The 144,179-nt window shown below is 36.0% G+C and overlaps 1 protein-coding gene across 7 annotated transcripts; it reads right to left on the reverse strand.

Annotated features, from left to right (window-relative positions):
• Positions 1–21,656: 21,656 nt before the first annotated feature.
• On the reverse strand, positions 21,657–71,572 carry LOC131061738 (oxysterol-binding protein-related protein 1C). Of its 7 annotated transcripts, none has more exons than XM_057995559.2 (12): positions 71,166–71,572; positions 70,435–70,513; positions 69,666–70,239; positions 51,091–51,450; positions 40,244–40,340; positions 28,660–29,111; positions 24,758–24,913; positions 23,388–23,555; positions 23,163–23,303; positions 22,723–22,953; positions 22,503–22,616; positions 21,657–22,418 (listed from the first exon to the last, which is right to left on the reverse strand). In XM_057995559.2, the coding sequence occupies exons 3-12, from the start codon at positions 70,197–70,199 to the stop codon at positions 22,251–22,253; spliced, it is 2,421 nt and encodes an 806-aa protein (XP_057851542.2). In that variant the 5' UTR covers positions 70,200–70,239; positions 70,435–70,513; positions 71,166–71,572; the 3' UTR covers positions 21,657–22,250. The 7 variants fall into 7 exon arrangements, with proteins under 7 accessions (XP_057851542.2, XP_057851538.2, XP_057851539.2 ...); XM_057995555.2 differs by having other exon boundaries at positions 69,666–70,303; XM_057995556.2 differs by having other exon boundaries at positions 69,666–70,313.
• Positions 71,573–144,179: the final 72,607 nt, after the last annotated feature.

Raw genomic sequence — 144,179 nt, forward strand, 5'->3', positions numbered from 1 at the left:
ATCGTGAGAATGATTTAATTATAGAGTTACTAGTTCCAAATGAGCAATTAGTTTATACTTGTGGAAATTTTGGATCAAATCATAATAATAAGACTTATTTGTTTTTAAGTGAGCCTAAAATCACCAATCAAGAAATCCAATAAATCCTCAAAGGGATTGAGACAATAATTTTAAATTTCAAATCTTTTACACAATAATCCTAATTTATTAACTTAAATTTTAACTAAAATAATTATTAGCAATTAACTTAAAATTTAACCCAAAGTAATTACTAAAAATTCCAAATTGCGATTTAAAAAGAATATATATAAAAAAACTAACTACAAAAAAAGATAAGCGAATTGTTTGTTTTAATAGTAAATAGGGGGGGGTGGGGGTGTGGGGACCACGGGTCCCATCACCCCTGTGGTCCTACATGCGCAGGCCCGCAGGGTTGAGGGGACACCGTGGGCCCCTCCACTCCCCCTGCGGCCACTGTCGTGACAGTGACCATAGTGGTAGTGGAGGGTACCACTGACCCCGACGGTTACAATAACCGCCTCCCCTGCACGCCATTCGTTATTCATTCGAAATAATTTTCGAAGACCGTGTCGTTGCTAAATTATAATCACCTTGCAACATTTAATATATTTTATTGTTTGAAATAAATTATATATATGTGTGTGTGTGTGTGTGTGTGGTTTACATTTCCAGATTATTTAATGATATACAAAAAAAGAGTATTTATGAAAATAAAAACAAGAATAAAATAGATAATCAAGTTATCACAGAGGCAGGCAATTGTTTTAATTTGATTTTACAGTAATCAAAATATTCACAGAAAGAGAGGGTTTATTTCTGCATTCACAGAGAGAAGTATATAACCAGATATATAAAATATTAATGTAACCAAATGATAAAAAAAATTTATTCACAGGAAAGAAGACTGAATGCAAGAAACATATTTTTATATATTAAAATCCCCAATCCAATGATGAATTTAAGAGGAGAAAATAGGGACATGATTCATACACAAATGGTTATCTTTAAATCACACAGAGAAGATTTTGTCTTAGAAAAGGATTTTAAATAAGGGGAATATGATTTTTGCACAGATCTAGAATCCTTGGAAAAGCAAAAGCAAGATCATATGTATATTTTCTAAAGGAAATAAAATAATAATAAAGCTATCTTTTACATGCATTATGTGAAAGTATTTTATCAATATTTATTCCTAAAAAGAAAAGGAAGAGAAGATTTACAATAAAGGAAAATCTAGAAACTATATTTATTTGATAATGCAAATTTCTCATATGTAAATGAGAGATGCCAAAAGGAAAGAACCTGGCTTATCGAAGCTTGATGTTGAATCCTCTAGCTATCCTTTTTAGATCCTTCCTTGCAACTTGAGATAAATCTTTCAAACAATAGCTTAAAAATCCTGCAACAAAAATGATACTACCAAAGAAGATCCTACTACTAAAACCTTGGGAAATTTTCTCTAAAACATAATCAACTCCCTTCTTTGAAACTTGCATACAATTTTATAAGAAAAATCCCTCAATTCCACTATCTAGAGAATTTAATTGAAAAAAGGAGATTCTTTTCCAATATTGGACTCATGCAAATTGATTAAAAACTTAGTGGGGGAGTTACATGCAAGGTGGTGGAGATTCCTCTAGAAGCTTCTAATTCCTCCTACAACATGTGCCATAATTGGGAGTGGGAAAATAAATAATAATAAAAATAATGCCTTTGAATTATACTCTCCAAGTGTGTGTGTTTATTATTATTTTATAATATTTATTCAATCATTTTAAATAGCTTAACCAAATATATAATAGAATTGTACTTAAATCAAAAAGTGATAAAGAAGGGTCGTGACATTTACACACACACACACACACACACATATATATATGTATGTATGTATGTATGTATGTATGTATATGTATATGTATATGTATATATATGTATGTATGTATATATGTATATATGTATCTATATATATATATATATATATATATTTATATATATGTATACATACATACATACATATATGTATGTATGTATGTATACATATATATAAATATATATATATGTACACACACACACACACACACACACACACATATATATACATATATCCATATATATATATATGTATGTATACATATAGATATATACATACATACATACATACATATATACATACACATACACACACACACACACACACACACACACACACACATATACATACGTATATATATGTGTGTGTGTATGTGTATGTATGTATATACATACATACATACATATATATATATATATATATATATATATGTATATATATGTATCTATATATGTATGTATGTATGTATGTATATATACATACATACATACATACATACACATACATACATACATACATATATAGATACATATATATACATACATACATACATACATATATATATATATATATATATATATATATATATGTATGTGTATGTGTGTGTGTATATATATGTGTGTGTGTGTGTGTGTATGTATGTATATATATGTGTGTATATATGTGTGTATATATGTATGTACGTATATATATATATATATAAATGCATATAGGTCATCAAACATGATGTACACACACACACACGTATATATATATATATATATATATATATATATATATATATATATATATATATATATATATATATATATATATATATATATATATATATGAGATCAATGTCAAATGTATGCATGTATAGCATGCATATCATCAAACAACATGACAAGCATATAAAGTAGATCTTTATATAAAAAATATACCCAAACACATATGTGGTCGAGGATACATCACGAGTGTACAATACTTGCATGATTAGTCGCCATATATCAACAATCTCCCACTTGGAGACTGATCGAGCTCCACACCAAACAAATTTAATGTATGCTACTATTGAAAATTGAAACTATAAATAACTATTTCATGGGTACTCTACGATGCTACTGTTTTTATCTCAAGTGAAGCCCAAAATTGTGAGGATCACCCAAAATCCTTAGACTTAACTGTTTTAAATTCAATATTCAAAATTTAATTTTGTAGTTCCCAAAAAATCATTCCCCTCTAAGTTGTGTCCTTACATATAAATACATTATTACATTAATTTTAGACATCTGTGATTCAAAAGATATATTTGTGTTATACATACTTAAGTTGGAACTCTAAGAAGTCTCTAGATTTGCATATGTATGACTGAAGAGTTTTGTTTATAATCATATGCACACATTTCTTCAAATTGACATAGAAGAATGTCTCCTTGTGATATAAGGACAATCATGCCAAGGTATTTATAAACATTGTTATCTCTAAAATACATTCTACTGATGACTCGACTCAATTATGGAATCTTCGATTGGGCGAGGGAATTTTTCCATGATGGGTTTCTGCTCAAGTGGGCTTCAATATTCCTTGTTTGGGAGATTCCTCGAGAGCATGTGTTTAATGCAAGTTTTACAATTGGGAAAAAATTTGTGATATGTGATTCAACAACAATGAATTACACAGTGCAAAGATGTGTGATGTGAACTATAGAGGTGATAAAAGGAGGTGTGTGTGTGTGTGTGTGTGTGTGATGAATTGTGAGACGCTCATTGGTGCAGGAGCACCTCATCGACAAGATAATAAAGACCCTAAGGATGAATAATAGGATCATTAGGGTGTCTTAGTGTGTCTTGCGTTTCATGTATGCAATAAATATGCAATAAACCCCACCATGTAAGCCCATGTCACCAATTAGGCAATTTGAGAAGCCAATTGGGACAATGTGGTCAATAGGGGTAGCAGATGGTTTAGATTTGTGTTTGATAGGTTTTAGAAATTTTTAGTGAGTGTTTGGTTGATCCATGTATGTGGATTCCAACCTTAGCCAATATGACAACATTTTGTGCAAAATTGCAAAAATGCAACTTTTGAGTGCAAAAGTGCAACTTTTTGAAAATTGGTTGGGGGAAGCCTTTCAATGGCTCAAACCTACTCCAAATTCAATGGGAAACCATTGGAAAGTTGTATAAGCCTTGTGGACATGATTCCCAAGGTTGCTGTTGTTGTAATTGGAGTCTGTGAAGCAATAATACACAAAATACTACAATTTTCCCATAAATTATGAGTTTGCAGGAGTTGCACGTGCCTGTAAGGATTGATTTGAATCTCACCATCCATGGAGTAGATATAGGGATGAATTATCTTTCTTTTTGTGGTGTTATAAGGTCCTAATTATTCCAGAGTAGAGAGAACCCCCCCATTCTTCTAACTGCAACCCAAAAATTGAGGGTTTGGAGAGGGTTTTGAACAAAAATGGCCTTATCTTGCATTCTAGTCTATTAGAAGACTCTTCCTATGGAGGGATGCAAGATAAGCCTCTGCAATTTAGATTTTTCATGGTTTGTTGTAGGGGAAACTTGGTTGTGTGGAGAAATGAGCAAAATTAGGTAGGCATCTCTATGTGACTACCTAGGACAAGATTTAGGATAGTCATCATAAGTTGTCATAGCGGTGGATTCCAGGCATGCAACCATATAATTAAAGGTTACTCACCATCCCCCACATTTCCATAGAGTTGGTTTTCCAGTTTGGATTCATTGTTTGGTAGTTTCTTTGGAAAATAGGGCTAATTACCCCTATTAGGTCTCTTAGCCCCTAAAGGGATCTGACCTTGTAATTGCAGACCTGGTCAAACCATTTTGGGATCAATACAAATTCCAAAAGGGTGTTTGAAATGGTAATTTTTTTGTATGGGTGTGTGGAACATTTCTGAGTTAAGGTCCATTTTATCCCTAGATAGGGCTACAAGCCTAGGGGTAGGTTTCCAAAAGAGGTATAAGGAAATGGAGCGTAATCTTAAAACCAATGCTTGGACCAGTTTCTAATAGCCATAAATGAATCATATCCTAAGCCCATAGGAGCAGGGTGTAATAGGATGTTGTAGGATAGGTATTGAGGCAATTACTCATCTTGAGTAGGCCCAAGCCTAGTGAATGTGTGTGTAGTTTCATCCAAGGTGTGGAGTCCTTCCTTGTAGGACCCTTGTGATCATTTGAGGGGTGAGTAGTCTAACCTTGTTTGGGCTTCCCCTTAGGTGTGTGGGTAGGGCTCTGCATCACTCATTAGAGGAGAGAGGTGAAATAGGTCTCAGTAAGCCCTTCAACTAAAATAATGATGGAAGAAAACAATTAATTATTTATTTTTATTAATCTTGAAAGGTCTATTGTAAGGCCTTGCAACAAATTCTCTTATTTGAACATTTCTTATGTTTGAATACTTGGAATACTTTTCTGTTATTTTAACATGTCTTATGTTTGAATAATTGAAATAATTTTATGATATTTTTTCATTTCTTATGTTGAAATACTTGGAATACTTTTCTTATAATGAACATTAAAAATGAGCACAATCAAGGTTTCCATTGATAGGGGAAAATAATACAGAAATTTATGTAAAATGATCTCACATGCCTTGAGAAATTTTTTGTTTGGATGGTTGCATCATGTCTTTTTTATTTGTAATCAGATGCTTGCACTTCTTCAAAAGCTTAATTTGTTCATTGTGTACCTCTCTTTAACATATATATTGTTTTGTTAGGTTTCCCACCATAGAAGGAAGAAACCACTAATTTTATTGCTTGGGGACCAAAACATTCAAAAGAGGGTTCCTATCCAATATATCTATTCATGAACCAACAAGGATTAGGGTTGAGAATTTTGATTGGATTGGGTGTTTTGATGATGTGAATCAATTAAACCTCTTTTGTAAATTGAATTGCTGAAATTAGGGTAAAAGTGCTAGAAATTAAAGTAGAAATGCATAAACAGTAAGCTAAAGTCGTTAGATTGAGCCATGAACATGAATATGAGCAATGTAAGTAGATTTAGACCTGCTCCCTAAAATAGTCCCTAAAATGTCGAAACCATGGTGGTGGTCACCTTGGTCCTCCAAACGTTTCACACTCCAATGGGGGATTGATTTGTCACTATAAATAATGCTTATTTTGAAGATCGCAACTCCGTACATGTTTCTTGCACACAGAAAGAAGGGGAAATAGGTTGGGAATAGGGGTTTGCCTAACTCAAACCCCAGTTTTGGAATTAACCATGAAATAGAAATGAAAGATAATTGAATTATAGTAATGGAAATGTTCTCCTTTTGAGGGAGATGCTGAATAATGACTGAAAACACAAATGATATACCTCCTTGTGAAGTCTTATTTGTCTCCACATAGAATTAGGGTTTTATGAAGTCTTCAACAACATGGAACATGAATGTCAACTCCTATGCTTGAATCTTGACCCTATTGTTGCTCCAATGCTTGAAGGAAGACTTATTGCCTTCTTAGTTGAATTCAAATGTTTGGTTGATTGATGTCGAATTGAATTTCATGTGTGTGTATTCCTGGATCATCAAATGAGAGGGGAAAGCCTCCTTTTATACTTGCTAGTCGAAAAACAATAATTTTCCAACATGAGCTGACATGGGGCTAGGTTTCCTGCTCAATTTTAGAAATGGAAAAGGGGCCCAAAGTCAGTCCTAATTGGGAGGATCAAGGTGCCATACTGACCAAAGGTGCCACACTCTGGTCCTACCCATGTTAGTCCCAACTGGTGCTGAGAGGGGAGGGGCAAATCAACACTTTACCGGTTATATCAGATTTAACCTTAATCAATTTTTCTATTCAAGCTTAATACTTATCAGAATAAGTAGCATTAATACTACATGCACACAAAAACACCAAGATTTATCTCGTGGAAACCCAAATGGGAGAAAACCACAGTGTGACTAGAAACTCACAAAATCTGCACTCTTTTGGAGTACGCCTAGTGAGGAGCCATGATGGTATGATGAATCAATAATCAGTGTCAAGTAAACCGGTTGACTGTCATAACAAAATAATAATAAAACAACACTGAAACTCTCAAACCTTTTGACCAAAACATCCAAATACTTTATTGACAAAAGTAAAAGCACATTTCAGATTGTTGCCGGTCATCATATCATATCTAAGTGGATTTAGCAGTTATGCAAATTAACCATAGCAAACATAACCACAAAAACATTCACCACTCGACACAATGATTTTGACGTGGAAACCCAAATGGGAAAAACCTTGATGGGGATGAATACCCACAAGTATTTTGAACTCTTCTGAAGTTCGCCCTGTTAGGAGCCAAGCCTGTTAAAGCTTTACAATAAGTCCTGTTAAGAATAGATCATGTTAGGGACCACCCGATTAAGGGATTGACTATAATGCCCTATTAGAAGCAATAACCTGTTAGGAGTAACCTTGGTAGAGGATTTGAAATCCAAGCTAATGGATCACCTGGTTAGAGGATTTAGATAACACTAAGCTTGTTAGAGCTTACCCAGTTAAGGGATTTGATTGTTGTAATTGTTAGAGAACAACAAGGGTTTGCTGATCTGGTGAATAACACTACTTTGCTTGATCAAATCCATTTCATGCTCCTATCTACCTTTACACATACTGCAGATACATCTCCTAGTTCGACAACCAATCACTCTTACATTCAACCAAAATTTCCAACACTACAACAAAACAACTCATAGACCTTATAAGCAAAACAATAAGTCGGTAACACATCATAAACCTAAGATCTCATCGAGATTATGAACAAATTGGTTCAAGTATGACCGTTGGATTACATAGAAATCATTGCACATCATTCAAGGCAACCTCGACCACTCCTTGATCACCACTTCATCAATCCCTGTAACTCATCACGCAGTTTCCACTTCATGCAATGAACTTGCTCATTCCTAAAATAAAACCATTATCTCTACGTGCCAAAAACCATTTGAAACTCTTCTCATACAACATGCATACATGGCATAATCATTACTTCTCATCATTTGATCATAAACCAATACAACCGATTCACCAAGCTCTATCGGTTAGGGTTTGGCACATCAACAGGTAGGGTTTACAGGTTGATATCACTTCTTCTGTAGTAATACCAGTTTCCTTCACAAGCTCTCTTACCGATTGCAAAACAACATTATTACAACATCATTACCGATTATAATTGACATCAATGACAACATAATAGTTCATCAATTCAATCTTCATGCAAATGCCAACAAGCCATCCCTGTTAGGAGATTACAAAGACACTATTAGGTGCCACTCGGTTAAGGGATTTTCTTTAAGGCCTGTTAGTGCCTTTACCCTGTTAGAGGTAGCCTTGTTAAAGGACTTAGGATCATTAGTTAAGATGTCACCCGGTTAAGGGATTTTACAAAGGAACTTGTTAAAGTCCACCTGGTTAAGGGATTTTGAGTTGCAATGGTTAGAAAGAAATAAGAAGTTGATCAGCTAGAATAGCTACCAATAGCTTGATCAAATCACAATGAATCTCATACTCTGACTACACCGGTTGTGTTTTCTTTGCATTACACTGGTTCTCTGCTCATACCCTCGGCTCTGCACTCTGTCGGTCCTCTGCTCATACCCTCGGCTCTGCACTCTGCCGATCTACTTCACACACACTCTTCTCTATGAAATCACTTAGCACTTCCTCACTCTTTACTCTGCACGTTGGATCGCCTCTCACAGGATTTGCACTTTGCAAATTTTTTGATCAATCTTTTTGGTTTTTGCCAAAAACCTTTATACCATATTTTGCCAACACATACCTGTTGATTCCTCAATCAGTTTACACCTAACACTTGGTAGATTTGAAATTTAAATCTTTCCAAATCTTCCTGCACTCTCTGCACGCTCTCCATCATTCTCGGCAACAACTAATCCTTATCTGCCACCTCAACTCGCAATTTCTGCAACTTTAGAGTCATGTTCTATCCTTTTAATGCAAACCGACAAATCACCACAAATTTTGCCTTATCTGACTATTAACTGCTATAAACTTCACCAACAGATTGATTGGATATATCTCTCTCTGACTAACTCACCTTTGCTCATCGCATCCATCATACTGGTCACTGCTCCGAGATTCTCGGTGGAAAGTATCCTTCAACCTGTGTCACCGGTTCTTCAACTTGTATCACTGGTTCACCAATGTATCTCTTTATCTTATGCCATCGGTCACTAATCACTAAGCAGACTGATCACTTGTCTGTCCAGAGAGCTCCGGTCATGCATAAGACTACTAAACTTCAATCTGAGTCAACTCCTGTGACTACATCATCATGCCAAATACTTCATATGGTGAATGTTGTAGTTTCTTATCCAAACATCCTACAACATATCGATTGTCGGTTGACACTTCTGTACTAACTCACTTGTCAGTTGGAAACAATGCACTGCCAACATATCACTTACCAGTTTGCAGTCCTTGCACAAGTCAATCACTAACTTGTGTACCGGTGACTCCAAAGGTCTTTGTGTTGAAAGACATTTTCTCACTTACTGGTGAATATCAAAGACATCTAATTAGGTATGCAACCATAACGGTTCTGCACAAACATCTCTTACACCGGTAACCATCCTATACTAATTGACATCAATGACAATCACAATGCCAACAACCCAATTCAGGACCAAGGATTTAAATGGTGCATGAGATAAATATGAAGTCAAATTAGCATGACATGAGCATAATCAGGTCCTCATTAGGCCTAGGGGCACAAACACTAAGGTGAGGACTCAAGTGCAGTCAAAATTGTAAGGATGTGTAATTTAGGACACTACATATATGTAGATTTTCATAGCTAATGGAAACATAAACAGTTATATTCTTCTCTATTTTGGAAAAATGAAAATTGAAAGTATAATGTATGATATTGATGACTAAAATTTATTAATTTAATATATGCTACTAATGAAAACTAAACCTATAAATAAGTGTTATATGGGTACTTTGCAATGCTACTATTCTTTCTTGAGTGAAGTCTGATATCGTGAGGTTGACTCAAAACCCCTAGACTTGACCACTTCAAATTCAATATTAAAAATTTAATTTTGCTTGTTCCCACCAAATTGTTCCCCTCTTAGCTATGTCCGTACATGCAAAGACATTCATTGCATTTGTTTTGGACATCCACGATTCAAACTCTATATTTGGATTATACATACTTGAATTTGGAACTCTAAGAGATCTCGAGATTTTCATCTGTATGACCAAAGAGTGTTGTTTTCAATCATGTGCACACATTTCTTCAAATTGATGTAGAAGAATGTCTCCTTATGATATAAGGACAATCTCACCAAGGTATTTATAAATACTGTTAGTTCTAAAATATGTGCTATTGATGACAAATTGATTAGGGATCTCCACAAGAGAAGGGAATCTCTAATCGAGCGAGGAAATTTTCTATGATGGGATTCTACTCAAGTGGTCTCTAATATTCCCCATTGGGAAGATTCACCGAGAGCATGTGTTCAACACCAAGTTTTGCAATTATACAAACATTGTGATATTTGTGATATGTGATTTGACAATAATGAATTATAGGGTACAAAAATGTGTGAAGCGAGTTGTAGAGTTGATAAAAGGAGGTGTTTGTGTGATGAACTGTGAGCTACTTGTCAGAGGAGAGGTGGAATAGGCTTCAATAAGCCCTTTAGCTGAAAGAATGATGGAAGAATACATTTAATTATTTATTTTTTATTAATCTTTTGTTGTAAGGCCTTGCAATAGAGCTTTTGAGATTGATACACAAAAATAATTAATTTATAGAATATGTTCAATTGAGCTTGCTCTATCTAGCAATATGTTATGAAATTATTGCTCAATAATTTCTTTATTCTCTTACTTTAACATTTCTTATGTTTGAATACTTGGATAATTTTATGTTAACATTTCTTATTTTTGAATACTTAAATATTTTCCTATTATTTTAGCATTTCTTATGTTAGAATACTTGGAATACTTTTCTTATGGCGATCATTAATGATTGCATAGACAAGGTTTCCATCGTTATGAAAAAATGGAGGAGAAATGTTCTATAAAATAATCTCATATGCCTTGAAATTTTTTGTGATTGGATGGTTGCATCATGCCTTTTTTAATCTATAATTAGATGCTTTTTCTTCTTCAAAAGGTTATAATATTCTTTGTCTACCTCTCTTTAATATTTATGTAGATTTTCATAGTGAATGGAAACATAAACTATTATATTCTTAGATCTGTTTTTGCAAAAATAAAAATTGAAACAATAATGTATGCTATTGATGATTGAAATTTATTAATTTAATGTATGCTACTAATGAAAATTTAAACTATGAATAACTATTTCATGGGTATTCTGCAATGCTACTATTTTTATCTCAAGTGAAGTCCAAAATCGCGAGGTTCACCTGAAACCCCTAGACTTGACCATTTCAAATTCGATATTCCAAATTTAATTTTGTTGGTCCCCATCAAATTGTCCTCCTCTAAGCTATGTCCTTACATATAAAGACATTCATTGCATTCATTTTAGATATCCATGTTTCAGAAGTTATATTTGCATTATACATACTTAAGTTGGAATTCTAAGAGGTCTCTAGATTTGCATATGTATGATCGAAGGGTTGTTTTCAATCACATTCACACATTTCTTCAAATTTACCTTGAAGAATGTCTCCTTGTGATATAAGGACAATCTTTCCAAGCTATTTATAAATATTGTTAGTTCTAACATATCAATAGAGTGCAAAAAAAACTAAAATGAGTCAAGCAAACAAAGAAGTAAATATTTATGATCGATGATGGTTGAGTTGCACGTTTTCTTCTGCGCAGGCCAGGGTTTCCCTAACCTACGTGTTTTTGCTTTGATTTTCATAGTGAAAGGGGCTTTGTGCAAGGTGTGTGAAGTGGGGTTTGCTAGGTGTTGGGTGTGAGGTTGTTGGAGGTGATTCAGGTTTCCTATTTGGTGCTTTGTTGTCTGGGTTTGACAGGTGATAGAGTGTTTTGTTAAATATAGTGTGTTGGATCGGTGTTGTTTGGAGTTTCCTTGCAAGTCTTTGAGGGGCTTCATTTTGGGGTTTGTGTGGTAATTTTTGTTGGTGCTTTTTCTTCTCAAGGGCTTGCATAGCCATGCATAGGAGTTGTTCTTTGAAGAAAACCCTTCCCTTTAAAGATGTTGTGATTGGTGGATCTCTTTCACCACTCATGAATAAAAATATAGGTTTTGGGATGAATAAGTCTGTCTTTGTTGAGTTTTCCTTTTAAAATGGAGGTTTTCAACCTTCGAGGGTTAAGGGATGCTTAGCGAGGAGTGAACACAGGTTTATGCTTGTGATTCAACTAGATACTACGGAGGAGGATGTGAACTATCTTTCCAACCATGCCTTGATTTCTAAGTTCATGGGAATAGGGGCCTCTCTTCCCTTTTTGGAATAGTGGGTACATCGCACATGGAATCCAATGGGTGAAATGGAGGTGATGCTAGTTGCTAACAACTATTTTCTGGTTTTTTTTCATCCATCTCAGATAGAAATAAGGCTTTTGAATGGGGTCCTTATTTATATAATCAGACCAGTCTTTTCTTTAAGCCTTGGGATTCCAACTTTAACCCCACATAAGAACTTTCTTTGAGGGTTCCAATTTGGGTGTGACTTTACTGGTTCCCATTGGAATTATGGATAAATGACATATTTCAATCTGTTGCATTACTACTTGGGAAACTGGTGGGCATGCTATATCAAACTATGAACAAAAAAGGTAATCACTTATGCCCGTATCTGTGTTGAAATTGATTTGAGTAAGCCTTTCCTGATTTCATGGAATTAGACTGGGAGCTACCCCATCGATCCAACAGATTGATTATGAAACTTTGCTATTTTATTGTCGAATATGTCATGAATATGGTCATTGCAAAGGATGAGCCTTAAATATAATCTTGCAAGGTCTTCAAGTAATGGGTCATCTTGCCCACCTAAATAGGATAAGGAGAAAGCACATGTGGTGGAGGATAAAGAAGGATTTATCCTATTTAAGGCCTATAATAGGGGAAGAGGGCAAAACAAAAATTCAAAGGATAGGCAAATTGATAAGTGTTTAACAAATTTGATGCTTTGGAGGCTTTGGACCAATTTGATGAGGCACTTGAAGGGATGCCCACTATTTAGGAGCCAATGAGTACAAGACAAATACTTGTGGAGAAGGACAACATTCATCCTATTGGGTTACAAATCAAGGGTCTTGATACTCAAATGGACACATATATTCTCCTTTTGACTTCTGATGAGTTGGCGGCAAGTGGGTGTATCAAGGGAAAGATTGTCGAGGTTTATCCAGTGTTATAGCTAATATAGAGAAATACCCTCAAGATGTTCATAAGGGTAAGAGAACCCCACTTGCATTGGGGTTGCAATAAAATAATCTACATAAGAGTGCTCTTGAGAAGCCTCCTAAGGTGGGTAGAAAAAAGATCAGGAGAAAGTGAAGTTAATTGGAGAGACATTGGTGGAATCTAGTGCAGTGACTCTTCATCTTGTAGACACCTAAATTTCATTAATCTAATTAATTGAATTTAGCTATAAAAAATGCTCTTAAATTAAATAATTACGCACTATTTAATTAATTAGTGTTCCCTCCTTCTAGCTAATTAATTTTATTAATTACGTTATAGTCTCCTATTAAATAATTATTTGACAATCATAAATCATTTATTTAATTAAATTCACTCCCTTCTTCTACTAAATAAATCAAATGCATAATTTGACTATTTAATTCATCTTTTGTCCTTTCCTCCTAATATCACTTATGAAATTAATTAATTAAATTAATTAATTCTATTTCCTCACATGTCTCCTAACTCTAACCCTCCTCTAACTCTCATCTAACCCTTCCCTTTAAACTAACCATGGTTTTTAGTCAAATTTATCCCTTTCAACCTCTTTCCCTCCCCATATGTGTGCACATTCTAAAATATCCAAAATATCGTAATTCTAGAGCTATCTTAATATTTGGAAATGAATCTTCTTATTTGGGTGTTTCTCTCCCAAATGGGCATGTGTCCTCAAGGACACTTGTCATTCCTCTCCATGACACTTGCCCTTCTCAACAACAAGTGTCTCTTTTTCAAGCCTCCTCTTCTCCCAACCTGGCCTATTTAATCCCCTCCATTTTTCTTGTAATTCATCCACTTTCATGCTTTCATACCATCGTAATGCCCAATTACTCACTCATCCTTTGCATAACCATATCATTTTAGCATCCATTTTGCATCCCATATAGCATAATCTACATCTTGCATCAACCATCATGGAGTGAAATCGAGCATCCACGATATAGTGAGCACGCATCAAACCAAAAGACAACCAAATCAAGGGTTTTAAGAGAGTTTGCAGTTTTATTGTGTATCATTTTTTTCAAAATTCCCTTTTAGCGTCTTTATCATGAGTTTGGTCAAATTTGTGTTTGTTTAGGTGGTTTGCTTAACATTTCAACCTTCTTAGTTTTGCACTCACAATTTTTTGCATACACCTCATAAATGATAGTTCTTTCATAGAATATAAGGGGTATGAATAACATCCCTAGAAAAAAGGTTATTCGAGAGTTGACTTGATTTTATGCTCCAAATATCATCTTCATCTAGGAGACTAAGATGTCTGTGAAAGGTATGAAAAACTTGGCCTCCAAGATTTGGGCTAGAGGTCATTGTCAAGACATTCGGGCTTAGGGTAACTCAAGGGGCATGACTTGTTTCTGGGATCCACGTAAAGTAGTTCTAATGGAGTGGATTTCTAGTAGATATTTGATGTCTATGGTTGCATCAAGTTTGGAAATCGGTGAAGTTAATCTCTTTACCAATATGTACACTCTAACAAATCTTTTAGGAAAAGCTTTGCTCGAGTCCCATATTGGGATGATTAGGTCTCTTGTGTCTAATCTTCCATGGATCATTGCGGGGGACTTCAATGCAGTGTTAGGTATGGGTGAGAATAGAGGAGGTACTATCAGGCTTGAGTATTCTTCTAGGCTTTTGAGGGATAATATTCATTGTTTGAACCTAGTTGACATATTAGGATGATTAGGTCTCTTGCGCCTTATCTTCCATGGATCATTGCTGGAGACTTCAATGTGGTGTGGATGAGAATAGAGGAGGTTTTGTTAGGCTTGAGTATTCTTCTAGGCTCTTGAGGGATAATATTTATTGTCTCAACCTAGTTGACATAAAACCTATCAATGGAGTGTTTACATGTAATAATAGGAGGTGTGGAGCTAATGCTATCTCTGAGTGATTATAAAAGTTTCTTTTCTCTAGTTTTTGGGTTGGTGATAATTGGGCTATCTCCTCAGAGATTTTGGATAGGAAAGGTTCGAACCATTAGTTGATTAAACTTACAATTACTTTCTTTAGTGCATCTAAAAATCCATATTTTAAATTCCAACTTATGTGGATTCATGACTCCTCTTTACAGACACTTGTTACAAATTGGTGGGCTGAAAAGAAGCTAGGTTTTGGGACAATTATGTTCTCTTTTGTCAAGAGGCTTCAACATGTTAAGTTTAGACTAAAAAGATGGAATAGGAAACACTTTGGCAATGCGTTTATGGCTAGAGCGACTGCCCAATCTCACTTAGATGACATCATGGGTCAAATTTGGGAACACAATATAAAGGAGGATTCCTTCTGATTAGAAGTAGTAGCTGTGAAAGAATTGGAGGAATAAGAGTTGTGTGAGGAAATCTTTTGGAAGTAGAAATCCTACATTGACTAGCTACAAGAAGGTGATAGAAATGCTACCTTTTTTCATAACTTTGTCAGGGATGGGAGGCAAGGAAACCTTATTACATCTCTCAAAACCTTTGAAGGGAATCAACTCTCTTCCTTCAAGATGATTTCGAGAGATTATTCAATACCATTCCAATATTTTTACGAAAGATACTCCTCTTGCAAGGGAGGATGAGGACCTTATTCTAAGATGCATTCCCTCAGTGGTATTTAATGAGACGAATGTTTCTTTGAAAAAACGTATCACTTTAAATGAGTTAAAGGGGATTGTGTTCCAAATGAAGAAAGGGAAATCCCCTATAGACCAAATGGTTTTCCTATAGAGTTTTATTAGGTGTTTTGGGACATTATCAAACATGACCTTTTAGATGTGGCTTTTGAATCTAAAATGAATAAACATATGTTGAAAGTCATGAATGCTACCTTCCTTGCTCTTATTCCAAAAAAAGATGGAGTTGAATCTTTGAACTTATTTAGACCCATCCTCGTGTGCAATGTGTTAGGCCCAATATGGAAAGCTAATGTACTGAGAGGGGAGGGGTGAATCAGTACTTCAAAACTTTTCTTCAACAATAATTTTACTGTTAAGCATAAACTGAATAGTGCAGTAACATAATATAATGCTAAAACAAATAAATAACAATCATACATGATTCACTCCATAACACATATATTTTGGTTACGCAGAAACTCTTGGTTAGAGAGAAAAACTGCGGTGGGGATGACACCCACAACTTCACTACTGCAATAATAAAGGTTGCTCTGTTAGAGCTACATGTTTAGCTATTTCTGATAGCTTACCCTGTTAGGAGTATCAAGATCTGTTAGATCTACCTTGCTAAAGGATTTTACAACACTTATTCTAAATGTTGCACCTGGTTAGAGGCTTTACAATTTATAGACTTAGTTAGAGTCTTTTACCTTGTTAGAGGTTTTTCTTACAACTCAAAATATTACAATCAAATCTTTACAAATTATCTGCAACTTTACATCTGAAATGTTATAGTAGATTCTATGTGCTCAAAATGATATTACCTTGCTTATAGCATACCTCGGTAATCCATATATTAACTCGGTAAACCCTTCTGTTTACTCTATTCGTTGACTGTTCTCTGAAATCCTTCACGGTGACCTCTGTGTTTCTCTGTCAACTGTAACAGTCATAACACTCTGTGATATCTCATGATTTTCCTTTTTGTATATGTCTTGCTTCACACACACATGCACATATATACTTGCACACATATCTAATCCTGAATTCATGTTATATAAATAGATCTCTTATGTCGGTGATCTGGTCCATGCTTCAATCTTACAAACATGATTTCTCGAATGAATAACCATGCAAAATATTTCATTGGTTAGATGACCTCAAAATCATACACAATCTTTAAGTGCAATTTCCAATGTGATAACGGTTACTTGTTCCTCGATCTTTGTAACACGTTTCCCATATATGTCTAGGTTCAGTGAATCTGGTAACACGTTTCACTCGGTGTGTGTTCACTCGGTATATCATTCTTGTTGCTCCATAGACATAGAGTGTTACTCGGTAGAGTGTTCGGTGTATACTACGCTCTGAGACTACTTTCTTCTATAACCGACTGCACTGTGCTTACCGACTGTTCTGTGCTTACCGACTGAAAGATTCGGTAGAAGTAATCGACTAGAATATATAGAATAACTTTGAACATAAGACTAATGGCAATCTTAGTAAGTAGTAATTCAATGTTATCTATAAAATCATTACTAAGTTGATTGATGAGAGACTGAAGCCCTGGCTTGGCTCTTTGATTTCTAAGGAGCAAGTGGATTTTGTTACTGGTAGAAATATTTTAGATGGGGTTGTGGTTTCTTATGAGGATATTCATTGCATGGCAACTTCCAAAGAGAAGAGTATTTTTATCAAGCTTGACATGACCAAAGCTTATGACCGTGTCAAGTAGTCCTTTTTGTATAAGGTGTTAGCAACATTTGGGTTTGATAGCGAATGGATAAATTGGATCATAAGTTGTATCACCTCCTCTTCATTTTCGGTCCTCATCAATAGTGAGCCCTCTGAACTCTTTGGAGTTTCTCAAGGTCTTCATCAAGGGGACCCTGTCTCACTGTATCTATTTATTTTGATGGTTGAAGGTTTGGGGAGATTTATAAAGTCTCATGTGAGGCAAGGGTTGATTCAGGGTTGGAATTGAGGAAATAGAATGGCTCCTCACTCTCACTTACAATTTGTGGATGATACAGCTTTGATGGGATTGGCAAGAATTAATGAGGCAACTAATTTAAGAAGGGCTCTAGATATTCACTTGGTAGCCTTAGGGAAAATGATTAATGAGGACAAGTCCTCCATTTTCTTCTTCAATACCCTTAAGCCTATCAAGAATAAAATTGCTCATATTTCTAGATTCCATATTGGTGCTCATTCTCTGGTGTACCTCGGTATTCCCATTGTTATAGGCTCTTTGCCTTGCTAGTTTTGGTAGGACATCCTTGATAAGTTCCGAACAAAAGTTACTCATTGGACCTACATGTGGCATTCTTCTATTGGGAGGGTGACTCTTCTTTAGTCAGTAGTTTAGGCTCTTCTTTTGTATAGGTGTACTGTGCAAGCAGCTCCTTCTAGCTTCATTCGCAAGTTTGATGCCCTCTCTCGCTAATTCTTATGGATAGGTAACTTGCTTTCAAAAAAATAGACCAAAGTAAGAAGGGGGTATTGAGCTTCAACAAAACAAGTCTCTCTAGTCAGGCCTTGGCAACTAAGCTCTACAAGAGGTGATGTCATTAGGATCAAGATCAGGCTAGGCTTCTTACCTCAAAGTATTTGAGTGGAGCAGAGAGTAATGATATTCCTCGTTGCAGCCTTGTTGAAAAAGGTTCTATTATTTGGTGCACTCTCAAAAGGGGTGCTAAGTTAATCAAGCAAAGATTGTTTTGGATATGCAATAGAGGTTCAAAGGCTTTATTTTGGTTTGAATCCTGGGATGGGAATCCTACTAACATATCTATGTTTATGTATCTTCAATCTTTGTATAATAGATTTCTTAAGGCATGTTGGAGCAAGGTGGAAGATTACAAAACTTCTCAAACTGGCCAAATTTAAGTGTCTAGGTGGAAAGAACCTCATGAGTGGCCTCCTAGGGGCTCTAAGGAGGATCAACATGAGCTTAAAATTGTTTTGGTTGGTAAAGCCTATAAATGCTTAGAAGGGAAATACATTCTTCCTTAGGGACCTAACCCAAAAGGTAAATTCTTAGTTGCTTCAAGATACCAAGAGTTAGATAGGTAGATATATGGTAAAATTGGAGTTCCTTGGTGGAAATGGGTGTGGAGTTGTTTCTCTTGGCCCAAGTGTAACTTTTTCATATGGTCGATCGTTCAAAATAGGTGCCTCGCCTAGGATAATTTGAAAAGGAGAGGATTTCAAGGTCCTTACGTGTGTGTCTTGTGTAATAGCAATGAAGAATGCTCATCTCATATTTTTCTTGTAGTGCCCTTTCTATAGGGAGATTTGGCATTGCTGGTTGGGGGTGAGGAATAAGGCTTGCTTCTGTGCTTCCTCCTTGGTTGAGTTCATGGGTTTTTTGTGGAAACCCTCTACTAAGATTCCTTTTCTAAATATTAGCTACAAAATAGGACCACCTTTTACTCTTTGGCATATCTAGTTGGAAAAGAACATGAGAATCTTTTAGGACAAGAAAATGTTGATTCATTAGCTTTGGATGAGAGCTATTAGCGGTCTACAAGAAATCTTATTTGTAAAATGTGATATGTCTATCCAGGTGGATCTTGTTGATTTGGTGGTTACACATGGGTTGGGATTAGCAGGCTACAACTCAAAATTTCACCCTTCTAAGATGAAGGGACATGTCAAGAGAAAGGTTTATAGGGTTGGTTGTTGGTTGCCTCCTCCTAGTTATGTGTTGAAGATAAATACTAATCGTTCCTCCACAGGTAATCTTGAGCATGCTAGGATTGGTGGAGTTAGTAGGGATAGTTATGGAGTTGTCATTTTCTTCTTTTCAGTGTATAAAGGCTAGCATACTAACAATTTTATGCCGGCTCTTGCTATCCTTTATGCTTTGTAAAGGAGTTGTGCTCTTGGATGGACATAGATCATATGTGAATCGGATTCACAGATTGTGATTGATATGATAAATAAACGATAGGCGAAGAACTCACACTTGGCAATTGGCCCTAGTAGTCAATTAGATTGTGAGGCTTTGCAATTCTTTGGATTCTATTACCTTCTGCCACATTCCTTGGGAATGGAACAATGTAGCAGATTGTTTGGCAAAATGGGCTTCTATGCAATTGGAGATGTGGGATGTCAGGGAATAGGTACACCTGTCTCTAGAGTATTCTCAAATCTTAGAAGAGCTTATTATAGAAGACATGAGAAACTACTTAACGACCTTGAGAGATCCTTGATTGTTTGATTTCTTTCTTGTTGCTTGGCCTTGTGCTGATTTGGCTGGCTTATGGTGCTTTGTATTGATTTCCGGTAATCAATAAATTTTTACCCTTTTTTCCAAAAAAGAAGTAAAAATTTACATACAAATCAAGTTCATAAGTTAGACCCAATCTTATCCTAGAATATCACAAATTTTAAGACAACTATTTAGATTATTCCTTTGAAATTATAAAATTAAGTGTCATTATTTCTATTTGTACCTCAATTAGTCTAAATTATGTGCGGTTATATGCATGCATATTATTGGATACAAATCAAGTTCATAGTTTGGACCCAATCTTAATCTTTGAACTTGACCCCGTATTGAGAAAATGTAATATTTTATCTCAAGGTGAATATCAAACTAAATTTTTTATATTTCAAATCCTAAAATATCACAAATTTTGAACCAAACATTTAGATTATTCCTTCAATTATAAAATTAAGTGTCGTTATTTCTATTTACACCTTAACTAGTCTAAATTGTGTGTACTTATATGCATGCATATTATTGGATTAGCCTAAACTAAACTTTAAAAAAAACAAAAAAACTTTATTGTTGTTTCCATTATATTACCATTCCATTTTGGTTCCTAATTGGTTGATGCATTTCTTCAAGTGGTTACCACAAAACACTTCCTCATTTACTTTGTTGAGTTCATATCACACAAATTAGCACCACATTGTAATAACTTGAAAGTGAGCAATCTAAACAAACTATTTGAGGAGACAACTTCACAAAACATGATTTTCTTTGTCAAGATTGATAATAGAAGAGTTGACAAATGAAAGAAAATTGAAAATGTATTCTTTGCGTCTCTTGATCCCTTCAACCACTTATGAGCATCATTAAAATTCCATCGTTCATTCATTGAGCACCATTCTTAATAACTCCATTTTTAGTGAAAAGCCTTGTACTAGAGCCTCATTAGCTTGCACGAGTCCACTTTTACTTAAAAGCCTTATACTTAAGCCTTATTAGCTTGCACTAACATGCGCAACCTAATATATCATCTAGTTGCTTAGTAGACTATGTTACAATTGTAATAGTTATTTGTGCATGTAAGTTGCGAGAAAAATTCGGCTACAATTGTAACGACATTTGGTTCAATGACGAAGTCTATATTGTAAGCACCTAGATGATACGAAACACTAAAGAAATTTACCAATGTATTTTTCATTGTCTATTTCTTGAACATATTTCAATTGCACTATTTTAGTTATTACCATTCAGCAATATAAGTTTTCTTTTCAAAATATAAGTAATGTACAGTTTGTTGTTACTTAAAGAAAAGAGAATAGTCCTAGGGCATTTGGTGTCAGGGGTTATGCGACACGGCAGGCCTGACGGAATTGCTTGAGATCGATTCAAGATGCTTAGGACCAAAAGCTTGACATGTATAAACTATGAAGTATCGAAGAATTCAAACCTTAATGAGTTACTCCTGACTTCTTAAGGAACCCAGTTAACGAATAAAAAGGTCACTGCACTCAAAAGTATGCAATTACAGTCATTTATAATCGCTCATGAATTCTAAACAGTTGATCAATTTTATATCACGTGTTCTGTGCAATCAGATTATGGCGAGTTATGTTTAATTCTGCAAATTCTGTGGCTAAACCATAGTACCAATGGGTTTAGAGAAGATAAGCTCCGCAGAAAATAGTCACCATCACAGATTTTCAAACAGATATCATGTAATTTGTGGCTTGCTAACGTTTCTTCACATGCAAAGTATACATGCATATGTATCTTGAGCTTTGAGAAACATGTATTGCCAAAGGGGTAATGAAATTTTCCAATGTGAACCTTGATGTACAATGAAAGAAAAGAATGACTCCCCCCAACATGAAGTAGACTCAACATGTGCCGTTCTCCATTGGCTTCTTGTTCATATTGAACAGGTAAAGGGTAGCTTTTTTTGACAAAAAAATCTAGCAAACCCATATGTAAGGCGTGCATCTGGAAAGAAATTGATATACAATTAAATTTGGCTTGACCGGTCCATGACCTAATTGCCCTCTCAAGTAACCTCAAGAACACTAGAACAACAAAATGCTTGATAGAGAGCATTATTGCTTTAAATTTTACCAAAGATAAACATCCACCAACAATCCATTTTCAATTAACAGGAACATCTTGAGAGGTTTGATCAAATATGTCGACACAACCGTCCCATTTACCCTGCTCTCTTGCTTCCCAGTATCCACCAATAAACTTGTATGTGTCTTGGCCCTTCTCTTTCCGAAACCATCGAGGTTGCCACCCCCTTTCTTGTAGTTTCCTTGACTGCAATGATAGGATTCAATATAAGATTTCCCTTAAGGCTTAGCTTGTTTATGTATGCAGATTTGTTATTACCAAACAACATACCTGTCGCTGCCTCTGTTCTAACCTCAATTTATCTGCATCAGCCTGTTCATACTCGCCATTTTCCAGATGCCGCTGATCAGGTCTCAGCCTTGAGTCAGTTGGTGGTAACTTTTCCTTTTATATGTCAATGCACATTCAAACATTAGAAGATTCAAGAGGGAAACCAGAGAATAATTCAAAACAACATTTTGACAAACTCATGTTTGAAATTGGAAGTTACCTTTAGTCCAGGAGTTAGTTCGTTAAGCGTTATTGCAAAAGATGTCAAATTGTATCTGGTGGGATTCTTCGCGGGTTTACTTCTTTTCCATAATAAGGAAGCCTCAGACATTGGATCATATCCCTTGGGCTTGGTGGTAATATCACCAAGAATGTAATACATGCTCTCATCCCACTTACCTAATAATGTTGCTACTTTATTTCCATCCCTGTCTTGCACAAACCCTTGTACCTACAGAATAATATCACAACAAAATATTCAAAAACAGTTTTATTAAAATCAAACTGACATTTTGCCAAATATGTCAGACATGTCACAGTAATGTGTACTGTTGCTGGAGATTTATTCATATTAGGACCTGTATGCTAAAAACCTCTGATGCCTAAAAGGTAAATGTCGAAATTAGAATACAGACAACATCCTGGGATCCTCAAAATCACCTGATGAGGGTTACGATCAATTATGGATTGCTCCTTAAACTTTAACTTGCAAGAATATTCACAATTGCCCTGTATGCGCATTGTCCCATAGTGATCACAGTATAGCTTTCCCAAAATGAGATTATAGATAGATGTGGTGACCTGCAACAAATGTCAGGTTTGGTTCTAAGATGTATAGTATATATACTACTTCCTAGAGTAATGTATATGCTGCATGAGAAGTACCTTACTCCACTGAAACACTTCACCATCATCAAACTCTAGCGTAAGAATCCCTACAGGATCAACTTGAATGGACCGGCCCCAAAATTTGCTCTTTAGGTTACTATCTCCCCAAAATTTCCATCCTCTACCTTCACAATGGCATGCAATAAGCATAGGATGATGGCTGACCTGCTCAACAGCAAGTACACAGCTTTAAAAGTGAGATAGGTTCATTAACACAGTTACATTATTAAATATATGGCACAAAATACAACACGAATAGGCAAGAGAACACTTCTTTGCAATCTAAGAGTATGTGGAAAAAATTGATGGTGATACATCTTCTAATGCCTTTCTTGTCAAATCCATAATAATTTTCTTAAGGTGAATGTTTGATGTGTAAAATGTCTGAACATAAGCAAACCCTTGTCCCTTGGAACAATTTAAAGAGAATAAGAATTTATCAGTCACCAGTCGATTAAACTATTGAAAGAAGACTTCAACTTTAAATTAAAAAACATGCACGTTAATTTTCTTTGCTTGCTTAGGAAGTGGTCCCATGCAAGGGACTTTAGGATCTATAATCATGGAGTGAACCCTATGAGATGAGGAAAAAATTTCCTTAGGAAAAAGTAGAATCTTATCCTAGCAAATAAGAGCCCCTACTTTTTAGCTCTCAGAATTTTGGCAACAGCATGTGGGGTGGGGCTGGAAATTTCTCCTATGGTTTAGGTTTTTTTCTTTTTTACTCACATGGTGATTAGAAGGCATCTCATTTTATCGGATTTTTCATTAAGTTTTTTAGCACTAGCTGGTGCTATAAAATCCATAAAACCACCGGCTTCCTAAAAATTATCCACTAAATTTTTTAACATTTGCTACATCCACGGGGCCATCTGATTGTAGAGGATTCTTGAATATCTTCAGCAGTACCCCCAAACAAAGTTTAGGTGGCCCCATTCCATGGGACCATAACCTTAGAGTATCCATGTTCAAAAGCATCTCATATAGCATACAAAAAGACCTCTCATTTGAATCCCAAGAAAAGGGACTCTATCTTAAGGTTTACATGAAAAGACCCTATAGTTGAGAACGGACCAATAAGTGAGATAGGAAATGCTGATAATAGTACCAATTTCTTTTTAACAAGTGTGACTAAAAGTAGTATTAGAACTCTTATATACTCAATAATAGAACATAACAGATAGTACATCAGTGTATTTAAAAATATGCTTAAGTAAATTTGATTCTGTTGTGTTTGAGTACATTATTTGGAGGTCATATTACCTAGTTGTTAAGACTTAAAAAAAGGTTGGTCAGCTAAATTTAGTCCTTTTCCCTAGCATGTTTAACAAAAAATTATCCTATTTAAAGAAATGTTGAACACAAACCTTCTCAGCAAAAAAACGGAGGCCTTTATCTGGAGAATCAGCTTCATAGGTTTCCCCTAAAAGAGGATTAAAAGGCTTACAATATCGACCTTCTGAAGAAGCATATCCAGAAACTGCAAATGCCGCTACATACAGTATACGCATCAAATTGTTTCCCTGAAATACAACACCAAAAGCACATGTTAATCAGTAAACAAATTGCTTTTGGTTCAACATCCTACATCAGGAAATGACTGGACTCCTTGCTACTCTTCATTTTGCCTGTTACTATTTCACAGTGAATACAAAGAAGGTAAGTACAACTCCCCTTTGTAATAAGAAATTATTGAGCAAGTACTATTAAAAGGAAACTTTTTAATTATCATTCATGGCCAACTTATAGGAAAGCCACAACGAAAGGACATACAAAAAAATGGAGATAAGGAAGACATCTATAAAGATAAACTCCACAATCATATGAGCTACATTAACTAATGTATAATTATCCTAAACCCCCGAAGATAACCAACTTGATGAAAGATGATATTTTAAATTAAAATATGATCATATTACCTGAATATATGTTCTAGTAAAGATATAATTTAAACGGGTTAAAAATAGTATCTGTAGAAGACATGAAACAAGTTGGAACCAAAAGGAAAATTTGACAGCTAAATTTCTTGTCATCAATATTCCATTCATCTATCAAAATCTGGAGCAACCATATCTAAAAATAAAAATCTGGTAAGAACAATGCATACTGATAACCAATTTCTGAAATAATGATATACTATATCTATTTCAAGAGCTTTTGTATTATCATAAAATGTTAGGAGCATAAGAATACTGGAATGTTTAATAATTAACAAGAGGAGCATAAGAAATAAGTTACCAAGAAAATAAACACATTCACAAAACATGCAACCAAAAAGATATAAAGAGACAGAATGCATCTGTAACTTTCTCCTTAATGCTATGCTACACATCTTCTGTTTCTTCTCTCAAGCCATTAATCTCAACTTTTTTGGGGTTGAGGGATTTTGGAGTGTGAGTTTGGAAACTTGTGACTGTGTCCCCGGTAGGATTTTCTCTTTGTTCGAGCTTGGGGAGGAGCTAAGAGTTTCTTCATTAAACTATCTTGCTGCCTTTTCATTTTCCCTTGAAAAGTTGAGGTAACTGGTAAGTATATCTCAATTTTGGCAATGATGTTTTTGTTGTTGAAAATGAAAAGAGAATAACTCATGTATTTGCAGTCTCCATTTCCTGTAATTTATCTTGTAGATGGAATGCTCATTGTGCATTAAATGAATATACTTCCTTCTTTGCCTCTTTGATATGTTGCAAAATTGTTTTGCTTATTCATTGTGGACTTGCAAAGATCCTAAAATACGAGTGAATGTTTTCTCCACTTGACAATAGAAAGGAATAAGAATAGTAGAGAACTTATAATAAAATATGAAGGTAATATCTACTTCTTTCTTTTCCAATCACTACTACTTCAGATCTTATGAGTCTTGCCAAACTTATGGAGATTCATGGAGAATCGACAGTGACTTGGATGACTTAAGAAGCTTGCTGTTCCAAACAACACCCTTGCACCTGGATGCCCACTCGCCATGGAGCTAATGTACTTTTACATGACTGCCTTGATGGAAGACCATGGGTGCGCTTTAGCCTTGTGTTGGTGTGGACCTTATCAATCAAAATAACTTCTTTTCTGATGCTGGACCATTTATGGATCTCATGATGATCATCCAGCCTGACATTGTCCATTTATGTTGACCCCACTATCATGTAGCTCACATGTATGTGTATGACTAGCTAGTTTATCGTATACATGAGACTAAGAGTCATTGTGAATATTGCTGACTTTTCCTTATAGCACAGTAATAGCATTGATGTAGCCACTCCTTGATATATGCTCGTATTTAGTAGTAGTTAGACATGTTGGTAGGAATAAGGATATGCATATGTGTTGGGATTTATGTGTTAAGTATCTCATTACATTATTTTCCTTGGAGGCCACTTATTGATACATTCAGTTATGAGAAAACTCCAGTAGTATAGTTTTTTGAATGTCCATAATTGGGGACTTTGTAGTATTTCTGACCTTACGATATTTAAGTTTATATAATTGCTTGATATGTCCGTAGGGTGTGGAGATATTTCCATTATAGTGCATCTTACTAAGATCATGAGGGCACATTCATTACCTTATATACTTGCTGACATTATCACGGCAGTTTCTATTTCTCTCTTGGATGACGCTTATGGATCTTAGGAGAACTATAGGTGTATCAATATCGTATTGTGCACCTTAGGGATGAAGCATCTGATTTACTGTGTAGCTTTACTTTATCTTTAATAGAATAAAGAGGTCCAAGTGCCTATTTTTATGTCTGGTTACATGTTCTTATTCAAAGGATGTTACGTTATGTGTTAATGAATGGTTAGGAGCCTAAGAAAAAGGAGGAATGATTTATTCCTGACGATTTGCCTGTATGATGATATTCCTACTTCTATAAATTGTGGTGGTCGAACATAGGGATGAAATGTCATGTAATTAAAATAGTGCATCCTATAGGACTAAGAGGGATGCAGAAAACTTGTAAATGTTAATCTCCTTAGATTGAATTTCATTAACTAGTCAAGGATGCAAAGTAATCCTCAGGATGGGACGATTTTAAATTAGATCACCACAAACTAAGAATGTATGTATGAAACTTTCTAGTGTGATATCATTGTAGAAGTTGGCTGGCATATTAATTGAGGCATGCCTTGAATCTCATGGCTTTTGGTGAACAGCATGGTAGCGATCATTGTTATTTATTATTTACAAATCGTTCTAGTTCTTTAAGATAAGAAATGCTAGAAGACTTGACAAAAAAGAAAAAATTGACAATTATTGTCGATTATAAATACATTTCAACCTTTGTGACATTAATATAATTGATCTTCACTACACCTTCAAATTGAAGTTGCTGGAAGGAAAGATAATCTGCAACATAAAAAAATGAGATATTCTTTGCTGGAGAAGCTGAGCCTGAGAAAGGAAAAGGCAAAGATAAAGAAGATAACAACTCATCTAGAACTATAGCTGAACAATATGTCAGTTCATGGCTGTATTAATTATAAACTCAGAAAACAGCTGATGCCTTGAACAAAATGTGGACAAAAAAGAAGAATTGTCATAGAAACCTCAAGTTGAGAATACGAAGAGAAGTACAACTCTAAAAACTGAACACTGACACTAGGTTCATAATAAAAATGACAAACTTAAGCATAGCGTAACTCAATTATACAAAAAGAAAACAAAAAACAAAAAGAAACATGCATGATAATCATATTTGACAAGTATAACGTAAAAATGTGTTAGTTTTTATCAAATGGAGTGTAATATTTTTCTTGCAAACCTCTTATGCAGGTAAGTGTTTTTTGTGTACTTTCATATCTGTAAATGGGATTGATAATCGCCACTTCTTTTCTTTGTTTGTTTTCTCTACCTTAGGATATTTAAGTTTATATAATTGCTTGATATGTCCATAGGGTGTGGAGATATTTCCATTATAAAGCCACAAAGTTAATTGATCAATGATTTTGGTATTGGATGATTTGATGATGAGCAACTTAAATTGATGAAGTCTTTGGGTTCCAAAATCCTTCATTGCTTGTAACATTACTAACTCTAATAGGAATGGCATGTAATAATCTTTCCCAGTATGTAGCATGCACAACTTATCATTTATCAATATTCTTGAGGCATGGTGAAAAAAACATAAGTAATATTATGAATAATACAACAAAGAAAATATTCATTAATATGCAAAAAAAGGACCTTCTGTTCAAAGGAAACATAAGCCATGCAAAAAATTTCTTTCATATGCTAAAGTGAAACTTTTCTGAGTTATCAAGAAATCACTTACTTTTCTGCCCCATTCAGATGCCAGATCAATAAGGTAGGAATATTCCATATCTTCAAAGCACTTTTGCAGGGAAGAAAGTGGCTCATTAAAGTAGACAGGAAGACAAACTCGGGTAAGATCCTTCCCAATATTATCTTTAATCATAGACCACAGGCTGACTCCTTTCTCTTTTTCCTTTGGTTCAGGTAAACTCTTTCGTCTTTCTACAAAAGGATAGTCAGAACTAACAAGTTCCATATCAGCATCAATCTCATTTGTACCATTTAAAAAATCTTCACTGTCAAGAAATCCATCATCAGAAGCTGTTGATGTTCGCCTGAACCCATTGCTAGAGCTTCTTAAAGAGTCTGATAGAGAATCTTTTGTGTCAAAGAATATTTGATCGTCTTCATCAGTTTCTACCTCTCCACCATCTTGTCTTTCATTGTCTGCTTCAGATTCTGTTGCACTGCCTTCAGAAAAGAGAGTTTTGTCAAAAATAATAAAATGTTCCCATAAAGTTCACAATGTAAATACATACTAAACAATAAAAGTAACAACATAATATCAGATGAAATGAGCATGTGGTAAATCATTATGTATTTCATAATGGAGACGTGTTCAAATCCCTAGGAGACATGTTACATGCTTAAATAGTAGAAGTTAAATGTCGAATTGGGTAAACTAACACATCCAATTCTTGATATTAGATTTCCACAATCCATAGATCTGGTCAATGCTGTTTCTGGGTTAGATTGTGTGAAAGTTTTTTTCATCAACGTTTTGAATTACACTGCATGATCCATCATCAGAATGAAGAATGCTAGATGATGGATCACACAGTGTGATTTGAAACGTTGATGAAAAAAACTATCACGCAATCTAACCCAGAAATAGCATTGACCACATCCAATTCTGGTTATGGCATACCCCATCACATAAGGAGACATGTGACATGCTTAAAATTTACAAATGTTACAAGTCAAATTGGGTAAACTACCACATTCAATATTGGGTGTGGCGTACCCCAACAGATGAGAGCAGGTGCAAGTCCTAGGGGAACTTGATGATAGGGAGATCCCTAGGTCATGGCATCTAAGGCAAATGTTACAACCATCGGGAATACTAAACCTATCCAAAAGGAAAGTAACAACAGATTCATAACTTATTTACTGTGTAGATGCGATGTACCCCATGAAATACAAGGTTTGGGTTATAACTTTATCTTTTCTCACATAATATATATAATTTTAGTAGTTGCTAATTGTTGTGATGTATTCACACATTGCCCCATTGCAAATGGGGACCTCCACTTTTCATTTTCTAGGATTAGTCCTTTTTGCTCGGTCCTAGGTTGTCTTAGAGTCTTTGCTATTAATCTTTGCATTGAAGGGATAGAATTTCTTGAGTAGCCAGAGAATTCATCAATTCAGGTGGAAAGGGATTGAATGAGGAGTCTTCCCTAGGGTCACTTTTGAAGTGACTTAAGAATTGGAAGTTTGGATGAATAAAGTATAGGCAAGGGGAGAGATTGAACGAAGAGTCTACATAGGGTCATGTCCCTTGCTGGAGCAAACTTGCCTTAGACCCATCCTTTTCCTCAAGATTAGAGCGAATTCCTTCCTTGAGCATTCTTGAAGGGTAAAAGTTAACACGTTTCGTGAAGATTTGGGATATGATCTAGTAGAGTGAAGGAAAGTGAAGGATTGAGTTTAAGGTTGTTTGAAATCTTTACCTTGACCTTGTCCTCCTAGAGCGAACTTGATTCATGTCCTTCCTAAAGTCCTAGAGCGAACTTGTTTCATGTCCTTCCAGAGGTCCTAGAGCAAAACCTCCAAGTCTTGTCCTTGCCAAGGTCCAAGAGCAATTTTTATCTTCAAGGCCATGTCCTTCCTAAGGTAATAGATCGAAATCTTTATCTTGACCTTGTGCTCCCAGAGCAAAATTTCTTCACCAAGTGATGTACCTTCCTAAGGTCATAGAGTGAATTTCTTACTTGACCTTGTCCTTCTAAAGGACGGTGAGCGAATTACAATTCTGAGTCTTGTCCTTACCAAGGTCTTGGAGCGAAATTCTTATCAAGGACATTGAGCGAACTTTTTTAATTAACCATGTACCTTGTCTCAACTTGGAACGAATCTTTTAGACCTTGTCCTTGGAGAGAGCATGAAGCGAGTTTTGTTATAGGGTCTGTTCTTCCAAGGGACATAGAGCAAATTCCATTTTTAGCCTTGTCCTTAGAAGGGTCTTGGAGCGAAAATTGCCATATAGGTCCTATCCTTCCAAAGGATGTGGAGTGAAATTATCACCTTGCCTTGTCCTTGCTGAGGGTCCAGAGCGAACTTGAATATGTATCTTGGAGAAGTGTTAAGGCGAACTTTGTTTAGAATCATGAGCATAACTTGCTGTAGTCCAAGAGCGAGCTTTATCATTTGAAGTTGTCCTTCCAAGGGACATTGAGCGAACAGCATTATAGGTCCTGTCCTTGTCAAGGTCATAGAGCGAATTTTGATTTAGGGCATGTCCTTCCAAAGGACAAAGGGCAAGTTTTGTCTTAGGACTTGTCCTCCCAAAGGACAAAGAGCAAACCTCATTTTGAGTCTTGTCCTTCTTAAGGTCATAGAGTGAAATTATCATATAGGTCCTGTCCTTCCGAAGGACAGAGGGCGAATTTTGTCTTAGGGCCTCTCCTTGGAAAGGACATAGAGCAAAATTATCACGTTGACCTTGTCCTTCTTAAGGTCCTTGAGCGAATTGTATGTACCTTGCAAGAAACCTAAAGCGAAATTCAATAAGACAAGCATTTGTTTTACACCTAAACTCATTCAAAATTTGAATTGCAAAGGAGATGAAGAGAGTTTGTGTTGAGTCGGCCAGCATAAGGAAGGCAATTTATTGTTTTAGCAAGTCGGCCTTATACCCAAAAGACATGATCTTTACCCTAAGCGCCTATAAAGGAGAAGTTAAAACATTCATCTCAACCATTAATTCATGTATATTCTTCTCTCCAAGTGCAAATTTGAGAGCAGACCTACTGAATCTGACCAGCAAGACAGCGAATTTCTCCAGCTAGACATCAAATTTTGTCAGCACATAAGCGAATTTTATCAGAATATAGGTGAGTTGCTGTGGCACAAAGGCGAAATTAGACATTGAAGGTGTGGGCCTGATGATCAAGGAAGACAAATTCGAGCATTGAAGATGTGGATCTGATGTTTAGGAGGAGCGAATTTATCAAAAGGGAAGCGAATTTCACTGTTGAGCAATCCAAATTCATCTAAAGAGCAGCAAATTCATCTTCCACAAGGTGAAATCCCTTCAGCTACAATGAGTTCCTTGATTATTATCAATACTCTTTTGATCATATATAGAGAAAATCACATAAAATCAGAATGAGGAATAAAGTCAAAATGATAGTATGAAAGGGTTATATACCATGTATGTTTGATGCCCAATTGTTTATTTTGCAAAAGGCAAGGGGAGAGATCAAATGGGCCAGGTTGAAGGAAGATCGGAACAAGAATCTCAAGTTGAAAATTTCAGCATCAAGAACAAGATACAAGGAAGATGCCTACAAGAAGCTTCATCAGCAAATACAAAAACATCAAGGAAGAGAAGATCTCAAGATATTCAAAGATTCTCACCACACCCTGGAGGCATGAAGAGATTAGAGGAGTGTTAAGAAGAAGTCATACAATCACTCCAAGGTAAGCAAGCAAGGGTGGAAGAAGGACTCAGCTACATCAATAATTCCCATCACCACTACTTTGAGCGAACTGGATAATGTTGAGTATCAAGAGATATCCCTTCATGATGATGAATCCAATCAAGTCTACGAAGTGCAAGATAAAAATGGCATCCTAGATGGTGTCCCAGTCACCATTCCTCCAATCAATGAAGTCCACATCAACATGTCTAGATGTAATGCACCTAGTTCATACATGGATGCACAAACTCCGATGTAACTACCCTTGAAATCTATTGGTCCACACTCACTAAATGTAATTTTTTCATTGGCTAAGGAGACTGTTGTAACAAACCCTAATTAGGGTTTCATTGTAAAATCTTGGCCATTGATGGAGAATCAATCTTGGTCGTTCAATGTAAATGAGCTCTCTATATAAGGCTCAAACTCTTCATTTGTAAAGGTTAATAGTTGGAGAATAGTTAATAGTGAGTAGAATAGCGAATAGAATAGCAATTAGAATAGAAGTTAGAGTAGGAGAAGGCAAAGATTGTTGCCAAACCTTGTTGTAAAGAACAATTGATTTCATTGAAGTTATGGTGAATTTGATTTGTTACTTCAACAACTCACATGGTCTTTGCTCCTCAATTTGCTTTTATGTAATTAGATTGAATGGAGGAATTTGTTGAATGTATTCATGTGGAATCCGCCTAATCCATACCACTAGCCTCTTGTTACCTGCAAGTGTGCCTTGCGTGGTCAACTGAAATGATATGAGCTCAACTTCGAATCGTTCTACATTCATTGCTTATGCATTAACTTGAATGGTGATCAATGTTTGATGGTATTGATTCGAACATATTTGAAACGTCCTTAGAAGATTGCACTGAGCTTGTGTCAAATTCTTTAGTTTGATGGTGAGACCTTGCCCACTAGGATTCCAGCTAATCATTCAACTATCTTCTTGCATTCTAGGTCTTAGAATAGACTCTCTCAACCCTTTCCTTTTGCCCTTTTTTTCAAAATCAAGCTAGTTTAGGACAAGGAGCATCACCATATAGCAACATCAGATGATCGAGTTCCAGCAAATCAAGCATTCAGGCATTCGAATGTAAGTCCCCTTGTGATTCCAGCATAATCACATCAACCAACAGAGTTATCCACACGTAGTGACCCTACATTCATGAACCTTGGAGTTTTCTCGCATGATCCTTAAGCTAATCTTCAACATCCGAGAGATTTTGTTCAAGAGAGGATAAGGTACTTTTGGGTATTTTATTTTGTGTTCGCATGTGCATAAAAAACACATCAATACTAATTACCATCAGTAAAATTAAAAATGACACTACCCTACAAGAAATAGAAAAGGAATTTTAAGCCAAGGGGAGATCCAAAATATTTAACTGTGTGCCATCAGTTTTTATTATTGCTGTTTTGAAGAAAATAAGATATGTTTGCTTAGCAATATTTCTATGATTTAGCTTAAAAACATTTTCTTAGATGTCTTGTTGTAGTATTGTGATCTGCACACCCAACAAATCTACAGCTCCAACTAATTACTCTTTCACCATGTACATGATCTGTTATTTATATGGGGAAAGACTGACATAGTACTGTTCCAGTTGTGACCAATAAACTCAATAAGAGAGGATGCTCAATTAAAGGAAAAGTAAAAGTGATAAAAATCAACTAATTATATTTTGAAAAATGAACTTACTATTTGCTATATAAAAACAATAGGAGTAAAGCATATACAAAACTACTTTAGTAACCAAATAAAAAATAAAGTGTGGCATCATGATGAGCATACAAATCGCTAGTATTTTGGCAATGAGAAGCCAACTTCCAGTAATGCAATACCTTTTAAATTATGGCCATTAGTCTCTTTAGTTGAATTTTTCTAACCTTGTATATGTAGGATTATAACTTAATGACATATGCAATCAAATAAGCATGGACGTCAATCCAGCACGTAGCACCACTCAGCTGAGTGGTTGATCCTTGTTTTGTCCTGAAACAGCTATGCTATGGAAAAATACGAGGGAAATCCAGGAAGAAATTAGGAACAAAACTATGGTGGCTAAGGAGTTTACTTTGAGTAATCTACTTGTAGAGAGATACTAAGGCATTAGAAGTCTAAAAAAGGGTCATTGTTCATGTGCATTGATCTAAGGGTAGGGTTTGATTATGACACTTGCAGGGTAGCTAGTTTTCTTAGAAGATGGAATAAATGATCTAATAAATATTACATTCTTAGGTACTCATGAAATTGAGAATATTGTCCTGGCAAGTAGTAGCAGATACAATTCTTGGAGATTCATTCTAGCTCCGTAATGGTTAAGCTCCAAAAACATCTGAGCAACTGTGTAACAAACATACAGTTATAGTTTAATTATATTTACAATAGATGCTCTTCTAATCAAGATCTAAGCTTCACATACAAGATTGCTTGAGAGGAGCACATCTTACATCAAATCTGACATGCATGAGCAGTATTGAATCATTGATAATCATAGACAGTGCACGAGACTTATTTTATTTCTTCATATTGTACATTTATCACCCAGATTACTTTGTACTTTAAAATGTCTAAACTAAGATTAGACATAGTATTATGTAATAATGGTTCCATTTCCTCCCTCAGTAGAAATTTTCTGCTCGTTTCCTATCATATGCTTCTGTAGAGCATCCTGAAAAATTATCATGTAAACAGTGGACATCAGAGATTTCATGTACACGGTGCATATATGTGAAATACATGTGATGATTCAAATCAATAGGTGAAAGTGCACGGAAAAGAGTAGCTCTTTTGTAACACAAATGCTTAGTCCATACACAATCACAAAGGCACACCCTTATTGTGCAACAATCCAGCATTTTTTATGCAAGGGATTCTTATACTAATTAAAACCCATATAAACAAACTTTTGACATGTGGCAATCTTCAATCCTGATGTAATTGCACTGAAGATTTTATGGTTTGATTGTAGATTGCTGACATGGTTTGATAATAGATGGATGAGTTTTAAAAAAAAAGAATGCATCAATTGGTGCATGTCAGACTCAATGGGCTGAATTTTAAAAAGCAGTAAAAAATAAATAAATCCGCAGTGAATCACAAGCATGAATATTTTTTCTAATTAAGCTTTGCTTGGTTTTATGATTGAAATTAATACCACAAGCCTTAAATTAGGGAAAGAGTCAAAGAACAAATACATAAATAGTTAGAGATGGACTACAATGTGCTCCAACTATATTTATCACAATCATAAAATCCAAGCCAAATATAAGAATAGGGCTGACAAATGGAACTCTACGTTTAGTTTTCTTTTTGTTGCGATGGGTAAAGCAATTGGAAAAGCACATAAGCATGAACATTCTCATGAACAGTGCTTTGATATTAAACAATAAAATGTGAGCGCAAATTGTAAATTCCTCTTATTGTGCCTGCATGTACAAGTATATTGAGCCTACATGTACATTTGTTAATTCTATAAACTATTTAAGTACATTAGACATGGTTAGCTCTGGAAGTTACTACTTCTATCTGCCTCTTAAAATATTAATTTAGTATGTATTTATAATGGAAGTGAGCCCACATGTCAATCAGTCATTCAATTATTCTATTCTTATTGGAAATTAATATTATGTTATGATATATTGAATTATTATACATTCCTCGCTCCAATTCTTTTGTGTTTGTGTTCTGCATGGCATTTGGTGAACGTTTTGTATTTTATTAAACCTTATGTCATCAAGTACATAGAGTTGTATCCACAACCACTAGTCACAAATTTCAAGATTTTTGACCTAAAAAAAGGTTCTATCCACCACATTCATCATGCATATCATTGATTAAGCATCACACAGTAATAAGATTATCGTAATCTCATAAAAGAACATCAAGACATGAAAAATAAGATATCCACAATGTAATAATCATGTGAAGGAATGTTTAAAGTCAAATAGAATCAGCTATGTGGTGATCAAGTGAGAAGATGGAATGAGAAGTGGGTGCACTAGTGAAAATGATCAATATGGTAGGCAATTGAAGTGGTAGGAACAATAGGAAGCAAACATCAATCATGTTTGTGGTGATCAACAGAAGGCATGCAAAGGCAAGATGGGTTTTGTTGGAATCCTAATTGTCTAGCTCAATCCTACTATATACAAAGGGTCATCTTGTGAGAGAAACGATGCAATGTGGATGGTGGATCAAATAGGAGTGACAATCAGGGTGAATACTATTAAGTTGGAGATCAAGAGCTAAGATGTGTAATTAGAAGGAGGTCCCACTCTTCTTATGTGCAAAATCAATATTTGGTTCCTTAGGAAAATCTTTAATTTGATTCTTTCTAGCCAAAGGTGTTTTGTTCAACAATTAGAGAAAGTGATGAAATTAGGAGACATTGGTTTCGTTAGCTCCTATGTAACTATTGGTCACATTCTCAAGAAGTGGATAGCAACAAAAACCATCAAATCTTGGTTGAAGGATAATTAAAGCTCTAATAATTCTATTTGGTTCATTTCGAGATATGCTTTTGTGGTGCAATTTCAATCTCAAGTTGAGAAGGGAAAAATTATGAAGGATTATTCCTAAAAAATTATGGATACACACATTGCCCGGATTCCTTGGATAGGATTATTCATCAATCCTCCTATTTGATCAAGAAGATCTTCTAATGGAATGTTAGATGCATCTAATCCCCTACCAAAGGGAGGTTTATGAGATGTCAACTCATTGCATAATCTAGATATAATTCTAATCCAAGATACAAAGCTCTCAACAATTTGCTATCAGTGGGGTTATCTAGAACACTTATGATTTGAATAATCTGATCAAGAGAACTTGAAACCAAATATCCCTTTAGATTGATGGGTTGTGAATCTAGAATTTGCTAGCTACAAAGAATTCCAATGCCATCGTGGTTCTCAAGAGAATAGTTTCAGGACTCACTGAGCACATGACAAGACTTGCCCAACTTGTGAGTCCTCAGGGCAGTCAAGGCAATTTGACTAGGACTCATGAGCCGAGTCCTAGCAAGTCTTGCCGAGTACTTGACCCAATCCTACATGAGGACTTGCCGAGTCCCAAGCTTGGACTCACTAGTCCTAGATTCAGACTCTCAATCTACCTCCAGTCGTGCCCAACAAGGTTTTTAATAAATTAAAATTTCAGTTTTAGCTCTTTCTTGTCCAATCCATTGAGCCATACAGAGACCTAGCAAAGAAAGGAGTGGAGAAGACAAGCTTATTTGAGAGCATTCACACAAAGAAGAGAAAATAGTTAACCCAAGAGCACCTCATTTGATACAACCTTCACCTTCAAACTAGAAAGATGGAGGACATTTTACATGAACCCATCGACTTGGATGATAATGATCCTAATAATGAATGGACACTGATGAACAAGATGATGTCCTCCTTACTCATGAAGATCTTGTAGAATTCGATAGAGAAGCAGCAAAAGCAGTAGAATTGGATGCAATGGAGGAAAATGACGACACTTTTGAAGAAACAATCCATCATCATTTTGATATTGTAGAACCTTCTAGTTTTGAAAAAGTTACATTAGTAGGGTTAAGAGGAAGATGTAGATTGTATTTGGCTTTTTCTCTCATTTTGACATTATCATATGTAAACATTTATAAAATTATAATGCTGTTATACATTTCAAACTATGAAATTTCAAATTTAGAGAGTTTGAGGATCATATGACATGTATATTGTTTGAATTATGAAAAGTTGGTAGTCAAATTAGGCTTTTGTGTTCTCTAAATGCATTAGTATCTTTTTTGTGTGTAATTATTTTTATTCTTTTATATCTTAATTTATTATTATTATTTATTTATAAATCCTATTTCAACAAGGGGACATTACAGAGAGGCTCATGTTATGTCATGAGGGACACAATGAATCGACAAATTCATAACCCAACAATGTCTCACCAATCTTGGAAGCCACCTTTATAAACCTCCAAAATAGTGATTCTTTAGCTTGTTGATTGGTAACCTTGTAAACAAGTTTTTTTTGTTTTACTTGTTCAATCTTAAATAGATATCTGATCTATATAAAAGAGAATAATTTTAGGCCAACAAAATTAATTATACTCTTTATCAAGGTTTTCCTTTGAAATGTTTGATGCAAAAAAAAAATGTTTCCAAAGGTGTGAACTAGTTGGAAAATCCATTTTTGCTGGAATTGTAATTGGATATGGTTTACCTTCAATTGTACAAGAAAAGTGCATGGATGGCCTTCAAAACTTATTGAGTCTTGGATATGATTTGGACTATTGTTATGTTAGAATTTACATTTTAAATTTTTACGTGGCATTGGTCATGGTAGCATTTTATGCCTATACATGGTTACCATATTCACCATTTTGACTAATAACAGTTGCAACTAATTTAGACATGTGCCTTTGAGAAGTAATCAGGTATCTCAAGCATTGACATTGGAGGGACGGTTGAATATATCAAAAATGGATCATCCAAGTTCTGCTAGAGTTATATCACATAGGGCATCAATAAAAAATCTAAGATTCTAGGCAAGGAATACTCCTAGCTAAAATATCAAATGTATGAAAAAATACAAATTAATGAGTTCAAGTACTGTAACATTGTGCCTGCATTGCTTCTCAAATTCTGATTTGAACAAGAATGTTCACCAAAACGATATAATTTTCCAAACTTTATCTTTGTACTTTTGAGTTAATCTATATCGACCAATATTTCAAAGGTAGTGGTTCAAAGAATCCATCTTTCATAACCATGTATGTTCCAGCTGGCACTCATTAGATCTAGGTAATGCTCATAGGTGTTTACACCTTTTGTAGATCAATCACTTCAAGCAAGTAATCCACGAGTGGAATTCTCTTTTGAACGTCTTAAATGGAGTATATTGCTATAGATATGTGATGTATCCTTTGAGTATTTTGGATAATTAATTTATTAGTCATTTCCCCTTATGTAAAGCAAGAGATGTACTTTGTTTTTGAGCTTTGTGTACTTATTCCTAAAATTTTACATATTATTTTTTAGCAACCAGGGAGGTGTTAACATCAGTTTGGTATTGATGTTTTGAAATAAAACTTTCAAAGAAGTTTAGTTTCAGCTCTTTCCAAAACAAATTCTTCTTTATTTTCCTTGCTGCAATCTAGGTGTAGAGGTTGAGATGATGTATGAATGAATCCAAACATGTTTCTCATGAACTATAATTTTCAAATATTAGTTTAGCAATATATTGTAAAAGATAGCAATCATTTTCTCAATTTTTAAATTTTCTTATCCTTGGTTTCACTTCATCCTTCTCCTAACTACAATACAATATTGCTTATATAGGTTGACCAAGGATCACCTGAGTAAAGATTGGAAGAAAAGATGAGGAATTTCCTCTCACGCTCATGTCATTCATCTCTTCTAAGTTTAAGATATTTTTCTTCACCGTGGTTCAAAAGTGGGCTAATTATCTTAATTATTGCCAACTTTGTTCATACATTAAATAAATTGCATTTATAGCCTTATTCATTCTTTTTCAGAATCTTTGTGGCTTCACATTTAGAGCAAGGTCCATGAAATAATTGTGTAAAGTAGTAATCTGTATTTGTCTATATAAGAGCTTGAGTCCTCTTTGAGTTTCTTGATTACTAATATTTTGTGCTTTAATGAAACATCTTGATACCAATTGAAAAAAGAAACACCTTAAGAGGCATTTGTAATAAAAATCAATTTAATAAAAGAACAAGAATGCAAACATGGGAAGTGTGTCCTCACTTTTGCAACAAAAGAAGATGCTATCAAACTAAATGATGCAAATCGCAAACTACGAGAATTTCCCAATTGTTTGTACAATATTTATATAGTTGTAAGATAAAGCAATAGTTTTAATTGTACAAGTTCCAATTTGCAGACAAGAACCTACCACTATATTTTCCATGTTCATATTCACCTACATCTCGCTCTTTTGAATGACACTGACTTGCATCAATAACCGTGGTCTCTAGGTCCACCTTTTCAGCCTACAAAATTCAGATATGAGACACACTTTCTCAATAATCAGTATCAATACACCATCCTTTCAAGATGCATGGAAATATAAGAAAATATGCCATTCTATGCTCAATAGTGTTCAAAAAATGCCACAAATACAATGTGAGTGAAATCCATCTATGGCAAACACAAAAATGCTAGTGGTGAATCTTTTTGCTAGAAGACTAATAATGAAAAAGGATGAACTGGTACCAAAAGAGCATCCTATTGGAAGGAGAAATCATAGTTACACAATATAAAAATGGTAAAGAAGAAAAATAAAAAGAAGCCACTAGTTAGAAGAGAATATTAATGATTTTGTTAGGGACTTAAAAATCATTTAAAATTTAAATAACTATTAACTTCATCCAATTCTAGTTCTAATCAGAGTTTATAAGATATACAATATGTAGACATTAAAGACCTTAAGTTTACTCAGTCCATAATGTTAACATCCGGAATCCCTAAAAATTACATACTTGGTTTGTCACAACATGTATGAAGTCATGTTCAAGGATTTCAAGTCTCCTTTTGAGGGGCAAAATTTTCTTTTCCGGTCTCCATCTCTTTTTGTTAAGAAGAAGCTAGAAATTTTGTGCAAATAGAAGCATTTTGAATGATTAAAAATATGTAGAAAATTTTCCATAACAAGCATGCTTTTATTATATGTATTGATTGTTTATCCATAAATAAGAAATATGCCAATGACTTAGTATGCCAATGATGGTTGGATTTATAAAGAGTCGAGCATTAAATTGAATGCTATAGATCTAGCTAGTAACTATCTCCATGGATATTTAACGAGTCTATTAAATGAGTCAAGCATTAAATTGAAGCTGTACATCTAGCTAGTAATTTGTATGCAATGAATTGTCAAAAATTCATTCTATCTGATGAAATTCACCCAATATGTTTTGTCAAATATAATTTGTAACCTTGTATCACATCTTATATTGCTTTTGATTAGGCAATACCAGGGTTTTGAAAGGGCCCAAAACCTTGTACAAAGAGAAGGATAGAGCAAGAAGTGCAGCCAAACACCAAAGAATAGCAAAGGGACAACAAATGACTAAGAAAAACTAAAACTTACAAGCAACCAGCCAACCCCAAATCAGGGTGGTTTAAAAAATTGTTTCAAATCTATTTTCTTTATCACATTACAAGGATCCTTCTCCCCAAATCTTTTTTCCTTATGACAAGGAGAAAACTTAAGACCACTGGCAGATCCATCTTCTAGCCCCGAAGCTTTATAAGAGGCATTTATCATCAAACGGTCTATATAGGATTTCCCCTTATTATCTTCTTTCTGCACCTCCTCAAAGGAAGAAATTGACTCCTCCTTGGAAGTAGGATTTTTTTTTTTCTTTCAAAAAAAGTGGTTTTTCTTATTTCTCAAGCAAGAAATTGAAGCATGGCCCACTCTACCACAAGAATGACAAATAACCGAAGATTCTTCATAATCAATCTGCTCTAAGTAAACTCCAAATTTTGAGGATAAGGAAATGTGGGCAGGGAGCACCTGGCTTATCTCTACAAACACACAAAATCTAGCGAAAAGATACTTCATGAATTTTGTGATCTTATTTGTAAGTTTATAACACAATATTGACCAAATGAATTGGATATAATCATAAGAATATTTTCATTCCAAGATTCCAAAGGCAGCCCTAGCAGACAGACCCACATAGGAAATTTGAAAATGGAATCATTCATAGGGTTGTAACTATGAGAAATTTTGAAGGCAAAGGCCATAATTTCCAAGAAACCAAGGATCGTCTAGAAGAATCCTAGAGCAATCCACCTGACTGGAAAATGGAAAAAGAAAAAAAATCATTCGACATAGTTGTTACCTCAACCTCACCTTTAAGTTTCCAAATCTGGAGCACCCATATTTTGATAGAATTTGTGTTGGGACAATAATTGTTGAATTTCCCAACAAGAGAAATCCTAAGCCACACAATTGATTCATCAATAAGAGAATCAGGAATATAAATTTGAACCATCCCTTCCACCACAGGCTCAATAGGAAACCTTGGGGAAGACACTAGAATAGCAATAGGAGGTGAAGAAAGATCACTATCCACCTCCTCAACAAAATTAAACCCAACACAGGCATTACTTATCTGCAAGCTTGGAGCGCCACTAGCCACCATCACACAGTTCATTTGAAACCCTCGAGGAAAGAACATAAACAACAGTAGGAGGGGTATAAACTCTTTATCACAGTCAAGTTGAGCAAAATCCATAGACAGAGATTATGTAGAAACAAAAATAGGAGGTGAAGAAACAACTGTACCAACCTCCTCAACAAACTCAAGCCCAACACAAAAAATGTTTATCTATAAGCTTGAAGCATCACTAGTAACCATCCAACAGAGTTCATTTGAAACCCTCGAGGACAAAACAAAACCAAAAACAACAACAAGAGGGCGAAAGACAACAAACATCCTCCTCTCACATTTGAGCTGAATAGAATTCACACCACAAGTAGATTTAATTAACACCAACCCTTCTTGAGAACAAGGCATGGGAAACTCAAGTTCCATACTATTGTTGGTCGACTTAGACGAAGGTTGGATATACCCTTCACATAGCCTTGGAAATAGATTTCCAATAAGGGATTCTTCCACGAACTCCTCAACACACTTTTATTCCTTCATTCGAGCTTCCAAGAGGATATCTAAGAGAAGCTTGTTCTCTTCTTCAAAAGATTCATCCTCAAACAACACTATTTGAAAGCCATCCTCAATGAAGGGCAAGAAACAACAAAGGATCTTCGCATAGCTGCTAGGGTGTGGAAGCCCACCTTCCTTGCTTCACCACTCTTGTTCACTCCATTTCTTCGTCTAATTTTGATCAAATGTTGTGTATTTGAGGCCTTAAGCAAATGATTACATTTTATTTGAAAATCAAAAAGGTTTTCATTAAAGTGAATGATCAAACATACCTTGTATATGTTTTATAGTTTCTTCTTTATATGCTATGTTCCACAATAAATCTAGAATAAGGATGGTAGGGGATGGTGGGATGCATTTCAAGAACAAAAGTTCAAGGCACCATTTTTGTGGGACAACAACATATATATATATTCTCAAGCATAGTTAGGACTTATCAAGTAAGACTACAAACGTGCAAGTCTTTTTGTTGGCCATTCTGACTTGACCAGAATAGTGTGCCAAGTTTGGCTGATTCCAATGCCAAGACTCGTCAAGTCTCAAGCTTGGACTCCCAAGTCCTGGGTTCGGACCCTTCTAGCACCTAAAGATACACATGCTACAATGTTTCAGTGAAAATTCATCACTTTTTGGGTCTTTTTTTGCTCTTAGTTGTCCCTTTTAACGTAGCGAAGCATCAACCTAGCAAGAAGACAATTTAGGAAGAGAATTTTTATGAATTGAAAGTTGATCAAATCATCAAATAACTATTATTTTCTTTATGTTCTTTTTCTTTGAAGAACGCACGGGGGGGGGTTCAATCAGTATAATAACACACTTTTACTTTTCAAAACTTTATTTGTCTTATAATATATTAAAAAAACAAAACTTGATGTGTCACGATAGCAATACTTCAAAACTTAATCAACCGCAAATGCAAGATCTAGCAAGTAGGAACACAAAAAGAACACACAATTTACGTGGAAACCCTTGCTGGAGAAAACCACGACAAAATATTGTTTTTGTATATTAAACTTCTTACAATCTTTAAAGGACCAACCCACGAGAGACACTAATCCCCTTACATGATTCGTCAGCAAAAACCCACTAAAGACACCAATCCCCACAACTGAGCACCAACTCAACAAGAGACACTAATCTCTTTGAAAAATGAGGCACCGAACTCCAAAGGGATAGAGTGATAAGAGCTTGATCTTCTTGAATCAGATCTGATCCTCCTCCACAAATCTGCTCAAAAAGCTTCTTGAAATCTGCTTATAAACTTTAATTATCTCTGCATATAGGTCTGCAATAATTCACCTCAGAATCTGCTCATACTCTTCAATGATTTCTGATCATAAGGTTTGAAACAATCTGCTCACAGGTCTGCAATAGTCTTCAAAAATATCTGCTCACATGTGCACCTTAGATTTTCTCTAAGGTCTGCTTAAATCTGCCTTGAATAGGAATACTATTCAATGAATTGATTGATTGAAGAATCTCCAAATGAACTCTTATTTACACCAACTAATGCACCCTTTCACCAACTCAGTTACATCTCTTCAAGTAGATCATCCAAGAGATCATAGTTAAAAATTTTATTTAATTTTCATTGCCTCCAAAAATGGGTGCTCAACTCCACAGGGTCAACCCAATTAGAAAAACCTATTATAAAATTATTTCTTTGACAACTTCAAGAGGGACGCCTAATCAAGGAAGGTTGGCCCTATTTGCAAAATTAAAATACCCAACCTTGGGCACCAAAAAGAGAAGGATTGGCCTATGACAATGACACCCCAATAATATTTAATTTAATTCTTGTTTTACTTTCACCAGGGATGACCAATAGAGGGATAAATCAATTTTATTTAAGTGAAAAGACAAAAGAATAATTTTGCCACCAAACACCTTTGACATCAATGACAATGATTTCCAACAATCTCTTGTTGTCATTGATAACAACCCTATAAAGAGATAATCTTGTAATGCAACAAAACCATACATCTCCCCTTGACTGAATGCTCCCCCTTTGACATCAATGGCAAAGGCTTTCCAGGGTCAAAAGATAAGACAATGAATAGCTCTCCCTAAACACATGCTTCCCTTGAAGAAAATAGTGAATGGATGAGAGTAATATCACTCTTGATTTCTCCCTTAGATACTCAAAAGTCTCTTTTGGAAGAGGCTTTCTAAAGATGTTCACAAGTTGTTCCTTGGTAGCAATGTACTCCAACTTCACTTGCTGATCAACCACGTGCTCTCATAAGAAATGGTATTTGATTGGAATATGCTTTGTCTTGGAGTGCATAACCAAATTCTTTGAAATATTTATTGCACTTGTATTGTCACAAAATATAGAGATGGGATTCTCATACTCAACCTTAATATCCTTCAATGTCTATTTTATCTAGGGAACCTGTGCACAACAAGTTGTTGTTGCAATGTATTCCACCTCTGTTGTAGATAAGGAAACTAAAGCATGTTTCTTACTCAACCAAGATACAAGACTGTTACCAAGGAAGAATGCTCCTCCATAGGTACTTTTTCTATTATCAACACTACCGTCTCAATCCACATTCGTAAATGTTATACGAGTGAAATCTTTACCTCTTCGATACCACAATCAAAAATCAATAGTGCCCTTTAGATATTTGAAAATTCTTTTGACTGCTTTCACGTGAGTTTCCTTTGGTGTTGACTTAAAGCGTGGCACCAATCCTACGACTTGCATAATGTCAGGTTGTGTAGCTATCACATATAGAAAACTTCCAATCATGGACCTATATAGAGTTTTGTTAGCCTCAAGAGATTCATCATCCTTACTTGATTTGCATCCTTTAACCAATGGAGTGCTCACTAGATTGTGAATGAAAGGGCAACCCACTAAGCATTGACATTTCAAAGTCCTTCCGAATATTTGTGGCAAATTCTTGACACATCTTGTCAATGCTACCTCCAAAAATGATATCATCCACATAGATCACAACAATCAACAAATCTCCTTCATTATTGATATAAAGATTGCTATCCACAATTCCCCTTTTGAAACCTTGCTCTTGAAGGTGCTTATCTAGCCTTGAGTACCAAGCCCTCAGGGCTTATTTTAGTCCACAAAAGCATTCTTTAGCCTACAAACATAGTCCTCATTCTCTGATAGAAGAAATCCTTCTAGTTGTTCAACATACACTTCTTCCTCCAAGTTTCAATTTAAAAAGGCTGAATTCACATCCTTTGAAGTTCTTAAAACTGACAAGGGCAAAAAATATCCTTATAGCTTCCATATGAGCAATAGGAGCAAAGGTTTCTTCGAAATCAATTCCTTCAACTTGACCATATCCTTTGCATACAAGTCTTTCTTTGTTCCTTAAAACTTGGTCATTCTCATTTAAAATATTTTTGAAAAATCCATTTAGTCCTAATTACATTCTTGTCCTTAGGTTTTGGGACAAGTTCCCAAGTTTCATTCTTCTTGATTTGATCCAATTCCTCTTCCATAGCCTTTATCCAATGCTTGTCTTCACTTGCTTCTATAAAGTCCTTTGGTTCTATTTTGGAGAGCAAGCACAAATTTGCATGTTTTGATGTGCTAGTAAATCTCCTCCTTGTCTGAATCTTTGTATCTTTGTCCCCAATGATCAAGTCTACTAGATGATTCTTTTGGACAAATTTGGATGGAGTCTTAAGTGGTGCCCTTGATGGTGTCTTTGGGATCTCTTGCTCAATTTCCTCCCCAGTTTCTTCTTCTTTGCAAACTTCCTCATTTTGAGGAACATCTTCTTAAACTTCTTCTTCATAGTTTCTTCCTTCATCAACTTTCACATTTGCACTTTCAACAACCTTGAGCAACATCTTATTATACTATTTGTATTCTTTACTTCTTGTGGAGTAGACAAGGAATATTCCTTCATCAGCTGTAGAATCAAACTTTCCTAAACCTTCTTCATCTCTTCTTATATAACATGTGCTTCTAAATACTTTGACATACTTCACTGTTGCAAGTCTCCCTTTCCATAATTCGGCATTTTTCTATCGTTTACTTTGATATGTGCACGATTTAGAATGTAGATTTCTGTGTGAACTGCATCTCTCCAAAAAGTATCAGACAATTGACTCATTTAACATAGCTTTAGCCATTTCTTGGACTATTATGTTCTTTCTTTCCACAATTCCATTTTTTTGTGGAGTTCTTGCAACTAAAAACTGTCTACATATCCCATGCTTTTCGCATAAATCTTCAAATTCATTAGAAGTAAATTCTCCTCGTCTATCTGATATAAGAGATCTAATCTTCAAATCTGATTCTAAGGCTTTCAATGCCTTAAACTTGTCAAGAGCTTCAGATTTTTCTTTCAAAAATGTAACCCAAGTCATTCTAGAGAAATCATCAATTAATAACATAAAATATCTTTCTCCTTGCATGCTTCTTGTTTTGGTTGGACCACATATATTTGTATGTATAAGCTCCAACGGATTTGATGCAAAGTGTTCCTTTGATTTAAAACTCACTCTAGTCTACTTTCCAAGTTGACACTGCTTATAGGTGATGTTTGCAAGCTTTGAGACCCTTGGCATGTCTCTCATGGCTTCCTTACGATTGATTTTGACAAGATCGTCAAAGTTTAGGTACCCCATTCTCTTCTACCATAACCAACTCTCGTCTTCTTGTCCCATGAAACATTTTTGGCTTTTGATTTCATTGAGGATGTAGAGATTATTAGATATTTTATATGCTTTTGCCATCAATTTCCCATCCTTCTTGATTTCACATCCTCCAGGATGAAATGTAAGAGTGTGCCCTTGATCACACAATTGACTTACCCTTAGGAGATTTTGTTCCTTTTCCTTTTATATTTTTCTTACGGTTGTCTCCAAATTTCATTGCCCCTTTATTTGTTTGTTCGAGAGTAAGGAATTTACTTTTATTACCTGTTATGTGCCTTGAACATCTGCTATTTGAACAAACATGGATTCTTCTTTATTTTCTTTCTCCTGCATCTTCTTCTTCCAAACCTTAGTTGATTCATCTTTTCTTTTGTCAAGAACATCCTTGTTTTGTCTTGGAGGCTTAGCAAAAATAGTTTTTCAAAAACGTGTTGTATGCCCAAAATTGTTGTGCTTTGTGACCAAAATGATTGCATGAAAAATGATAGCCATGAAAGGAATGATGGAACCTAGCTTTAGGTGACCATCCTTCCATGCTTGTAATCATAAAATCATATGATTGCACTAGAGTTTCTATTGTGGTTAATGTGGAGGGGTGGATTCGAAATGATAAACCTGCTTCTCTTACTTCTGAATCGCCAACTTGGCCTATAAAATTGCTTGTTTAAAGATTTTATGGCAATCATCCCAACATTGACGCTATCAGAAGATGGGTGCTTCGAAGTTAGAAACTAAGAGGATAGGTACAAGTAGGCTACTATGACATATAGTTTTTCCCCTTTTCTTTATACAATCAGGAAGATTGCTAAAGGATTCTTATTGAAGGTCCTTGGTTTTTAGGGAAGAGTGGCTTTTGCAAAAAATTCGTCCACAAGTTTTAATCCAATGAATGATAATAGCTTCAAGTTCCCTATTTGGATTAAATTGTTGGGGCTGCCTTTGGAGTTCTGGAGTGAATTTTTTTTAATGATTATTGCCAATACTTTTGGGCAATACTGGGCTATCAATCTAATCACAAAGTTTAAAAAGTGTTTGTTATTTGCTAGATTCTATATGTTTGTGGAAAAAAACAAGGTACTCCCTACTAAGATTACTTTATCTTCCAAATATGATGTTTGGGTGCAGCAGATTGAATTTGAAGACTCTCTTGTTATATGTAATTGTTGTTTTAAAGTGGGCCATGCTACTATGAGTTGTTCGAACAACAAGAAACAATCATTTTGTTTGGAGGAAAAAGGATCAGACTGCTACTACTATTCAGGAGTCTATTACATCCTTTGAGGAGGAGTAGAAGGAAGACAATAAAAGGAAATCTCCTATGGAAAGTACGATGTTGGATTCCTATTTTAAAGTTTCAAGGTTAGAGGAGGATTCTGCCTATGGTCCTATGAATTTTTCTTGTTCCAAGAAAAGAAGTTAGAGGACAAGGATCCTTTTATTGTGGTTAAAAAAAATCATGGAAAATTCTATAAACCACCCTAATCTTGGGTTGATAGTTTGAAAGGTTTTATAGTGTCCTAACTTATGTAGTTTCTTTGCTGTTCCTTGGCTGTCCTTTGTTGTCTTTCTGTTCTTATTGCTAAATCTTTTCACTTGTAAAAGGGTCTGGGCCCTTTGAAAATCCCTACCTACTTAATCAAAAACATGTGACAATAGTAAACCCAAAAAAGGAAAATATCCGGGCCTAACTAGAAAGCAAACTTAAGATTACAAATATTTTTAATTACTGTGTAAACTGTTTTGATTTTAAACACTTTAAATATTGTCACGTAATGATTAATCTACAAAGGATTCAAGATATGAATTTCTTATCTTTCTAGTGTTATACAAATGAAAGAAAACTATCAATGAGATAACATCATTGTACTAGTTAATAGTTGATGTTGTATGAACTTGGAGCGAACCTTCTTAGAATGTTCTCCACAAGACATATGGATATTGTACATGTCGCTAGGCATATTTCTCCATGCTAAGAAAACCAAATGACAGTCTTAGACAGTTTCAAATATCCATAGTGCTTACTTGTAAGTTTTCAAACAAGCTAAACCTTATGACTTTCTATCTTATTTGTCTTCCCATACTCAAATCTGGTAGGTAAAAGTCTGCTACCGTTTATTTTCAAAATAGGTTGTCAAACCTTAATGTAGAATTCTTAATGATAGTTTGTAATAGGCATGAGGTAGGTAATTATTCATCTGTTTTTGAGATGAGATAATCTTGGAGAATTGAAAAATCATAGGCCAAGTTGATTAATAGGCTTTAACATATCTATGTAAACTTGCAGGTGGGAAGGTTATCAATATGCCTTTCTCTGCAAAATGCATTTGCTTCCCATTTCATCATAGGTTATTGATCCTTTCATATTGCTTATTTCTGCAGTTACTAATGGTTACTTTTAAGAAAAATTGGAAGGCTTTAGATCCTGCACTTCATTTAGAATGTTGAAAAAATTTCAAATTTATGACTAGAAAAGATGTAAAGTTGGTAGGACAAGGAAGAAGGCATAGCAGGCTGGTCAAGGCACTTGGTAGTGTGATCAAAGGCATAGAAGTTGATAAGTTATATGGGAGTGCACAAAGGACAAGTTGCTGGACAACTATCAAACAAATGTCCATGAATAATGTGTTTCACCAATATTTAGGTGACTGGTGTGAACAACAGGTCAAATCACAAATTCCTTCCAATCAAGGGTATTATACATTTATAGGGTCACTAGACCATTGGTTTCTTGTAATTCATTGCTTGTAAAGGTATAATATTTTGTCCAAATATAGGAGTAATTGCCCAAGACTTACAATAATCTTCTCCGTAATGTCAAAATGAGAAGAATTACTATGTTGAAAAATATTTCAATAGATGCCTGATATGATCATAAGCATTTAAAATAAGTATGTAGTAAGAAAAGATCATGATCTTTGACTTGTGGTCAAGTGATGATCTAGAAAGGGCATTAAACATTCAAAGTTCCCAATATATTTTAGTCTAGACATGTCAAAGTCTGATGTAGAAAAAGGGATGTTATCTAGATTCTAGATTGCTTAAGCACAACCTTATGAAGGTTAAGTGTTCTACTCAGTTCTATAATGAAGGAAACAAATCTGGATAGGAAAATTGTAGTCTATTAAGAAATTAGAACTTGCTTGTAATGCAAATGAAGCATCATGATTTGGAATAAACTTCAAATTTGTGAAGAGAGTAATAAATGTAGACAGGCAAATTGTCGAGGTTCAAATTTGAAGTTTCCAAGCTACTGGATTTCAATGATTTGAAATATCATATCTCAATATGGAACAAGAACTTTCAAATGTATTAAACTAAACAAGTATGATCATAAATTGAGCAACTAAATAATACTGAAAAAAATCAATCAACTTTACATGTGTCCATCCATAAAATAAATAAAATTACTCTATATGTAACTTACCTCCAATTGCCTTAGAGTGTCAAGCAGATTGAATCGCTTTTGCTCAAGAAACTTTAGCTGACTTTGTAACTCAGAAAATTCTGATAGCATGATGTCTTCGCAGTCCCGTATTATTTCATCATTCAATCCTTCTGCTTGTAAGCGGCATCTGAGCTTCTCAGTTGAAACAACAATCTCCTCAACAGGCATAAGAAAATGGCTGCTAATTGATCTAGAAGGAAAAAGATCTTTGGCTGCCATTAAAGAATCAATCCATGTTGAACGATCCTCTCTAGAATCGGTTCTCAGATGGAGTGTCTTAGTGCCAGTGAAAAGGGAGAACCTTTTGTCATCTGATCTACTCTCCCGGACAGACGATACCTGATGTTGAAAGTTGTCATTTATCACAAGTAATATTTTTAACATAGAAATATTAGAGTAGCCAAAATGTGCATACAAGTTCTATGTCTAGCAAATGGTTTATGCTTATGCAAAAAAATAAGTGCTTCAGTACATTGTTACCATGTTCTCTTCAAATCCACTACAAAACAATGCAAAATTTAAAATCAAAATCAATACAACTACCTAAAATGACATCTATTAATAATATGCCTATGTAAGAATATCCAATATAAAGTAAAAATATAATTAGTTAAGCTAGAAAATGATTACTCCCCTAAATATGGTTTAAAATTGAAATGATCAATAGTTGATTAAGATGCCTTGCAGGAGGTTTTGAAAATTGTATTGAACAAATATCATTTTTCAACAGGGAGTACAAGACAATATCAAGTGTCATACTAGTTGGTTATGACTTGCTTCTTTTATTTTCATAGAAAAATGTACAACAAGAACTTTTGAATAAAAAATAACCAAATAGAACCTTGAAAAGCTTCATCTTTTCAATATGACAGATTCCCTAAGGCCAAATCAAATAGCTTTTATCAGTATTGCTGATTCTTTCCAATGTAGTTGATAGGACACACTAGGAGATTTATAACCCTGACCATTGGCTACAATTTTCCATCTAAACAACAGCATACTCCAAGAGTGAACACTTGGTGGCTTATAAGCATAGCCAATGACATGAATATCAAAATTAGTTTCACTGGTTAATAGTTTCAATCCTAGAAGACTTTAGGGGGTCACATGGCCATGAAAAAACAAAAGAAAGCTATAAGACATAATGCCTGTATCAATTACTAGATTTGAGGATAAAATGCATGAGAAAAGGCATATTACCCACTAAGAGATGTCCCATAAATCTATTTCTTTGAATTGCATAAAGCTAGACTAAGTTTATACCTATTTCTGTCTGATTCAAAGGCAATGTAACACATTAAGGACAACAAAAAAAACCTATTGCCACCAAGGTAACAAGGATATGTCATATCAAACTCAAAATGCACATTCATGAATAGGGTGAATATGATTATACACAAAAAGTATTAGCAATGCACAAATAATTAAGATGGACGCACTATATGCAAAGGTTGGAAACAAAAAACTAGTAAATTCTGCCTATAATCTGAGCATCCAAGATGACATAGAGAGCAAACTAAAAAAATGAGGATTGGCTGTTACTACTAGAATCAAATAGTTAGCATTTTGGAGAAAAACCAGTGAGAGCTCAGAAGTGAAGTATTTACCTTATAATTTGATCAATCCTTGGTTGACAAAGTCACAAACCCTAACATGGTAAAACCAATGTAGATTCAGATAGGAGGCATTTTTCATTTTATACTTATACTGTTATACATTAGTAAAGCCAGTAATAATAGGAGGACCAATGTAAAATGGAATTTTATATGAGCACAGTTGCAACAAAAGAAAGAAAAAGAAAAATGAATTAGCTGCTACTTTAAATATTCTACACTCTAGTGTATTAAATGTTTAAATGATAGAAAAATACAAAAAAAAATTCTACACAAAAGGAAGCTTCTATGAGAAGAAAGTGAAAAGGAACTTTTAAGAGGAAAAAGAAAAAGGAAGGTAACTCCGCAGATTTATAAAAATAACAATAATATATAGTTAAAATACAATACAGCCCATGTGACCGTCTCATCATTTCCTTCCTTATTAGAGGAATATTTACACAATTTCTGTTGTAAATGTGGAAAGTTGTAATGTCCCCTACTAGGTTTAGGCCTGTTTTAACCATAATTGATATACTTCTGACTTAAACTAAATTGATTAGGAGACAGATCTATCTTAACATGAATCAAATCTGTGATATTCCATAGTTCAATTAATTTATCAATTATTAATAAGTAAATTGTTCATCTACCATACTAGATAATTAATTCTATCATACTAGATAATTAATTTTATCATCCATAAATTTTAATGCAAGTGTCAACGTTTGTTACTAATTCAATTGTAAGGAAGAAGAGGATGTCTATGTTCCCTGTAGATAATATCTACACTTTCGAGGGTTTATGATCAAGGCATTGAAGGAAGCATGTTAAAATCAACCTGAAAGAGATCCGGGCTGATTATAGGTGAGAAAAACCGAAAATCCAATTTTCGGTATTTCTCCTACGTTTCAATATTTTGCATTTTCAGAAGCCTCCAGAGCGAAATTTGGGGTCGAAACTGTCCCTGGTCCCTTAACTCGATAGCCGAAGGCATAGTGTTAAGGGACTGAAATTAGATCTTTTCAAGACCTTTCTGATGGTGTAAACGGTTTCAGATTTCGAGCACCGAGCGGAAAGTTATGATCTCACCAAGGTGAAACAAATTAGTTGTTGCTAGAGGAGAGGAGATACGAGCACAAGTCCGTGGCTTCTTGCTCTCCCAAAGGCACGCGGGAGTGCCATGTGTCAACACCCCGGGGTTTTCAAAGGCAAGAGGAAAGGAAGTCTCTAAAAGCCCCACCAGCATACCACGTGTCAATAAAACGCGGGCCTAGAGATGTTTTGAGCCCGGGGAGATTTCAAAATCGCGCCTTTGTTTCTTTCAAGGGAGGAAGCCTGCAAGAGGCGTTGCGTGGCAAAACCAAAAAGCGTGAAATCAAAAGAAGCCCGCGTGATCAAGCAGTTGCAACAGAAAAAGGGAATTTCTAGGTGGCATCCATGCCACGCGCAAGAAAGGGAAACAATGATTATGATATGGAAAGCTGCAACAACCTCCATGATGACGGTGGACACGTGGCAGATATGCAAGAGCCTTTTTAGTTTCAACCGCCCTTTTAGATCAGAGAGGTTTTCTCTATATAAGCCTGAGGGCACATTGTAAAAAGGGGTTCCCAATTTGTTTTACCAATTGTGGAGAAGAAGAACACTTAGAATGTAGCTATGAACTCAGTTCAGACCTTAGCATTGTTGTTCAATCAATTAATAGAAAGAAAAACATATCAGATTGTGCCCAGTTTGCCTCTGATGTATGTTTATTTCTGTTTATGGATGAATCTGTAGCTCCGTGTCATTTCAAATGAATGTAGCTATTAATTGTTGTGGTTTTCAGCTTTTATAATTTCATCATAGATTGATGGGTCGTTGAATTATGTTTTACTCTTTCAATCATCTGTAGTAATTTGTGATTTGGAGTTATACTATGCCATTTGCTAAGCAAAATCCACATGGAATAATAATTTTAGCGAGATAATAGGAATGTCCCTTGTGAGCCTTAGCGGGTGCTTCTCACGGAAAGATCTGAATATTTTGCCCTATGTCTATGTCACTTTGTACATTCTGTTCTCTTTCCACCAATGAAGAGTCTGTGGCATTTTGTGCTCAAACTTTTGTGGTCGCATGTTTCCTGTTTTAAAAAAAAAGGGGATTTAAAGTGTTGTAAAAGCTTTGCCACATCGCCTTAGATTAGATTTGCTTACGTTTATTTCCTCCTTCCCTTTTCATCCCCTCTAAAATTTGAAGAGCCAGCTTCTAAAATCCCAGAGGTTGTTTCACAGGTCGCATCCGGTCCCACGCCTGTGAACTTCCCGAACTGCCCTTGAAAGTTGGTGAAAGTCGATTTTGGGGATCAACATTACCAAAGTGCTTAGAGACCAAAATACAATAGGCTCCCTCAAAGTTTACGGATCCAAGCCCTTACCCTATCTTGGGACCATGCCCTCAAAGTTTATGGGAAGCTTATCCTTACCTTATCTTGGGAATCATCCTATTGATTGGATTTAGACTGACCCTCTTTGGAAACAACTCCAACCCCAACTTTCTTAAATACTGACAGCAGTAACAAGTATTATATATAATACATATTCTTCTTACTGTTATAAACTTAAGAGTCCTTTCCAATTTATATTCTAATATTGTTATTTGTTTGATCAAACATTATATATATATATATATATATATATAATATATGTCTTCATTTATATTTCAGACATTATTATAAATGTATATAACTGCAGAACAGTTCATAGAAAGAAGCATAAATTCTGTAACAATTATAGAATACATATACTGTTGGCAGCACAATATAACCACTTGCTGTCAATCCACCGATTCATGACATTCGGCCAAATGCTCAGATTGAGCAATCCAAAATAGGATGTATATAAAAGAGATAAAGATTCGATGCTTCTTCTCTGCTCCCCTTTGATGGATTGCTTAGTTATTCCTTTATACTTCTCCCTCGTTGGTGGAAGGCCATACCCCTATCTATATTGGTGACTGTTGTTGAAGAGGTGCCTTTCCGTTGTCAAGTGCTGTTCCTTCGTAACTAATCATTTGTTTGAAAGTCCCATTTCATTAGATTGCTCCCCTCTAATCATCATTCTTAAGTCTAATTGAAATCGCTATCATTAAGATCGCTGTCATTAAAGGAAGGGGATACCGAAGTGATTACTGGTCCATACATGCAAGAATCCTCATCTTGCAGGGACAGGGTCTGTAGATAGCACCTGATTAACGTTTGAGGGAAAATTGTGAAGTCTTACATATTGTAAGACAATTTCATACGACTAGGTCACTGTTTATTGTAAGCAGGTTGGGGACATGACAAAAGTGTTGCTCAAATGATGATCAATGTATCCATTTACCTTGAGTTGCAAATACCCTTTGTGGCCTGCCAACTATTTGATATGGACTGGTATGTCGAAATGAAAAGAAGTATCTTCATGCAAAGGCGATGAAAAACAAGAAGAGATTAACTACTTCAGTTTGACCATTAGTCTGCTGATAAAAGGACGTAGAGGATCTCAGCTGCAAACCTAAAGGCTTCTACAAAGTTATCCAAAATGGAAAGACATTAGGGGGCACAATTAGAAACAATTGTGATTTTGAAGCCAAGTAACATCATACATGCTGGAAAAAAAACATAGTAGTTTTAGACACATCCATAGTTTTGTCTCATGGAGTAAAAAAGACATCCTAGAAAGATGACATACAACAATAAAAATACAATCAGTCTTATAGAAGTATTGATGGGCAGTCCACTAATAAAGCCTATGGATATACATTGGAAAGAAATAGGCTATTGAGATTGGAAAAGCATTCCATGATGGCTTTAGAACTTTTGTGATCTGTAAATATGACAGCCATCAACAAACAGATTTTAACTAAGAGAGCCATAAGATTGATTTTATTTTAGAAAAAAAAAACAAGGGAATGTAGGAAAACAGAGCGAAATGATGCCATCAAAGGGTAACACCAAAATATTCTAGAGAAACCGACTTGCAGGTAAAAACTCTAGCAAATGTGAGCTCTCTCTCACTTAGAATCCTTCAAATGACACAACTGTTTGAAGCCTCTTAGGATTGTATTATCAATACAAAACAGCTCTGGTATATACTCTATGACCTCTCCAATTTCTCAAAACCACACAGCCCTGCTAAAATACTTGAATTAATCACTAGGAACATAGGAAGCTTGCAAATTGCCACTCTAAATTCCTTCAAAATGCTCTCCTTTCATGGGCAATTCAAGCTTAGAATGACTATATAAAGTATTACAATGATTTAGAAAGAAAACCATTGAATAGAATCATAAAAATCAGGCTGTCATTACACCAATCTCACACAAAGCAAATCGACCACTTTTTGTAGACTTGTGGTTTCATTTTTACCATGATATTTTTCAAATTGCTGCAGTGAATTTACTTCCATCACCAACTGCAGGCAATGAACTCACCACAAAGACCAAAAAAATCCTTTTTGAAGCTTCTCTCTTTTGCCAAAGATTGCACATCAATGTCCCATATCATCTAATATACATTTTAGTGCCTATCCAAAGCCTTTTCGAGCTTGCCATTAAGAACAAAAATGAATCCTTCTATAGATCGCCAATCCCCAAAATAGAGGATTTTATCCTCATAAGCTAAAGAGAGTCAATGCAAGAAAGAGGATGAATCCCTCAACTGCTTGCATAACTGCAATCTTTCCTTATACCACAAGACAAATATTAGCCAGAATCTGAAACATCTTTCTCTCTAGTTGTCCATGTGTTGAGACAATAAAGCGTTTGACCATGGCGTAACTTGATCAACATTAGTTTTCTTTAGGGGGATGATTCTTGTGTTTCTACTTAAAACCTTCCCATGAAGATTTAGGACCTCACTACACTGCTCTTTCTTGCTTCTATAAGCATTAAAATGAAGCTTATTCCACTGTTTATGAGATGCTAGTTGTTTGCCCTTCTATAGAACACTGTTTCTCAATCATAACAGAAATGGCTGCCAAAAAACAATATCACATACAGCCAAAGCCTGAGCAACATTATCACTTCTATAAACAAATTTGGCAACTAATAACTAACACATTGAGACCTTCTTTGATCCAGCCCAAAGCATATAGCTTAGGTTGTTGATAAGCTTTTAGGCCAATTTTATCAACCAAATCTTGGGAAATCATGTTAGCTTGTGAACTTGAATCTTGATGTTAAGCAATACTTCTTGAGCCAAGAAACCAATTTTCTTAGTGATGCAAGTAATACTAGAATCCAACTTAGAAGTACATCCGATTTCTTTGACTGTATGAATCACTACCATATTTTCATGTATAGTGGGTCTTGGTTTCTCTTATTCTTCTTATCTTGTTATCAAGGTTCTTTTTTGGATGCAACTTCCAACATGAGGATATTTAACAACCATCTTTATTACAATAAATCACAACGTAAAAATTTCTTCTTGGTACTTGTGAAATTTACTATCTTTGTCTTGGCTTAGCTCCACTTATCCTAGAAGAGATCTACTTCAAGAAAATGAAAATAAGCACATGCCTCATCTATGTCCATTAATTTGGAAAGCAACATGGGCCCTATGAAGATGTCTATAAATGCCTCCAACATATATAATTCACTAGTGCAATCTTGTACACTTTGTCCATTTTTATTTTTGACATGTCATTGCATACATTTTTCCTCTTTATGATAAACAAGATAAAGTTATTTCTTGATCAATTGATTAAATCTATTGGAATAACTAATTGCAAATTATTTTCTCAATGTTATAGAATGCAAGAGACTCTCAAACCAAGTTAAGTATGCTTTGCTAAACAACCTAGCAAAGGAAATCTTCTATTGTGAAAAGAAAGCAGGCATGTTCAAGTATATCTCCAATTATGCCAACCATTGACCAAGTTTCTTTGCAGCTCCTTCAAATGGTGAAATCTCAATCTTAGCTCCATTTTGAATATAAATTTGCTTGGAAAATTCTTTTCATTCTTTGAAGATTCCCCTTCTTTCTTGAAGTTGGCCTTGCCTTTGTCCAACCTCAACATGAGTGCCTCCATTAAGCTTCTAACGGTTTCCATTGATTGAGAAAGGCTTGCTATGTCAATCTCCGTCTTGAGGAACCTTGCTTTGGCATCGATCTCTTCTTCCATTGCCATGCTTATCAACTAAGTTCTCCACCTATAGGAATGCAGATCTCTTTGTAGGTAGGATACTTTATCACTTAACCTTGTAATGGGCAGGAACATGCGAAATATACAAAGCAAATTCCCAAAGAAACTCTAATACCACTTGATCCATAAACTATAAGGGATATTCCAAATGATAGTCATCAAGAAAAGAATATTAATTTAAATAGAACTATGAGATTGACTCTATTTTAACAAGAAAAGAACAAGGAAATGTAGAAAGATCGAGAAAAAATAATATAAGAGCAACACCAATATATCCTAGAGAAACCCTATTGTAGGTGAAAACTTTAGTAATAAGCATTGTCTCTCTAAGAATCCTCCAAATGGCACTTACAATTGGTTTATGCCTCTTAGGATTGTGTTAGTAGTATAAGCCAACTATAAATTATCCTCTATGACCTCTTTGATCTCTCTCAACCCCATAGACCAGCTATAAATCTTGCAATTGCCAAGTCTTACAATGCTTCAGGAAGCTGAAAAGATATAAGAAAACCACTAAAATTGAAGTCAATTAAAACTAGAACATTACGAGGCACCAATTTCACATAGAGGAAATTTGCCACTTCAATATTGCCACTGCAAATTTGCTTCCACCGCATATTGGAACTAGTCAATTCACCACAAAGACCAAAAATACTCCTTTTCAAAACTTTTACCTTTTGCCAAAGCTTGCAGATCAATGTCCCATATCATTCGATGCATGCTTTAGTATTCAATATCTTGTCCCCTATCCCAAAACCTCATCAAACATGCCATGAAGTGCAAGAATGAATCCTTTTATGAATCATTTTTATGTAACAAGGCAGAAAAGACTATTATCATTTTATAGACCTTTTGACAGGACATGAAAAGAACAAATAATTGCAAGATTACATTTTGAATAATATTGCCTAGCTTAATTTGAGAGCAACAACCATCACTTAGCAAGACAAGTTATGGAGGAAACTCATAGGGAGACAAGCCACCAAAACCATATGGCTTCCCAAATTTCGTATTTCACCTAACTTTTAGCATTGTAGAGGAGAGGGTGACCTCAACTGTGGAAGCACCAAGAACTTCATGCAAGGTTTTGTAGGCTCTAAATGCTACTTTTTTCACTCTTATTCCCAAGAGGAAAGATGCTAGGGCTTTATATTTTCAGACCTACATGTGTAACATTCTATACAAGATAGTTTTAAGCTAATAAGCTAACCAACTAAAGTCATTCTTTTGTAGGTTATCATTTTTTTAATTCAAAGAGGGCCATACTTACCTATGGAATCCTTTGTTTATGGGAAAGAAAAAGAACTCACTTTAAGAGAAAGAGATTCAAAACATAAAGAAAAAGAATATCACCAGACAGAAAAAATAGCTATATTCACTTAGGAGAATGATTTTCCTAAAATAGTCTATTCTAACTACTAGCTTTTCAATGTTAAGAATCCCAAAGAGGTTGTTAAAGATATATATAAGATAGTGACATTTAATCAAACACAAAACAAAAGAGCAACACAAAATTCCAATCAGCTTGGCAAAGAGTTTTATCTCCCCGTGGATGTGGGTGATGCAAGAGTTTGCAATTATGAAATGGAAAAACCTAGTTCCAGTCCTGTTGTGACCTTTTTCACACATCGCCCCATTGCAAATGGGGACCCTCTCTTTTTCATGCTTTCTAGGGTTTTTGTTAGCGCTTTTGACCTTTTGCTTTAGTTTTGCCAAGCCTTGCCTAGTTTTGAACAGTTCAAGCCCTGACGGTTGAAAGTTAGTTTTTGCAAATCATGTGATTCCAGAGTACAAACACCTGCAAAGCGCTTAGGGACGCCAAAGGACGAAGATCGCAATCGATTTGGACGAATTTGAACAACTTTCTATTTTTAGAAAGTTTGCTTTTTTGCTTTTTCCTATTTTTTAGGAAGTTTCATTTTTGGCATTTCTGGCCCAATCCCCGATATGGCTATTTTTAGAAAGTTTTCTTTCTATTTTTAGAAAGTCTGCTTTTTTGCTTTTTCGGAATGGGTACTTAGGGTTTGCACTGTTGCCATTGACCTGCCTCGACCGGGATCCAAAATTTCCAAGTTCCGACCTAAAAAGCCAAATCCCTACATTTTAGGAGGCGTGATGCCTCAGATGATCCACCTAGGAATGGATTTCAAATTTCAAGTTAATCCGGTTAAATTTGATTAAACTATGAAATTTTGAAATTTCTCTAAAAAAATCTTTTGGCTAACAAGGGTTTTGAAGTATTGTTGCAGGTTCAAACTCCACCATGATGCAGGAGGCCATGAAGAGAAGAATCTCCAAAGTCCGCCCAAGGTTAGGAGAGCCATGAGGAGCAACCTCCAAAGTCCGCCCAAGGTTAGGAGAGCCATGAGGAGAAACCTCCAAAGTCCACCAAGGTTAGGAGAGCCATGAGAAGCAACCTCCAAAGTCCGCCAAGGTTAGGAGAGCCATGAGGAGCAACCTCCAAAGTCCGCCATAGGTTAGGAAGGCTAAGGGGGGGGAAGTCTAAAGTCCGCTCTACCCTAGCACCTTGGTGGCCAGCAGTCCAAAGTCTGCCATGCCTTAGGAGCCTCCAAAGTCCGCCATAGGTTAGGAAGACCAAGGTAGGGAGGTGCCACCAAAGTCCGCCATAGGTTGGGAGGGCTGTGAGGAGAGGTCTCCAAAGTCCACCCAAGGTAGGGAGAGCCTCCAAAGTCTGCCATACCATATGGGAAGGCCCTCTAAACTCTGCCATACCTTGGAGAGGTAAGCAAAGTCTGCCAAAACTTGAAAAAGATGAAGGTAAGTCTTCAACAGTCCACCTACACATGAAAAGTCAAACGAAATCAACATGATGTCACAAAACCCCTCCAAAATTTCCAATTCAAAGACCAAAATAAAAAAATTTCAAAAGAAGAATATTGGAAGATTGGTAAGGATTTCAAGCCTAAAACCAAAATGGAAAGTTTTTAAATGGAATATTTGAGGATTAGTAGATATTTTCGAACCTGAATCCAAAATAGAAAGTTTTCGAAAGAAGAATATTGGAAGATTAATAGATATTTCGAACTTATAAACCAAAATGGAAACTTTTGGAAGATATTTTCTTCAAACTTGGAAACATGACAACACTTTCCAGAAGGAGTGAAGATGGAATTAGAAGTATGAGTTGGAGATTTTAAGAGTTTCTACTTGAGGAGTTAAGTTTATTTACAAATACTTCGCTTCAAACTTCATTTCTACACCAACAAGTTCGAAGTTACCAAGGAAAGCTTAGTAAATTATTTCAGTTCGATGATCATCTGGAGAAAGTTTTTGACATTTCTGGAAGTTGGATAAGCTTTCGACCAAAGTTTCGCAGATTTGTGAAGACAACCAATACGGGAAAAGATTATTTAACCTTTACTGAATTTTCTGAGTGTTCTTGAGAGAATTTCTAGCCCTACTTCTGCCCATTCGAAGGTGAAACCAGATTCATGACACAGATTTATGGATTTTTTCTGAATATTTTCCAGAACTTGAGAAATATTTTTTCAAAATTTTTGGAAAGAAAATCTTTGTTTTGGTTAAGTATGAAATTTTTTGAAAGTTTTAACACTTGGTGGTAACCACAACCAGCCTTAAGATAGAGGGTTTTTGAGGTGAAAATTCGATTTTTATGGCTAAGTATGAGAATAAAAATGAAAATTTTCCAACACTTAGCCATTTCGCAGCCCCGTTATTTTTTTTCGAAAATTTTGCGAAATATTTTCTAACTAAAAATTTCATTGTTTATCTGCAGGTCCTAGACACTATGAAGTTCCAGGTGGATAAAAATGCTCCTCCAGAGTCAAGGATGGCTTCAAAATGGAAGAACGTCAGCGACACCAACCTCGGACATATCAATCTGAGGGAATTCAAGAAGCAAATGTTTGGTCTGGACAACCTCGTGCCTACCACCATTGCGCGAAAGATGATGAAGAGCGATATTGTGCATGCTACTAGCTTCCTCCCCACCATGCAATGCAATGAACTAGTAGTCGAGTATGCCAAACATTACAACCCCATCAGCAAGGACATTGTTGCACCTGATGGAAGGATACTGGCAAACATTAGTGATGAGGCCATCAGAGAGGCCTTCAGGATCCCGGAGTATCACAACACAGTGTATATGGCAAAGGACAAAGCAGATAGTCTGTATCAGGACCACCTGGAAGAATATGACGCCATAGTTAACCATTCCTGGCTAGACAAGCCAAGGAAGGGTGCCTCCAAACTTCAGAGGAAGAGCCTAGTGCGAGCATACTTCAAGGAAGACATCAGAGACATCATCGTCCTGCTCAACAGAATAATGGGAAGCCCTCAGGGAGCTCCATTCGAACCCTGGATGTATTATTTCATTAATGAAATAATCAATGGAGTAAAGATGATAGACTGGGCCAGGATGATTAGCGAGAACCTAGACAACCAGCTGAGGAACCTAGAGACGAATAGGAATTTCTTCATGAGTTCTTACTTGTTCTATTCCTTGGCCAGGACCTACCAATATAGAGGTCTCACTTGTAGAGGAGAAGTAGGGAGCAAGGAGAACCAATTTCCAGTACATGATTGCTATCCTCAGCTCCACATGGAAGAGAAATTCCATTACAAAAGAGTGAATGATACTTTCCTTATGCACATCACTCGGACATTGCAAAGCGGGCTGCATCAGAGACTCTCTCAAGAGTCTATGGACTTCATCAGTCGGTTTGGATGTTGGTACATCCAATATCCAAAGTTCACTTACCTCCGAATCCAGGGATTCTTCAGACCTCCATACAAGCTTCCAGCTTACCCTACAAACCAAGTGGTGTTGCTCGAGGTTGTGAGACAATTGGAGGAGTATATAGTGATTCAAAGGGATAAGCAAAAGAAGGCAGGGACATCCTCACTTACAATAGGCAATGGGCTGGAAACATGTCCGTCATCCCAAGCTTCTGCGACTGCTGAGAAGGAGCTAGCCTGGTATCCCCTCTATCAATACAAGGCAAGAAGGAATTTCGATCCATTCCACAGGATAAAGGAGATCGAAGGAACGACGTTTGAGCACAGACCAGACTTAGAAGAGGACTGGGTTAATGCAGCCGATAGCTTCGAGATTAGGAAGAGATTCTGGTAGAGAATTCCTTTGAGCATGGTGAGAGCAACAAAGGTATTCAAAGTTGTCGATCAAGTGGAAGAAAGCTCAGAGCTTCATCAGTCGGGCTTCGAAAAGATGAAAAACGAACCCCTAGTTTTGATAAATTGGACAGATGGGGAGAAATCAGATCTAGCAGACCTCATGAGGTCGGTGGTTGAGTATTCAAGGTGGTGGACGTCTGAAAAGACAAGGCAGTTAAAAGCCAAAGGTGTGACCCTGACCTACGAATCGATGGGAGTAGATGATACGCTGTCCATCGATCCTTGTACCTCTGTCGGTGATGCCTGAAAACCAGAAAGTGTTGGGTCTCGAAAGAGGAAGGAGTTAGTGGGGAGCTCTGTGAAAATCACAGGGAAGAAGATCATAGGAGAAAGAAGGGAGTCCAGCGAAGGCCAATCCATTCTAAGTGCCGCTTCTATCATACCTGATCAGAATGCAGTTAAAGAACGGGAGATGAACATCTACATGGTTGATGATGAAGAGAGAATGCCTTCTCCTTCAGTTGAAGAAGTAATGAAGGAAGTTGTCCAAAGTCCAGACAGAGAGCAAGTGGAAACACCTACAGTCTTCTTGGACGACATACCAGCAAACCCAGGAGAGGCAAATGATGAATTTGACCATAATACTGTCGAGCAATCAACTATCCCGGATTGGCTAAGGGAAAGAATAAAGACAAAGGTCCCCAAGGAGGCCTATTCCGAAGAGGTCACTGCAGCATTTCTGGAGAGAGTGAATGAGCCAGTTGTGATCAGACCACCCAAGCCGGCTAGGAAGTTTTCCTTAATTCAGAGAGACAGTGCAGGGTTCAGGACAATCCAGATAGCGGTGCCCAAAGAAGGAAAGACTAGGGACAATGTCGTCGCAGATGATTACAAGATCACTACCATAGAGCTGGGTAAGCCCACCCAGGACCAAGAGGTCCGGTATTTTGACGACTCTTGCAATGTTCTGAAGGCAAGTCTAGCCCATGAAAAGGAAAAGAGGAAGAAGGTTGAAGAGGAGAACCAACAGTGGAGAAGGTACGTTCTCCATCTTAACAGACCACTTGACCATGAGATCCCGGTTACTCCGCCATAGCCTCTTCAGCAGGGATCGATGAAAGATTATGATGATATGAAGGGCTCATACACTCAAGCAAAGGAGTGGATTTCAGACGCTTCGGCGCGTGCTGACACACTGGTAGAGAATTTAGTATCAGCACATGACTCGGCCTTTTCCCTGATCAATCGTATCTAGGATCTGGCCATCAATTGGGAGGATATGAATGAAATTCAGAATGAAATACTTCCACACCTAAAGGTTATCCAAGGCTTGTCGAAGAGAAGCCTAGTGGATGCGGCTATCATACAAACCGGAGACAGGTACAACTTCAGCACATGGTACTATGCCTTGGTCACTCGGATTGAAGTTCTAAATAAATCTGAGACCAAGTGCTCGGAGACAGAGGAAAGTGTTAGAGAGATCCTGGGCAAGGTATTCCATGTGGCGTCAGAGATCTGGAAGAAGGAAAGCATAAGGGAGAAGCATCTGCAAGCAAAAAACCTAAGAGACAGAATCTAATCTAGCTTCTTCAAGGATTCAGGGATGATTGACAAAGGCGATTTCTCGAAAATTGCAAATTTTCTCTTCATTGATGAAAATTTCCTTGCCCAAGCCGTTGAGTGGGAGAGCATCCTCGCCACCTGTACTGATGATGTGGACATCATCGACTTCCAGATTGGCAGTTCACCAAGTGTCGCCATGGAGGAGATCAAGCTCATTGTGTCCAGATACGTCGAATCTCTAAAAGAGGAAAATGGACACTCACCTCAGTCAGATTAGCAGCTGCGCCATGTGTCACCCTCTTATTCATTTGAACTAATAGTGTTTGGGGAAACCCTAATTAGGGTTTGTAGCTATCAATCTTGGCCCTTGATCACTGTTCGATCTCGGCCATTCATTGATTTTCAAAAACTATATAAGGTTGCCTCCTCTCATTTGGAGAGTGTGAGGTTTTTGATATATTGTTGCTTAAGGTCATTTCTAGATAATATATTGCATGTGCGCTGCTTTGTAATCACTATTATTTGAATGATTTGCATGGTTTCAATCTCCTCAACATCTAGTTAAAGTTAATATAGATTAACTTTTATTGTTGTTAATTTGAGTGAAGGATTTGATAAGTATCAATTGATTGTGTATCTCCGCTCATACTTTTGGTAAATGGATGATTTCCATTCTACCGTGCAAAGTTAGTTTGAGCTTATCCTATGTGCATCCCGATATCTCGATCATAAGCACAACCCACTGAAGATTGCACCGACTTTGTGTAGTTGTCCCTAGTGTGGCGAAGCAGAGTTTATTTTCTCGAGAGCACCCAGTTGATACTGTCTCCGGAGTTCATAGGATTAGATTAGCCCTCCTAAACCCTATCCTTTTCTCCTTTCTTTTGAACGTCTAAATCCCCGAAAATCCTAAAAAAAAGAGAAGAGCCTAAAATTGCCAAATCCGTCTAAATCCAGCAATTCAAAGACAGTTGTTAAACGTAAGTCCTTGAGATTTTCAGCATACACTACCCAAGAAGCTATTCCACAAAAGTTGCTTGTTTGCACATATAGACCTTGGAATCAGTAGTGATTTTTCAGGAGAGGATAGAATGCCTTTGGGTATCCTATCCTAATGTTTGGTAGATGATAAAACAGACACCAACAAGTCCCAAAGCTGATCTAGAGAAATTGCATGGACAAAATGTCAATTGGAATTCTCTAATTAGGATAAACCACTTGAACTGCAAGGAATTGAATAAGCTCTTTACAACAACATTCCTTAATAAAGAATGGATTATTTAGGATATTATACGTATCTCAAGAGCCTCATGTAGAAAGATTTATTTTGAAAAACTAGCAATCATGAGAATGGGAAGAATTTTAGGTTAAAGATGATTTCTTTTGTGCATTAAAATTAAAAGAGTTGCAAAGGTTATCCATTCAAATTCATGAAATAGAAAAATATAATTAGTAGCATATAAAGGAGAATGGACGATTGAGATACAAGAATAGGAAGAATTTGGACTGGTGCTTTGTATCCAGCGACCTAGTTCTTATCAAGCTCCACAACTAACAGATGAGTTTCAAAGTTCTGTGGACTAACCCGAAGAATGTTCTCCTTTGGAGTCACATAGGAACTAGAGATTATACATTGTTCAAGGGCTATTACATTCATATAAAGATGGCTCTTTTGACTTGTCAATATGATATCTGGATAAAGTTATAGCATTCAAAATTGTGGCATAAAGAAAATGTTTTGTTGCGGATAGTGACATAAAGCAAAAGGTTTTCTTGTGGATGATGGCTCAAATCCAGACTTAGAAATGTACAGTTCCAAAAAAGACATATCAAGGACATCAAGGTGCATTTGTATCCTACAATTGCAGAGTATGTCAAACACATTTTTTTGAATTATGTTTTCGCAAAAGTGGTTTGGCAAGGAGTGCTTACCAAGTCCAATATAGCTTGATCTTTTCAAATAGTTTCCCGGATCATCTTCTTGGAGGGGATTCTACTGACACTGGATTAACAGAAACTTCTTTGGGAAACAATACACATCATGGTTTGTTGGGTTTTATGGGTTGAATGAAATTGACAAATAAATCTCAATTTGTCAATTTCAGCTCAAGTAGTTTAAAGAGGAGAGGAAAGATTATATAAATGAAGTGATGAGAATCATATGTCATTGGAAGGAGTTGGCAACAAGAGATCATCAAGTAATTCAATAATAGCCAGTGGTTAAAGAATGTCTAGATACTATCCCTAGAAGATGCAAGGGGTGGACAATTAATGTCAAAAGAATCCTTCTCAACATGTTGTGTCAAGTTGAATATTTACAGGACATCAAAAGGGAAATCAAGCTTATCAGTTAAACACTGTATTCTTTGAAATACGGTGGAAAGAGTGGTTGTATTTGAATCTAACAACACCAGAAAAAATAGAACAATATTGCAAAGGTTTGGTGGCATATCTTCATTTGAATCCAAGTAGAGGTATATGGAAAATACTTGTAGAAGTCAATTAAAAAATTGTCATTAATGCAATTGGCAAAGGTAACTCTGAGAACTAGAGAGAACAATTTAATTGAAGAGTCTATGTCAGTGATGTGTTAGCCAATGTTAGAGGCAGTTTCTTGGAAACTTTGTCACAGAGATAGATAAAAATGTGGAAGCACAGAAATACTGATAGAATTCTTCAACAAGAATCCTATGTTAACAAGGAAAATTAACCATCTAATGGTTGAATAAAAAGTTAGAACATTAAACAGATTGTCCATATGAAGAGTGTAGTTGTTTTAATTAGAAAGGAAGATAGGCAGTGACCGTTGGATTCCAGGAAATCATGTCTTGTGTTGCAGTGATATTGTATGAATCTATTGAGGAAAGAATAGAAATAGATTTAAGGGAAGTAGCTTAGTCAAGTCAAACAAATGAGCATTGATCATCTGAGACAAAACAATACATTTAGAAGAAATATTAAATAAAAATAAATTTCAAGCAAGTTATAGTAAGCTTGTAATCATCCCTGTTCCAAGAGATTACGAGCTTGGTTACTAGGGTTTATTATTATTAAACATAAACACAGGATGTCACCTGATACTTACAAGTGAAGGTAGTAAAACATCTGAAATTTATGTGTTACGAGGGTTCAATCCAAATTCTGCCACCATGCATAGAAGCAGGATACACTAAGTATCCTAAATCTCTGAGACTAGTGCACTACTGACTGAATATCTTGTAGAGGCCAAGTTAACAGCTAAATCAACTGTGTCTTATACCTTAGGAACATTACATGCATTTAAAACCTGTTCAGATAAGAATACACACGTATCTAATTGCTAGTATGATTTGCAGCAAAAGACCCTGAATACAAGAGTGCAATATTGATACAAACCTGTTTACTACGGCTACAAAGAAATTTGGAAGCATTTAGTAGAAAAGAAATTCCAAACTGAGAGAGAGTCCAGTAACGTTTATAAAGGCAGGGAAGAAGATCACTACGTATAATTGAAAGGCACTGGTAATAGTGCATAAGCGGTTAAAAGAACTTTCTGAGTCTTCAAAAAGAAAAGAACTTTCAAAAGCAAAACTTTGCATTAGAAGTTAAAAGGCAAGTGACCATGTCTGAGGAAATTTCCACAAACAAAAGGTATTGGAATTATAGACGAGGACAATAAGGGCACCGGAGAAGTGCAAAACAAAGAAAAACTAAAATTTGCTATATCTATAAAGTGTAGTAGCCCCTGAGAAATTTTCATTGCTAAACCATCTGTTTATAACCAAGAAAATATTTTCTCTAGTTGTTTTCAAAACATTTTCCTACAATAAATGCTAATGTTTTCAAAGGCTGCTATTTTACAAATTTTTGAAATTCAGGGGACCCAGAAAAACTTTATATTATCTCATCGTCACCCCTGAAAACACAACGGAACATCTTGTCCAAGTGACCACTAGATCACGCAACTGAGTTTTTATTTGACAATGAACACAGTCCAAGTCCAGTTATAACAATCAGAAAGACAACATATGCAACGGAAGATACAGAATCAGAGACAAAGAATAAAGGAGATCTTCGAAATTTGAAACAACTTAAGACAAAATATTTTGAAATTTAAGAATCAAAACAGGAATACTACCTTCAAATGTACTGCTCCAACCGTCTTTCGCTCATTTTTCTGAACACCATGAGCAAACGAGCTTTTAGGACTTCTCATAAGCTTTAAAGATTCCTCTCCAATAATCTTTCGTCCTTTCTCTGTCTCGTAGTTTACAGCAATTTTATCTGGGCCATGGATCTTGTAATATGAAAGAACTCCATCCTCGAGAACAAACCATCGAGATTTCCATCCTTTACCATAATTCACCCATTTATGCAGTATTCCAGCAACATTAGTGCTCCTCAGCTGTTGCAAATCGATCCCGCACTCCTGGGACCCGCCTGAAGCTCTAAACGAACCGTCTGGAGTCTTCAACCGCACAGAAACGCCATTAAAAGGAGACTTTGTGAAACCATTGACATCTCCACGGACAATTTCATTGAAGCGCTCACTGCTAAAGGAATTCTTCACATTGCTACAATTGCCATTATTAAATGAACCTCTATATTGGCCTCCTCCCGGATTCTTGGACGCCTTCGGAGATAAAGGATGAGCTTCCATGGGAACAGGCATTTCCTGCTTCCCTTTCTCACCGTTCCTTCTCGTGCTAATACTGCGAAATGCGCATTTTTAATAACTTAAATAGCCAAAGTCAGTGCACGCCTTGAGATTTTCAACTGAACAAGCCTCAAGGTCGATCCAGGCACCATGAAAACAATGAAATCTCTATCAGAAAGGCCTCCTCACACGGAAGAAAAACAGAATATTGACAAGTATATCTACATAATATAATTTTCACAAAACTCACCAGAGTTTTTGGAATTACGAACTGATCAAAATCGCCGGCGGTCATCACCTTACCTTCATTTTATATTCTCCACCGCCGCCTTAACAACATGGGATAGGTTAGAAAAGTTCAAACCATGTGCCATTGAAAGCTTTTAAATATTCTCAAAGTTTTAAATTTCACACCACGTTCTCTTTTCTTGAAGTTTTGAAAAAACTTTAGAGTGAAAATTATCAAGTTAGTAAATGTCGCTGTAAGCCATAGAACCGCAAATTTTACAGACTTTAACATTATTATGCATCAAAGCGTAAAGCCAGAAACGACAAATACCACCGCAAACCACTAACAATTGACAGGACCACAAGATTTCCTGAAATTGTTCAGACAAAGGCAGATAATCTAAGCAAAACAATTGACTGGACAGCAAATTACACAAAAATTCGTCAGACAAAGGTAGATAATCTATGCAAAACAATTAACAGAACCACAAATTTTACTGAAAATTCTTCATACAAAGGCAGCTAATCAGCTATAAAAATTCACCAACTCAGCAGATAAAATTTTTTAAATCTCACACCTGAAGCGGCACATGAACTGCTTAATTGCAGAACTTACCGGGGATTTTGCCGCAAACAGCAAAAGCGAAAAAAAAAAAAACATGCGAGCCGTAAAATTCACTTTATAAACCACAGAAAAATCTAAAAAATTACAAGAATCCTTTAATCTCTAGAATATTATAACTCACAAATTACCTCAAGAAATCGTCATAACCACCAGGATTAGGAACTCAGCTGAGATCCGCTGGCGGTATGCCGTAAACAAAATTTCCTCGACATTCGGTGCAACTTTCCACTACCGAACACGATTATATCGCCGAAAAACAGATCTGCAAATCGCGACTTCCATGGCGGACGGCATACCACGATACACACGTCGATCCATTCAAAAAAAATCGCTCATTCGCAAACTAAATCTTCGAATCCATTAATCCCTGAAAACTCGATCGTTCGATCCCCTCAAAATTCCACAACCTTGGCATATTTGATCTCCATTGCCAGGCAAACTCAAGCAGACTCCATTTACGGGAGAGACATAGTTAAGAAATTAAAGATATGTTTTTGCTGGTGCAAAGGTAATTAATCTCTTAAATAATCCTACTCGCCCTTTTCAAGGAAACATAAATTACTTTATTTTTATTGGCTGTTTCCTTTTGTAGTTGTTTTATCGTTCTGTCTGCCCTGAAAAAGGTAAATGTAAAATCTAACGCGATTTAAGGACGGTAAATTTTTTGCGAATGATTGTATTTTTCGTGGTAAGCACATGAGGACCACTGCCGGTTTGGTCAACGGCGGTGTTAGTGCCGTCAAAGAATATTTAACGGCACATTAACGGCGTTTTGCAGAACCTGCCGAAGGTATTTTTTATTTTATATGCCAGCTGGACATGCCGCTTTTCACGGATGACGTGTAATTCAGCAGCTGACTGTATTTTTTTTTTAACTTGCCTATTAGAGGTGGGAGGACCAAACATGAATAATAATATTCTTTTAGCATCATTGAATATTATGTTAAACAATATTGAATGACTCTCAATGTCTTTTAATTAAATAAATTAGTATACTTAAAAACTTTTCGAATAGTACAACCAAATACGTTAACAGGACATTTAAAAGAGGACAAGGAGACCTGGAATTTGATAGTTGTCTCTTGTTTTTATTGGTACTAGATGGTGAGTACTAAGTATTGTAATAATAATATTTATTGGCAAGGTGATAAATTATTTATGGAATATTAATGTTGAAGGTAACTAATAGATTTTTGAAAGGTATATGTATAATAGTAATATAATAGTAAGTCTTTAATTTGTAAGACTTTATCATTTAAGATTGTAATAAAAGTATTTGTTGAGTATTTGATAGATGGGTTATGGCAAAAAAAAGTATGTAGATAAAGGTAAGCTATAAGAATTTGAGATCAACAAATTATTGGAAGTTGAATGTATCATGATTTTATTAAGTTGGTTTGTTGCAAACCAAAGGATAATATAAGGGAGGTGGGAAGAGGACAAAATAAATGGATTGTTTAACATAAATAAATAATATTAAAAAATATGAAAAAAACAACTTTTATTTCATTTTAAAGATGACAAAAACATAATATTGTAAGATTTTAATTTTTTTTCACTAACATACTTATATTTTTTTTAAATTAGGTAAAAGACATGGAGAGATATCTATTTTAAAAAGAGTGGGGGCCTTCTAAATAGCCATGCATTTAGAAAAAAATCCATATTAAACACAATGTACAATATGTACTTAGAGCCATTAATTTTTTTTTGTACATTGGAAGAAAGGTTGGTGACAAATAATAACTTCCAAAAAAAATTCAAGCTTTTTTACGTTGAAAAAAAAAAAAAGTACTAGGTAGTATGCTTTAGCAAATAGAAGAGATTAATAATTTTGTAACAATAACTTTAGTTGAATACTAACCCCAAGTAAAGTGTAATCTTATTTGAACCCTAAATATAATACTAATTGAATGTTAATTATAAATTTAATTGGCTTCTAAATTTAACACATAATAATCCCTAACCTAAATTGAACATTAATCTTAACCCTTACCTTAACTCTATTTTAACTCTAATAAAAGTCTACACAAACAATTTAATGGTCCTTTCAAAAGAAAAATATTTTTAAAAAGTCATGAAATGACAAACTAATGTGTTTTGAGTCAAAATAAAAAGAAGTTAAAAAAGTATTCCAAAACCCTTAGAAATTTTTTAATAAAAAAAGTGTACACAATCTATTTGGTTGCCGTAATTTATGAAAGTTCTATTGTTTAATTTAAGTTGTTGGCATGTTATAATTTTGATGTAAGTCAAAATTATATAGGTAAAAGTCCTTTACAAATATATGCATGATAAGAATACCATTTTTAATTTCTTTTGAAATCAATAACAATTGTATACACTACAATCTAATAAATAATTATTATTTTCAATAAAAAATATATAATTTTTTTCTTCTTCTTTTTTAATGCTCATATATAATTTTGATAAGTAAAAAGTATCATCATTCATAAACACTATGATAGAATTGATTAGATTATTAATAAAGGAGTTAATAAGTCATAAAATCCAATCTTTTTATAACTGTATCATGATCAATACAATCTTAATACAATATATTATATAATATTTTTACACAAACTTTAACTTTGTCAATGTTCTTTATGAAAGATTGTTAATAGAATTAGATAAAGGATTTATAAATGTGATATAATAGTGGAAGTTGGAACATGCAATCTTCCATTTAGGGGCTAGTCTTACATAATAATAATCCTTAATCATTTGCGTTCTTCTCCACTATATTGCTTCTCATCTAATAGTAGATTAAACTCTCACCATACATAGGGACATCATTGTTTCAAAGAGGCAAAGAGGAGTGAAACAAACAACACCTAGATTTGCATGATAAACAACCAAAATAAAATTATAATATTATTTTGAATTTTTTAGTTTTATACATTTTTATTTAAAAACGGTCATAATTTTATTGGATAATTTTTTTTATCTTATCTCTATAATTAGTTAAATAAATTTGGTTTTATTTTAATTAATTTGAGAAAGTTTTCTTAAAATATTTAATTAGATAGAAATAAATATTTTTATTTTTCAATTTTCAAAAAATAGCATAAATATATTTTAAATATGAATTTATAAAGTCACAATCACTTTAATTTTGAGAGACATATAGGAGAGAGAGCTAATTAGTGGAGCACAAAAAGTGTCATGTCAATACTTATCCCCAAAAAGATTCCAATAAATTTGAAAAAAACAACATGTGATGTCACATCAGCACACAATAAACATGACTTAGTGCACAACTATGGGTCTTACTTCTTTTGGGGACCATTTTGGACACCTTGACAAAAAGATATGTGATGTGGCATCATATTTGCCATGTGGACTTGAAACCAAATCTTTGAAGTAGGGGGACTTGACATGCAAGCACTTGTACAAAATTCAAAGTGATTTGAAATATGTAAGGGAGATTTTGGGAGGCCTAAAGTTAGGATGCTCCATTATAGGGTTGTCTCCCATATTGGTAACACAAAGTGAATGCACATAAAATTCATTTCTGACAATTTACTATTTGATAATATAGAAAAAAAACTATTTTTTTTTAGGATATCTTTATCCATATCATTCATATGTTTTTTAATATATAATAGTTTTTAAATATTGATAAAATGTTTAAAATAAAAAAATAAAAAATAAAAATAGATGACTAATTTATATATAAAAAATAGACAAGCGTCAACCTAAATCACATGGAGTTTTTATTTAGGAGGTTCTTTAATTCATTCATTCTATGAGTGACCTCTCAATGTAATTATTATCTTTTAATGTTAAAAATAAGAATGGTTGTTTGAATTAGTTGATTATTAGTCTATTAGTAAAGCTTTGTGAAAGTGAAATCAACACATAAAGTATCAACTAAATTGCTAGAAAATTAAAACCTAAATGCTAAGACTCACAAAATGCCCAAAAAGGAATCTTCCACATTGAAAGCTTGTGTATATAACATGAAATTCTAAAGATACTTTCAAGACAAAGGTGCTAGGTAGTAAATTTAACTTGTACTTTAAAATCATGAATTTACATTGGGTAATAAACTAAAGCATAATTTGTTGAACCCTTTCAACCTAGGCCTAATTATAAGGACCCACACAAGGGATCTAGAAATCAAAACCATGTAGTGATGTAGGTTAAAACCATTGCATTAAAAATGTACATTACAAACACATGTATGTATTTATGTATGTATGTGTCCTTAATGTTCGATGAAAAATCCACAATTAAATTCTCCACCTATATTAGATCTTCTACAATAGCCACCTTAGTGAGGTTGAACACTAGATCTAATAATATATCAATAACATCCCTATTCACCAGAAATCAATACAAGCAGTAAGAGCCAACAAGCCCAACACCAGGCCAAATGCCAAAATACACAAACCCACCAATCAAGAAGCACTCAAAACCCTCAAATAATCTCCCAAGTCCTCCATAACAAGCTCCTTTAAAATTTAAGAATACTTTGTGGAAAAGTTTCCCCTATCCCTAACATTCCACATCCTCATTTTCTCAAAGGCCCATTTCACTAGACAATCTTCTACCTTATTCCACTCACAAGGAATATGACAAAACATAACAAAATCCAAAGATCTATAGAGTATCCAATTTAATTGACCATCAAGGCCAATTACCAACTCAATCTCTCCACCTAATGCTTGTTCAACATATCGATAACTATATGAGAATTAGATTCATAAATGATATTTCTCCTTTCAAGAGCACAACTTCTCTCAAAATTATAAAGGATATCAAGAACTTCCATGAAATTGTTAGTATGCTGACCTTTATATAAAGACAAGAAGAAAAGGACAAATCTTGAATTATCTCTACCAATTCCACCAATCTCAAAATGACTAGGATTACCTCTAAAATAACCATCAGTATTATTTTTTGAAACATCATGAGGAGGAGGCAATTAACGACCATCCCATCAGACCTTGCTTTTGGCCTATCAACCCAACCTCAAAGAGAGAGGCTTCATACCACATCCTACAAAACCTAGCCTCTAAATGATAGCTGAATCGATCAAATTCACCTAGGCAAACAAATCACATTTTTTGATAAGGTTTCCTACATAACACTGATAATTTGCATCTATAATTGATGGCTCGTCATTCTCTTATCTTGAAAAATACTTCTATTCCTTTCCAACCAAATCTTCCAAAGAATAAAGGAGGGGCCTATGCTCCAAGCAATGTGTAATAAAGGAGTCTTAGCTAGGGAATTCCCTAAAAGACCCTAGAACTCAACCAAGGGGGAACAAGAAAGCAGACAATGTTCCAAACTACCCACCAGCGATGCTAAATTTCCTTAGATAAGGGACCCAAGAAGGAGATATGTGAAGAGAACTCCTCATTGTTATTGCATAAAACACACCTAGAAGGACCTTGGAATCCTCTCTTTCTAAAATAATCCCAGGCAAGGCATTTGTTTTGAACAACTAGCCACATAAAAAGTTGCATTTGGGCCAAGAAAACTTACTCGAGACCTATTTCCCCCAAGAACCCTAGTTCTCCTACAAATTTTCATATCCAACTCCTGATAAATCAAAGCAACCAAGAAATTACCTTTCAAATCAAGGCCCTAAGCAAAATATCTCTCCCCTCCAAGGAGTTAAAAGCTTTACCTACCAAGATTTTCCCAAGCTCCCAATGATGCTCCACAAAGCCCATTGGAGGCCACTCATGAGGTTCTTTCCATCTAAGCACTTCAGCTTATCCTAGAATTTGAGAAGTTTTATAATCCTCCAGTTTAATCTAGCCTTACTCAAGAAAATAATTACATAAAGATCATAAATAAAGATACATAGATATGATAGGAGGGAACCCATCCTAAGAATCAAACTATAATAGAGCCTCTTGACCTCTAAAGCAAATCCAAAATAGGCAATGCTTGATTAATTTAGCACCTATTTTAAGAGTGCTCCAAATCATAGACCCTTTACCCTCAAGGTTACGACATGGAACTTCAATACCCTTCAATCCAAACATATAGAAGTGAGGATCTTACCTCAATCTTGATCCCGATGACAACACCACCTTTCAATATAGCTTAGTTGCTAAGACCAAACGAATAAGACTAGTTTGACGAAGACTAAGACCCCCTTCCTGCTTTAGTTTGCAAACAAACTTCCACTTAACCAAACTCCACTTCTTCAAAGTCAAGTCATTGACCCATAAAAATTGTCAAGAGGGGGCATCAAACTCATGAATGAATCTAGAGGGAGCAGCCTGCATAGAACACCTATTAATAGGAAGAGTGTAGATTGATGACTTTAAAAAGAGTCAACCTCCTAGCAGAAGAAATCCACCTATAAGTCCAATGATTAACTTTTCTCTAAAATTTATCTAAAACATCCTACCAAAACCTACTAGGCAAAGATCTTATAGCAATAGGGATACCAAGATACAAAAAGGGAAGAACCCCAATCTAGAATCTCGGGATCTGAGCTATCCTGGACTAGATAGGCTTAGGAGTATCAAAAAATAGAATGAAGGACTTGCCTTTTTTAATCCTTTTCCCAGAGGCCGCCAAGTAAATATCTAATGCCTTTCTTATATTGATTGCCTCTTGACTCTAGCTAATCCTATTAGAGCAATATCATCCAAACATTATAAGTGAGAGTGAGGAGGCACTCTATCACCCTAAGTCCAACCATGAATCAAACCTTACCCCACACTAGACTTTAAGAATCTCCTCGAGCCTTCAACCATCAAAATAAATAAATAAAGAGAAAGAGGATCCCCTTGACAAAGACCTTGCAAGGCAATAAAGAGCTAAAAAGGCTCACCATTAATAATACCAGAGAAAGAGGAGGAAGTAACACAACTCATAACTCACTTAATCCAATCACTATTAAACCCAAATTCTTGCAACACCTTATGCAAAAAAGTTCATTTGACATGGTCATAAGCCTTGGCCATGTCAAGCTTGCTAAACATAGCATTTTCTTTGGATATTTTCATGGAATGAATAGCCTCAGTTGCAACCACAACCCCATCTAGGATTTGTCTACCAGCAATGAAACCCCCATACTCCTCTAGAATCAAAGAGTTGAGACACAACTTGAGTCTATCAACAATCATCTTAAGAATATTTCTGCATACCACATTGCAAAGAGTTATTGGTCTAAAGAGGTCCAATGAGTCAGCTTCTTCACACTTTGGGATACGAGCTATGAACATAGCATTCATGGCCTTCAACATCTATTTGTTCCTATAAGATTCCCGAACCACCTCTGGAAGGTCCTATTTGACAATATCCCAAAATTCCTAGTAAAACTCTATAGGAAAACCATTAGGGTCACATGCCTTCCCTTTCTTCATCTTGAAAATAATCCCCTTCAATTCATCTAGATTAATGGGATTGTGCAAAGAGACACTCATCTCATTATAAACCAATGAAGGAATGCTCTTTAGGATAAGATCCTCTTCCTCCCTTGACAAAGGAGTATCCTTAGTAAACAAAGCAGAGTAATGGGATTGTGCAAGGAGACACTCATCTCATTAGAAACCAATGAAGGAATGCTCTTTAGGATAAAATCATCTTCCTCCCTTACCAAATGAGTATCCTTAATAAATAAAGAAGAGTAATAATGAATGATCTCTCTTGAAATCATCGTGAAAGATGAGAGTTCATTCCCTTCAAAATACCTAAAAGAGGAAATGAGATTCCCTTGTCTCTTGTCCTTCGCCAAATTATGAAAAAAGGCAGTGTTTCTATCCCCTTCTTGTAGCCAATCGATATGAGCCTTTTTATTCTACAAGATTTTCTCATGAAACTCCCATTCCTTTAGTTCTTTCATATTTGCAACTTCAAACTAGAAAGATTCCTCTATTAAACCATGATCCTTGATCTACTAAGTGATATCATCCAAGTGAGTTTGCACAATTGTTTAGCCATGAAGACATTTCCTAGCACTTCCTATTCCATCTTTTCAGCATATACTTAACAAATTGAAGCCTCTTGGTAAAAATATACTTTGCAATCCTAAACGAAGGCTTTCCTTTAGCCCACAAATCTGAGATAAACTCCTATAATGAAGATTCTCTAAGCCACATAAGTTGGAATTTGAAAGAAGGATTTTTAGAGACACTAAAAAGTAGCTAAAAGCTTGACCGACCAATGGTCTGATCCTTTCCAATCGAGGATCTCTAAGTTAGTCTGTCTAACCTTTCAGAGATAGAATCAGCTCCCCATCTCCTATTATTCCAAGTAAACATTCTATTAGATGGATTTAAATCAACCAAATTTAGGAGATCTATATTATCCCTCAAAATATTTAAAGAGTGCTCAATCCTGCCAACACCTCCCCTCTTTTCCTCCATACTTGAAATGAGATTGAAATCCCCTACAAGGATTTGAGGAAGATATGGGGCAAGGGACCTAACAATTTTGATATGAGACCAAAGTATACAATTTCTTGAGAAATCAATTAGAGCATACACATTATTGATAAGATTAACTTCACCTAATTCTAGACTTAGTGTAGCCATAGACCATGAAGATCTACTAGAGATCCACCATATGGGAACAACGTTGTAGGTCTAGAGAAAAGATATCCCACTTGAATTTTTGTGAGACCCAATATACTAGCATTGGACTCTAGTCCAAATCCTATTATCCAAGCTCAACATACCTTTCAAAAACATCTTTGTCTTCTAAATGATGATGATATTTGGAGTATGAAGACAAATCAAATCCCAAATAGCCTTTGTCTAGGGATGTTATTCATACCCCCTACATTCCATGAAAGAACTATCATTTTTGAGTTGGAGAGAAGTAGGAGTCAATAGTTTTCACTGAACCAGGCTCAACCTGCAAAAAGTTACTGCTACTATACTTAACAAACAACTGAAACAAATAACAAAAATATAGAATGATCAAAAACATTTTTGATATGAAACCTATTTTTAAAATTAAAACTAATTAAAATAAAAAAATTTAACTTTTCTACAAGATAACAATAATAATATTTTGATATAAGAAAGAGTTATTTAGAGCATATATGAAATATTTATTCTAACTTATGAATATAGTATAAAATGCAAGGAGCTTAGATATTACTGCATATGGTAGATCGTCTAGTTTTTTCATTCTTGTGAACTATCTTACAAGAGGTAAAGTATCATCAAGGCGATTTACCACCCAACCATAGACTTGAGGATCTCTCACTCAACTTTTAACCGAAAGTGACCTTTGTTAGGGTTTCAAGCAAATTCGAAGCAAATATGAACTAACAATTATATGCAGATTTAAATACAAAAGATAAAGGAATAAAACAGGACACAGATAACACAGAGATTTAACGTGGTTCACCCATAATGGGTTACGTCCACCATACACAGCCGTCCAATCTTTCTTACTATCCAACAAAAATAGTACATCAACCTTACAATGCCTTAAGCATCCTAGCCACTTATAACATGCATTTTTAGGGCAACAATCAAAGTTGGCCTTTTAGGGTTTTATTATAATGTCAGTTTTCATCAACAAAAAATACCCCAAAAAAAAATTCTCGGGGGCTCCCGCCCCCAAACCCCTGCCCGGGGCCCGGCCCGACCTCGGACCCCGACGAGGATACGTGCTGAGTGTATAGTACTTTTCTGATCAGTCACCACATTTCAAAAATCTCCCACTTGGAGACTGATCAGGCTCCACACCGAACAATCTCCCACTTGGAGACTGATACTACACGACACCACTGTACATGCAGCATCTGCTGGATAAAACACTAGGACTCGACTGGTATAAATTCCATAATTATCAATCAAGAAGACCAACAGAAACTAATAAAGAAATTAGCTTCTCCTGTGGAACTGCCTTCGTGAACATATCGACAGGATTCTCACTTGTGTGAATCTTCTCAAGCTGTAACTGACCCTCCTCCAAAACAGTCCGGATGAAGTTGTACCTGAGTTGAATGTGCTTTATCCTTGAATGAAAAGCAGAGTTCTTTGCAAGATAAATGGCACTCTGGCTATCAGTATACAATGGCTGATCCTCCTGTGTCTGACCCAATTCCTCCAGAAAACATTGTAACCAAATCATCTCCTTGTTGGCTTTTGTAGCAGCAACATACTCAGCTTTAGTGGTTGAAAGTGCAACAACCTTTTGCAGCCTAGAAACCCAACTGACTGCAGTTCCCCCTATAGTAAAAACATACCCTATAGTACTCCTCCGTGAATCAATATCACTTGCCAGATCAGAGTCAACAAATCCACTCAGAGCAGCATTAGATCCTTTGAAACATAATGCCTTCATAGTAGTTCCTTTCAAATACCGAAGAATCCATTTCATAGCATTCCAATGTTCCATACCCGGATTACTTATAAACCTGCTCACAACTCCCACTGCATGTGCAATATCTGGCCTTGTGCATAACATTGCATACATCAGACTGCCAACAACTGATGAATACGGGATGTTAGACATTTTATTAACCTCTTCCTGTGCCTTTGGGCACATCTCCTTAGTCAATTTGAAATGAGTAGCCAAAGGTGTACTAACTACTTTTGCATCTTGCATGTTAAATCTTTTCAACACCTTCTTTATATATTCACTTTGGGACAAATTCAAGGTTCTATTTTTCCTGTCCCGTGTAATCCTCATACCAAGAATTTGCTTAGCTACACCCAAATCCTTCATAGCAAATGACCTAGCTAATTTTTGTTTAAGATCATTTATGTGTTCCATGTTAGAACCAACAACAAGCATGTCATCAACATAAAGCAAAAGGATAATATAACTTCCATTATCCAATCTCTTAAAATATACACAATGATCAGAATGACATCTATGATAACCGTGTTCAGCCATGAAACTATCAAATTTTAAAAACCATTGTTAGGATGCTTGCTTTAGGCCATACAAACTTTTCTTCAACCTGCACACCAAGTTCTCCTTACCTTTAACCTCATATCCCTGTGGTTGCAACATGTAAATTTCCTCCTCCAAATATCCATGGAGAAAAGTTGTTTTGACATCTAATTGTTCAAGATGTAAATCATTTGCAGCCACAAGACTAAGTACAGTTCTAATTGAAGTCATTTTTATAACTAGAGAAAATATTTCATCATAATCTATACCCTTTTTCTGTGCAAAACCTTTTACCACAAGTCTGGCCTTATATCTTTTCTGACCTCCTTCCTCCTCCTTTAGCCGATAAACCCATTTGTTAAGCAAGGCTCTTTTTTCTGTAGGTAAGGGACTAAGTCCCAAGTCTTATTTTTCATCAAGGAGTCCATCTCCTCTTTCATGCCTAGCTCCCACTGTTGTTTGGCATCCACCTGCATTGCTTCTTCATATTCTTCTGGTTCACCAGAATCTGTTAATAAAATAGAATACAAAGAAGGAGAAAATATTTCAGGGGGTCTACTTATCCTCGTAGAACATCTAACACTTGCAGGAGTTTGTGGGACAATCTATTGTTGTTGAGCAATGGGTACCTGTGGCATTTCATTTTCAGAAATCTCATCCAACACCACATATTCTTGTTTGTCCTGTTCATGCTTCTTTTCTTGCATCTGTTCTTTATACATAACCTTCTCATTGAATATAACATCTCTACTTCTAGTTATTTTCTTATTTTCAAAATCCCATAACCGATAGCCATATTCATCTATCCCATATCCAATGAAGGTACATTTCTGAGATTTAGCATCAAGCTTGGTTCTGTTTTCTTTATCAACATGGACAAAAGCTTCGCAACCAAAAGTTTTTAGAAAAGAATAATTTAACTTTTTACTAGTCCATGCCTCCTCTGGAATACCACCATCCAAAGGGGTTGAAGGTCCTCTATTTATCAAATAGACAGTAGTATGTACAACATCTGCCCAAAAATGTAAGGGCAATCCAGCATGCAATCTCATGGTCCTCGCGCGTTCCATGATAGTCCTATTCATTCTCTCTGGCACACCATTTTCTTGTGGAGTTCCTAGAACTGTCTTCTGCTTTCTAATCCCATTTAAGGAGCAGTAATCTTCAAATGCTTTGCTGCAATACTCACCTCCATTATCCGATCTGAGACACTTCAACTTTTTTCCTGTCTCATTCTCAACCAAAGCTTTCAATTTCTTAAAAGTTTCAAAAATATCTGATTTTTGTTTTAGGAAATATACCCATGTTTTTCTGGTTGAGTCATCAATAAAAATAACATAATAACAAGAGCCACCAAGAGATGATACCTAAGCTGGTCCCCATACATCTGAATGTACAAGCTCTAACTTCTCACTCTTCTTCTCTTTCCCAACCTTGAGAAATCTGACTCTTTTTTGTTTACCATAAACACAGTTTTCACAGAACTCTAAATCAATCTTCTTTAGTCCTGGCAATAGATTTTTGGAGTGAAGGGTTTTCATCCCTTTCTCACTCATGTGCCCAAGCCTATGGTGCCACATTATCGAATATGTTCTTGCAACATTTATTGTTGTTGTCCCTGCAGTAACTTTATCTGTAGCAGCTAGGATAGAGTAAGTGTTACCTGTACACAGATATAATGTACCTACTTTCGCACCTTTAGCTATTACTAATGATCCTTTAGCGACCTTCCACATACTGTCTGAGAGGATAACTATGCAACCTTCACTACCTAGTTGCCCTGCAGAAATTAAATTTCTTCTTAAATTAGGAACATGTCTTACCTCCTACAGAAACCAGTCATTTCCATTCTGCAATTTGATCTTTATCTTTCCTTTTCCAACAATTTGATAGGGCTCATCATCACCCAAATATACCTGTCCAAAATCACCTTGAACATAATCTAGAAAATATTTTCTATGGGGTGTAGCATGAAATGAAGCCCCATAATCTATTACCCAGGAATCATTAACATTATCCAAACATAAGATTAAAGCATCTTGTAAAGTATTACTTGCAATATTAGCTTCCTTACTGTCATTTTCATTATTGTCTCCTTCTTTCTTTTTTCGAGAACAACAGTCTTTCTTTAGATGACTAGGCTTAAGCAGTACCAACAATCTTTCTTTCCTCTAGATTGAGAGCATCCTTTCTTTGACTTCCCTCGTGACTTCTCATTCCAAGGGCCTTTTCCTCTTTCCTTTGATCTTCCTCTGTTCTCCACATTCAAAACACTACCCGATGATGTTGGAGTCTCACCTATGCTTTTCCTTCGCATTTCCTCGCTTAGGATAACACCAACAATATCATCAAATACCAAAGTATTTTTACCAGAGACAGAGTTACTTATAGCCATAACCAAGCTATTCCAGCTTTCTGGCAAAGAACATAAAATCAAGAGAGCCCTAACCTCTTCTGCAAAGATAATTTTTACAGAAGACAATTGACTGGTAATTGTATTAAATTCATTTAAATGCTCCGCTACAGATCCTCCCTCACTCATTTTCAAATTAAACAAACGCTTCATAAGAAATACCTTATTCGAAGTCGAGGGTTTCTCATACAACTTAGCCAATGTTGCCATCAAATCTACAACCGTTTTTGCTTCTGTTATATTGAATGCTACAAATGGCGCAAGGCACAATGAAATTGATCCCAGTGCCTTTCTATCTAAAATGTCCCACTTTTCATCTGACATTGTGGTTGGTTTCTTTGCCTTTCCTTCCAATGGTCACCACAAATCCTTTTGATACAGGTAATCCTCCATCTGCATTTTCCATAACTGATAATTCTGGCCGTTAAACTTTTCGACCTTGAATTTAGAATCCTCCATTGCTCCCACTCAAATCTGAGAGTCCTGCCAATTTATAGAATACCTCGCTCTGATACCAATTGTTAGGGTTTCAAGCAGATCCGAAGTAAATATGAACTAACAATTATATGCAGATTTAAATATAAAAGATAAAGGAATAAAATAGGACACAAATAACACAGAGATTTAACGTGGTTCATCCAGAATGGGTTACATCCACCATACACAACTGTCCAATCTTTCTTATTATCCAGCAAAAATAGTACATCAACCTTACAATGCCTTAAGCATCCCAGCCACTTATAACATGCATTTTTAGGGCAACAATCAAAGTTGGCCTTTTTAGGGTTTTATTACAATGTCGGTTTTCATCAACAAAAAATACCCCAAAATTTTTTTTCTCGAGGGCTCCCGCCCCCAAACCCCTACCCAAGGCCCGGCCCGACCCCGAACCCCAGCAAGGATACGTGCTGAGTGTATAGTACTTTTCTAATCAGTCGCCACATTTCAACAATCTCCCACTTGGAGACTAATACTACACGACACCACTGTACATGCAGCATCTGCTGGATAAAACACTAGGACTCGACTGGTATAAATTTCACAATTATCAATCAAGAAGACCAACAAAAACTGATGAAGAAATCAGCTTCTCTTGTGGAACTACCTTCGTGAACATATTAGCAAGATTCTCACTTGTGTGAATCTTCTCAAGTCGTAACTGATCCTCCTCCAAAACAGTCCGGATGAAGTGGTACCTAAGCTGAATGTGCTTTGTCCTTGAATGAAAAGCAGAGTTCTTCGCAAGATGAATGGCACTCTGGCTATCAGTATACAATGGGTGATGCTCCTGTGTTTGACCCAATTCCTCCAAGATACATGCTGAGTGTACAGTACTTTTTTGATCAGTCGCCACATTTCAACAACCTTGACCTTCGCAAGGGTGCAAGCAGATCAATTGGTCTAATGCCATTTGAGACTGGTTTTTTGACCCTACACAACTCTAGTTAGTCACACACCGTAGGACCCTCCTAACTAGCATGGCCTCTTACTATGTGGTGTATTCAGACCATGTGAATTGACACATGTTCGTTCAACGAAGCGTCACCTTGGCCAAAGATTTTTATTTTGCAAACACGATTAAATGCATTGTCTTGTTCACCACCCTACTCAGTTATAATCATCATATGAGTTTAGTTTGATTGACCAACAAGGAAGTCTCTTATGCTAATTGCATATTGACATAACCTAGAGGCACGGTGGAACTATTAGTTACCATTCTTGGTGTAGACTTGTTTTAATAAGATTTACAATCCTCTACCCTTAAATTTAAGGTCGTATTTATTGACTTACTTTTCTACTATTTATGCATTATTGGCTTTATTCTCATAATCATGAATAGCATACTACATGCCTTCTCTTGAATTATGAGAATGAGTCCCAATCAATAACTCACTACTAATATCTCTACTTTATGATGTTGTATCATGTCGTACAACATGTGAGAAGAGTTGTATACATATAATGTCTGTTATGACCGTTGCCTTTATTCTTTCTTGGGTTTTCAAAATCACTTCATGATTTCTATTATATTTAATGCATATTTTTCCTTCTTAATGGACTGAATTAGGCATTATAAGTTGATTCTAACTTTGTTTCTATTTTTCAGGTAAGTATCAAATTAAGTTTCTTAGGTTGTCATGAGCCATGTCTGCTCATTCAATAAGAGAGGGTTACCAAATATTTATTGTGATAAATTTTAGAATTCACACATACTCTTAGCAACATTTGGATTATTAAGTCAAAGTCATTTTAAATTAACTTTTCTTCTTTTACTTTCTGCTATTTCAAAGAAGACTCTACCAGGTACATTTCTAATGTTATGGCTTAATAAGCAAACAAGATTTTATGATTTTCACAACTATTCTTAAATAATTCATAGAAAAAGATGGATTCCAAGCTTTAAGAAGCTATTGCCTTTCTCAAGACAAATTTTTCAATTTAAAACAATTGATTCCAAACTATAAACCTTTCAATTTTTATAAACAAAGGAAGAACTATTTGCGCAACCTAGATTAAGCTCATTCTTCAGATTGAGGATGTTCTTCGAGTTCCAAATCCCTCCTTCAAATATCACCAACTACTTGCAAAGTACTCTCTGCACTTTTCTTTTAGGTAATTATTTAGAGTAGTTCGTTTGTTTTTATATTCCCATCTTTTCACAATGAATAAAACAAGGCTTGCTTTCTTCTATTTATCATATGGATTTCAGATTCTATCTTTTACTACTTGTTTTGAGTAGTTATGTAAATTGTTTAATTGGGAGAAATTTCCTTTCATTTCCAAGAATTCATTATGGTGAAGAGGATTAATTCAATCACGTTGGTGAGTTCCATGAGTTTAATATTGCTTATTAGCTAGTGGCATCAACTGATGGAAATAGGGCAAACAACTGAGGGGGGGGGGGGGGGGGGGGTGAATCAGTTGTAAAAAAAATCGCACAACTTAAACTCATTCTCAGATATGTTAATTAAACATAAAAGCATAAATCATCAACACATAATAAACACACATAACAACAAGATTTTTGAAGTGGAAAACTCTGTTAGGGGAAAAACCACGGTGGGGATGAACCCAAAAAATAGGTACACTATGTTAGAAGTATTACAATGGGGAATGCACATGCATTCAGGCACACTACCTAGAGCTCACTGCTCAAAACAAAAAGGCTTACCGCCGAGGTAAGGCTCACTGCCTATACAAACAATCACGAATCACATCCAGAAATCATGAACTGAGAAATAACATCTATTTAATGTCTGGTTCACTCCCATTGAAGCACAAGACAAATCTCTTCTTCACACTTCTTCTTTGCCTTCAAAAGATGTGTAGCCACATACATACTTACTCTCATCCACACACCACCACCATGCTCAAATACAAAGTTATTACAATTATTTATACATGACATCAACCTTGGAGAAATCAACAAGGTCGACTCAACACTTATCACCTAATTACAAACATACAACAACACTCAATACAATATCATATGCAGACCAAGAAATGTCAGTCAATACATAGCATGGACCCAACTATTCCGCGTCTAACATGCTCCAAGAATTACACCTCAAACATCTGCAACATGCTACAAGCATCCAGTCGACCAAGAACATGAAGAACACCAACGTACCAGAGAAAAACATCAATTACAATCTCAATGATCAATGCGAACCACCAACACAAAAGGCACACAATCCAGAAACATCCACAAGCATCATGAATTACCATAGCAACATCCACACCAACACAAATTACTAGAATCACTAGCATCTTCATACCGAACCTTAGAAACACTAACTGCAATGATTGTCAACCTTGAAAAATTACTTGTGGACCTCCAAACCATGAACCACTTGAATTGAGGACACACACCAATGTCTCAAACATACCTCCAAATCTACAGAACAAGATATTACAATGTAGAGCAATACAAATCCAAATACTGTCACTTTGTCACTACTGAACAACTGAAAAACCAACCACAACATAGATACTCATAACTCAATAAAATCTCCACGCAAACCTCTGAAATTGAACTAAATCAACTACACACAACCCTCTACAAACCCTTTAATCCACAAACTTTGATCTTCATCATACTCAGTACGCTAAACAAACTAACTCATTGAACTTCACTGCATCACAAACAAAGAAATATGTTGACATTAACGACAACGCATCTCTCAAATATCTCTCAAGCACATATTTAAAAAATATGAGGTGAAAAACAACCAATGACAAAGAAATCAACAACTCCCTCTTAGACCTTGCACACTACTCTTCTCATTTTTCTTATCTCTTCACAATTTTTCACATGACTCTCTCCCCATTTGACGTCAATGGAAAAGGCACATATTTGCAATCAAACCATAAAATTGACTCACAAAAATGACTACTCCCCATGAGTTTCAGCCACCAACCATCAATCTAGATCACAAGATATGACTGTGAAATGCACCAGATTGATGCATGCCAATGCATCTTAATTTTGATCAAGAGGGGCAATCACCCCTAACTTTCCTTTGAGATACTCAAAAGAATCCTTAGGCAAGGGCTTTGTGGAGATGTCTATAATCTGTTCCTTATTAGGCACATAGTCCAATCTTCAAAAAGTGAAATTTGATTGATATATGTTTAGTCTTTGAATGCAACACAAGATTCTTAGAAATGTTAATTGCACTTGAATTGTCACAGTAGATAGCAATAGGCTCATCATACACTAATCCAATATCTTTCAACATCTACTTCATCCATACCACCTGAGTACAATTATTTTTTGCAACAATTTCTACCTCTACAGTAGATAGAGAAATAGAATTCTATTTTTTTGCTCAACCATGGAACTAATCTTTTTTCCAAGAAAAATATACCACCACTACCACTATTCTTGTCATCCACATCTCCTACCCAATCAACATCAGTAAAAGAACTCAAAGTAAAATCATCATCTTTAGGATGCCACAGACCAAAATCAACTATTCCTTTCAAAAATCTAAAACTTCTTTTGATAGCTACAACATGAGATTCCTTAGGATCAACTTGAAATCTAGCAACAAGACAAAAAAAAATCATGATATCAGTTTTGGTTTGAGTCAAATAGATAAATCCACCAATCATAGATTTGTATCTAGTCTGATTTGCCTTAGTAGAATCATCATCTTTAGTTAACTTACATCTAGTAACAATAGGTGTACTAACTGGCTTTGAATCTTCCAAACAAAAAATTTTCAACAACTCTTTTACATACTTGGATTGAGATATAAAGATCCATTTTTCTGACTGTGTGACTTGCAAACCCAAAAATAATTTCATCTCTCCAATCATAGACATTTCAAATTCATTTTGCATTTCATTAGCAAAATTTTTGCACAAACCATCATTCCCTCCTAAGATAATATCATCAACAAAAAATTCAATAATTAGAATGTTATCATGATCAATCTTGAAGTATAGATTACTATCAACAATATCTATGTTAAATCCAAGATTCAATAGAAACTTATCCAATCTGGCATACCATGTTCTTGGTTCTTGCTTTAGTCCATACAAAGCTTTCTTCAACCGACAAACCATATCTCCTTGATCATAAAATTGAAATCCATCGAGATGCTCAATATAAACCTCTTCTTCCAATTTGCCATTAAGGAACACTTGACAGTTGACATCCATCTGATAGACTTTGAAATCCTTGTAAGTAGCGAAAACAAGAAACAATCTTACAGCTTCAATTCTTGCCACAGGGGAAAAAGTTTCTTCAAAATCAATTCCTTTCATTTGTGAATATCCTTTACAAACAAGTCTTGATTTGTTTTTAACAACTTCACCTTGCTCATTCAATTTGTTCGAAAAGACCCAATTGGTTCCAATTACATTTTTTTTAGGTCTAGGAACAAGATCCCATGTATTATTCTTTTCAATCTGCATCAATTCTTCTTCCATTGCTTTTACCTAATGTTCATATTTACATGCTTCATTCAAATCCTTAGGTTCAATTTTTGAAATCAATCAATACTCAACTTGATCTTCAACAACTTTTCTTCTTGTTTGAACACCTTTATTTATATCTCCTATAATCTAATTTTCAAAATGATTCAATCTTACATACCTGGGAGTCTTAGGATTTTCTTGAATTTCAGACTCGTGTGTTCTTTCTTCAACACTTGCACTAGCTCCTTTTCCTTAAGGCATTGGATTCACTAGAATGATCTGGACTTGATTTTGGGTTTGAGGTTGCTTCCCATTGTTTGTACTATCACCCTAATCATCTGAATCATATCCACAAGATCTGTATTGTCTCTCATTGCTTTCATCAACCCTGACATTTTCACTCTCAACTATCTTCTTCATTCTCTTATTATAACATCGAAAGACCTTGCTTTTGGTAGAATAACCACGAAATATTCCTTCATCACACCTAGCATCAAACTTTCCTATATCTTCATCCTTCTTGATATAACATTTACTTCCAAACATTCTGAAATATTTAACAATAGAAGCATGACCAAACCATAATTCATAAGGAGTCTTATCGGTATCACCTATGATATGCACCCGATTAAGAATGTAAATAACAGTACTCGCAACTTATCTCCACTAGACATGCAGAGCATTTCCCTCCAACATCATTGTCCTGGTATTTTCTTGAATGGTTTTGATCTTCCTTTCCACAACTCCATTTTGCTGAGGGGTTCTCAGAGCAGACAACAATCTTCTTATCCCATGTTCTTCACAAAATGCATTTAACTCTCTGAAAGTGAATTCACCACCTCTATCAGATCTCAGACACTTCAGCTTCAAACCTATCTGTCTCAACCATAGCTTTGAAAATCTTGAACTTGTCTAGAGTTTTAGACTTCTCCCTCAAGAAAGTAACCCACATCATCCTAGAATAATCATCAATTAGCAACATGAAATATTTGTCTCCCTACAAGCTTCTAACTCTAGGACCACACAAATCACTATGCACAAGATCCAACAATCCACTTGAACAATAACTCTTACTCTTGAAATTAACTCTTCTTTATTTCCCTAACTAACATTCCTTGCACATAATGTTAGTAGGTTTCATCAACCTAGGAATATCTCTCACAACCTGAGTAGAACTTCTCTTAACAATGTTATCAAAATTCACATGACACATTCTTCTATGCCATAACCAACTTTCATCAACCTGAGCAATAAAACATCTTTTACCAACACTATTTAAATGAAATATATTACCATTAGTATTTGTACTTGATGCAATCTCAATTTCAGAACTACCCAAGATTCTACACTTTCCATTCTTGAATTGAAGGTCATATCCCTTGTCAACCATCTATCCAAAACTCAAGAGATTATGTGTAATGTCCCCAACTTGGTTCAAGACAGTTTTAACTGTAATTAATTGATTTCCAATATATTTATAACTTAACTAAATCGATTAAGAGACAAAACTATCTTAACATGAATCCAACCTAGGATGTTCTACCTTTTCTTTAGTCCATCAAGTACTAGCTATCTCACCATACTAAATAATTAATCTTATTTTTGATTTATAAATCATTTACGCATTTATTAATTTTTAATTAATAAATACTTATTATTATCAATCAATTAATAAATACTTTGTTTTGGTGATTTAATAATTATTTATTAATTTACTAATTAATAATTACTTTTTATCATATTAATATTAACTATAATTATTATATTAATATTTATTATTATCAATATCTATATTTAGGATCCTTATGTTATTCCTTATACTGAATTGAATATATATATAAATAAGAAATGAATTAAATTATATAATTAATTATTTATGTATCTACTAGTTACTTATTATATAAGTTATTAATATACTGCTGCTTAAATCAGGAATCATCACCATATTCAGTGGTTGTAAAGGCAGACAGATCTGACGCACATCAGATCTGGTCTGCCACTGTATGTGTAACTAAGTTTGGCTGTCATCATATTGTAGTCTATACTGATATTACTATTTTATTATTATTATTATTATTATATTTTGTAGAAGAACATTATCAAACTTCATATATATATAAGCATACATATTAAACAAATTCCCATGCACACCAGCAAGAATAAAGATGTTAATTAATAATAGTTCAGATCTGATCTGGATGATCCTTATGTTCAAATGATCTAACCCATAGTCGATTTCCTCCATGTAGGTATGCATAGTGAATTAAGCAGTCACTGTGTTCTTAAGGAATGAATCCTTACCTGTTCATGGTATAGCAAAAGTAATTGGCAGATGTTATGAACCTGATATCTTTTTGGCAGTAGCGTTTCCTTACTTTTCTTCCATTTCCCCCCCCCATCATATCTATGTCATGCTTCCTTTTTATTGTGGAAGAGAAGGCACGATGGTTTGGGGGCGAGAGGTGACTTTTTCATGAGCCACGTCTTCCCACTTGGAATAATATTCCTATTATGGGAATCGAAACCCTTCTATAAAATTTCATTAATTCAACAACCAACTTAATTAAAATGAATATTTAATCATCTCCACATTTAATTATTTATACATTCATCATTTGACACACCTTCTTTAGCAACATAATAACATCTTTTTAAATCTAGGCTTGTAAGCTTTTGACTTAGGAACTCTTTTTGGACACCTTGAGGCAAAATGACTTATCTTATTGCAAGAAAAACATTTAAGAGGCATATTTATTTCATACTTACCGGCTCCTTTGGGTATTCTCTTGGCAATAAGGGCTTCAAGATCCTCAAGCTCTCACTCTTCATCATCAATTTCCTTTCTCTCCTTATATCTAGACATCCACCTTGTAGAACTTTCTCCTAGATCATATCTCTACTTGTTTCCAGAAACAATAGCCTTGAATGCAAATTCTACCTTAGGAAGAGAATCACCAAACTCACTCAAGTCAAAAGCTGAAATCTTACCAATCAACATGTCCCTGTTACATTTTTCATAATTCTGATCTCTTCAATAGCAACAACTTTATGCTTGTAGGATGCAAGTAAAGATCTGAGCACTTTAGCAACAATCTCTTATTCTTTCAATTTCCCACCAACACATCTGATATTGCACACAAGTTTATTCATCTTCTGCATGTAAGAAGTGATGTTCTCATCTTCACCCATCCTCAACATCTCATATTTTTCTTTTAGGCTCTGCAACTTGGCAACTTCACATAACTGTCACCTTCATACAAGGCTTCCAACTTCTTCCAGATCTCATGAGAAGTCTGCAATTCCATAACATTTGTCATCTCAAAGTCATTCAAAGCACTCAACAATGCTTCCTTAGCCCTAATATTATATTCAACATTTTTGATCTCATCCGGAGCTGAAGGACCATTTGTAGGAATGGTATACTTGCTTTTAGTAATATCCCAGTAAGGTTCACCAATGCATCTTAGATGACACTCCATGCAATTATTCCAAAGAGAGTAACTGGTACCATCAAATCTCAGACTGTCTTTTTTGTAAGTTGCCATCCCAGATCACCTCAAGCAGTTAAGCTTCTTTGGAGGAACTTTCTCTAATACCAATTGATGAAAATAGTGCAGACAACTAAGAGGGGGGAGAATCAATTGTCACAAAAACTCACACAACTTAAACTTATTCTCAGATTTGATAATTGAACAAAAGCATAAATTAGCAACACATCATAAACACACATAACACCAATATTTTTGACGTGGAAACCCCTGTTAGGGGAAAAAACATGGTGGGGATAAACCCACAAAATAGGTATACTCGGTTAAAAGTATTGCAATGGGGAATGCACATGAATTGAGGCACACTGCCTATAGCTCACTACTCAAAGAAAAAATTCTTACTACCCAAGGAAGGCTCACTACCTATACAAACAATCACAGATCACATCCGGAAATCATGAACTAAGAAATACCATCTCCTTAATGCTTGGTTTAGTCCCATTGAAGCACAAGACAAATTTCTTCTTCACACTTCTTCTTTGCTTTCAAAAGATGTATACATTCAACACACATACACACTTACTCTCATCCACACACCACCACCATGCTTAAATACAAAGTTATTACAATTATTTATACATGACATCAACCTTGGAGAAATCAACAAGGTTGGCTCATCAATCATCACCTAATTACAAAAATACAACCACACTCAATACAATATAATATGCATACCAAGAAATGTCAGTCAAGACATAGCACAAACCCAAATCTTTTGCCTTGAAAACATTACACCTCCAAGGATTAGGCCTCAAACAACTGCAACACGCTACAAGCATCCGGTCGGCCAAGAACATGAAGATCACCAATGTATCGGAGAAAAACATCAATTACAAGATCAAAAATCAATGCAAACCACCAACACAAAATGCACATGATCCACAAACATCCACAAACATCATGAATTACCATAGCAACATTTGCACCAACACAAATTACTAGAATCACTATCATCTTCATATTGAACCTCAGGAACACTAACTACACTAACTGTCAACCTTGAAAAATCACTTGCAGACCTCTTAACCACAAACCACTTGAATTAAGGATAGACCAACATCCCAAACATACCTCCAAATCCGCATAACAAGATATTACAATGCGAAACAATACAAATCAAAATACTATCACTTTGTCACCACTAAACAACTGAAAAACCAACCACAACATATATAACCATAACACAATCAAATATCCATGTGAACCTTTGAAAATTTAACTTAATCAACTGCAGACAACCCTCTACAAACCCTTTAATCTGCAAAATCTTATCTTCATCATACTTGCTACGCTGAACAAACTAACTCATTGAACTTCACTGCAACATTGCCATAGATAGAGAAATATGTTGACATCAATGACAACACACCTCTCAAATATCTCTCAAGCACATATTTGCAACATTCTTCCAACATCAGCCTTTTATGCTTTTTTCAATGAAATAAAGCTCTTTATAATGTTTTCTTATTAATGGACAACTTCCCAAAGTTTGGGCACCAAGCTTGCAATGCTTTTCATATATAAGAATCATGGTTGATCATTTAAGTATATCAACACACAAAAGAATATGGGCATTATAGAGTTTACTACAAAAGATATATGTTTGGAATAACAAAGTTGGTTGCACAAGTGAGCATGGCGTTTGGCCATTACATTCATGTATTACTACATTGATAAGTTCTTTAGTATTGATAGCAATACTCTATGACCATAATGTATACAATATGGGGTACAAATTATACATAGGTATACATGTATGTGTACTTGTGCCACACTAATACGTCACACACATATGTGTGTGTGTTTCCATAAATATATACTCCATATAGTATACAATCATGGTCATTATATATATATATATATATATATATATATATATATATATATATATATATTATATTTTAATTAACTTAAATTTAAATCCCAAATGATTATTGTAATGGTGAAAAATTAGGGTTAAGGTTAAATTAAGATAATAAAACCACTAAGTGACCTATTTAATCATTAAACTAGGGAGGAGAGGAATATAATAGATCTAGTCTTGATAGATCTAGATTTTGATTAGATTCCAGGCCTCCTAGATGGGGCTCTATCCTCCCTTAATTGAATTGAATTGTTGGAGATTAGGGAAAGATAGTGAATTATTCAAGCAATATGATAGAAACAGTGAGCTATAGATATCGTACAGAGACACCAACCTAGATCTAAGCAAAGAAGATGATTTAGATTTGTTCCCAAAAGTTCAGCCTGATTTTTTTGGGACTAGGTAGTATCATTTCATCATGGTCCTCTGAATTTATCATGGTTAAAAGTTGAAATGTTTCATCTTTGTGAATCTTGTCGATCCTCTCAAACGTAGCTTTGTACCTATTCTTGCACACAGTAAAAAAAGGAGAAATTATTGGGAATAGGGGTTTGCCTTAGGTCTTTACAATTAACCATGAAATTGAATTGAAAATGTAAATGAAGTACTACAGTAAAATACTTTCCTTTTGAGGAAAATGTTGAAAATAAATGAAAACCTAATGGTATACCTTTAATGAAGTTTTTTTTGTCTTCATAGGGAATTAGGGTTTCATGTAGATAGTCTTCATAAAACATAGAACATAAATGTCATCTCCATTGCTTGAATCTTGACTTCACTTCTACTCCAATGCTTGATAGAAGACTAATTGCTTGCTCATTTGAATGTAGGATCTCATTTTCTCTCTCTTGAGTTGATTATGAATTCGAATTAGGTTAGAAATGAGATGGGTGCACCTCCTTTTATACTTTATTGCAAAAATCTAATTAAATTTTTTACCTAAGCCGACACAAGATCTAATTTCCTACTCTTTGAACATGACCATTAAGAGGGGCCAATTTGGGGCTCTTTTGAGGATCCTAGGGCATATACACCCTAGTCCTAAGAGGCTCAGGTTGTGGGCACCATGGTCCAATTCCCTGGACCTGCAAGTTAGGGATCCCAACAAGAGGGTAAAATTGGTGAAAATGTGAAGAGGTGACATGGATGAAGGGTGTGAGCAGAATTGTGCTTCAATCAAGCCTTAGAGGAGGAAACACCAAAGTGAGGAAAAAATTGTAAGGGGGTACAATTTAAGACTATCGATACTATTATTTAATAAGATTGGTTATTTGACGACTAATTTCAACACCAAGAGCTCAAGTAGGTATCCTAACCTTTCAACTGACAAACTTGAGTCAACTTAATCAGGTACCTAGGACACAATTCCCCAACACTAGGCTTGATCTAAAAAATATGATAGGACAACACTTATAGGTTTAGGAGACTCAATGACTGATCATATTCTTACCTCCCATTCTTGATGACACTTTCCCTCCCTTCTTAGAGGTTGATGAATTCCCTACATCCACTAGGTCAAAACAATGTATTTATTCAAAATTTTCATCATTAGCTCTAACATGTATAAACAAGATTAAAAAGCTCATTTAAACTTAATTATTTCAAATGGAATCATTCATATATGCATTATGAGCCATTGTTTAATGATATAAAACAACATCATATATCACTGCATTAAAACATAACAAAATATCAAGGGACAAGAGGGATGTAACATATCCCTCCCCTTGTGAATCATTGTCCTCGATGATTTTAAGTATCAAAATTAACATAAAAAAATATTTAAATTCCAAAATTTTTAGAAATAGTTCAACTGTTGTAAATATTAAACAAGTGAGGAAATCTCTGGCAGATTTCATCATAATCCTCCTAGGTTGCACTATCATTAGAGTATAGGTCCCATTGGACCTTACACTCATTTAATTCTATGTTACATAAGTGGATCTTACCTACCTCAAGCACCCTGACTGGATTGATCATGACCACTCCTATTTCTTGTACCTGCAAAGAATTCAAATCAATCACATGTGCAAAATTTGATATATATACTTTTTAAGGTATGAAACATAAAATACATCATGCAACCAAGCGAGAGCTGGTGGTAGAGAAATTCTATATGCAACCAATATGATGATTTCCAGAACCTCAAACGGTCCTACATATCAGGGTGCAAGTTTTGATGACTTCCCAAATTTTATGGCACTTTTATGGGGTGTAACTCACATGAGTGTTTTCTCTCTCACTTAAAATTCTATAGGAGTTTTATTTGCATCTATATAGCTTTTTTGCCAATTGTTAGCTTCTAATAACCTTTTTTTTATCATCTTAAGTTGCTCTTCCATTTTTAAGAGAATTTCGGAACTGAGGGTTATCCTATCTTCAAGCTTATCCCAGTTGATAGGAGTTATACACCTCTTTTTGTATAGTGCCTTGAATGGTGCCATCTTTATGGATTAGTGGTAGGATTTTTTGTCAGCAAACTCAACTAAGGGAAGGTAATCTTCACATTTGTACAGTGGGTCCATGCAATACATTCTCGATAGATATTCAAGAATCTAATTGACCCTTTTTGTTTGGCCATCTATTTCTGGATGATAGTCATTTGAGCATCCCTATGATATATTATCTTTTTTTGATACTCAATGTAGTCTAAATATTTCTTGAACAAATTTATAGGCTATAGTGGGTGCTGCATTTGTTAGGTTTCCTGGTATAAAGTGGGCTACCTTAGTAAGCCTATCAACCACTGCAAGTATAGCATTGAGTTCGTTTATAGACATGGGCAATCCTTGGATGAAAACCATATTGATTATAAGCCACTTCCATTTTGGAATTGTGTTAGGCTATAACAAACCTGTTGGGTGTTGGTGCTTTTCCTTTACCCTTTGGCATTCAAAACAACTGGCTACAAACCTTGCAACATCCTTTTTCATACCCTTCCAAAAATATAGGGGTTTAATTTTGGCTAAGATTTTAGTAACTCCTGGATGTTTTGAGTATGGTGTAGAGTTACCTCCCTCCATATTAGGTTTCTTAGTTCTAGTGATTTAGGCACGTACATTCTACCTTTATACCTTAGTAATCCATCAGATTCAATTCCAGAACCATCATGTATTGGGTCTTCAGGATCAACTTAAAGGGATTTTTTTTATCTATTAGTAATATCTATCACCCTCTAACTATTGAAGCACTCAATTCTTAAAATTAATATGATCTATAGTCATAACATTTATATGACATCAATGGTTCAAATCATCTCCCACTAGATTTTCCTTTCCTTTGATATAACTAATCTAAAAATTATAGTCAGATATCAATTCCAACCATCTCCTTTGTCAAGCATTAAGATTTGGTTATGTGAAGATGTATTTTAACCCTTGATGATCAAATTGAAGTTCAAAAGGTTTCCCTAAAAGATAGTGATGCCACATCTATAAAGCGTGCACAATTACAACGAGTTCTAAGTCACGTGGCACATAATTCTATTCGTGTTTCTTGATTTTTTGGGACTCGTAAGCTATCACTTGCCTATTATACATTATGAATCCATCCAATCCTTCTCTAGATGCATTAGTTACCACCATAAAATGTCCCTCTGGATCTAGCACTTTTAATATCAGTGTTGTGGTCAACTTCTCCTTGAGGAGTTCAAAATAATTCTAGCACCTTTTGGTCCACTAAAACCTTTTTCCTTTTCTTTGTAGTGAAGTTATGGGATAGGCTATGCGTGATAAGTTCATTAAAAACTTCATGTAGTAACCTACCAAGCCCATAAATCTTCTTACTTCTTGAATGTTTCTAGGGGTTGGCCATTCTGAAATAGCCTTTATCTTAGTTGGATCCACAACTATACCCTTAGCAGAGGTGATATGCCCTAGATACTGCACCTCTTTTTGAAAGAAAGTGCATTTGGACAACTTTTCGTATAATTTGTGCCCCTGTAGGCATTGCAGGAGTATTGTAGGTTCTCTTACTCATTCCTAGAGTGTATCAAAATATTGTCTAAGAATAATAGCACAAATTTGTCAAGGCAATCATGGAACACGTTGTTCATCAAGTTCATGAATGCGACTAGAGCATTGGTAAGCCCAAAAGGTAACACAGTGAACTCGTAATGTCCATAATGAATTATAAATGTGATATTATGAATATCCTTGTCTCTAAACCTTAACTGATGATACCTTGAATGCATATAGATATTTTGGAAAACATTGTGGCTCCATGCTTTTGATCAAACAAATCATCAATGTGTGGAAAGGGGTACTTGTTTCTGATAGTTACTTAATTCAACATCTTGTGGTTGATGCAAAGGTGAAGGATACCATCCTTCTTCTTAACAAATATTACTGGTACCTCCCATGGTGATACACTAGGTCTAATCAACCCCTTATTTAGTAACTCTTATAATTGCACTTTCAAATACATGAGTTTAATGATTGTTATTCCTATAAGGAGCTTTTGATACAAGCACTACTCCTAGCACAAATTCTTTAAAGAAATCAAATACCCTCTTGGGCATTGGTAATTTGGGTAACTCTTCAGGAAACACATCTTGATAATTTTGAAGATAGGATATCTATCTTCAAAAGATTCCTCTTGTCTCCATATCATTGTGGAATCTAACCTCATCAGATTCATGCAATTCTTCCATTTTAACTACAAATATTTGGCAACCTTTATTTTTACTCTACTTTAATTTGATATCAAAGAGTTCTTGCAATTTGACTGGATGTTAGGTTCCTAGCAAGAACACCTTGTTCCCTAGGTCATCTAAGTGCTCTATTATTTTATCATAATAGTTAACTTTAGCTTCATTCTTTCTTGACTAGTTCATTCCTACGATTATATTGTATGTGACTAAGGGTGATATGTATAGATCAACTTATGTTATGAAGTGAGGAAGTTCAATCCTAGCCTCAAATAGACACTACTCTACTTGAGCTCTTCATGGTTTAGCCAGAAAACCATCTCTTTAGGGAATTTAATTAATATTCTAGGAGAAATAAAGTTTTTCATAGCTCTAGTATCTATAAACACTATTATGGGGTTCTCATAGAGCATACCTAGGGTCTCGATTGGTGTGAACTGATACTTTGCTTGCCAGTTATCTATCGCTTTATGTATCCTCTACTAAAATGATGTCTACTAAGGTGGAAAAGGGTTTCTCTATTGCTGCTCCTCTTGAGTTTTTTCGGGCACTGGTTATCGTAGTGTTCACCTCCACAAGTATAACACCCCCTAGGAGGTCTTCTCTTCTTTGTTTGTTTATTAATTGCCTCACTATCCCTTCTGGATTTATTCAACCCTTTTCGATCTCCTCTGGAATCTCGACAACTTCCTTTGAATACCTTACCAATCTTACTATTAGATTCATACTGAAGAGGTGGAAAATCTAAAGCCTAATGGTTAGTGTATAACCAAATAAAACACAAAATAATGCATTCAAATACATGAATAAACCATTATAACTTAGCTTCTACTCTTCCTCCGATTGAGCCTTTGATAAAGTGGAATGTGCCCTAATGCTCCACTTGATTAGATTGGCTCCAAGATGGGATGTGGATTGCTCTCCACACACAACAAGATTGGTGGATTTGAATTGGATTTGGATTTGAATGATGATGGATATGGATTATATGAGAGAAGATCTAGGCATTCAGATGGCATGATGAAGGATTTTGATTCTCAAATGGATAGCATAATATTGGATGAAAATTGGAAATAGGGATGAAATGGACAACATAAGAATGTGATAGAAGTGGATATATAGATGAGGGGAAGAGACCCCAATTTATAGATTGGAGGAGGCCCAAATGAAGGGCCAATATTGATTTTGGGATGAAGGGTTGAGATCGATTTGAGAGGGAGCACATGGATTGAGAGGACAAGGTGTGGGATTCAAGAGATATGTCATAAAGGAATTTTTTTATCTCTACACCTCTCAAGGTTCATGGAGAAGAGCTCCCAAGTACACTGGGAAGAGAAAAAGGAATTAAAAATTCCATGGAGAAAGGGGAGAGGAATTAAAAATTCCAAAATAAGAGGATGTGTGGGAAGACTAAATGGATAAAGGAATTAAAAATTTCTTGGGAAGAGGATGCATGGGGAGATTCAAAGAATTTTAATTTGTTTTAAAGGATCAAGGTGATTAGGTGGCTTGATGAGTGATTAGAGTGCAAGTGGGAAAGTTAGGAGGATGTGACATGAGGAGAGACAACGAGTGGAGGAATATGAAATTGAAGAATAATGATAATCATGCTTCTAGAAAAATTAATTAGGCTAAGTGAGGATTAGAGAAAGTGATTTGTAGGAATCACTTTAGTTAGGTTAACTAATTAACTAATTGGGTTTTAGAAGAAATAATGGTTGAGGTGACTTTAGAAGAATGGGGAAATAATTAATTCATTGATAAATTAATCATTGGACCATAGTGATAAGATTGATTAAATTTGGTTTAATTAACCTTAAGAAGAAGGTAATTAACACAATTAAACTGGTTAATTATGTTGATAGGCTTAAATTAATTATTAATTTAATTAATTTTAGGTGTCTATATTTTTCTCCTCTTTTATATAGCGTCATGAAGTGATGTTATATCAAAGAAGAATAAAACATAGTGGATGGAAAGAATAAGGATTAGTAGCATGATGCCCTAGTCATAGGTGAAATGAGGAAGACTGACGAGGAGGTAGTGGTATGCCCACTCGAGAGGACATGCAGGTTCTAAGAACATGGGTGTGCTCTCGAAATGGATAGGAGGACTAGATAATGAAAAGATGAATATGATGAAGGGGGAGGGAAATAAATTGGAGTCTCCAAGATAAATGGGTGAAATGGGATGAATGAATGAAATGGAGTGGATGAGATTTGTAGTTGTGTAGATGTGGAGAGCAAACCTAATTTTTATATTGCCATAGATTATCCACACCACTGATTATATGAATCACGATATTGTGAATATCTGAAGCGTGGACTAGACTCTCAAACAATAGGTATCTCTATGCACATTGGTTCACAAACATTGATGATGATGTAAATACAAGACTGTAGGATCGTACAAGAGAAACCATCAAACATGCCATACCACAAAAATAATGCCCCATTATACACCAACCAAGACATGACGAGATATAGGATGATCAAGGCATCTTTAAACAGGTACAGTCCTGGGACACAAGATGAAAAAAATCAGACTGAAAAGCTCAATCATGCAAACAACTTGCACATGACCAAATGATATCTCTTGCCAAGAGTAGGAAATGGATTTGGTTAGGTTGCCAAGCATGGGAAGGATACATCCCTATGGGTAGGAAGATGGATTTGGATAAACTACCATACATGGGAAGGATGTATCTCGATGGGTAGGGTACATGTAGATTAATAGATGCAAGAGACAAGATGGTGTGTGGGATCTCTAGGTGAGAGGATTGTATAACATGGGAGGGGGATTGAATAGGATTGGATGGGATGGGGAATATGATATGATATGATGGGATTGGTTTGTGGATATAGGATAAATGGAGGGGGACCAATGACAAGGGAGAACCAAGGCTTGGTAAGAGGATGGATGGATAGGGGGTGAAGGGATTAAGTAGATGGATGGTGATAGGATATGGAGGACTAAAGTATGGAGGATAGGTGGAATGTAGATCCAAGAACTATGTTGCAAAGGAGGCAAATGCCCCAATTGAGGATAGAAGAATGGTGAATAAAGATGTATGAGATTGAAGGATAATGTGTGGTGGATATGAATGGAGGAGTAATTTGGGCTTGCATTTTACCAAAGCATGCACGCACATTATTTTTTCTCTAGAATGATCAAAGACCAAATGTAGGAATGAGGGATGAATTTGGATAAGATGAGGGATATGAGATGGAGGATATGGATAGGATAGTCAAGACCAAAGATAGGAAGGAGGATAGACTTAGATAGGATGTGGGCAGAGGATAATGGATATGGATAAAGCATATAGTAGGATAACATGGATGGAGCTTTCCCCCAAGTGTGGAGTGCAAGAAGATGGGGGGACTACACAAGACGCTTGTTTTAGGCATCTAGTTTTGTAGATAGTATATATGCTCTAATAGACCGAGAAGGATAAGAGATGCGAGATGAACTGGGATTGAATTGGTAAATGGGATAGGATGGGAGACACAAATAGGTGGAAGTTAGATAATTTTGAGGAATGGTTGATAGGGTGATCCATGAAATTTCATGAGCATTTTCTCATACCAAGCTTTGAAGTTTGGATGTTGATTTTGGGTAGCCATGTAACCTCAAAATGCTGAGAATGAGGGGATAAGTTGGGATAGGATAGACTTGATAAAAAAAAAGTAATGAGATGATGTTAGATGAAGACAAGGACTAGGACTTAGAAACTTTAGATTGGATTGATGGATTGATTTTCTTAGATTAGGTGGAATTTGATTAGATTGGATTGGTCCTTGGGTTAAGAAAAGATTGATTTGGATTTGTAGGATTTTGCCAAGATCAAGGGCACAATGAAAAGCATAAAAGAGACAATAGAATGACAAGAACAAACTGTATTCTCATCAATATGCAAATGATCAACTAGATTAACCAATACAATGAATAGAGGCCTGCTTATATAGGCAAGGCCATATGGATGTATGAGCACACAAATATGACATGTGGCTCAATGAGAAACAAGGGTAGGTAAGAAATACTAAGGGTAGGTAGGAGAAATAATATAATATTCCACAAGAGGTGGATGACCCACCGAATGTGGAGTGTAATAGCAAAATAAGACCACAAAAGGTGGAATTTCTCTTACAAGCTCTATCCCTAAGTGTCTCAAATCCAAACTACGAAGAGATGCATTATCCTATGTTAACTTAAGTAAGTGTAATAATATCCATAATGAATATTTATTTACACCAACACCCCCCCTTAAGTGCAACTTAGGGGAATGAAGACTCAAGTCAACAATGCAAGATGAGTCCCGGCTACTAGGCCATGATAGGTACCCATGTACAAATGCAAGCAAAACTATGCAATGCAATCTCTCACAAACAGAGACAGGGAGAAAACCCAGTGGGAAAAAACTCCCCCCCAAAAGAGAGATGAATGTACAAAAGAATCTCAAAGAAGAAGGACAAAACCTCAAAGAGGAAAAAGTCCCCCCCATAAGAGAGGAAGGAGAAGTCAGCTGACCCCCCCTAATGACACATCCCGCACCCCCAAGAGAGGTCGCAACTGCTGGAACTTACTCTCGGTGAAAGGTTTGGTGAATATGTCAACAACCTGCTCTGCTGTTGGACAATACTACAAATCAATGACCTGCTCCTGGATGAACTCTCAGATATAGTGCATATGAATCTCGATGTGTTTGGTCCGCTAGTGCTGGACTGGGTTCTTTGAGATCGCAATAGCACTCTAATTGTCACAATGTAGAACTGTCGGTCGTGGAGTGGTGAATCCAAACTCTGTGAGGATTTGCTGGAGCCAAATGGTCTCAGTCGCTGCGTTAACAGTGCCTTGATACTCAGCCTCAGTCGAAGAGAGAGCAATAGCATGTTGCTTCTTGCTCTGCCAACAAATGGGGCCTGAACCAAGGTGAAAACTGTAACCAAAAGTAGACTTATGATCAACTAGATCACCAGCCCAATCGGAGTCTGTGTAACCAACCAAGCGAAGTCCTGTGCCTGTTGTATAGTGAATCCCATAGTGATGTGTACCCTGGATGTAATGAAGGATGCGTTTGGCGGCTTTCCAATGAAGCTCATGTGGATCCTGCATGAAGCGAGAAACCATGCCAACTGCAAATGAAATATCAGGGCATGTATGAGTCAAGTAGATGAGACTACCCACAAGCTGACGATACAAAGTGGCATCAACTAGTGGAGAAGAACACTGAGCCTCAAGCTTGACTCCTAAAAGAAAGGGAGTCGGGGCAGGCTTACAATCAACCATATGAAAGCATGCAAGTAAATCAAGAGCATACTTGGGCTGTGATAGTATGATCCCGGAAGGTGACTGTGAAATCTCTATCCCTAGAAAGTAGTGCAAAAGACCCAAGTCAGTCATAGCAAATCTGTCATGCAAAGCAGATTGGACCCTGCTAATGATGGATGAAGTACTCCCTGTAATGATCAAGTCATCAACATAGAGCACAAGTATCAAGTGAGAGTCATCCTATCACAAAATGTAGACATTCGGATCGGAATGACACCTAGTGAAACTTGCAGAGAGAAGAAAGGAATCCATCTTGGCGTACCAAGCCTTGGGGGCCTGCTTAAGGCCATAGAGAGATTTCCTTAGTCTACAAACCAAGGAAGTATCCTGGATGAAACCCTGTGGCTGCTCCATATAAATCTCCTCATCAAGATCACCATGAAGAAAAGCACTCTTCACATCCATCTGATGTACAGCCCAACCATGAGCTGCAACAATAGCAAGTGTCAAACGAATGGAGTTCATCTTGGCTACGGGTGCAAAGGACTCAGTATAGTCAACACTTGCAACCTGCGAGAAACCTTTCGCAACAAGTCGAGCCTTATACTTATCCACACTACCATCCGCTGCAAACTTGGTCCGATAGATCCACTTACATCAAACCATCTTTCTCCCCTTAGGGAGATGGACTAAATCCCATGTGTTGTTCCTCATCAAGGAACTATACTCTTCCTCCATAGCTTGGTCCCACTCAGGAACCCCAGATGCTTCCCTAAATGTCTGTGGATGGGAAGCGGTAGCAATGAATGCATGTGGAAGATCCTGATGTTGTGATCGAGTTCTCCGTGTATCCGAAGGATCCCCAACAAGAGAACCCGCGGACTCAAGTGTCTCTCGAGCCTAATGAGGTTGAGGTGGAGGTGGAGAATGAGGCTCCTCAACTGCAAGTGGACCCTGCGGAGGTGTAACCCTGTGAGTCAGAGTTGAGGGAGTCTCATCATCTGAATCACTAACATCACTATCCACAATGGAGGAAGGTGGAGGAGGTAGAGAGGCTAAGCTAGGAGAGCTTTCCTCAAAGTGTACACTCCTCTCAATGAATACCTCATGTGTCTCTGGATCCATCAATTTGTATGCCTTAACACCCTCGTGATATCCAACAAATATGCAAGGCCGACTCTGTGGTTCCAATTCCTTGCGTTTCTGTGGAGGTATGCGAGCCCATGCTGGACACCCAAAGACTCTGAAATGTCTCACAATCGCTTTCCTACCAGCCCAAGCTTCAAATGGAGTAATACCTTGCAAAGCTTTGTGAGGAACCCGGTTCTGGATGTGTGTGGCACAACTGATAGCCTCTGCCCAAAAGGCGGGATCAAGAGAATGTGCATGTATCATACAGCTAGCCATTTATTTGAGAGTTCGATTCTTGCATTCTGCAACCCCGTTCTGCTATGGAGTGTATGCAACAGAATGTTGAAGATCAATCCCCTCAAATGTACAAAAATCCTCAAGTCTCTTGTTCACATATTCCTTGCCATTATCTGTGCGAAGAATCTTGCCCACTTTCCTTGATTGCTTCTCCACACGAGTCTTGAAGTCCTGAAATCTATCAAATACTTCACTCTTATGAAGGAGAAAGTAGACCCAAGTGAAGCGAGAGTAGTCATCAATGAAGGTAAGAACATAGCGGGCCTTACTAAATGAAGGTGCTGGAAATGGACCTGCTACATCGTTGTGAACAAGTTGAAGAACTTCCAAAGCTCTCCAAGTTTTCCCTTTATCAAACTTCTCTTCGGGATGCTTGCCCATGGAACAACCTGAACATACACCCTCTGAAAAACTGATTCGAGGTAGACCTGTGACCATGTCTTTAGTGCTTAGCTGTTGAAGATAGCAGTAGTTGAGGTGACCAAACCACTCATGCCATAGCTTACTTTTTGAATTTGAATGAGTAAGCAAGGCCCTAGAAGGTGAACTTGGCACAAAGTGGGAGAATGAATAAAGCCTGGAGTTGTCATTGACTTGTCCCACTGCTACCAAGGCATCATCATCAAGTTCCTTTACGACAACTGAATCTGGTGTAAACTCAACCTTTTTCCCATTCCCATAGTGAGTGATTTGGTAGATGGAGAGAAGGTTGGTAGACAAGTTAGGAACATAGAGAACATTCTCAAATGTTTCATCATCCATGTCAACTGAACCTTTCCCTTCAACCTCTACTTGTGTGTCATCACCTATGTAAATGTGAGGTACCTTAGATGGCTCCAATGAAGAAAACTACTCCTTTGTAGAACCCATGTGATATGAGGCACCCGAGTCAAGTATCCATTGCTGTGAAGAACCTGTTTTAGCCACAAATGCTTGCCCTTTTCCCTTAGACTGTGAGGAAGAAGAAGGAGATGAACCTTCTTTGTGTAGGCGGATGGCAAGTTGATGTTGTTTTTCTTGAGAAGATTGGTTAACTCATCAACTTGTTTTGTGTGGCATCGATGCTCATCATGACCATACCTTTTGCAATATGCACAAGTTGGTTTATCCTTCTTAGGTGGTGTCCCCTTCTTGGAAGAGGATGTAAAATCGCCTTGTGATGGAGAGGATGATTGTCCTTTTTCTTGGTGTGGCTTAGACTTGGATTGCTTCTTCTTCTTGTTAGAATCTTTGCCTTGACTTCCTTGATTTCCTTGATTTGCTACCAAAGCCTTGGACTTTGAAGACTTGAGAAACCCCATGTTCAACAACTTAGTTTGTTCCAATATCAACATTTCTATGAAAGCATCAAATGAAGGCATAACATAAGAACTCCCCACTATCAAACGATGAGTTTGGAAGCTAGATACAAATGCTGCACATTCTGGTGCAAGCTTATCCAACAAGTTGAATATCAATTGAGCATCCTTTTTGTCAATTCCACAATCCTTTAGCTTTGCTCTTAGCTCATTTGCTTTGGTGACATAATCTTGGATTGTATCAAAACTCTTGGGATCTAAGTTGGTGAGCTCATTGTCCATCTGATAGCCTCTGATTTCATCAACTTGTCCATACAATTTTTGAAACATATCCCAAGCCTCTTTGATTGTTTTACACTTCTCAATGTGGAAAATGAGGTCATCTGATACATACTTGCGTAAGGTTCCAAGAGCCATGCAATTCTTTGTGAGCCATTCTAATTGAGTAATTGGATCAGCCTTAGGATTAGGTGGTGATGTTATTGTTCCATCTATGTAGTGTGTGAGACCCTTTTCCATTAGTTTACTCCATACTTTAATTTTCCATGATGCATAATTATGTGGAGTTAAAGGTGGAAATTTGTTAGGACTCATTGCAACAAGAATTGAAAGAGCACAAAGAGAGGCACAATCACACAAGACACCCCCCCAAATTCACTCAATCAAAGACCCCCCCCAAATGTGATGATTTTGGCACTTTATAAGTAGTGCGTATACAATGGGCCACTTGCAAAAAATGGCAAAGTGGACTTCTGATTTACAATTTTATAACTATCTCAATAAGGCCAAAAGAGACTCAAACTGATAATGCAAGAGATCTAACTAAGACCCAAGCAATTTACAAGTACCTAATAGGCCAAATAAGACCAATATCTGAAAGTAAAATTTCCACTCAAAATCTCTAAAATATGATCATAGATTTTGAAAGTAGATGAAAAAATAAGCACTTTCAAAAAAAACGGCACCTAAAAAGGAGGTTGTATGAGCTCAAATGAGGCCTTTGAAGTTGCAAAATTGAGGATTCGACAGGTACAGCTGAGAGAATCCAAAAATTCTGAAAAACCTATACACCAAAATCAAAAAATAACCACACCACTATGAAGATCGTGAAATTTTAGCCCATTTCAAACAAAATTGCACCAAAAAATGAGCAAAAATGAGCAAGATATGGCCTTTCAAAGTTGGATTGCAAAACTGAAAAGCCCAATGGAGAGGGGTCAAATTTTTTTCAAAAAGTGCTGATGTGGTGTTGACATCAGCAAGTCACTATTTTAAATATGACAGCTGTATGACCATCACAAAAACTTCGCCCCCCTGCTGACTGGGCGTCCGTACTGTACGGATGGCTGACTGTGCAGATCGTACGGATGACGTGGCACTGTATGGACGACTACGTGGCTATTTGACTATGCAGACCATACGGTCGATGTGGCGTGATGACATGGTGTACAGAGGGCTATTTTTGAGCCACGTGGTGGGGTCTGTACACTGACTGGGTGTCAGCGTGGCGCTGCCGAAGGTCTTTGGCCGGCGGCAGGAGTCTGCGCATCGCCGAGGCGGGAGGCGGACGTCGGCGGGGTCGTGTGCAGAGTGGCCGACGGTCAGAGTGGCCGGCGGGAGGCAGATCTCGATGTGAGAGGCGGTGGGAGGACCTGCACAGCGGTGACGACCAGTGGTGTGTATGCGGCGCGACGGCTGAGGTCCTGCACGACGCGATGTCCAGACTGTGCAGCCTGCAACGGCAGGTACCTGCAACCTGCGCACAACGGGTACTGTGTACGAGGGGGTCTGCGGGCCCCCAAACAAAAAAAAACCCCTTTTTTTATTTTTCAATTTTTTCCGAAATTTTTCGAAATTTTTTTTGAAAAATAATTTTTTTTTGTAAAAAAATTTTGAAATCCGTACGAAAATAGCCAAAATAGGGAAAAAAAATTTCTCACCAAAATAGGTCGACTTTATAGTCGAAATTTATGGAAATGGCCTCCCGGATTCAACGATGATGTCCAAATCACTGTATGATCCCTCCAAAAAATGAAGATCCCCAAATCCGAAAGTAGAAGCCTTCCACGATGTCTCCAAAAACTGATCAACGAAGCCCCAATAGCTCTGATACCATGTAGGATTTTGCCAAGATCAAGGGCATAATGAAAAGCATAAAAGAGACAATAGAATGACAATAACAAACTGTATTCTCATCAATATGCAAATGATCAACTAGATTAACCAATACAATGAATAGAGGCCTACTTATATAGGCAAGGCCATATGGATGTATGAGCACACAAATATGACATGTGGCTCAATGAGAAACAAGGGTAGGTAAGAAATACTAAGGGTAGGTAGGAGAAATAATATAATATTCCACAAGAGGTGGATGACCCACCGAATGTGGAGTGTAACAGCAAAATAAGACCACAAAAGGTGGAATTTCTCCTACAAGCTCTATCCCTAAGTGCACACTTCCCTAAGTGTCTCAAATCCAAACTACGAAGAGATGCATTATCCTAAGTTAACTTAAGTAAGTGTAATAATATCCATAATGAATATTTATTTACACCAACAGGATTAAAATGAAACCTTAGCCCTTGGATTAGGACTTAAGTGAGGTGTGAAAGGATCCAAATGACTAAACCTTCTTCTGGGTGGACTTGAGTGCCTAAGAAAAATGGGGAAAAAGGATCCAAATGATTAAGCCTTCTTCTACTTAGGGTGGACTTGCGTGTGTAAGCAAGATAGGACAAAATGATACAAATGATTAAACTTTCTTCTATTTAGGGTGGATTTGTGTGCCTAAGAAAAATAGGGGAAAAGGATCCAAATGATTAAGCCTTATTCTACTTAGGGTGGACTTACGTGCCTAAGAAAAATAGGGAAAAAGGATCCAAATGTTTAAGCCTTCTTCTAATTAGGGTGAACTTGTGTGTCTAAGAAAAATAGGGCAAAATGATCCAAATGATTAAGCCTTCTTCTACTTAGGGTGGACTTGCGTGCCTAAGAAAAATAGGGCAAAAGGATCCAAATGATTAAGCCTTCTTCTACTTAGGGTGGACTTGTGTGCCTAAGAAAAATAGGGCAAAAGGATCCAAATGATTAAGCCTTCTTCTACTTAGGGTGGACTTGCATGCCTAAGCAAAATAGGGAAAATGATCCAAATGATTAAGCCTTCTTCTACTTAGGGTGGATTTGCGTGCCTAAGCAAAATAGGGCAAATGATCCAAATGATTAAGCCTTCTTCTACTTAGGGTGGACTTACATGCTTAAGACAAATAGGGCAAAGGATTTAGAGTTTTGATCAACCCAAATGATTAAGCAAAGGTACTTGGGGGGAGATTCTTTCCCAAGCACAAAAAGCCAATTGATGATTGATTAAAGATACAGTTCACAAAGTTTTGACTTTGGATTATGATTGATGATTGATGATTAGATTAAAGGAATATTGGTTGATTGGTTGGGATTGATGATCATTTGGATGGACGAAAACTGATTGGGAGGTTTAGCTCAAACAAAGATGAAATAGAGGTTTGACAATGACAAAGTGGAGATTGAAGGGTTTTGGTTAAATGTTTGGTCAATTAGGGAATGTTTTGGATTTTATCTACTCTTGGCAAGAGAAATCAAACAATAACAAGAAATTGGCCAAGGCAAAACTTTATGACAAGTGTGAAAGTGAAGGGGGCCTCGATTAGCCCAAGCAAAATTTCACTAGTTTTGTACAAGATGAAGACACACATTAGACATACAACCTAGGCTGGAAGATGGAAACCATTCAATAGGCCTCTCGCACAAGCAATACCTCAAACAAGAAGACATATAGAGATTCTGGTAGCACTGGCTCCCCCTTACAACACACTCACTTCTCGGGCATACCAGATTCTCTTACCCCAAATATCCAAGGATCTATTATATGGGGAATTCTTGTCTCATCTTGAGTGGGTACATGAGAAGTAACTTCAGGGTACGTTCTGCATCTCTTGCACCATGAATGTAGGATTTTGGGCTACTAAAACAAGGTTCTTAGTGTAATTCTAGGGATCAACAATCCAACAACGGATTCTCGAAGCAAGCCACTTAAGGCTCTAACTGAGCTTATCGGTGCAGGGAAGGCCCCCACATGTGTTGAATTCACTTAGCACCTCAGCCGCTTGACCAGCTTATTTATATAGCAGCTCGAAAAACCCGCTCGAGATCATGCTGGGAGAGTCGATATCCCCGACGTATCCCAATTCAAGATATCCTTGTGAGGTGATCAAATCCCCATCAAGAATACCCCTCACTACAAAAAAAAAGATGGGTGTTGTTGATCACCTTTCTCTTACATCCAAGACCCACGAAGGTGAGGGGAAAGGATGCTTGATGCAACGATGGGTCCACCCTACACGCGTGCAAGTGCACAAGACAAAAAAACACTTGTTCTTTTTAACCCCAAAAACATGTTTGCTAAACTAAGACATGAAAAAGAAATCTACTTTAGTGGAAAACATGATTTTCTTCGACAAAATGTCCTGCAACAATGATTAGTAGTTTATGATAATTGATCTTGGGCATTCGAAAAAGAAGAAGCTGGAAACATAATATGCTTAGCCCAAAAAAGATAGCATATGATGGAGTCATCATTTTTGAGTTTTTCCTCTTGTCTAACGACCTTGTTATAAGCTTCATCCATTGTGGTTGGTACAAAGAAATCTACTAATCCTCCTATATGGTTGTTGAGACCCATGATGAACTTTCTTATCTGACACTTTTCATCAATCTAGAATTGAGGTACACGTATTTAAGTACCTAGGTAAACTTCTCTCAGTATTCATTTACAGGGAGTTCCCCTTGTCTTAGATCTTAGAAATTTGTTAATTTTTGCTCAAAGAAGAGCTAGGGCAGCCATATTTGCCTAAATAATTCTACAAACCTATCTCAGGTTATGCTAGCTGACCTTAGGTCTAACTCGACCTTCTTGTTTTCCCACCAGCAAGCAACTTCTCTTGTTAGTTGGTAGTCTCCCCAAATCACTTTCATGTTTTCTATATAATCATGGATCTCGAAATATTTCTCCATTTTAGTCAGCCATGCCTTGACAACGTCTCCTAACACTGAACCGTCATACTTAGGTGGCTTGACCTTTTTCATGTCATCTATAATGAAACTAGTCACATGTTTTTCTTGTTGGTATGATTGTCATAACTGCTGATATATTAAAGGACTGTTGGTGATGATATAGTTGAGATGATAAGGAGAATGATGGCATGGTGATGTATGACCGATATAGATTGAGATGTTGGTTGCTGACTTGGTGATTAGTTGTTTGTGTTGTCATTGATGACAACTATGACAATTGTTTATTCTTGATTACTTTGTCATCTAGGTTTATTGGTATAACCTAACCAATAATGGATTAAGTTGGTGAGATGAACTGTATAGCTGACAGAAAACTTGGCAAATAAGAATTTAACTGGTAAACATGAAACAATGTTATACTTAAGCAATTGGTTCTGAAGATTGATGAGGAATTAGGTGTTGCAGTTTGAAACATGTGTTTATATAATTGTAATGAGTCTATGACCAGAACTGCATCATGTTTTGATAACTAGAAGTCATTGTAGACATATAAAAATGACCATATTCCTAAATGAATATTTTATTTTCATTTCTCTATTTAATTAAATCCAATTTAATTAAATTACCCACATTCCTCTATTTAATTAAGTAAATTATTCAATTTATTTAAATTAAATTCACTATACCCATTTAATGAATAAATCATTTTATTCAATTAAATCCCCCCTATCCACTTTTAATTAAATTCAAATTTAATTAAATAGTTATCCTAAATTAAATAAATCTAATTTATTTAATTTCCCCAAATTGCAACCAAATTGAATTAAATTACTTTATTTCAATTAAATCCTATTATCCCTCCATCCACTTGCATTCCTAAAACCCCTTCCTAATTTCTTCTAGACTCTTCTAATCCCTTCTAATTAGCCTAACCCATCTTCTAAACTTTGTCACATCCATAAACAAAGGGAGGTCACTTCTCAAAAACCTCAAAGTCTTTGATAACCATTAAAGGCTTCAAGTCTTCAACCACTTAATTCCCCAAAGTCTTCATAACCATTAATGGTTAACTCAAACCCTCTGACATGGTTAAAGAATTTATTTTAACTCAACCTTCATCCAACCCAAGGGTCTCATCAAGCATTTAATGCTTTGACCATGATTATCTCTTAATCATTTGCACAAGGGTTTATCCTTGGATTAACTCTTGATCCAATGGGTAAGCCTAACTTAAGCTTGACCCTTACCCTCTAGATAACCATGAGGTCTTCTTAGGCATTTAATGTCTCCAACCCCTTCTCTCAACCCAACCCTATGTTGACACTTGTCACCATTTCATTGGTGCAAATTGCAAACATGGATCCCCAACTTTCAAACTTAGCCCTTGATTGAATCTTTCAATCCTGGCCATCCATTGCCCTATTTTTGCTATAAATAGAGCTCTCATTCCTCCATTTTTAGAGATGAATCCAAGTTTGTAGTATCACACTTATGCTCAAATACATTCAAGCTTTCATATATCATTTTTATGCTCATCATTTTAGCCTCTCTTTAACTAGGAATTAGTCTAAATATGCATGTTTAGAATACTTTCTTTATCATTTAGCTCAATCATAGACTAATATATATCATGTTAGGATAGTATTTATACTAACCTTGTCATCTTATAATCTAGTTTATTGCATTTCTAGAATCATGCATAACTTAGGATGCATTTCATTCTAAAATCTATCAAAGCATCCCTCGTTCTTGCATTTGCCATCCCTAAACCATTTTGCTCAGTGATCTGAGAGCAAAAACATTGGTTTGAGGGACATTGTGAGATAGAGAACCATGGGACCAACCTTGGGAAGCTAAGTGATACTTCATTACTCCATAGCTTGCACCAAGAAGTCCTCTATGTGTGTGTGTGTGGACAAGTATTTTGGACCATTTTCACATATTGAGTTCTATCGAGACTAGTGGGCTATGATGTTATTTATGACCCTTGACTGAAGAGTCATTCTGAAGTGTATTATTCGTATCCAAACCTGTCAAAACATTGGGGATTTGAACACATCCTCGCAGAACATACACTTTTTGTTAGATTAGGCAAAATGGTTGTACTTTTTGTGTTGTGCTTGCATTTACTACTTCAAAAAATCATCCATCAAACTTGAAAAATTCACAACAAAAATTCAAAATTCACAAAAAACCAACCAAAGAAAAAATTAGGACAGTTTAGCGCATAAGAGAAACTTCTTAGCACGTGAGGTACTTCTGTTAGCGCATCTAAACATCAAGTTAGTGCATCAAGACCAAACAGTAGCATTTTATCCCAAGTCAAATCAGTGTTGAAACATTTAGCGCATCAGAAAAATAGTCTAGCGCGTGGAAGCAACGACTTAGCACATGGAAACCAAACATTAGTGCATAAAGTTCAAAAGTTAGCACGTTACAGGCCCAGGCTAGCACATAGCTTTTTCAAAACAGATAGAAAACAATTTTTGAACAGTCAAAACTTTAGCGCGTGTCTGGGGGCAGCCTAGCACATGCAGTCATTATTTTAGCACGTGGAGTAATTTTGGTAGCGCATGTAGTCTCTATTTTAGCGTGTGATCAAAAACATAAAAACAGAGTAGCGAAAACAAACCGTTAAGACTATTTCTTGAGTTAAATTTGTGTCAAAACAAACGTTGTAAAAATCCTAAACTGATCGCACGATAAAACATGTCTATCTTATCATAATTTGGAAACCTCATCATCAGTATCAACAGAATCTTTCAACATCTTACGGATTTTATCTCAAAAACACTTGTTTAAAATTTTCAAGTTGTCAAATCTGGTGCAGGAGCACCTAACACAAAGGCATAAAAAGAGTCTATAAGAGGATAAAAATCAATTCATAAGTATTCAATTACATTTTCATTTGTAATGTCATTTTGAGTCAATATGAATCAATATGTAAGGCTAAAAGAGCCCATTGTAATGAGTTGTCCAAGTTGTCCTAATAAGGTCTTGAATTAGTCATTTGGTAAAATTTGTATAAAATATCCTTGGAGGGATAAAATGGTGACAAAAATACATTATTATTCCATCCTAATATGTTTTGAAGGTTATTTTGAAGGTTTAAAGTCATTTGAGTCAAAAGTTGTAAAAGTTGTAAAATGAAACTTTTCAAAAGTTGTAAAAAGATCAAAATAGGAAGTTGTATGGTCATAAGAGGAAGTTGGGTACTTGTAACTTCCATGTGAAGATTAAAAGGATATAAAACCTCTATAATGGTCATTCATAAGTGGATGTAAAAGTTGGAGAAGGAATTGGAAAGCATTGGAAACATTTTGGTATCATATTTTCATTGTTTTCAATCTCTTGTTTTGTGATCTTGGAAGTTTTTCTCTTGTTTCCAGACCTGCTACAGCCATGTACAGCCTGGAAACAAGTGCATTTATATCATAATAGTGTATTATAATGAATAATATTTCCATTTCTTTTGGTTTGAGTTGATTTCATGCTTTTTTGAGAAAGTTATGAATGTTTTGGTGAAAACCGTTTGGGACTACCCAAAACCCTGATTCACTGCGACCAGTTTTGGAAAACGCATCATAACTTTGGATTTAACCGTTGGATCTTTCTATAATTTAGAGAAAAGTTTTATAACTACCATTTCTAGAATCTTACTAGAGAGATTGTCTGGATGATTTATATTTTAAGAGTTATTAATGACTATTCATGACTTTAATTTCATGACCAGAATCGAGTAAATTTCACAGTTTGGACAAATTCTTGGTTTTCATTTGCAAGAAATGAATAGATGAAGGGTTTAAATCATTCAATTTTAATGAATGATATATGGAGAAGATTTGATAATGGTTATTTTGTTGATGTTTTCATGATGCTCTGCATCAAATTGGTATCAGAGCTCAGCAAAAGGTCTGGGCTGAGCAAGTGATTGGTATTTGGTTTGCTAATGGTTGTGGTTGCAGATGTATATCCACTAGCTGCAAGTAGACAGACATGAAGGTCTATCATGGGGCCATAGGAGATGGTCCAAGGGGCTTGAGAAGGAGGTCCAGTGGGTTGCCAAAAGACCTGGGGAGAGAGGCAAGGAAAGGACTCCTGGGTGAGGCAAAGTAGTTGGTGAGTTTGGTGTAGCATTGAGGGTGGACTTATGTTTGGAGCAGCATCTTGCGGAGCAGCCAGTATGAACTCCATTGATGGGAGTTTTGATTGAAGTAGAAAACAAAACAAAACAAAAATGTAGCAAAGGCATCAAGAGAATCCAAAGAGGCAAAGATTAATGAAGACAAAGGTGAAGATCTCACTCAAAATTTTCTTGCAAGTTATTTTCATCCATGTTTCCAAGGGACTTGGAAACTTTTCAAATTTGGGAGTATGGTGCAGGAGCACCTAACACAAAGGCATAAAAAGAGTCTATAAGAGGATAAAAATAAATTCATAAGTATTCAATTACATTTTCATTTGTAATGTCATTTTGAGTCAATATGAATCAATATGTAAGGCTAAAAAAGCCCATTGTAATGAGTTGTCCAAGTTGTCCTAATAAGGTCTTGAATTAGTCATTTGGTAAAATTTGTATAAAATATCCTTGGAGGGATAAAATGGTGACAAAAATACATTATTATTCCATCCTAATATGTTTTGAAGGTTATTTTGAAGGTTTAAAGTCATTTGAGTCAAAAGTTGTAAAAGTTGTAAAATGCAACTTTTCAAAAGTTGTAAAAAGATCAAAATAGGAAGTTGTATGGTCATAAGAGGAAGTTGGGTACTTGTAACTTCCATGTGAAGATTAAAAGGATATAAAACCTCTATAATGGTCATTCATAAGTGGATGTAAAATTTGGAGAAGGAATTGGAAAGCATTGGAAACATTTTGGTATCATATTTTCATTGTTTTCAATCTCTTATTTTGTGATCTTGGAAGTTTTTCTCTTGTTTCCAGGCCTGCTACGGCCATATACAGCCTGGGAACAAGTGAATTTATATCATAATAGTGTATTATAATGAATAATATTTCCATTACTTTTGGTTTGAGTTGATTTCATGCTTTTTTGAGAAAGTTATGAATGTTTTGGTGAAAACCGTTTGGAACTACCCAAAACCCTGATTCATTGCAACCAATTTTGGAAAACGCATCATAACTTTGGATTTAACCGTTGGATCTTTCTATAATTTAGAGAAAAATTTTATAACTACCATTTATAGAATCTTACTGGAGCGATTGTCTGGGTGATTTATATTTTAAGAGTTATTAATGACTGTTCATGACTGTAATTTCATGACCAGAATAGAGTAAATTTCACAGTTTGGACAAATTCTTGGTTTTCATTTGCAAGAAATGAATAGATGAAGGGTTTAAATCATTCAAGTTTAATGCATGATATATGGAGAAGATTTGATAATGGTTATTTTTTTGATGTTTTCATGATGCTCTACATCAAAATCCAGTCTCCATATCGGGAGGCTTTTATCCATATCATTTGACACACTTTGTCGTGAAGGGGCATCTAAACCTTCACTTTGATAGAGTAAGATTTGAAATTTTCCAAACAAGATCAACTGAATCCAAACAAATCAAAGGAAACCATTGATCACTCATGCATTACTAATCCCCATATTCTGAGAAGAAAGAACCTTTATCGTAACATCACGTTGAAGAAACAACAACCTAGTTTTTCCAAATTCATCAAGAGAAATAAGTTTTTATACATCAATTGTCAACTCTTCAAATCTCATCGGGTATTCCTTCCTCACGTCAAATGGTATATCCAAAACAAATCCAATGAATTTGACAAAGAGCCCTTAAAAACAAGAGCTTACTGTCAAAAGTCTGCTTTTAATCAAATCATAAACCACGGAGGAAAGATCAATCTAGCATTCTTGCCCGACGAGTGTATCACTTATAACACATCTCGACTAGAACCACCCACCCCCGAGCAACACATCGAAGAGGATTTTTTCCCCTTCATCACTGAAAGTTTTTACTAAAATGCCTGTTACTCGCTCTCAAAGAAACCAACAAAGCAAGACACACGCAGAATCAAGTATGAATTGAAGATTGTTAAATCCTTTTGAAGTCCCACACTTAGAAGAGACTGAAATTTCTGAAGCACTTCTTCAGGAATGTCAAGAAAACCCCTCATTCCAAAAACTTGTTGAAAGGCTTATGGAAAATGACAAAGAAAAGTATCTGCTCATGCTCACAAGTAAAGGCATTAAAATTCTCGACGATTTAGACACAAACATCTTTCAAACCGGATCTCGACAATATGCATATCAAGAACAACAAAGAGAAGAAGAAACTCACATACCTGAGCAACATATTCCAGAACAACGTATACCAGAAATGCGTATACCTGTGCTAGAAACTCCAGAGAAAAATGTACCGTTTAACACACCTTTTCAGCTGAGAACTAATACAAGGGAAGAACTTTTCCCTCGACAAGATAATGTGCCTTTGGTTGCTCTTACTCTTCAAATGCAAATGTTACAAAGGCAAATACAGGATATGCAACAAGGGACAACAATGCGGTACTCTTTAAACAAAATCTGTCCTTATCCATTTGACAGAAGATTGAACATGGTGCCTTTTCCTCCAAACTCAGATGTTCCCAAGTTTGACAAATATGATGGGAAAAGTGATCCCCGAGATCATGTTCGAGAATTTTGCACTATGAGTCTTGAGTTTTCTCATAATGACACCTACCTGATGAGGTTATTCCCAAGAAGCCTGGGAGGGCAAACAATGGAATGGTTATCCAAGATTACACCACCTGTCAGATCATTTGATGAATTGGTTAACAAGTTCATAACCCAATATTCCTATAACATCCAACACGCCATAACCATGCTAGATGTCTGCAACACCAAACAAAAGAACAACAAAACATTCATGATATTCCTTCAACGCTGGCGACGTATGGTCTCCAGATATCCTCGAGATATTCCCGAAAAGGAGAAAATGGAAATCTTCATAGATAACTTGAATGGTGAAATGAGTTATAGACTAAAACTTCAATGCATACCATCTTTTGCTAAATTAATTGAAAATGGCATTCAAGTAGAGGAAGCATGTGTCAAAAAGGGAACACTCAAATTCTACAAGGAAGGAACAAACTCATCAAACTACAATAACCAGAACAACACCAACCTCGAAAAATCTCGATTTTGGACTCGAAACAAAAATGAAGGCAACAATGAATCATATGATCCCAAATCTAAGCAACCAGTGCTTACATTATCCGGAAATCCTTAAAATACGAAAAATCCTAAAAATGCTAATCCAAATGCTAACACATATGCATCAAACACCGATCAAGGACAACTCAACACAAACAACACCAATGATACTCAAAGCAAAAACATGAATCTAGGACCTAACAACAATTCACACAACAACACGAACAATTTCCAAAAGCGTATCTTCACACCACTGGGGCAATCACTAGAATCAACATTCAGAGAACTTTTGGCAAACAAGATTCTTTCTTTGCCTCCAATCAGCAACTATGAACCCCAAATCAAACCACCTTGGTGGAATGATTCACACTATTGTGATTTCCACTGTAACAAGGGTCATCGAACGAACGATTGCATGAGATTGAAGCACATGGTGCAGGATATGATCGATCAAGGTGACTTAACAGTAGATGGTCTCAAAACAAATGGTGATCATGGAGCCTTTAAAAATCCTCTCCCAAATTACAACAAAGATGACGCTTCAACCTCGAATGATACACACGGAGCTCGTATCAACCATATCTACAACAACACCATAAATCACATATCAGCTGAAGATCATCAAGTAAATTTCATCACCATCCGAGATCAGCGTGATCATGAATCTATCAATGTAACAACCCGAACTTAGAAATATGTCTTAAAAGGACATACTGCACCTGCAACTACCACACCAAAAATCCAATATGACTTGGTTAGCCAACTACGCAAAACTCCAGCTCAGATATCTATACTAGAATTGCTAAAACTATCACCAAAGCACAAAGACATATTGGAACAAGCGCTATTGGAAACCAATGTACCTCAAAATCTGGATACAGATAGATTTCAAGCCATGGTCGCCCATATGACAGGACCTCATAACCTCACCTTCTCAGAGCATGACAATACTTCCTTAAGCCATCCGCATAACACTCCTCTCCATATTGAAGTCATTGTTTGCAAACACCGAGTAAAAAGAGTCTTAATAGATGGAGGAGCCAAACTTAATATATGTACTTTAAAGCTTATCAGTGCATTAGGCTTCTCAGAAGAGTATATTGATCCCTGCAAGAAGATTACCATAAAGGCATATGATGATGAGGAAAGGTCCTCTAAAGGAACTGTGATATTACCTATTCAAGTGGGACTAGTACAAAAAGATACTATATGTCAGGTCTTAGACATAGATCTTACCTACAATATTTTGTTAGGGCGACCCTGGATACATGAAATGCAAGCAGTACCTTCTACGTATCACTAGTGTGTCAAATTTCCTTATGATGGACAAGAAATCTCCATATCTGCTGATCACAATCCATTTCAACATTGCAACGCAATGGGGGCAACCCAAGACAGTTTGGTTCCTCATAATAGAGAAAAGCAGCAATTTTTAACATTAGATCTACAAACAACAATGCCCAACTCCTTATCTAGAGATTTCAAACAGAAAATGCAAATCAAAGACCAAGGTATGGGAGAATACTCTTTGGAGCCTTTATGTTTGGCCAAATTACCAAAATCACCTAGATCTCATGGATTGCCTACTACATCAACACATCTGGCCACTCACCCCATCACCAAATTTGATGGTACCTTCATCCAATTGGGCACTCTAGCACATGAATTAGAAGACAAGGATGTTCTTAGCTAGTTATACAAAGATGAGGAAGAAGATAATAGAGCAGCTGCTCTAGACATTGTTCTACCAACACACCTGTATGGAAAGGGATACTTGATCATGTAGCAAATGGGATATGACGGTAAAGGACCTATTGGGAAACACAAAGAAGAAGTCACTGAACCTATAGATCTTCCTTCATAGCCTAGTAGAAACAAAGCAGGATTGGGTTGTGAGCCCACTTTCCTATTAAAACAGCCGCCCAACATAACTACAAAACCTCAATGGAAAGTAAAGAAGAAGTACAAAGAAGAATCTTGGCAGGAAGCACTCTTTGAATCAACAAAAACAATCCGCAAGGCACGGGAACGTCAAGATCAAAATTTACATTAGGGAAAGCTTCTAAGCCACAAGAAGGCCATATCTGCAGCAGTAGCGCATATTCCAACACCAATATCTCAAGAACAAATCATATCATCTCCAGATACCATTATTCCTCCCTAAGGAAGCACAGTCTATGAACAAATCTAGAAAGTAGAAGACAGATCTGACACAAAATCAACAAAAACTATCAAAATGGTATCCATCATCAAAGATTTGTTTTCACCATACAACACACCTGTTTACAGCACTGATAAAATCTAGGATGATGCCATTGAGACAGATTCCAATGAATATGAATGGGGTACCTCCTCCAATGCTACTACAGATATCCCTGATGATACTGATTCCATATCCCTTTCTCAAGAAGAACATAACACAGAAGATAAACCTCTTGAATTTAGACCACAAAATATCTATGACGCCAAGGAAAGCGAACAGAAACATTATGAACAAGTCTATGCGGAAGATAATACCATCAAAGACCTCGACAAAATCTTGGACTTCTTTAAAACCAATCACAATCACGATGAAAACTCTGTCCTAACACTTACAGTAGCAGAACTTGATCCACCTAACGATTCCTCACCGCTTGTCTTTCCTGACCTCATCGACTGGGATGAACCTAAAACCCATGATATACCAATTTTCCCAGATGATGAATCTATTATCCATTACCTATGTACCGTAAATCCAGAAACAGGCTCTACCAGTGAACAAAATAATGATGTCTATCAATCAGGGAGTGCCAAGTCTCTCAGTCGCAAAAATAAACTAAATAAAGGATCTGATGCTGAAAACCAGTCAATGGCAGCTCTAGATCACAAAAAAGTAAAAATAAAGGACGCATCGGAGGGTGAAAACCTTTTTAAGGCACCTAACGATGGGAGACTTGACACTCTTCCTGAGCACTTTCATGAGCGATCACCCATATTGATTGAGCCCACTCAATCAATCAACATTGGTACCACACAAGCAGTCAGAAACTTACACCTTGCAGAATCTCTGACAGAGGAAGAAAGATCAGCATTCATCCTTTTCTTTACAGAACAAAAAATTAATTTTGCTTGGTCATATGTTGATATGCCCAGAGTGGATCCACACTTAATCATGCATCACTTGTCTATCTCTTCAGGAGTTAAACCAGTCAAGAAAAAGCTACGGAAGATGAATCCACAGGTGGCACTCATGGTCAAAACTGAACTAAAGAAACTATTAGATGTCGGATTCATCCGACCCATTGACTATGCCGAATGGATTTCCAACATCATTCCAGTATCAAAACTAGATGGTGGTATCAGAATATGCATTGACTTTAGAGACGTCAACAAAGCTTATCCAAAAGATGATTTTCCCCTACCCAGTATCGACATAATTGTAGATCTCACAGTAGGCCATGCAATGCTCTCACTAATGGACGGTTTCTTAGGCTATAATCAAATCAAAATAGCTCCAGAAGATCAAGATAAAACCATGTTCACATGTCCTTGGGGGACGTACTGTTGGAATGTTATGCCTTTTGGCTTAAAGAATGCAGGGGCCACTTATCAAAGAGCAATGACAACGATATTCCATGACATGATACACACATTTATGGAAGACTATGTGGATGATTTACTAGCTAAATCCTTCACCAGAGTAGAACATCTCAGCATCCTAACAAAGATTTTTGATCGATTAGAGAAATTCCAAGTCAGGCTCAACCCTAAGAAATGTGTCTTCGGGGTTACATCAGGCAAGTTACTAGGCTATATAGTCTTAGCTAAAGGTATTGAAGTAGATCCAGCAAAGGTACAAGCCATTATGGACATGCCACCACCAAAGAATATCAGTCAACTCAGATCTCTACAAGGACAAATTCAATCAATCAGGTGATTCATCGCTCAATTAGCAGATAAAAGTCTACCATTTAACCATTTACTACACAAAAATGTACCATTCAGATGGGAGACCAAGTGTGTAGAATCTTTTTACCAAATCAAACAGTACCTGATGAATCCACCAGTTCTAGTACCACCAATCGCAGGAAAGCCTCTTATCCTATATATCTCCACAACAGATATATCGTTGGGGGCACTATTGGCACAAGAAGATCAACAAGGAAAGGAACGAGCCATATATTATATCAATAGGACACTGAATGGCTATGAACTCAACTATATGTTCATTGAAAAGGCTTGCCTAACAGTGGTCTTCGCATCTCAGAAGTTCCGACATTATATGCTAGCACACACTATTAAGCTAGTCGCAAAAATTGATCCTCTCAAATATTTACTTAGCAAGGCAGCTCTTACAGGCCGATTGGCTAAATGGGTCATGATTCTCAGTGAATTCGACATACAATACATAGAAAGACGAGCCATCAAAGGACAAGCAATTGCAGATCAGCTGGCTGAAGCACCGCTACCAGGAAAACAAACCATGGAGATTGAATTTCTAGACAGGGACGTTCTTACTCTTTCTACCACACAATGGACTCTATACTTTGATGGATCCTACACACAACATGGTTCAGGTGCTGGCATTCTATTCATCACTCCCGAAGGACACACTATACCAAGATCATATAGGCTTATGTTTCCATGCACAAATAATGTGGTTGAATATGAGGCATTGGTTATAGGCATCAAAATGGTCGTAGAATGGAAAATCACAGAGTTAAAGGTCTATGGAAACTCACAACTAGTCGTCAATCAAATCAACAACGACTATAAGACAAAGGATGACAAGTTACTACCCTACAAGCGAATGGTGGATGACTTCAAATAGTATTTTGTGCACATCACCTTTGAACAAATACCAAGATTGAACAAGAAAGAAGCCGATGCAATGGCTACTATCGCTTCATTACTACAAATTCCAGAGCAATAGAGTCGTTACGAGTTTTTGGTAGAGCAACTGTTCTCCCCCGCCTATGACCACTCTGAATCCCATGTTATCTATGCCTTGACTGGTTCAAATTCTTCGCTATATGGACCAATATACGACTACCTCAAGCACAATATCTTACCAATTGACCAATCCCATAACCAAAAATGTAACTTTATCCAACAAGCTGCCCGTTACACCCTTACCGCTGATACCTTGTATCGTCGAGGTCTAGATGGTACTCTTCTTCGTTGTCTTGATCGGAATGATTCTGATTCCACTTTACACGAGCTTCACGAAGGTATTTGTGGAACACATTCGAGTGGTACTACTCTTGCTAAAAAGCTTCTATGGATGGGATACTACTGGCCTACAATGGAGAAAGACTCATACCACTTTGCCAAGAAATGTCATAAATGCCAGATCCATGGCAATCTGATACATGCACCAGCACAGGAACTGTAGCCATTTACAACATCCTGGCCCTTTTATCAGTGGGGACTAGACTTAGTTGGCAAAATTCATCCTTCGTCTTCAAATGGACACAAGTTCATTATAACTACAACAGAATACTTTCCCAAATGGATCGAAGCAGTTCCCATGACCACAGTGACGGGGAAACAAATTGCCTCTTTTATCCTAAATTATCTGATCTGCAGATATGATATTCCAAGTTCAATCATCACAGATAATGGATGACCTTTCAAAAACCAAGATGTACAAGAACTATGTGAAAAATTCAAAATCCAACATCGGTTTTCTACACCATACTACCCATAGGGAAATGGTCAAGCAGAAGCGTCCAACAAGACAATCTTGAAAATCCTAAAGAAAATAGTGACTGATGCAGGCAAAGATTGGCACATACAACTCAATCCAGCACTTTGGGCATATAGAACTAGCATCCGCACACCTACAGGAGCAACACCATACTCATTGGTATATGGATTAGAGGCCATTTTACCCCTAGAGGTAGAAATTCCATCTCTTAGAGTCTCTTTGAAAGGTTTAATCCCAGATGAAGAATATAGAGTTAACCGATTGCAAGAACTTGAACTATTAGATGAAAGATGCCAACATGCTTACACTTATCTCAAAGCATATCAGCAATGCATGTGCAGGAGCTACAATCACAAGGTCATTCCCAGAAACTTCAAAGTTGGTGACCTAGTCCTCAAAGAAAATCCAAGAAATCAACAAGATCGAGAAAAGAAAGGGAAATTTGAATCTAACTGGTTGGGTCCCTATATCATCATATCAGTCTATGGATCAGGTGCCTATCAGCTAACAACTTCAGAAGGAGATGTGCTCGACGAGCCAACTAACAACATCCATCTGAAGAAGTACTATACTTAAGTAGCCTAGTGCACGGAAAAAGCCAAAAACAATAAAAAATAAAAATAAAAAAATCCAGAAAAAGCAAAAACAAAGTACAATAAAAAAAAATGGTGAAAACCTGGTAAAAGGCGCTCTTGTGAAAGAACGGCTCCTCTATCTATCTCCATACCATTTTATTTGTCAAAACACTATCGGCCATTGCCCGACACTTAGCACATATCCATTTAGGACATACTTAGCATAGTCACTGTCCTAGTTTATCCATATATATCCTCTTACCACATTCCACCATGGCTTGGAAATCACTGTACATGATCATATCAAGAGACACACTCAGCTAGGGGCATTAAATTGTTCAAAACTTGCAAACAGTCAAGACATCAAAAATATTTGCAAAACTCAGAAGCATGACATCCAACAACCAAAACTATGCTTCATCACAAAACAAAACAAAACAATTCACAGAAATACCAAGGATGGATGATTTTCTGAAGTACTAAATGTTGCATTATTGCATAAAAATCTTGACTATTTTTGCATTTTTTGAACTTTTTCAATTATTGGATTCTCTTCCTTATCTCACTAAATGCTTCAAAGCTAGAGATCATGAAGAACTTCCAATATTTTCTTAGTCTTCTGTCTGGGAGGCGATCACTTGTACTGTGTGAATACTTGCCTCGAGACGTGATACATCGAATATCACTGAAGGCCTGATTCCACTTCACGCATACAAATGATTTAATCTTGTCTATTTACGCAATCTGCACTCTGGTCATCCTGGTTCAATTATACCTTGACGCTTGTGCTATCTTGCAAAATCAAAACATCATGTAAATTTTTCTCAGGTCATCATGGTTTAATGATACCATTATGCTTGTATAAATTTTCAACATATCCGAAGATCAATAAATGCTCAATGATGATACATCTATCAAAAGCAAACAACATATGGCTATATCGGATGACAAATGCAGAATGAGGATGCTCAAAAACAATTAGTTGCATATCATTTTACAATTAGTTGCATATCATATCATACATGTCATTTTCAAAATATCATTCATCATTCATCATTGCATCCCTCGCATGCATATCTATCACATCATCATGGAATCTTTCTTCACTTTCATATCTTCTATCATTCTTCTAAACTATCTTCTATCATGTCTTATACAGGATATATCGTTCCTAAAACTAGGCGTTTTGATCGGTCTTATACAAGATATATCATTCCTGAAACCAGATGCTTGATCATCCATGTCTTATATAGGCAATATCATTCCTGAAACCAGACGCTCTATCATCCATGTCTTATACAGGAGGTGTCATACCTGAAACCAGACTTGCTCTCATTCCAATCAATCTAACCAATCTTATCAAACCCATGCATGCCATCACTATCCACTCTTCTATCTTTCAAAAAACATTCTTCTTCTTTCAAGAGATCATTCATGCCTGGTGCACGAATGATCTCCCGAGGGGGCATTATCATATCAAATATCGACATCAATTTCATATCAATTTCATATCGACATCAGTCTCATATCAAATTTTCATATCAAAACAATTCTTCATATCTGGGGCATCATCAATATCGTTCATCAAATCTGGGGCATCATATCGATTTTTTATATCAAATCAATTTTTCATAGCCACAACATCATATCAACTTTTCATATCAAATCAATTTTTCATATCCACAACATCATATCGATCAAATTTTGACATCATATCTAACACATCATTTTCTTTGAAATAACATGTGCACACACGTCACCTCAAAGAGGGGCAAAATGTAGACGTATAAAAATGACCATATTCCTAAATGAAGTTCATTTCTCTATTTAATTAAATCCAATTTAATTAAATTACCCACATTCCTCTATTTAATTAAGTAAATTATTCAATTTATTTAAATTAAATTCACTATACCCATTTAATGAATAAATCATTTTATTCAATTAAATCCCCCCTATCCACTTTTAATTAAATTCAAATTTAATTAAATAGTTATCCTAAATTAAATAAATCTAATTTATTTAATTTCCCCAAATTGCAACCAAATTGAATTAAATTACTTTATTTCAATTAAATCCTATTATCCCTCCATCCACTTGCATTCCTAAAACCCCTTCCTAATTTCTTCTAGACTCTTCTAATCCCTTCTAATTAGCCTAACCCATCTTCTAAACTTTGTCACATCCATAAACAAAGGGAGGTCACTTCTCAAAAACCTCAAAGTCTTTGATAACCATTAAAGGCTTCAAGTCTTCAACCACTTAATTCCCCAAAGTCTTCATAACCATTAATGGTTAACTCAAACCCTCTGACATGGTTAAAGAATTTATTTTAACTCAACCTTCATCCAACCCAAGGGTCTCATCAAGCATTTAATGCTTTGACCATGATTATCTCTTAATCATTTGCACAAGGGTTTATCCTTGGATTAACTCTTGATCCAATGGGTAAGCCTAACTTAAGCTTGACCCTTACCCTCTAGATAACCATGAGGTCTTCTTAGGCATTTAATGTCTCCAACCCCTTCTCTCAACCCAACCCTATGTTGACACTTGTCACCATTTCATTGGTGCAAATTGCAAACATGGATCCCCAACTTTCAAACTCAGCCCTTGATTGAATCTTTCAATCCTGGCCATCCATTGCCCTATTTTTGCTATAAATAGAGCTCTCATTCCTCCATTTTTAGAGATGAATCCAAGTTTGTTGTATCACACTTATGCTCAAATACATTCAAGAATTCATATATCATTTTTATGCTCATCATTTTAGCCTCTCTTTAACTAGGAATTAGTCTAAATATGCATGTTTAGAATACTTTCTTTATCATTTAGCTCAATCATAGACTAATATATATCATGTTAGGATAGTATTTATACTAACCTTGTCATCTTATAATCTAGTTTATTGCATTTCTAGAATCATGCATAGCTTAGGATGCATTTCATTCTAAAATCTATCAAAGCATCCTTCGTTCTTGCATTTGTCATCCCTAAACCATTTTGCTTAGTGATTTGAGAGCAAAAACATTGGTTTGAGGGACATTGTGAGATAGAGAACCATGAGACCAACCTTGGGAAGCTGAGTGATACTTCATTACTCCATAGCTTGCACCAAGAAATCTTGTGTGTGTGTGTGGACAAGTATTTTGGACCATTTTCCCATATTGAGTTCTATTGACCCGCTTTTCCCGCATACAGTCATGTTTGTGATTTACTGTTGTATTTTCAGTAGGGTTTTAGCAGGGTTTTACAACTGATAACAAGATCTCTTAACCGACAAAGCTTTATGGTTTGGCGGTGAATTTCATTATGTTCATAACTTAATTGTGACATGTCACAACCCATGTGAGAAATTAAAATACTGTTTTGGCACGATTAAGGATGAAATTTCTTGGGAAGCAACTAAGAGAATAGAAGAATGTTTTAAGGGTTTGACTGCTTATCAGATCGATGTGTGGTGTCGTGTTATGATTATTCAACAGTTGAAATTGTCTTGATATTTGGTGTAATAATTTATGTGATGATTTGTAATGATTTGTGATGATCTATGATGTAAATTGAATCTTGATGTATCTAGGGTTATGTAACCGCCAAAGATGTAAAGTGTATTTAGGTCAATTTTGATGAAGTTTATTGTGTTAGTAATCTGAGAAAAGAGTGTGTAGCCAAACTAGAGCTATGTGTCTATAAGAGTGAAGCAGATTGGAGTTGAAGTGGATCTAAAAAAGCAAGCAGGAAGTTCTATTTCTAGATCGTTCATTTATTGTTCCCTAATAGTTGCAGTAGGTTCAAAATCCCTTAACCAGGTAGGTCCTAACATGCCTTGTACATGTAAATCCCTTAACCGGGTAGCTCAACAACTTGAGTTTAAATCCTCCTATGAGGTTTCTTCTAACAAGGAAAAGCTCCTAACAAAGCTCAAATTGTAAATCCCTTAACTGGGTGACTCCTAACAAGGTTTGCTCCTCACCGGGCATCATTGTAAGCTCCTAACCGGGCTAGGCTCCTAATAGGGCACATTTCGAAAGAGTGCATTATCTTGTGGGTACCAATTCCCACCGTGGTTTTTCCCATTTGGATTTCCACATGAAAATCCTGGTGTTCATATGGTGATTGATTTGTGTTTGTGTTAAGTTGATATCTTTCTATTGCATGCATGATATGGAACACTTAAATGAGCAATTTGGTAAATCTAATTAGTAGATTGATTTCAGTGGCTATCGGTACTGGTTATGATTTGTTTTGGTGAAGTATAGATCAATTTGGTTTAAGATTTCAGTTTGTTGTTAATAATGATTCACCCCCCTCTCAGTATTAACCGGATCTTCTAAATAATCAGAGCCTTAGTTCCTCTATGTGTAGGAAGCTTAACAACTTGAGGAAAAGATCTGGAAGAAAATGATAAAGGAGGGTCAAAAATTTACTAAGGACAACTACACAATATGGAAAGATAAAATGAATATTTATATCAAAGGTATGGGTTCTCATTTTTTGCAACTCGTTACTACTAAATATGTACCCCCTACTGGTCCTCTAACTCTAGATCAGATTAAGGAGCAACATGAAAACAATCAAGCACTGGAAGCCATTGTAAGTGCACTGTCTGATACTGAATACATTGATGTATATGGATTAGAAACTGCATTTGAAGTTTGGAAGAAATTAGAACTAATCTATGGTGGTGATAAACATGTTCAAAAAGATAAGGAAGAGAGTCTTAGAGGTAAATTTGATGATATGAGAATGGTAGAAGGTTAAAATATAGCTCAGTATGGACAAATGATCAAAGAGGTTGTTGGTGGTATTAAAAGTGCCGAAGGAAAGATTGAAGATGACACTATTGTAAGTAAGATGCTTAGAACTCTTTTACTTGCCTATGGAATCATAGTTTCTACTATTCAGGAGTTAAGGTCGGTGATAGTGATAAGGTCACTGTTGATTCACTTATTAGTAAACTGATTGCATTTGAATTGAATAGTTTTGATAATAGTGTTTCTAAGTCATCTAAATCAGCTTTTAAGGCATCTGTAACTGGTACACCTGTGAGAAAAGGAAAAGATGTATGTCACAGTTATGATTGCAGATCAAGTCATGGTGGTAACAAGGCAGATGTGGATGATGAAGACAACTTGATGGAGTTTGAAGCTCTTTTGGCTAAGAGACTTCTGAGAGGCACTGGTAAATATAAAGGTAAACTACCTCTTAAGTGTTTCTCTTGCAATAAGATTGGACATATAGCTGCAAATTGTCCTAACAATGATAGAAAGGAGAAGTTTAAGAAATATAAAGGAAAAGGGAAGAAACAATGCTATGTTGCAGTTGATGAAGGAGTGACTGATGAGGAGTCAAAAGATGATGACAATGAGGAGATTGTATTTGTTGCTGTAAAAGAAGATTCATCTGATGAAAAGGCTTTGGTATCTCAATTTGACTCTAGTGATGAATGGATAATTGATAGTTGTTCTTCACACCACATGACGGATGATAAAAGCAAATTTATATCTCTTGAAGAATTTGATGGCGGTGTGGTAAGATTTGGTAACAACTCAACCTGTATGGGTAAAGGCAAAGGATCTATATCTCTGAACGGTAAAAGTAATACAAATGATGTTTATTGGGTAGAAGGCTTAAAACATGACTTATTGAGTGTTGGACAATTGAATGACAAAGAATATCACCTTGAATTTAAGAGTGGAGTGCAAGATCATGGGATACAAAGGAGATTTGATTGCTACTGGAAAATAAACTAGAGGTAATTTATTTCATCTAAATGCTAATGCGAATAGTTCTTTGGTGGCTAGAATTGAAGATAGGTGGTTATGGCACAAAAGGTTTTGTCATGTGAACTTTGATAACTTGATAAGGGTCAACAAATCTAATATGGTGAGAGGTAAACCAGACAATGTGTTATGTAAAGAATGTTAGATGGGTAAGATGACTTCTAAATATTTTAAGAGTAAATACTTTTCTTCTGAGAATATTCTTGATTTAGTGCATACTGACTTATGTGGTCCTAGGAGGACTAGGAGATTTTATGGTGATAATTATTTTATGATTTTTACTGATGATTTTTCAAGGATGATGTGGGTCACTTTTCTAAAAGAAAAATCCCAAGCTTTCAGTAAATTTAAGGCCTTTAAAGCCTTAGTATAAAAGGAAACTAGAAAGAGTCTGAAATGTCTGAGATCTAACCGGGGTGGTGAATTCACTTTTGATGAGTTTGTGAAGTATTTTGATGAGTAGGGAATAAAGAGGCAAATGTTTGCACCTAGGATTCCACAACAAAATGGAATTGTTAAGAGAAGAAACATGATAATTGTGGAAGCAGCTAGGACTATGCTGATACAAGGAGATGTACTGAAGATGTTTTGGAGAGAAGCAATTAGCACTATTGTTTACACTTTGAACCAAGTTCTTGTGAAAAAAGGTAATGATAAAACACCTTATGAGATTTGGTATGATAAAACTCTTAATGTTAGTTACTTTAAAGTTTTTGGGAGCAGATGTTTTATTAAAAGAGATGATTTTATTGATAAATTTGATGCAAAGAGTGATGAAGGAACATTTATTGGCTATTCCACCAAGAGAAAAGCTTTTAAGTGTTACAATAGAAGGACAAAGAAGATAGTCGAGAGTGTGAATGTTAAGGTTGATGAATTATCTGACAAACCTGATGAGATTAGTAGATCTGAGCCTGCAGACGATGAAGAAAAACTAGTGTTTATTGAACTGGAAGTGCAAAGAAATGATGAACAAAACAATGCAGAAATAGGTGCTCAATCAGTAGATGATGAGGAAGATAATGAACATGAAGAAGAAGTCATTACACCAGAATCAATAATTCCAAGATATGTATTGCTAAATCATTCAGAAGACCAGATTATAGGTGCAAGAATACTTGCATGCTAACTAGAAGAAAAATCAGAGAAAATTCTTGTTTGATTTCAACTGTTGAACCAAAGACAGTTAGAGAAGCATTGAAATATGATGACTGGATTAATGCAATGAATAAAGAACTGGATCAGATTGAGAAAAATAACACATGATCTCTTGTTCCTAGACCAAAAGACAAAAATGTGATTGGTACAAAGTGGGTCTTTAGAAACAAGTTAAATGAAGATGGCTAGGTTGTGAGAAATAAGGCAAGACTTGTATGCAAAGGGTATGCACAAGAAGAAGGTGAAGACTATGCTGAAACCTTTGCACCGGTGGCAAGACTTGAAGGTATTAGAATGTTACTTGCCTTTGCAACTTTTAAAGGTTTTAAGGTCTATCAAATGGACGTTAAATCAACTTTCCTGAACAGTATTCTTAAAGAAGAAGGTTTGCTTTGACAGAGGTTAAAGATATGGTATGCAAGTTACACAAGGCATTATATGGATTGAAACAAGCACCGAGAGCATGGTATGAGAGATTGCATGTACATCTGATTACGATAGGATTCCAATGAACTAGTGAATAGTAATATCTATTTAAAGACTGAAAGAGACAAAATGTTAATTGTAGAAGTTTTTGTTGATGACATAATATTTGGTGGAGATGATGATTTGTGTATGGCTTTTGATGATGAAATGAAGAAAGAGTTTGAGATGTCCCTGATTAGTGAGATAAATATTTTCACTGGGTTACACGTCTAGCAACCAGAAGGCAAAATTTTTATCTGTCAGACTAAGTATGTGAAAGAAGTTTTGAAGACTTTTGGGATGGAAGACTGCAAACCGGTTGGTACTCCAATGGTGAGAGGTTGCAAATTATGAAAAGAGGATGAGTCACTCTCTGTAGATGAGAAAGAATACAAATCTATGATTGGAAAATTGCATTATGTTGTTCACAGTAGCTCGGATATTGCACATGTTGTTGGTTTAGTTGCTAGATTTCAAAAGAGTCCCAAGGAGACACACATGGTAGCAGTAAAAATGATATTTAGGCATCTGAAAGGAACAATTGATTATGGTTTATGGTATCTGTAGCATCCTAAAATTGTGACACTTGCAATTTCGATTGCATTTGGGTCTTCACGATGGCGATGCAACACGGAACCTGAATGGAGACCCCAAAACTTGTTCATGACATCAAAAACTGCATTTTTCAGCACCCTGGCCTGATCCTCCTTGCACCCTGCTGACCCTAGAGGTGAGACCATGGTGCCCAGCACCCTGGTCCCTGGCCCTATTTTTGGGCCCGGTCTCTTTTGGGTCTTGGGTCTTTATGTTTGCAAATTGGAAAATAATGTTTCCTGGTCGGCCTAAGGTCAAAAAAATCAGACTTTTAACCCTAATTGACAAGTATATAAACTACATTTCCTCTCCCATTTTGAGAGATGAAAAAAAGGCGGAAACGATATTCAAACATTCAAACATTCAAGCATTCAAGCATTCCTTCAAGCAATTGATCATTCTAAGTCTCCATTCAAGGCTAGGTGTTGCATTCAAGACAAGCATTCAACCATTGAAGAGGAGATCACATACCACATACAACATACAACATACAACATACAACAACATTTACACCTTCGCATGTAAGAATACAAACATTCTTACAACAAGGTACTAGTACTTGTTTTACATTACAATCATTTACATTTACAGCATTCTCATTTCTTGGTTAATTCCAAAACCGCGGTTTGACCCAAGGGCAAACCCCTAATCCCTAACCCCCCAATCATCCTCTCTTTTCTGTGTGTAGGTTGCAGGTACGCGGCTGTAATTGAAGATCTGGAATCCTTGTGTAGAGACGAACAAATCCTCCTTCGTTTCGCGGATTTTTCGGAGGACCGTGTGCACGCCGGGTGCCGTCATCCCATCAACTTTTGCTCAAATTTGCAGGACAGCACCGTCTTGACATTTTACTACTAATTCCAGGTCCACAGCTTCATCCTACATTCCTATCTCTGTTTATAAGTGAATCTTTCTCACTTTTCATGCATTCCTAGCTTAATCCTTCTATCTACATTCTTTACAAAAGACGGTAGCCTTGTTGTCTTAACCCTTGAAACTCATTTAGAATCCACTCTTGCATTGTGTGGGATTGGATCTTGTGGGTTTCAACCCCTCTTTTGAATGTAAAGTCTCCCCTAAGTGAAAACCGTCAACCCTAGTGACCTCCTTCCCCTCTCCTCGGAGTGGTGGGGGGAACACTTAGGGTTCGTTTGCGATTTTCCGCTTTACATTTTGGTGAACCCAACGTGAACATCCTTTCTGATTATTCATGGTTAGATCTGAAAAAATTGCTTCCTTAATTACATTTCCATGTTTGATCTTTTGCAAATTTTAGAGGTGAATGCATTAAAACCCTAAATTTTCTTTTTAGTAATTAAGCTTGTGAAATATTTAATGGTTAATGCTTGTTTCAGATCTACCCTTCTATTACAAATTGTCAATTCATATTTGTGCTTTAATTCTAAAAATTAAGTGGTTAAGTGTCAAAACCCTAATTTTTAAAACCCTCTTGATTCAACCTTTGACTGATAATTTCACTGATCAAAACATCTCCAAATCAGCTGTAACTTTGGATTCCGCAATAAAATCATAATATCTTTTATCCCTGAAAATTTGGAAAAAAGTTGCGAGGACCGTGTGCACCCTGAGCGCTAGTGTCCCCGACATTTTTTTTGAAATTTTAGGAGTTAGATCTTACTGTATTTTTCTGCTAAAATCCAGAATTTTGGCTGATTTTATCAATTCTAACACTTTCAAAATTAAAGTCAAAGTTGGTCTAGGGATTGCTTGGATTAAGGCTTCTAATCATTCAAAAATCGTTGAAATTGAAATTTTGTGTCGAAATTGTGTTCTTACTGTCCTAAATCTAAAAAGTGTGTTGGCATTCATTCGAAATTTCAGTGCTTTATTCAAATTTTTGCAAGTTGTGACTTTTGAATTTAAGTGTTTAATTGCACCAACTTTGATTTCCGCTTTCAAAATTGAATTTTGCGTGAAATTGAGTCAACTTTTAAAATTCAAAACTTGCATTGCTTTTGGTATTCCCTCTAAAATCATAAAATCCAAAATTTCAGTTTCCCTCTCTTTTTCAAAATTCAAATTTTGCATTTTTCGACAATCTTGGTAGGGTTCAATTTTGAGATTGCAACTTTAATTTGGCCTATCTACAGATCTTAAAATCACTCAATTTTTTCAAATTAGCTTTAAAATCATCATAACTTTCATCCCTGCAAATTTTGAAAAAAGTTGCGAGGACCGTGTGCACTCCGAGCGCCACGGTCCTTGACATTTTTTCTGAAATTTCGGGAGATTGTCGTGATTGCATTTAACAGCTTAAATCTAGGAGATTGGCTGATTTTACTGAAATTTGCTACCTCTAAAATTCAAAATTTTCTCTCTCTCTTTGGTGCATGAGTTTTACAACAATAAGCCCTACTTACAATATTCCCGTTAGACGAAGCCTTAGAGTTAAGTCTGTCCAAGGTTTAATTACTGAGGAGATGGAACCTAATTTGAATAGCCTTTTTAACGAGGACACGGGTAATTCCTCTAATCCTCCTAATGATGAAGAAGCTCTCCATGAGGTTTCTATAGAACAACTTTTGAAATTGGATAACCAATTTGATGATTTTCAGCAATGGATGTCTCAAGAGTATCCCGATAGTCAAGCTCTTTCATTAATTGAGGGTCTAAAACGTATGGTTCAAAGTGATAAGAATGGAATTGATATTTTGTGTGGTATTGCACACATTGTGGATTTGAATGTGATGCCTATGAAGAGTTGTGCTGAAACTTTGGGTTATACACAACCTCCTACTCAAGTCAATCATTCTATTCCTTTGACAACTTCTATTGCTAGTATACCTACTTTTACATCAAACATAATGACTACTTCAATACAAGACATTCCACCTATGATCACCTGTCATGGGGGCAATCCTTCTTCAATTAACACTCTTCCTTCATTTAATCCGACTTCTTCATTCATTCCTTCAATGAGTGTTCCTACTACATCTCCACAAATGAACCTGGCGAAAGAGGGCAATTCATAGAACCATTCCATTCCTCCTTGTAGTGCTCCTCTTTTCCAACCCTCTCCTATGACTAACTATCATAGTGTCCCGCCACCTTACTCTCAATCAATACCTTCTTTCAATAACATAATACCTCCATCTCAATCTAACACGTCTAATATGAACTCTTCAATTGAAGTGACCATTAATAATCTTGCACAAACTGTCTCTTCCTTACAGCAACAAATTGCCTCTATGAATCAATCTAAGTTTAGTGTGCCCACATTTGATGTTGCGAGCCCACTTTCTCTTCACATTGTTCGAGCTATCCCTCCTAAACATGTTGAAATCCCACATTTGGAGCTTTATAATGGTAAAGGTGATCCTCTAACACATGTTAAGACTTTTCAAACAATATGTACCGATTTTGCTTATGACCAAAGGTTGCTTGCAAAACTGTTTACTAGAACATTAAGAGATAAAGCCCTACAATGGTATTGCTCGTTGCCTTCTTATTCTATTACTTCTTTCGAACAACTTGCAAATGCTTTTATTCAACAATTTCAAAACAATGTAAGTCCTAAAGTTACTTTGATTGATTTAATGCATTGTAAACAAGGTGTTAAAGAAAAAGTGACTGATTTCATTGGTAGATATAAGCATTTGTATGCTCAAATCTCTTTTCCAGTGCCTGACAATGATATTCAAAGAATATTTGTTTCTAATTTACAAAAAGATATTCGAGACAAACTTCTGTTTTCTGAGTTTACTTCTTTCCAACAGTTGTGTGCAACTCTTCACAATTATCAACTGACTGTGAGTCAAATGGAACAAGCAAATCCTATGGCTCTGAGTGATAAGGGTGATAGTAGTCAACAACCATTTGGGAAGTTTAAACCGAACAAAGAGTCCATTAAATTCAATGAAAACATCATCAACAACAATGTGAATGTAGCATCAGGTGTGCCTCCTATTTCTAAGTTTTTCAAGAAAGAAAGAAAGTTTACTCCTTTGAATGAATCATTGCATAGTATTATGAATAAGTTATTGGAACAAAATGTGCTTACTCTTCCTCCTATAAAGAAAATCGATCCTACAAAGATTAATTCACCCTATTTTGATAACAAATCTTTTTGTCAATTTCATCGTCAACCTGGGCATGATATTGAAACATGTTTTGCTTTAAAGGGTAAAATTCAAGATTTGATTGATAATAATACTATCCCTATTTCTGGTATGAATGATAAAGGCAATACATCTGTAGCTGCTCCTAATCAAAATCTTAAGATTTTTACTGATCCATTACCTTCTCATACCTCTAATGTGATTGAGACTAATGATTCCTCTTTCTCATCTGATGGTCTTGTGTCTATGACTCCGAATGTGATTAACTTTGTAGAGCAGCAAGAAAACCCTAAAGAACCTTCCATCACATTTGATTCTAGTGAAACTATTAGGGCACCTGATGGTCGTTTATACATAGTTGCAAAAGTCAAGAATACACCTTGCCGTGGAGTACTTATTGATCCTTCGTGCATGGTTAATGTTATTACTGAAGAATTTCTTTTTACTTTGCAATTGAATCAAGTGATCTATGACAAAACAGATGTGGTTGTGAAATTATTTGATGCATTTTCTTCTCCTGTAATTGGTTCTATTACATTACCTATTGAGGTCCATAACAAATCCCTTGATGTGAACTTTGCTATTATTCCTTCATCCGAACAATTTCGTGTGAAGCTAGGCTATCCTTGGCTATCTTCCATGAAAGCTATTGCTTCTCCTATTCACAAGTGTTTGAAATTTCCCCATAATGGTGAAGTTATTACTGTCAATCATAGTCTCTTTAAACCAGCTGAAAGAACTTCTAGCATTCCTATTGATTATTTTTGGCCTAAACAATTCCAATCTCTTCCACTGCGAAGTGATCATCTTTTCAAATCTTATCAAAAGTGGAAAACAGATATGATCTTATCTCTAAGTGAACCTAGAACACCCAAACTTGATATTCCTATCGTTCTTGAGAAGGAAGTTCTTCCTTTGAAAGATAAAACTAATGTCTTTCCTCAAGAAGATTCCCAACCCATTCATATGGATGTGACTATGTCTATGACTAATAAACTTTCTAAAAGTAGACCTATAACTCCTCGTCATGATGGACTTGGTCTCCTTCCTAAACCAAATATTCCTCCTTTATATGGAGCAGTTCCTCCTCCTTCCTTTTATAAAGAGAAGAGACCTTCCTCTTCTCCTATTATTCAGCCTAAGAGACCACAACCTAAACACCTAAGTGATAAGGATGAGAACATTCCTCCTCCTCAATCTTCTCCACTCCCTACTAAGACTAGACGAAATCATTCTGCGCGTGAACGCCGATGAAAGCGTCATCTTAGAGCTCAAGCGGCTGCTTCTCAAACTTTGCAATCCCCAAAAACACCTTCAACAAGCATTATTCCATTTTCTCCAAGATCTCCTAAACATAAGATGCATGATGGTCTTGATCCTGTGTGAGTTAAAGATCCTATTTTTATAAATCTTGATGATGATATAGATGAAAATGTTATTCATGATGAAAATGTTACTTCTCTTGCTTCTGATAGTGAATATGAATATGTTGATGTTGATAACCATTTATCTAACGAATTTTCTAAATCACTTATCCTAGCTCCTAGACAAGAACAACGTGGCTTGGAACATGAACATAGCCCTTGTTTGGATCTTGTGATAACTCCATCTGTTGTGTTGGATGTTCCTCCTCTAGCGTGTTTCCTGCCTTCCCGAAACATTGATCAGCAAGATCGGGGGGTAGATGACATGCCAGACTAGTTTCATTAGCATGGCAGACTCTCTCCTCTCTTTTGTTACTTCTTCTATTTGTTATTCCCATTCTTCTATTTGTTGTCCTTAGTGTTGTCTACTTGAGGATGATGCAAAGCATTGAGATCTCTTTTGGTCTCTCTCATGTTGACTCAAAAGACACATGTGTTCCCTTCTTCTAGGTGACCTTCCTTGATTGGGGAATGAAGAACAATTATGCATACATACATATGATCTACATGAATTATCATACAACATACTGACCCTGAGGAAAGCAAAGTCACCTCGTGCTTTGTGTTTTGTGTCTATTATCCTTGGGTTTATCACACACTTGGGGGCTAAATCTTTGTGATAACGTGCTCCTTTCCCTTCAAATTTCTTATGTGTATCACTACCTTAAAGAAATCACCCCCGTTGAGGCGTGTGCGATTGGTTTAACATAGGGGGGCAAACACCCCGTCTATCCCTTCAGGATACTTGAAAATTTCTTGGTGAACTTAGCTTTGCCTTGAAAATTTTTGGTATTTTTCTTGCATGACTCATAGTGAGGGAACCTTACTACTGATAGTCATGGTTCTCCCTCGTGATCTCCCCTTTTACTTTGTCAATCAAAGTCGTAAGATCCTTAGTCCACTGGGGGCTTGGTGTGTCTTGCCTCCTTGACATGGTGAAATTTTTTCAATGTTGTTTCCTTGTACTTTATCGAAAGTATGGGTGTACGCTTATACTCCCGCTAAAGTGGGGACTAAATGTAGCATCCTAAAATTGTGACACTTGCAATTTCGACTGCATTTGGGTCTTCACGATGGCGATGCAACATAGAACCTGAATGGAGACCCCGAAACTTGTTCATGACATCAAAAACTGCATTTTTTCAGCACCCTGGCCTGATCCTCCTTGCACCCTGCTGACCCTGGAGGTGGGACCATGGTGCCCAGTGCCCTGGTCCCTGGCCCTATTTTTGGGCCTGGTCTCTTTTGGGTCTCGGGTCTTTATGTTTGCAAATTGGAAAATAATGTTTCCTGGTCGGCCTAAGGTCAGAAAAATCAGTCTTTTAACCCTAATTGACAAGTATATAAACTACATTTCCTCTCCCATTTTGAGAGATGAAAAAAAGGCAGAAACGATATTCAAACATTCAAACATTCAAGCATTCAAGCATTCAAGCATTCCTTCAAGCAATTGATCATTCTAAGTCTCCATTCAAGGCTAGGTGTTGCTTTCAAGACAAGGATTCAACCATTGAAGAGGAGATCACATACCACATATAACATACAACATACAACAACATTTACACCTTCGCATGTAAGAATACAAACATTCTTACAACAAGGTACTAGTACTTGTTTTACATTACAATCATTTACATTTACAGCATTCTCATTTCTTGGTTAATTCCAAAACCGGGGTTTGACCCAAGGGCAAACCCCTAATCCCTAACCCCCCAATCATCCTCTCTTTTCTGTGTGTAGGTTGCAGGTACGTGGCTGTAATTGAAGATCTGGAATCCTTGTGCAGAGACGAATAGATCCTCCTTTGTTTTGCGGATTTTTTGGAGGACCGTGTGCACACCGGGTGCCATCGTCCCGTCAACTTTTGCTCAAATTTGCAGGACAGTGCCGTCTCGACATTTTACTACTAATTCTAGGTCCGCAGCTTCATCCTACATTCCTATCTCTGTTTATAAGTGAATCTTTCTCACTTTTCATGCGTTCCTAGCTTAATCCTTCTATCTACATTCTTTACAAAAGAGGGTAGCCTTGTTGTCTTAACCCTTGAAACTCATTTAGAATCCACTCTTGCATTGTGTGGGATTGGATCTTGTGGGTTTCAACCCCTCTTTTGAATGTAAAGTCTCCCCTAAGTGAAAACTGTCAACCCTAGTGACCTCCTTTCTCTCTCCTTGGAGTGGTGGGGGGAACACTTAGGGTTCGATCGCGATTTTCCGCTTTACAATATCCTTACAGAGGTAAATTTTCTTTGAAATTTTTCACAGATGCAGACTGGGATGGAGATGTTGATGACCAAAAAAGCACAACTGGTCGAGCTTTTCCTCTTGCAGGAAAACTGGCATCTTGGACTAGTAAAGAGAAAACTTGTGTATCACAACCAACTACAGAAGCAAAATATGTGGCTGCATCTATGAATTGTACATCGACTATTTGGATGAGACATGTTTTTGAAGGTTTTAAGTAGAATATGATTGAACTGGTGATTATTTATTGTGACAACACTAGTTATATAAATATTTCTAAAAATTCGGCATTACATGCAAGGACTAAACACATTGAGTTGAAATATAACTTTCTATGGGAGAGAGTACAGGAGAAGCAAGTGAGAATGGAACATGTGTCTAGCAAAGAGAAATTAGCAGCTTGTTAAAGCTTTACAAAAGTCCTATTAAGAACAGATCCTATTAGGGACTACCCGGTTAAGGGATTGACTATAATGCCTTGTTAGAAGCAATACCCTGTAAGGAGTAACCTCGATAGAGGATTTGAAAATCCAAGCTAATGGATTACTTGGTTAGATGATTTGAATAGCACCAAGCTTGTTAGAGCTTACCTAGTTAGGGGATTTTAATTTTGTTGTAATTATTAGAAAACAATAAGAGTTTGCTGATCTATTTGAATAGCACTACACTTGCTTGATCTGATCCTTTTCATGCTCCTATCTTCCTTTACTCAAACTGCAGATACATCATCCGGTTTGGTAACCACACACTCAACTAAAACTTTGCCAACTTTGAAACTAAACAACTCATCGACCTTATCAACAAATCAATTAGGTCGGTAACATAACAAAAACCTAATTCTCATAGAGATTACAAACAAGCCAGACTGTTGGATTACATAGCAATCTTTGCACATCAATCAAGAAAACCTCAATCGCTCCTTGATCACCACTTCATCGATCTTAGTAAATCATCATGCGCTTTGCATTATATGCAGTATACTTGCTCATTCCCTCGACAAAAACCTTTACATCAACTCACCAAAATCACTTGAAATTGTCTTTATACAATAATCATACTTTTTATAATCATTACCGCTCATCATCAGATCATAAACCAATATAACTAATTCACCAAACTTAATCGGTTAGGGTTTATCAAATCAATAGGTAGGGTTTACTGGTTACCGATTCAACTCTCCAATATATAGCAATACCGATTCACTCCACAAAATCTTCCTATCAGTTATAGTTTCCTTCACTAGCTCATCTACTGGTTACAAAACAATATTACAACAATATCAACAATATCATTACCGGTTAATTGACATCAATGATAACATAACATATCATTAATGCAATCTTCATGCAAATGCCAACAATCTCCCCCTTTGGCATTGATGGCAATACAAATATCAATACCATTGATTGTTGTTGTGATTGTGAATAGGAATCCTAGTTTACATTACCAAGTATTCACCATGCTCTCCATGTCTTCAGCTTGTCACCGGTTCTTCTCCCCCTTTGATAGCAATGCCAAATTGAAAGTAAAACATGTAATGTCAAATTTCACTATGCAACATCAACAACCTGCAACTTGATGTTCCCCTTGTGGAATAACTCCACTTATACACCAATCGATCTGTAAAATTATGCAAGTAGCTCTGAGACTGATGTAATCTACATCATGCTTAACTG

This window comes from Cryptomeria japonica, chromosome 3, assembly GCF_030272615.1.
Source record: "Cryptomeria japonica chromosome 3, Sugi_1.0, whole genome shotgun sequence".
In the NCBI taxonomy this organism is placed as follows: domain Eukaryota; kingdom Viridiplantae; phylum Streptophyta; class Pinopsida; order Cupressales; family Cupressaceae; genus Cryptomeria; species Cryptomeria japonica.

Bases quoted from the DNA above. Each gene is read 5' to 3' on its own strand.
- LOC131061738 (XM_057995559.2), bottom strand. From the start codon at position 70,199: ATGCCTGTTCCCATGGAAGCTCATCCTTTATCTCCGAAGGCGTCCAAG. The intron at 40,341-51,090 runs GTAAGTTACATA...TGAATTTTGTAG, and splicing joins ACACTCTAAGGCAATTGGAG to GCTGAAAAGGTGGACCTAGA. The intron at 22,419-22,502 runs GTATGTTGTTTG...CTATCATTGCAG, and splicing joins TAGAACAGAGGCAGCGACAG to TCAAGGAAACTACAAGAAAG.